This window comes from Equus asinus, chromosome 20, assembly GCF_041296235.1.
Source record: "Equus asinus isolate D_3611 breed Donkey chromosome 20, EquAss-T2T_v2, whole genome shotgun sequence".
NCBI lineage: Eukaryota > Metazoa > Chordata > Mammalia > Perissodactyla > Equidae > Equus > Equus asinus.
Window position 1 is genome coordinate 43,148,464 of NC_091809.1, and position 130,197 is coordinate 43,278,660.

Genomic DNA, 130,197 nt, shown 5'->3' on the forward strand with positions numbered 1-130,197 from the left:
TTTATAGCAGAGTAACCAGTGCTGTGATTGCTTCAAACTGTTTGTCCCATTAGACTTCTAAGATGAGTCTAATGTTCCCCTTTTACAATTCTTAACTCAATGCCATATGCAATCAGACACAAGCCGTACTATGCAACAATGATGACGGTAAAGGGGCTCGGTGGTATGGATCAATTATTTCAACAAATATTTACTTGTGCCCACTATACTACAAAGCACTTAGGGTAAAAAAAATCCATACAGGCGTAGCTTCAGCCTGGCCTCTGGTCGCCATTCACAATACCCTTTGTCTACCTTCTACCCAATCACACTATTATCATCAGAAGCCAAGAAGACATTGTCAAAGCAGAGACAGACATAGACAGATATTCACATAACACAACAGAGGGGTGGTTCGAATTCCCACAATGAAGGTAGAATGCCTATTCAGCACTCTCCTTCTCTGATCACTCACACAGGTCTGCAACCTTACCCTGGCCCCAAACTCAGTCTAACTTCGGCTCTGGTATCCATACTTCCAGTCTAAGCACAGACCCTACCCACCTTGTCCTTTCCCATTCAGTCAGCCCCACTTACATCCAAATCAGTTTTCCATCACCCCTCATATTCCATGCCATCTTCTCAATTCGTCTCTTCTTAGGTACCTATAGAATCCTGTTCTGTTAACAAGTAAACTCCCATATTGCTGTGAACCCTTGCACCAGCATTCTTTGCACCTGTGTCTGAATGGAAATGTGGCTTTCCCTTAATTATAAATAGTTCTCAAACCCCTTTCCCAAAGAAGCTGTTTTCTTTTCCCTAGGCCCAAATCACAGAAGGTCACAGTTGCTCTCTGCCTCCCTTGCAGTGCATTGTCCTGCAGCCATCTAACAAGAGCCCTTCTCCTTGTAACTCTCTTCCCTCACTCCTTGATGTAGTCTTCTGACCCTTGATGCCTGGAGCACCTGTTCGCCTGAGACTCCCTCAGCACACCAAGACTGTATTGAAGATTGATGACTTTGGCCCCTCAGGATCTTAACCTCCTTATTATCAATGACTTTCATATACTTTGTGTTTCTCAAAACAAGGCAGTGGCTCTTAAAGCATAGTCTTTGGACCAGCAGCATTAGCATCACCTGAAACATGTCAGAAATGCAAATTCTCAGACCCTACCCTAGACCTGTTGAATCAGAATTTCTAGGTGTGGGGACAGCAATTAGCACTTTAACAAGCACTCCAGGTTATTCCGATGCACAAAAGTTTGAGAACCACTAATGCAGAAGTTGGCCACATCATGGCTCATGTCATCAGTTGGAGCTTTTCTACTCTAAGATCTCTCTGCTTCACCTCTTTGGCATCACTTTTTCTATTTCCTCAACTTTGCTAATCTAATATTTGCCATGGTCTGGAGGTGTAGAGCCTCTTCTGGTGTCACCCCCAGTCCAGATCCTGGTCAGTCATTTGCATGATACCTCTAAGCTTGCAATCGTCACTTAACTGGTTTCCCCTAAATTGGGACTTTTGTCAAATCTATGAAATTGTCTTCATTGAATCCATGCAAGCTATCTTATCTGGGCCCTTGCTACTGGTATATAACCATATTATTCACTTCTTTTGAATTTGCAAATTTACAATATTTCTAACATTTATCTGCTTTCTTCAAGACTGACATTTCCACCTAGTCTTTCACATTTAGGCAGATGGCCTTGACAAGAATAAAGTCATCCAATCAAGGTCCCTCAATGTCCAACCACTGTTCCCCAAGACATCTCTATAGCTGTTCCTCTTGACTCTGAAGTAGAGGTAAGCCTCCCCCTCTCTATGCTCTAAATCTCCTCCCTCATGACTGCACCAGGACCTCACTCCTCAGGAATGCCAGAGGAATGTAGGGCCTCTAAGAAGAGATGTACAAGACCGTGTCTTGCCAGAGGGTGGAGGAGGTTGTCAGTGATTAATAGTGTCATATGCCAAAAATAGATCCAAGATAATGAAACCGAGGAAAGGTTGTTTTGTTGTGACCATTCCTAGATAACCGATTTCAAAATTGCTGTTTCAGTAGAGCAGTGAGGACAGAAGACAGATGGTAGGATGTTAGGGAAATGAAGGATGTGAGGTGTGTATGTCCCACTATTAAAAGAAATTTAGCCATGCAGCAAAAGATGAGAGCAGAAATGTAACTTGGAACTCACTGAGCAGTCTTCTCGCCACCGATGGTGAGATCTATGTTTGTTCTATGCAAAGGGGAAGCAGCAGTAGAGAGGAACAGAATATAGACACTAAAAGATGGGATAAGTGAATGAGAAAGGTCCTGTAAAGGACAGAAAGACATAGAGTAGAGAGCAAAACTGGAAGGATCTATTCATCAGGGCTCTTGATTGCAAGTGACAGTATGCCTTCATCATCTAACTTAAGGCAAAACAGGAATATATTGGCTCACACAGCCAGCAAGAGGAGGAGTGTAGCTGGAGATGGCTGTACCCAGAGATGTGATGCTTCCAGGACCATTGTCTCATCTCTGCCATGCTCTATGTATCTTCCATCCTCTCTCCCATGAAGAAAAACATAGGTAGACCCATTCCATGGGCTGATCTTGGCGTATATCTTTTCACCTTTTCCATCACAAAGGAAAGATTTTCTCCCCAGCTCCAGTTGAATGCCATAAAGACTCTGATCAGCCCAGTCTGAGTTTTGTGCCCAGCCAAATGGTCGAGGAAAGAGGGAGAAGACAAAGAATTAGGGTTGATAGTCCCTATTAGAAACATATGCATGGATGAAGGAGGAGCTCTTCTTCACTCTCCCACAAAAGGTGCGGGCTTTGACCAACAGACTAGGGAGAAATGAGGCACAGGGCAGAAACAACCAACATCAACTAAACGTGGTTAGCCTTGGATAGGAACAGAATCACCTCTTCTCACAGCAGGATGGGTGTGAATGTATATACGTGTGTGTGTGTGTGCGTATACATATATATAAAAATAATTGTATATGTATTTATATATGTATAATGTTTTATATATGTACATATATATTATATATGTAATGCATGTGCATGTGTATATGTATACACACATGCGTACGTGAATATAGTTATAAAGTCACAGAGGTATGTCACAGGCTGGGTACACTGAAAACAGATGCTGAGACAGTTTGGTTTGCAAGATGGTTACTGGGAATCAACACCTATGAAAGGAAGGGAGAAGCCATATTTGGCAGAAGGGAAAGTAAAACTGCAATGCAGACCTCCATCAACCCAAGGGAGAGCTCTGGGGTGAGTGTCACTACTCAGAGTTGTTTTGTGTCGGGGAAAATGGCCAGATCAAAGTGCCTGGGCGTTTATACACCTGCATCGCTCAGTCGCTGGATGTGCGCTGCCCCAGGAAAGGCGTGATCTCAGGGGAGATGGTACTCTCTGCAGTTAAGGCAGACTTGGAAGATGCTGACAGCTGGAAGCTCTTCTCTGCATTCCCTATATCTGGGCAGTAATCCCTCCTCATAGAGGGATCTAGATGGTGCATCTCCAGTTTTACCTTACAAAAGTAGAAGAACGTGGAGCACATAGGATTTTTAGGGCTACTACTCTGTTTAGGTAAACTACTCTGTATGATACTACAATTGTGGATTCATATCATTATACATTTGGCCAAACCCAGGGAATGTACAACACCAAGAGTGAACCCTAATGTAGACTATTGACTTTGGGTGATAATCATGTGTCAATGTAGGTTCATCAATTATAAAAAATTTATCACTCTGGTGGGGAAGGCTATTCGTATGTGGGAGCGGCAGGTATATGAGAAATTTCTGTAACTTCCTCTCAATTTTACTGTAATCCTAAAACTGCTCTAAAAAAAATTGTCTGTTAATAATAATAATAAAAAAATAATTTGTAGCAAAAAAAACAGTCATAACCAAGGTCACAGAGCAGAGTGTGGTCCCTTCACTATCTCAGTGCCAGCATGGATGCAAGCCAAGCAAAGGGTATCTGGGCCAAGGTTAGCCACCAATGAGTCCATGGAAATTACTTTCCAATTCTAATATGGGTAGGAATAATAAATTAAAAATACAACAAATTCTTTGACACACCTCTCATCAAGAGGTAGAGTTTAATTCACTTTCCCTTGAATCAGGGCTGGCCTATGACTATCTTGAGCTCTAGAGCCTGTCAAAAGTGATATTATGTTATTTTCAGGCCTAGCCTTTAAGAGAACTTGGTCTCTGGGAGCCCTGAGGTGTCAAACAAGAAGTCCAATTACCCTGCTGGAGAGGTCATAGGGAGAGGCTCTGAGACTACTTGGAGAGGAAGAGGAATCCAGTGGGGCCCAGCCCTCCAGCCATCCTCACGAAGGTGCCAGGCATGTGAGTGAAGCTGGCTTGGACTCTTCAGGCCGGTCCCCAGCTGAATGCCACCAAGTGACAAAGTTGATACCAGTTAGCCAAGCCCTGTCTGAATATCTGGGAAAATTGGATGATGTGATAAAATGGAGTTTTTTAAAGCCTCTAATTTTTGAGGGGCAAGGGAGTAGGCAAAAGCAGAGCCAAGGACATGGCAAGTTCTGGAAACAGTCAACAGAAGACTGAAGAGTCAAAATGCAAAGACAGCCCAAGAGGGAGGATCAGGGATGAACAGAGACTAATAAATAAGCAAGTTGGTGAGGGGATCAGAAAGCACATGTGACGGATCTGATTTGACTTGTGCTGAGATAGCCACTGCTGGCTTCCATGCTCCTAGTGAAGTAGAAATGAGATAGTCTGCTGATGCTAATAGCTGGGAGAAAATAAGACTGTGGCTTGGAGAACGTGAAGAAACTTTGGAAAAATGTGGAGCAATGATACCAGGAAAAATGCAAGATATGAATAACAAGGTCACCAGGAAGGACCTACTGAAGTCAGATGGGGTGGATGTGTGTTAGTCTACACCGTCAGCATTCTGAGACCCTCTCACATGATGCTGTGCCATTGAGGAGCAGAATGGGGGTTGACTCTATTGTGGTGAATACTACAGCAGTTCCAGGGGTAAGGACATCAAGGGGTTAATGAGGGATGCAGGGACGATGACCTGGAGGCAGTAAAATGGGTGAATGAGAAGCCTGAGGAGTTGGCGTCTTGACGGAAGTAAATATCAGAATCTTAGGGAATGGTTGTGAGTAACTGTTCATTTATTCATTCGACAAATACTTACTGAGTATCTACTATGTGCCAGGTATCCTTCAAATCTGCTCATTTTCTCTGCCTGAGAGTGAGCAAGACTAGGATGAGAAAATGAAGTTAAGTCCACTTAAGAGAAGTTGAAACTAATGGACAATAGGATCTTCTGCATTATCCACAGGATTGAATTATGTTTCCATTGCCATTAAGAATAAAAGGTTTACCATTTCCTAATTACTTAAACATATTGTAAAAGAAATGCGTGTAAGGGCCCTGTATGTTTCCAAGTATAGGCTGGCCTCTGAAATATATCATATTCAGAAGTATTTTAAATAATTTTTAAATGGTCCAGCCCTGTATAGACCATATAGAAAAACTGACTTCTGACCCCTGCTGTATAATCTGAATAAACAACTTAACTTTTCTGCACTTCTATTTAATTATCTATGGCAGATAATGATCCTGACCATTCCTATCCCGAGCACTCATTAATTCCAGTCGTTCTGTAAACATTTACTGAATACCCTACTATGTGCCAGACGTTGGGCTGGGCACACTAGAAACAGTGGTTATTAACTCATGTCGCTTATCTTCAAGAAAACCTTGGTTTAGCATGGGAGACAGGCCCATCATCGGTTAACCACAATAAATGTGCCAAGTGTGAGGAGTATGAGCATGTACTGTTCACAGTATGTGTTCAACTAGTTAGCCACGTTGTCCTATTATAGCAGAGGGGGAAGAGAAGTCACGTTAATTGAAGGCCTGCTATTTGCTGTTATACTTTATATATGTCGTCTCACTTATTCCTCACTAGCATTCTACAAAGTGGGCATTGCTTGCCCCGTGCTCTGTGTCTCAAAGAAGAAAATAACTTGCCCAGGGATAGGTATGGCTGGACTAGGATCTCTCTCTCCAAAGCCTGTGCTATTTTCACAATACCATGAAGCCTCCTGGAGTACTACATTTATCTGTTTATGTTTGCCTCTCAGAATAGGTTGTACTCATTTTAAGGGTAAGACTCTTTCCTGACTCATATGTTTTCCTCCTCTGCCAAATATATAGTAGCTAGTCAACAAATGTGCATTTCTTAACCAAAAAGAAGTACAAGTTTAACAAAAAGATGTTCCCTAGAAGTACATAAGTTATTATTTATAAGAAAAAAGTGATTGAAATAGTGAATGTATGAAAGAATAAATTAATGCATGAATGAAAGCCAAATGTGCTCTTGCCTCAGGGCATTTGCATTTGCTTCTCCCCCTGCCCCCCCCCCCCACCTGGAATGGTTTTCCCCAAGTTGTCACATGGCTTGATCCCTCAACACTTCCTCCAGTTCTTAGCTCAAATGTCTCCTTATCAGTATGACCATCACTGGCCACTCTATATAAATAGCAGCCACCCCTCCAGCTGTCACCTCAATATCCTTACCCTGCTCCATTTTTTTCACAGCACTTCCACCACCTGACATATTATATACTGTCGGTTCATTCATCCTGTCTCTCCCACTAGTACACAGACTCCACGTGAGCAGGAGCCTTTTCCGTATCGTGACTGCAGCATCCCAGTGTTGCAGGTGCTCAATTAATATCTGCTGAATGAATGAACTTGGCTATTAAATATAGTCACGGAAGTCAAATTCCTTGCAACATTTTCTCTTGTTTTTGCCTGAAAAAGCAAATCATTTTATCGACCCTTTAAATGGTGCTGGGTTCCCAAAGTATAATATTTTTATGGAAAAAGCTATGAGACTGTTTTTTCTTCTCTTTTTCCTTTTATGTCTTTGTGCGTGTGCACACATAATGAGGATTTGTTAGGCTGTGTTGCCACTTTTCCCGTCTGCAGAAGCTGGAGATAAAACATGGCTGCGTCCATTCTCTCCTCAGCGAATGAACTTTCCACTCCCTGAAAGGAAGGTGTTTCGATTCTCTCTCCACCTCTACTTTGCTCCTCCTGACAACTCCATGAGGGTGGTGGTTCAGATGTCAAGTGAAATATTGTTTCAGCCACTGTGAGATTGGAAGAGGGAAAAGAAGAAACTCTGAAGGCTAATGTTTATTTCAAAATAGGACAACAGAGGGGCAAACAGCTCAGTTCAGGTTTTCCCCGTTTCTCCTGCAGATAGCTCACAATCAAACACTTTCACCAAAAAGGAACGCCATTCTCTCTCCGTTGCAGGCTTCTTTTTTTGTTTTAGATAATTAGGGAAAGTGCTCATTTCAAGATAGCGTTGAAGTATAATACTATAATAATATTCACTGCAATGGAATTTTACCTTTATGATAATATTATCTACGATGGCAACCAATCTCATTCTCCAATTCTCTGTGTCTCTAATTACTTGAAGAAACATCCTAACATTGTGATATTGGAGGGCAGGTCCTATGTGACTAGGATGTTAACAGACTTTAATGCAGAACCTTTGGGATTAAAATAAACTATAAGCTACTGAGCTCATACTCAGAGCTGAAATAGTAATACTTCGGATGACTCTCCACATTTCTCACTTTATAGTCACCACCCTCTGTGTTAGGAATAAGTCAGAAGTGGAATTTTCCCAAAATTGCAGGTGAGAGTCCAAGAAGGTCAACAATATCTTATGGTGACACAGTTGGAGAAGATATAGGCAAAACAAAAGCCCAGGGCTTTTGTCTCCTATGACCGCCTCTGCTTCCTCTAAATAGCCCAGAAAAATAGGAACTGTGCTGTGGACCACAGCCTTCCTGTTCGGATCTCCAAGTCAAGAACATGTCACAGTTTGGACCGTATCAAAAAAAGTAAGAGGCCAGCCCCAGTGGCCTAGTGGTTAAGCTCAGGGTGCTCTGCCTCAGTAGCCTGGGGTCAGTGCCCTGGCTGCGGACCTACACCGCTCTGTTAGCGGCCATGCTGTGCTGGCAGCCCACATAGTGAAAAATAGAGGAAGATTTTCATGGATGTTAGCTCAGGGCAAATCTTCCTCAGCCAAAAAAAAAAAAAAAAAGCAGAGATTTGTGAAGGTAGTTCATGCTGAGAGCAAAAGGGGAATTTGTGCCCCTAGAAACCCAACCCAGGCTGGTGATTATTGGGGAGAAAACCCTGGATCCTATATTGAACGGAGGGAAGCAGAAGTCCCCAAATGAGTCTGCTGGAGCAGACTGACTTCCGGTCTGGCCATGCATTCACTCTGAAACCCTCATGGATTCAGCAATAAATCATTGTTTCCCTTCTTGAATTCCCTTTCTACAAGGAGGAGAGTTATTTACTTTAGATTAATAGTTCCTGAAAATATTCATATGGGTGCATTTTTTTGTCATCTCTCTCCCCTCTTTCTCTCCCCTCCCTCTTTTCCTTTCCGTTTTTCTCCAGTCACCCTCTTTTCCCCTATTTTGCCCTCTCTTTATCATAAGCTTTTAAATCCTCAGTCTTGCTTAGGGTATTGGTTTTGTATTGCTGCATTAAAAATCACCACAAAATTAGCATCCTAAAAAGACACAAATTTATTATCTCGCAGTTGCTGTAGGTCAGACATCTGGGGCGGGCAGAGCTGGATTCTCTGCTCAGGGTCTCACTGGGCTCAAACCAAGATACCAGCTGGCGCTGCAGTGCCTCTCTGGGTCCTCTTCCAAGATCACTGGCTGTTGGCAGAATTCGTGTCCTTGAGGTTGTAGGACAGAGATGCCCATTTTCTTGAAAGCTGTCAGCCGGGGCCTGTTCTCCATTCCCAGAGGCTACTGACGGTTCCTTGCCATGTGCCCCCACAAGCCATTCACAACATGGTGCTTGCTTTGTTCTGGAGAAGCTGGATTCTGTCTTTCTGACTTTCTCTTCTGCAACCTGCTGGAAAAACTCTGCTTTTAAAAGGGGCCAATGTGAATAGGTCATCACTATGCCATTTAGCATAACCTCATCATTGGGGTAAAATCCATGTAGTCACAGTCCTGGGGATTATTCAGGGCATAAACACAAGGGATGTGGGAAATCCTGGGGGCATCCTAGAATTCTGCCTACCACACTTAGCAACAGCATACTCCATATGTGTGGCACGTAGTATGTACAAACAATTTTTCTTTTTCTTTCCGAGAGATGACTCTGCCCTCCTACTTGAAACACTCTCCGTTTGTCCTCTGAAAAGACACTGTTTCTTTAGTCTTGTCTAACTCTCTGGCTGCTTCTCTGTAAGCGCTTGTGTTGGTTCCTCCTCATCCCCTGACCTTTAATGCTGGAGTTCCCCAGGACTCCAACCTCATCTCCCTATCTAAAGCGTTCCCTAGAGAATTCATCCCATCCCAGGGTTCGAAATACCATCTGTATATGATGGCTCCCTAATTTATCTGAGTAGCGCAGACCACTCTTCTGGATTCCTGATTCACATGCCCAATTGCTTCCTCAACATCTCCACTTGCTGTCCAATAGGAATACCAGACTTAACATTTCTAAAAATAAACTTGATTCTGATCCTTCCTCACACTGTTTATCTCCAAGTCCTCCTCATCCTACTAACTGGCATTGCTTCCGTCTTCTTTAACTCCTCTTTCTCTCATATACCTCAAACCCAATCCATCAGCAAAGTTCCTTGGCTCTACCCTCAAAATATGTGCAGAATCTGGCAATTGCCCACCGCCACTGCCAACAAGCTACCTTGCCTGGATTTTTGAAGTAGACACCTAACTACCCTATTTATTTCCCTCTTTAGTCTCCCCTCTGCTGTTTCAATCTATTCTTCACACAGCAGCTAGAGTGATCCCTTTAAAACATCAAATATATCATGCCACTCCTCTGCTGAAAATGTACCAATGGCTTCCCATCTCACGCAGAAAAAATACCGACGTCTTCACTTCAGGATCTGCCCCCCAGGCCCCTTCATCCCCTGTCAGATTGCTCATCCCTCACTCCACTTCTCCATGATACCCTCCCCAATGCCCCTTAAACACAGCTAGTACGTTCTTTCCAAAGGGACTTCACACTTGCTCTCTGCACCGCTCTTCTTCCGGGCATCTCCCACGCTGACTTTCTCACTCTTTTCTTCTCTGCTCAAATCATAATATCAGTGAGAATTTCCCTGACAACCTTATATATAATAACCCTACCCTTGGGACTCTCTGTCTCGTGTACCCTGTTTTATTTTATTCATGGCACTAACACCTCCTGAAATATGAAGTAATATATTGTATGTGTCTATTTCCCATCACCCTATTAAAATGTAAGCTCCATGGTGGAAGGGACTTTGTCAGTTCACTGCTGTGGCTCAGAGCCTTAATTAGTAGTATCAGGAACATTAAGAAGAATTCAATGAACATTTGCCAAATGAGTGAAAAATGTCCAATCGCTTACCCATCAGAGAACATAGATTTTCTCTGCATGGTATTTTTTTTTTAACTATTTATTTATTTATTTTTTAGGAAGATTGGCCCTGAGCTAACATCTGCTGGCAATCCTCCTCTTTTTGCTGAGGAAGACTGGCCCTGAGCTAACATCCATGCCCATCCTCTTCTACTTTGTAGAGCTAACATCCATGCCCATCCTCTTCTACTTTGTACGTAGGATGCCTACCACACCATGGCTTGCCAAGCGGTGCCATGTCTGCACCCGGATCCGAACCGGCGAACCCCAGGCCGCCAAAGCAGAATGTGCGCACTTAACTGCTGCGCCACCAGGCCGGCCCCTGCATGGTATTTTTTTTAGTAGAAAATACCATGGTGGAAAGCAGAAGGCTTAGGATAACCTCATAACTCTCTTTAGAGAATGAACACATTCAACCGTTACCACATCAGGGTGAGAACAAAGGAAGGCCTTCATGGAAGAAGAATATTCCACTGAGCTATATATTTTCTTTCATCTCAATGGCTAGAGGGTAAGTTTGGGTCAAGTGTAGTCAGCCTCGATGGAAACCAGAAGATGTTTGCTTCCCTCCTCTTCTTTCCACAAGCCAAACTAGAGTCCCACCTCCACGTCTTGGCTCCTATGTCTCTCCACCTGGCCCGCCCTCACCTCAGCTTCTCAAAATCCTAACCATCCTTCAAGACCGATCTGAGACACCATCTTCATCATCAACTATTTCTTGATTCCCCCACATCACGTGTGACCACTTCTGCCCAGGGCCTCCCCCAGCATCCAATCTTAAATGGCAACCACTGTGGACTGGCTTACCCCTTCCTCCTCCCACACTTCCCAAGCTTAGAGGGTACAGTATTGTATGATTTATCTGTCCTCTGTGGCACTTAGCACTATGTCTTACTAGAGAAGATGCTCATTTTATGTTTGTGGGATGAGATTGGATTGATTCAAATTATTGCACTTAATTTGCGAAACTAGGCATTTAGCTAGTGGACTGTTTTATCACACTTTCAGGCCTTAGGAACTAAGCAACAGTAGCCTGAGCCTCTGGCAGTTGGCTCAATGGCCTGAGACTATAGTCACCTGTCCAGCTTGCTGGGAGGGAGCTCCCAACCAAAGAAACTTCTATGATTTTTGAGAAATATAAGGGACAGTCAAGAATGGTCAGGGGGAAAATAATCCTCTTTGTAAGTGCGTTAAACTCTCTACCTATTTTCCATTTCATGCTCACTAGCTATATTCCAAAATAAAAACGTAATTTTTAAATCTTTATGAAAAGCAAGTTCTTTTCTATTCAAGTGGAATAACACAATTCCTCCTGCGCTGCCCACGGGCCCTGCTAATGCTTCCAGGGAAGTGTAGCAAAGGGCTACTTTCCTTTCCAGCCTTTGATTTGTTCTTTCTGCATCTTGTAATTTCCATCCACACCGGAGAGCCAAGTGCTGTGTGGAGCTAATTAAACACTATAATTATCCATGAGCTGTGGCCCAGAAGCAGAGAGAAAATCTAACACATGTCTGATTGTAATATCAGGTAAATACTCAAGATGTGTGACTGGCGAAATGCAAAATATTCTATTCATTTAATATTCTTGATGAATAGTGAATTAGTCTAATCACATTAGCTATTCTATTCATTTATTAGGTAAGAGTGATTAGAAGTGAATAGCTGCAGAAAAAAACCCTCTCAAGTTGCAAAAATTAGACTTCTATAGTTTTATTATGTTTATTTTCAGCTGAGGGTAATTGTCTGTAGCTTTCTCTGAGACTAGGCTACACCTCCCCTGTCTTTGCCCCTTGAAAAACTGAGTGCTGGTTACAAGTGTAGAGAGAGCAGATAAAACAATGCAGATCTGGCATGCAAATGCTCGTATAGATTGTATAAACACATAAAAATATTGCATACAAACATTGCACTTACAAGGACATAACCATACTATTTTTTCTCTTTTTTTATTGAGGTATAATTTACATGCAATGAAATACATAAATCTTAAGTGTACAGTTCAATGAATTTTTACCTATATATATGCTGTGTAATTACCACACAGTTCAAGATAACACATTTCCTAGAAAGTTTTCCTTGTGCCCTCCCAGTCAATATCCACCCCTTCCCACTGTTCTAACTTCTATCGCCATTCATTGGGTTAGCCAGTTCCTAACTTCATACAAATGGAGTCCTACAGTCCCATATTAAATTTTAAAGAACAGTATATAGTTGCTTTAATACAGAAGAGCAAAACAAAGGGGAAGTCCACAATCCCATGACAAAAAGAAAAAACTCTCGACATTAAAGCAATTAATAAAAGTAATACATACGTACCATTAGATATTTCAGATATTACAGAAAAATATCTGGGAAAGCCCTCACTTCTTCAAAAGTTGTTCATTACTAAACAAACATTGCTGGATCTTCCCCACTGGCTGCTTCAGATCCTCCCTCCGTCCCTCTGCACCCTGCTCTGGGCCCCTGGAGGATGACCTTTGTGGGCTATGTCAGTGGCTCCCTGGCTCCCTCTTGTCCACTTGGGACTGCCAAAGGAGGCACTGGCCGTAGATGGGAGGGCAGCCGTGAGTCAGGCGGAGGCGCTCTCTCCATGTTGGGTTGTTGGAGATGGCTGCCCCTCAGACAGCCCTATCCTAAAGCTAGCCACTCTCTCCAGGAGTAGGGCCAACACCCTCCCCTTGACTCTTCAGGCCTCTAATGGTCACAATTCCCAGCTTTGACTGCCCCTGGTGGCTTCAACACCTCTGGTTGCTTTTCCTTAATCCTTCCCACACCTTTGTAAATAGCCCCTTCATTAAACTCTCCTCAATTGCTCCATTTGAATGTGCTGCCTGTCTTCTGCTCCTGATTACCATCCATGTTAAGTTTTAAATAGACTTTATAGGAAATATCTTTGCGATCATCGTGTGCATAGGCTGTAAACTGCTCCATGGGCGACAGACTGTTTCTAGAAGCTTTCTTTATTAGCCACCTCCTTCTAATCAAAGTACATTGACATCATCCACACCTCTAATTCATCCTGATCTTTAAGCACAGTAACAAATGATCCAAAGTCTGTAATATTCTATCTTGAAGCTTTTAAGTTACTTTTACTATTTGAACTTACTTTAGCTCTGTGTCCAAACCTCTCTTGTTGCAATTCAGACCTTGTATATACAGGTGCTTTGGAAAAGTCATTTACTTTTCTCAGCAAGCCTAGCACGTACAGAGCATAGACAAGAAGAGCTTTGTCAAAACTTCATATGGAGCAAGAAGAAGCTGGAAAGAGTGGTTCCACTGCTTGAAAACAGAGGTATAAGGCTGACATAAGACAGAGAAGGTCAAGGGGACCTCAGCATTTGTTGAGTCTGCTATGGGCCAGGCAATGTGTTAAACATTTAATAGACATTAATTCTCACATTAGCCACATGAGGTTATGGTTTTGGCATAAATCACAGATAAGGAAACTGACAGCTCTGAGATTTAAATGCACTATCTATCTGGGTTCAAATTCCCAAATTTCTAGCTCTCCCATCAAGGAGACTGGCCTTCAGAACTGAGTGGGTGGAACCAACATTGCTATGGTGTAACTGAAGCCCAAGGAGAACAAGAAAATAGAAAACTAACTTATTTTAACGTCCAGATCCTTAAATCCAGACAAACTACATTGTGGAGTGTGAAGAAACTCAGATGTGCTCTCAGAGCACATCTTATTTAAAGAACTGTGGAAAGAACCAGAGATGTTTACCATGAAATAGCAAAGACCTGAGAGGAAGGTACACAATAGCTCCCTAGGGACGAACTCATCTCTAGAGCTCCAGAGGATGGATTCAGAGCCAAGGGGTAGAGGTCACAGTGAATGGGGCTCTCCACCTGCCAACTTCACTTCATTCATTCACTTATTCAACAAATAATTACTGAGGACCTACCATGTGCCAAGCTTTATACTCAGTGCTAGTGAATACAACAGTGAACAAGAGACAAAGCTCCTGATGCCATAGGACTTACATTTTTGTGGGAATAGACAATAAGTCAATAAAAAAAGTCATACATAATACGTCAGGTATTGATAAGTGCTATGAAAAAAATAAAGCAGGGTAAGGAGACTATAAAGAGATGACGGAGGGTGCCCGCTTTTATATCGGGTGGTTAGGTTCACATCGCTGAGAAGTTCTCAGAAGAGAGGGAATGATTCATGTGGACATCTGGGAGAATTCATGTGGATATCCAGGAAGAAAATGTTCCAGTTGGATGGAACAGCATCTACAAAGGTCCTGAGGTGAATGCATATTTTACCATGTTTGAGGAATAGCAAGGAGACTGTGACTGAAGCCGGATGGATGATCACATCCGGGAGTAGATAAGAAAAGTGGTAGCAACTAAGCTTCCACCTTAATCTGCTGGAGACAGAGTGTGTAGGGCCTTGGGCCCTTGAAAGTACTTTACCTTTTACTTTGAGTAAGACAGGAAGCTATCAGAAGATTTTGAGAAGAGGAGAGATGTGATGTGACTAACGTTTTAAGAGGATCGCTCTGGATATTGTGTTGAGAACAAACTATAGTTGAGTGGAGAGGGAAGTAAGGAGATGGTTAGGAAGCTGTTAATCCACACAAGAGAGGATGGTGAATTGGACTAGACTCAGAGCGTCAACAGAAGTGGTGAGAAGTGGTTAGAGTCTCGATATATTTTGAAAGTAGAGGCTATAGCGTTTGCCGTTAGATTGGATGTAGGATGTGATAAAAATGATGTGTCAAAGATGATCCTGAGGTTTTAGAGATGAGTAAATTATAGAATGTAATTGCCATTTATTGAAATAAGAAAAACTTCAGAATAGCAGATTTCAGGGGAAAATCAAGAGTTTTTTTTGGAATGATGAATTTTAGATGTCTGTTAGACATCCATGCAGACATGTTAAGTAAGCAGTTGGCTATATGAGTCTGGCTTTCAGGAGAGAGGGCCTAGATGGCTATAACAGGGGAGTTATCAGTGTATAGATGGTATTTAAAACCACAGGATTAGATAAATCGTTCCTTCCCTCTCCGAAGTGTGTGTAAATTGAGAACTGAGCCCTGTGGCACTCAAAAATTTAGAGGTCAGGAAGATGAAGAGGAATGACACAAGAAAGATCGAAGAGGACATGCCAGTGAGGTGGGGAGAACCGAGGGAGTGGTGGCCCAGGGACTAGTCAAGAAAGTCCTTCAAGGCGAAGATGTGATCAACTGTGGCTAATGTTGCTGATAGACCAAGCAAGATGGTGACTAAGAATCAACTGTAACTTCTGGCAAATGTGAAGGTCTTTTGTGAGCTCAACTAGAGCTGCAGGGGAGTAGCGGGAATGAAGACTCAACTGGAGTGGGTTCAAGCAGAACAGAAGGAGAGATTATGGAGACAGAATGTAGAAACAACTCTGCCAGTGAGTTTCGCTGTGAAGAAGAGGACAGGAATGGGGTAGTAACTGTATGGGGCTGTAGGGTGAAGGAAGATGGTTTGGATTGGTTGGTTGGTTTGTTGTTAATTGGTTGGTTGGTTTAAAGATGGGAACTATTCCATCATGTTTTCAGGCTGACAGGAATGATTCAGTGGAGTAGGGCTATATGTTGATATAGGAGACAGAAGGAGAATTGCTGAAGGTATGTTCCTCAGTAGGGTAGAGGACAAGAGTTCTAGCACACAAGTAGGAGGGTTTCCTTAGAGCCAATCAGAGTAGTTCTTATCTTATTTACTTTCTATTTTGCAGTTCCACAGAGAATTTCATTAGGGGAATCATGAGTGTTTTACTGCTAATATTTAAAAAAAATAATTGATAACTATTTGCTTTATGTATCCCTCACACGTTCCTATGAGTCACTTTACCCCCATTTTAATAAGGCCCTCTTTAATAAGGAAGGCTCATAAAAGTTATATGACTTCATCAGTTTCTCAAAGCTAAATAAAAAACAGGTCACAAACTAGGTCTGGCTGATTCCAAAGACCATAAATGTTCCACGACATCAGAGCCTAGAATTCCCCCAGAGGGCCCACCAGCTAATGAGAAGGGGAGAGCATCCTCTTAGGATGCCAGCCAGAAAAAAGCACAACTAACATGAACCTAAAGAATCCCACATACAAGCGTTGAGGAGCCAAGAGTAAGTTACGTGCCTGGACCCTTTGCAGTGAGGCCTTTGGGGAAGATGTGGTTTGTTTGATAGACTTTTAAAGCAGAGCGTGATGAGGGCATCAGGACTTGACAATGTTATGGGAAGGTCCTGGGAAGAGCCGGACTCCGAAGCACGGCTGATTCAACCCGTGTGGACGAGAAGGAGCAAATGTTTCCACCTGAGCTGAACGTGCAGGGGCAGAGAAAAGCATGGTGAGGTTTCTTTGGATTTCTGGTCACTTCAAAGAACATTTATTAAGGTCCCATCATATGCACAGCACAGGGTTTCACCCTCAGGATATACAGAGGAGCGGTCATCCTCCCAGAAGTTACTTACACAGTGCGCAATTTGAATTCAGTGTAAGATTTCTAAACACCTGTGTGAGTCAGGGTTCTCCAGAGAAACAGAATCAATAATACATAGATATAGATACAGATGATATAGATACAGACGTAGATATTTATTTGTTTATTTTTACTTAAAGAGATTTATTTCAAGGTATTGTAGGAGCTGGCAAGTCTGGAATGTGTAGGGCAGGCCAGCAGGCTGGAAACTCAGGCAGAAGTTGATGCTACCGTCTTGAGGCAGAATATTTTTCTTTTCTGGGAAACCTCAGTTTTTGCTCTTCAGACCTTCAACTGATTGGATGAGGCCCACCCACATTATTCAGGGTAATCTACTTAGTCAATCAACTGTGGCTGTTAACCACATTTTCAAAACAGCATCATGTCAATCCCTGGATTAGTGTTTGATTAAATAACTGGGACTCTAGCCTAACCAAGCTGACACATACCACTGACCATCATGGCATCCTAGTAGTTTCCAGATTTATTCCATACAAGCCAAAAACAGGTACGTTATTTTAGAGACACTTGCCTTTTAGAATTGCTATTTTCTGATTCGATTTTAAGCTGTAGACCAGTGAGAGGCCAGAAGAGGAGCTGTCTCTGAGCCATTGTACTGTTAAGAATGGTTTATAAAGGTTCTAATTCATTGTAATTAATTTTTATTGTGCAGAGGCAGAAGGCTGGCAGAGTGAAAGGGGGTAATTTCACCAGTCAAAACAACAAATAAGTAAATACAAATAGTCCCCAACTTCCTGAGAACAGATCACCATCTCCAGGTCTCGCCTCTCCCAGTGAGACGCAGATCCCAGCCCTGCTGCCCTCACAAGCAGCCTGGCTCTTGGCTGCCCCTTCCCACCAGTCTTCCAGGAAGCTAACCTGGGTTCCAGTGCCCCCAGCCTCGATATCCCCCTTCCTCCCCAACATGAGACAACGTTAGGGTCCTTGTCAATCAGACGGAGTGTAGATTTAGGGTGTTGAAACAGTACCCCCCAAAAGGTGAGGAAGTCGCCACCGGGCAGGCTGGGGAAAGACGCCCTCGTTGGTTTGCTAGTTGCAAACAATGAAAGGTCTGCACGGGGTTCTTTGTTCAGCCCCACACTCGGAGCCCTGGTGAGCTGAACAGTGCGGGCACGTGTGCCGGATATTAAGTCTCATTTCAAAGCCACTGCTGTGGCAGAATGACGTGGGAGCCGGCTGGGCGCAGGGAGTGGGAGGCTGGGAACCGCTCTGAGCATCTGTATAGAGGGGCGGGAGAGCAGAGATGACAAGTTCCTGTGCTGTGGGGGCATTTTCTTTTTCAAAGGGTAAGGGAGGAAAGGGAGACTGACTTTCTCTAGCAGGAAACCCTGTGTTGGGGTTTCAGGAGAGTCTTGAGTAATGACCAGTGTAGGTTTCTCATGGAGGACTCATTTATCTGGGTGCCAGTGGGTGAGCCTGGCTTCCCAAGCTTGAAAATTTAGATTTATTGGGTGCCAGAAATTGGACTGGACATCATTTAATAGGCCCATGCACCATGAAGGTGAGGGTGGGGGAATAAGAGTCAAGAGGGCAGAGTGGATGGGGAAGGGACTCAGCGTGAAGAAAAACAGCAAAATCTGATTAGCGCCATAAAATTCTAGTTGGAGAAACTGTTGGTTTAGGAACAGACCCGAGATCAGATAAACCTGTGGGAAGAGAGAGATGGAGGACAGTAAACAATTAGTCTCTCTGAAGGGGCTTGCTGGGGAAAGAGAGAGAGAGAAAGGGAGGGAGGGTGGGAGACAGAGAGGGTGGGAGGGTGGGAGAGAGAGAGAGGGTGGGAGGGTGGGAGAGAGAGAGGGAGAGAGGGAGAAAGGGAAGGAGAGGGAGGGAGAGAGAGAGAGGGATGCCACAGGCTCCTGAGGTCTGCACAAGACAAACCTGCTGTGAGAAGAGGTGGATCGATAAAAAAGCCATTTGCTGGGTTACGAAAAAAAATACATATATCTTGTTCAGCCTCTTGCTCTGAAACAGAAGAAAAGCTTTGGGATTTATGGAATGTGAATTTACATAGAGAGGCCCTGGAATGTATAAATACTCAGCCAACTTCTTCTGTGAAGAGAAAGGCTGAGGGAGGCACGATTACAGGAGGGAAAGAGCAGAGGGAAGTGAAATTCGAACCCTGGGCTCTGTGTCTCATTCCCCAAGTGAACACAGGAATTCACACCCCTTCTGGTGCTTCAATTTCCTCATCGTTTTTATCTATTTTCTCCCTTGGGCTAGGGGAAGCAGTGTAGAAACTACATCGCAGGCTTTGAGACATTTAAGCAAAAAATTGTAATGCGACACAGCTGATCTGAATCTCTCTTCACAAGCATTGATGTTCATTCAATATTTATGGTGTTTCTTCTCCGTACAAGGCACTGCATTAGATTCATAGGTGTAGAAGTACGTGGTAGGCTCTTCATTAGTTCATTCATTCACTCAACAAATATCTGGGAGTTAAAAAGATGAATAAGATCATCACTTCCCTCCAAGTGCTCCCATCCTGTGGGGAGAGATGGACAAGTAACTCACATAGACGATTCTCGAGATATGAAGGAAGGCCAGCTGAATCAGACAGAAGAGTCATGGACGCCTTCCCAGAAGAGATGAACGACCACAGGCTGTGGTCCCCTGGAGCTCAGTGGTCTGCCGAAAACCACATTTCTCAGTCCACAACCCAGGTGTTTGGGCTCCGTGTCAGCACACGTGTAGGCATTTGGCAATGCCTGGATTTCTGGTGATTACGTCCAAATGCCCTACAGCCTTTGTAGAAAGGAGAGCATGCACGTACCCTGTAAATAATGCAAGTGTGTATCATGTAATAATTATTTTTATGAGCCATTCTTCTTTCGCCAGGACACAGATCATCAAAATTCTTTGCTATTTATTCTACACTAGTTTATTACTTTCCCTCAATTACATGGTGAAATATATATCTTTGCACATGGCCAAGGTGGTAGGCCCTGTGGCCCAAGGCAATTAGATAAGGCCTTAAAGAAATCAGACTGTGAACAAGGCAGAAGTTTAATAAAATTTGAAACCCACAGCTGTCAAGCTACATGAAGCCTCATGCGCACAAACAGGCAAACAACACGACAGAGCTGGTGAGTGTAAGAAGTGCTGGCAAAAACTTTGCATCACATTTTGGTGACAGGTTTAAAGACTATGTTGGGGTGTGTGTGTGTACATATCCATCCATCCATGTATATATGCATGCTTGTAATACCTATGGTGAATTTATATTGTACTTATATTAATGTAGGGATGTGCTAGAGGGAGGATAGCAAAATTGTGGAGGCAATGCTGCCTTTTAGCTGTCCTCAGTCTCTTGTTCTCTTCCCCTTTCCTTAGTCACCTTCTCAGCCCACACAAACCCCCAGACAGCTCAGAGTCCTCAAGTCCTCACCTCCGTCTTCTGCCTGCCCACCCACCCCACCCCGCCCTGTGAAAGCTTCCTCTCTCATCCCAAACTCACACAAATGTCCTTCCCAAGGAATGTTTTTAAGCATAGCCTTAAGCTGAAAGGTAAGGTCCTGACTACGGTAGAACTTCAGGAATGAATTAGCAACAAGTCAAAGGTAGACGTGGGGACAAGGGAAAACGGAGAGACCGTCCTGATCTGGGAAAGGTCACACACATGACGAGGAGTCTGAACATCAGGGGAGCTTCAGTTCTGCTTCTCACTCCATCGGCAAACTCTCTTGCATCCTCTTGCTTGGAGTCAGTCTCTTCCGTCTTCCAGAGCCCCTTGTCATCGTCTCAAATAGAGCACTTTGTGATTGCATACTCAACTCTTAGTTACTTGTTTCTGGCCATCTCACCCTCTAGACAGTGGGCTCCTCAAGAAGGGGACCGTGTCTTCCCAGGGCTAGCACAGTGCCTGGCATGTATTAAGCACCCCATGTTGAATGCTGCCCGATGAACTTACTCTGAATCAATTTCTCACATGCAAAATGGAAGTTCGGCCACTTATCCATCAGTTTATTTACTCTCCATTTACTGGACAACCTGCTAGGTTGTGTTGTGGGAAACATACAGATGCATCGTCTAGTAGCTTACCTAAAATAGCATTCCCTGCCGCCTCCCAGAACCACAAGGAAGAACAAAGAGACGGTGCTTATGAATGGGCTTTGGAGACTGTACACGCTCCCCGCGGTAGGGGATGATTCTTATTCTTACGTATTACCTGTGCCATGCCGATGCTGTGTTCTCTCCTGGCCCTGCAAGGGTTATTTTTGCAGATTCCCTTGGTCTCCCTTCTCTGTAGCTCCCAGCAGATGTATTAAGTGTAATCTTGGGCCCGTTCCAGGTTCCCTCTTTAAGACTCAGAATGTTCAATATTTCCTGCATGCAGCAGGCTGCTCTGGCCTGGCGTGATGCCAGGGACTCTGAAGGGTTCACTCCCCAAGCATCCCTGGAGTCCAGGCCCCAGCCCCAACTTGCCCAGGGTCTATGGTGCTTGCTTGGGAAGCAGGGACAAAGCCCCAGCAGAGGCTGCCACCGTAGCCACACCAGCTTGTATCTGAGATTACCTGCTCTCCGACTTGGAGCACCAGCTGAGGGAGGGCAGTCCCACTGCCAACTGCCCCTCTGCTTCCTGGAGCAGCCTGAGCCTGCAGGAGCTGGTGGGGCATCTGGGCGGCCCCGAGGCTCTGGCTTGGTTGGCAGTGGAATTAGTACTTTTAAGAGGTTTCCATGGGAAAATGAACAAACAGCAAGGAACTGAGCCCACTGGATGCTTGCTGAGCTAATATCACGGAGTTGACCCCACCTGCACTATGTGGGCCATGAGACCCCATCTGGTTGTGCAGGGCAAAGCCTCCCTGTGACTGCTCCAGCCAGTGCCTCCTTCCTCTTACAGCAGCAGTGCAAATGGAAGCCATATCCCTCTCCAGACACCGATGGGGAAGCAAGGGATTCTAAGGGATCTTTGGGAGCACTTCCATTTGGACCCATCACCCCCTCCCCTCCCCTTCCCTCCCTCTTTTTGATTAATTTGCATAATCAGTTGTACAGGCTGAACACATGTGACACACTCTGGACTCATGTTTGCATTTAGACAGGAACCAGTTTTGTGCTTTCAAATGTGATCTTTTCCTGACTTTTTCTGCCACCCTTTGTCTTTCTTTTCATTTACTCTCCCGTCCCCCAGCATTTCTTTTTGCTCCAACCCTCCCACATTGGGTGGATTACATGGCCGCCTGCAACCTCCCTCCGCCAAATATCCACCCTCTTCCTCTACCGCATCGAGTCAATCAAACAAGTGTATTCTGCAATAGAAAGGAAAGAACGAAGATTCACTGAGCTCCTACGAGGCGCCAGGCATGGTACATGAACAGAGAGTACTGACAGACAAGCTCCCTGCACCCTTAGAGCTCACCTGGAGCCTGGGGGCCTAGGCTGGGGCTAAAGCACCTATCTAATGTACAGAAGGCATATCAGAAAGGTACAGGGTAAGGGTTACAACAGAGACCCTTGAAGAGCAGGAGATCCAAAGCCTAGCCAATGAGGAGATTCTCCTACAGAAGGTCACTGAAAGACAAACACCTTCCCTTGTGGAAAGAACTACAGTGCCAGGTATGAGTTCTTTTGTGCCTTTAAGTGATCTTTGTTAAGCTGTAACCTCTACTGAACTCAGTTTCCTCATTTATAAAGCAGGACAATCGGACCAAATAACTCCTAATGTCTCTCAGCTCTGAAACGCTTTGAATCTATGAATCCTTCACTGGTCTTTGCTTTGTGACCCGTAGCATGCTAAAACTGTGTTCAAATGGATAGTGGCTACAGGTATTACAGCTGTATTTTTATTTCAGGAGAGCCAACCCCTGACTTCTTGTCATAATGGTCTGCGTTTGGGGCTATAATGGTTTATAATCCTTCTTGGTATATATTCTGTGTCTGACTCCTAAAATGCAGGGCTCCTCTAAGCCTTTGAGTCCACATTATTTGGAAAGACAGACTGTTATTCAGTCTGTAGCCATCCTTACTGGAATCCCGTTCAGCCAGAGCTTGAGCTGCTTGAGCTAATGAGAGAGACCTTTTATCAAACCCTGGAGGTCAGCAGATGTGGGCTTTATGGGAAAAGTGAAAGAATGGGGGAAATTCCATCATGGTCATGAAAAGGCACTTACAGTAAACTCTGTTATCCATCAAGGGAGAGTAATAGGTTGTTCTGGGAGGTGGCAAATAGAGAGTCTTTATAGATGCCGCATGGATTTTCAATTTGCAAAGATTGAAAGGAACATGGAAATACACCAAAAAGTTGCTATAAATAAATTAATCCTCTTTGAGGATTCTATAAACCCTTTGCAGGGGCATTACTAGCAAGTGAGAACTATCAGATTTAGAATATAATTGTAGCTATTTATTGCAAAAACAACAGGGTTCCTGTTTATCAATCCTGTTACTTATGAAAAAAAAATTACCAAACATGATTTGCGTTTCCTCTCCATCCCTGCTTCCAACGACTGTGCTGCTCCTGCTCCACGCTCTAGCCGCACGTGGCTATGACCATTTCTAGAAAGAGGCTCGGAGTTTCCCGCTGCACACCTGTGCTCAGGAGTGCCTCTCCTCTGTCCAGAAGCCCTCCTCTCTCACTGCCCTGCTTCCCTACTTGCCAGCTCAGTGCAGTCTCTTTCATGAAGCTGTCCATGAGACCCCCAAAAGATGTGACTCTTTTTTTCCCATTTCAGAGCTCCCACAACACTTTGTTCTTGTCTCCAGAAGGCATTTATCAATGCCATGTTCTTTGGACCACATGAACATTTCTAGTCCTGGCCCTGTCCTTTAGAGGAAGTTGAACATATAATCTACCTGAAGATATTAATTTTCTCATTCGGCTTAAACCTCTTGATAGGAATAGAAACATGGGACCATTTATCAATTTTATTCAATTTTGAAAGTACATATGATAGTCTGTATCCTTATCCCTAAAAGTCTGTGAGCATCTTGAGGGCAGGACTATGTCTGAGCAATCTGCGTTTCTGTCGCCCAGCACAGAGCCTGGCGTGGTGGGGAGCAATCAGTATTTGGTGAATTAAACTGAACGTAACAAAAGGACAATGGCACACTAACACATTAGCAGAATGCTAGGAGTGTAAATGTTCACCAAACGTAAATCCTTCATTTTCAACTGAAAGAAAAAGAGCACCTTTTACACTGGAAAGAGAAATAGTGGCAGGCGCAATCATATTCTGAAGCTCAGACAGTTTACTTTAGTAAAGAAGCATCACTAGTGTGTGATCTTTCAGAAGTTTGTTGACAAAGACCATTTTGTCATGTTGGCTCTTTACAGCTGCAGGTATAGATTCATTCATTCACTCATTCAACAAATATTACTGAGCGCCACCATTATGGGCTAGGAGCTGTCAAAGTGTGGGGTTGCAGCAGTGGAAGAAGGCAAAGTTCTTAAACTCATGGGGGTTATATTGCAGAGGAGGAAACAGGACAAGAAAGTAAACAAATAACAAATGAAGTTCAGTGATGTAAAGAAAATAAATCAGGGTAATGATAACCAAAGGATGGGGGAGATCGGTATTTTAGGTAGGATGGATGATCAGGGAAGGCTGTTTTGGGGAGATGACTGTTTGACTTGAAGGAGGTAAGTGACCCATGTGAATATGTGAGGGGAAAGTATTCCAGGCAAAAGGAACAGCAAGTGCAAAGGCTCTGAGGAAGGCGAATACTGGGTATGTTTGAGGAAGAGAATAACAAGGAGAACAGTGTAGCAGGAGAGGACTGAACAGGGATGAGGTTGGGATAAGTGACAAGAGATGAACCCAGAGCCATAGCAGTGGGCCAGATGTAGGAACTGTAGGATATGGTAAGATTTGCATTTTACTCCAAGACGGATGCTTTTTGAGGATGTAGAGCCGCAGTGTGATGTGATCTAAACTACATTATAAAAGCATCACTCTAGCTGCTATGGTGAAAAGAGACTGGGAGATGGCAGACGTGCTGGGCAAGTCTGGAGGCACTGGAGCCAGTTAGGAGGCTGTCGCCATAATCCGGGAGGCTGGTGGCTTGAACAAAGTCTTGAGTGGTGAGGGTGGCAAGAACTGATGGAGTCCTGGACATATATGTGAGGGTAGAGCTACAGGCTTTGCTGAAGGATTGGATATGAAGTCTGAGAGAAGGAACTCCAAGCTTCTTAGCCTGATCAGTGAGAAGAAGATGGAATAGACTGTGGGAGTAGGTTTGGGGTGAGGGAGTTCAGTTTGGGATATGTTAATTTGAGGATACTTACAAGGAGAGATGTTAAGTAGGCAATTAGACATATGAGACTGGCGTTCAGGAAAGATGTTCAGGCTGGACATATAAATATATGAGTTGTCAGCAAATAGTATTTGTATTAGTCAGCTTGGGCTGCCATAATAAAATCTCATGGACTGGGTGGCTTAAACAACAGGAATTGATTTCTCACAGTACTGGAGGCTTGGAAGTCCAAAATCAAGGTACCAACCAATTCGGTTCCCCAGTGAGGGCTCTCTTCCTGGTTTGTAGACAGTCACCTTGTCTCTGTGTCCTCACATGGCAGAGGGAGAAGAAACAAGCTCTCTTGTGTCTGTTGTTACAAGGACACTAATCTCATCAGGAGAAGCCCACCCTCATGACCTCACCTAAACCTAATCACCTTCCAAAGGCCCTATCTCCAAATACCATCACATTGGGAGTTAGGAGTTCAGCATAGGAATTTTGGCCAGGACACAATTCAGTCCATAGCAGTATTTAAAACCATGAGACTAGTGCATAAAAGAGAAGAGAGAAGAGAGGAGGGTAGGGGAGGAGAGGAGAAGGGAAGAGAGGAGAGAAGAGGAGTGGTGGGAGAAGATGAGGCAGGACCAGCAATGATCACAGAGGAGGAATGACCTTGGAAAGGAGGAGAAGAACCAGGGGAGTGTGACGTCTTGAGAGCCAAGTGAAGAAACCGTTTCAAAGAAGATAGATGATCACCTGGGCAAAATGCTGCTGACAGATCAAGTGGGATGGGAATGCAAACTGACCATGCATTTAGCAACTGACAAATCACGGTGACCTGGACAAAAGCAATTTTCTGTCAAGTGATGGGGGTGAAATTCTGACCGTGGTGGATTCAAGAGAAAGTGAGATGGAGGAAATTGGAGCAACTGATATCAATCACTCTTTCAAGGCATTTCACTCTGAAGCAGAGCAGAGAAAGGCATGACAGTTTGAAAAATGCATAGACTTCCTTCTTTAGCTGAAGAACCACCTGGAGAGAACGCGCTGCCTCCTGTGGGGGAAGAGTGCCCCAAAGGCTGGTTAGCACACTCAGAGGCATGCCTATGGCCCAGAACCTCTGGAAGCTGCTCCTCCATCTACCCAATAAAATCACAGAAGATCTAGCCTCCCTGGAAGACCCTAAGTTGGCAGTCCCTTATCGGCTAGAATGACTAAACACCAGCTACCACCATCTCTTCTCTTCCTGCCTGGGTCTGCAGGTACAACTGGGTCTGGCCACCAGCATGAAGACAACACCCTGTAGGTTTGTCAAAAAACCTATGGGAAATCTGAGATATGAAAAGGTCAGGAACCCAAAGCTGATTGGAAAATTACATTGCTCTGGCTAATGAGGATGGCGAAAAGAAAGGGGCGGCGGGGGGAGGACATGAAAATGGGAAGACAGTTATAAATGAGTCCCTAGCTCCCTAAATCCCAGAGTGCTCTAGCACCCTACGGCAATCTGGGAGAGTTCCAATTACCTCTTCTAAATCTGCCTCAAGTGATGCTGTGAACGCATATGCTTTGCTGACAAGCATTTCCCCACTGAGCCTGGGCCTGCTTAACAGCTACAACATGCTTCCTCTGCTTTTCAATTTGGCCTCTTGAACTGAGGCTTAAAAGTTGGCAGGAGGTGGCTCTTATACTGAAGTGAAACTTTGCTGTTTAGTTTAATTTCTCCCAACTACTTTTTATTGAGCACCTACTAGGGCTGGATACTCTGCTAGTTGGTACAAGGATACAACTGAAAAAAAAAGAATAGAATTTGCTTTGATGGAGCTCGCAGTCCGACTCAGTGGTTCTCAGCCAGGGGTGATTTTGCCCCTCAGGGGACATTTGACAATGTCTGGAGACATTTTTGATTGTCGTTATTAAGGGAAGGTGCTACTGGTATCTAGTAGGTAGAGGCTAGGAATGCTGCTAAACATCCTACAGTGCACAGGATGGTCTCTAACCATGAAGAATCATCTAATCTAAAAGGTCAACAGAGCCAAAATTGAGAAACTCTGATCTAAGGGATATGACAGCATATCTACAAATAACTCTAATACAAGACAGGCTGTGATAAGCAACAAAATTATGTTTCCAGGGATCCTTCAAGCTTTGTAGAGAGACAGCATCTCAGGTTCAGTAGCTAGACCCCACTGGCAGGCCTGGAAATTACACTCCAGGGGAAACAAAACTCCAGCAAGTTCTCGCAAGGGTATTTGTGTGCATTTTGATGGCCTCTTAGAGGTAACAAGGCTCTTTTGTATACACTATCATATTCGATCCTGGCAACAACCCTATTTAGAGGTCCTCCATCTATTCACGTAACTATGATTGGAGAACAGTCCTCCTATTTGGAAAAGCCATTGTCTCCAACTGAGAGAGAGGCAGAGATCTCAGTCTAGCCAACTGAACAGCCAAATCGACCCTGGCAGTCATTGATGACAGATGTCCTAGACAGATGTCCTTTGCTCCTCAACAACTGTCTGAAGCAAACAGGGTCGGTCAATCTCCATTCTAGATTGGAACCTGAGGGTTAGTGATGTGACTAAGATCTCACTGTCCCTAACTCGCTGAGATTTGGTTAAACCTAGGCCTCTGACTCTAGATGCAGAAATCTTTCTACTGTGAGAAACTGCCTCTCTCCATGTGAACAACAATGGGCATCAACAGCCTGACGGAACTGAACAATTCACAAAGTGATATTCATATACATTCTTCTTTTCCTCTGGTACGTCTTTGGGCAAATGCATGGAAAGGAATGGAAAATACATTTTGGGTTTAGATTGAAGGAGAGAAAGACCATCACCTACATTTTTATCAACCATGTTGCATCTCTTTATGTTCATACATATATCATGGAGGAAGTATAGCTCCAGAGCCACCTTGCATCAAAATGGAGTCAGATGAAAGGGTTCATCCAGTAGCACCATACACCACATTTGTGTACTCTTGAAAAAAACACCCAGGGGAATTCACTCAAGCATGCTATGGCTGAAAATGACCACGTTAAAACTGAGACACATGCTTCTATTTAGATACAGATGGTCAGGTTTTGTTTATATATACAGAGCCAACTGCTGATACAAAGCGGTGCCCTGTATGTATAAACCAGCAAAGCCATTTTAGAACCCCGAGTTTGAAAGAGTCTATATAAATGTAAATTACCAACCAAAGGGAGCATAAAATCTATGGATGTGAAAATGAGACGACTATCTTTCTCATCCAGCTCCGATTGGCTGTGTGGGCTCACATGGCTTTCTCTCATTTGGGGAGTCTCTGGAGCATGGATTTAGCTGAGCTTCTGTGTGCCAACATTTCAGCTGGCAGTCATTGGGTGACCTGTGTTTCCTCTGTGGTCGTTGTCAATGCCAGGGGGTTTTCCAGATCTTACGGAGACACTAAGTCTTCTTACATCTGACTTATTACCCCAGCACTACTTTGATCCCTTGGATTCTCCAGCAGGAGTCTTCAGGCAATTCTGGGAATGACCCGGCCCAATAATTCAGCCTAATGGCTAGTAAGCCAGTTTGCCCAGGGCCAAAACTGAGCTCTAGATGGAAATGAAATGCTTCTGAAAGCTGCATTAACTCTTTTGCACCACTAATGCTGTGTTTCATTAGGCGCCCTGCAGTCGCCGTTCTCTAAATGAGACTTCGGGGCATGAAAAAGTTAAAGTGAGCTTCTCCAAGCCTGTCCTTCCCAAGAAGGGAGGATGTGGCTCACAAGGGCTAAGGGACTGATGGAATAAAAGAGAATGCTCGCAAACTGCTTGGTGCTCCGTGCGGGAAGAACCCAGAAAAGAACAATCTAGCTAAATGAAATTGTTTTCTTCCTTTCCAACCATGATATATTAATTGGGTACAAATCGGCCCACTTAATGCCAATTGACATTAAGCAATTTACCATTTGATGGCGATTGAAAACCCATGTTTACTGCTCCAAACTCTCTTGATTGTTCCAAACAGATTTCCTATCCTAAAGTGGAAATTGATTTAATTTGATCTCTTCGGTCTGTTCACCATTATGTGTAAAATAGTGATACGGGTACCAGGAAATCAGCAGCTACCTGAGCAGTGGAGTGTTCAAAACAAAGGCATTCAATCTTTGGCAAAAACCCAGAAGGAAGACTCACTGTACCGTTGCAATGACGGCCACAGACCTGGGTGGCGTGGTTGTTCTTTGTTGCTGTTGTTGTTATTGCTATCTCATTGTTTTGATTTCTTTTCTTCTTATCTATTTCCTTAACACCAGAGAAGCTTAAAGTTGAGAAAAGTCCTGGAGAGCAATCTAGTTCAGTTCTGTCACTTCTCCAATGAGAAAACTGAGGCCTAAGGAAGAGACATGACTTCCCCAGAGAGTTAAAAACAATCATCTGCTCTTTCTTCCTCATTCCTATGTCTTCTTTATCGTCATATGGCCACTCCCACCCCCAAGAAACTCAGCTCCGAGCTCCGTGAGTGGAGATGTGTGGAAAGAACATGTGATCCCGTAACAAAGGACTTGCGTTCAAGTTATGCACCTGTGTCTCTTAACTTCTCAGGGCCTTGGTGTTTTTGCAAGGACTGGATGACATAACTTACACAAAAGCACTTTAAAAACTACAAAGGAACATGAGATGTAAGATTTTGTCTAACAGAAGCCCAGCCTAGACAGAAGATGCGCCGAATAGGACAAAGGTTGAAAGCCAAGCAAGGGACAAACTGAGCGACTGACAGCAAAAACCACAGCACCCCAGTACTCGCCACTCATACCTGAAACCGGAGAAAGATTAGGGATTAGAAGCCTGAAAATATTTGCAGATGTTTGGCATGACTGTGGTTGGCCTTTTGACTTTTGGAACAAGTAACATCTAGTGATATTTGTTCCACTTGTTTTTCTTTTAACTAGGTTGTCAGCATATTATTTGAAAACTTTGTAAATTCTAAAGATGTATTTTGCAGAAAGAGATCTAATCACTTATCTGAACAAAAATGTGCACATGGTCTCATACTTTAAAGTGAAATACACAGAGCCTTAACCTATATTCTGCGAGCAATGTACCCAAATCCTTTATGAAAGTGTTTACAGAAATATGTGCCATTGGCACTTTCACAACTATAGGCGTAAATGGAACAACATATAGCCAGGTCATACCGGAAGAAGCCCTGGGCTGGGAGACACAAAATGTTGCTTCTTGTTAGCTACGTGACTGGGAGCAAGTCACTTTATCTCTCTGAGCTTCCAAGAGGTAAACAGGGACGCAAAATGGGGTAATGATACCGACCCCAAGATTAAATGGGATCACATCAACCAGGTCTCAGCTCAAATGTCCCCTGCTCAGGGGGTCAACAATGGATGTTGTAGGGTATCACTGAGATCCCCAACTTTCAGGACTGAAGCATCATTTCCCTAAGCGCTAAGAGTGTTGCCAACGGACAACTCACAGTTGGGCCCCTTTACAGATGCCTGCAGCCGTTCACTTCATCCAGGATCTCACTCAACCCCTCAAAGGCAGCCCGCATACAATACTGGCCAATACCTCAAGGCCAGTCCTCTAGCCCCAATTCAGGATACTCTGCAGGGCGACCCCAGCTCAAAATTTCCCTATGGCTTTCGGGGCTGAGGCTTTGCTGTGACTGCATAACAAAAACCTAACTTCTCCCTCTTCCCAGTCCTCCTTCCTATACTCCCCCATGGACGCTGAGCCTAAAAGAGCTCCACAATAAACTCTCTATATGCTAATCTCCATCTCAGAGTGTTCTTCCCAAGGAACCTGACCTGCAACAGAGACCTTTCTTGGCCACACCAGATAATTTAGAACCGTCCCTCCTCTGGTCACTCTTATCCCATTGCTCTTGTCACTCTCTGAAAAAATACTACTACTTTGCACATTTAATGTCCCCTTCTCCACTGCTAGAATATGCTCCGTGAGGGCAAGCTCTTTGTGTGTCTTGCCTACTGTTGTATCCCTAGGGCCTAGCACAAAGTAGACACTCACTAAATAGTTGTTGAATAAAAGAACAGCAGATAAGAGCTTCCAGTTTAGTAAATACAATGAGCCATACAAACCTTAGCTTATATATTTTTAATAACACAGTTTGTGCTTCAGAAAGGATAAATTAAAGATAGTAGATAAATATGCTGTATGACTCATCCATTGAATCACTTATCAACAAATTAATGGATCCTGCCTCAGTTGACATTTCTGTTTGCAAACTAATGGCATACTTATTTAACTGTCTCCATTATGGGCCCTCAATATATCTAAAGAGTATTTTTAAACATGAAAAAAAGCAACTTTAAAAAAGTATTGAACACAATCACAGTGAGTTTGTAGGCACCAGCGAACAGCATTTGGACAGACCAATAGCTTATAAATAATGAAACAACCATCAATAAAATGAACAAATTATCAGTTCAAAAACAGAAAGTATTGTCATAGGCAAGAGTTATTCATGCATTAATCCCCGGGAGGCTCTGGGTCATGAAGGCTTCAAATCAGGAGATCTGGGCTCTAATCCAGGCTCTGCCTCTAACTTACCAACCTACTAACTTAAGTGGCCTGGGTCAAGTCACTACACCTCTCTAGTCCTGCATGTTCTCATCTGTGAAATGAGAAAGACGCTTTCTATCATCCCTTTTAACACTGAAAATTCTGTGTGCCTATATTAGCTGACTGATGTACAACAATGATACACTGATGTCAAAGACACATAGACTATACAACCAACTATATTTTGAAAAAGACTAAAAAGTCTTTTAATCTATAGGATACTTGCAGTGAAAAGTAGATAACCTATGTTTGATTGCTTATTTGGCTATCTGAGTTCAAGGTCATCCTTACACTGATTTTCCATGAGATTGGATTAATAACTGAAAGGCAAATAAGCTTGAAGCCAGTGGATGATAGAATGTGTGTGATTATCTTTGATCTAGGGGATGGGATCTGTTTCTCTGGGTCTAAGGGGGCGGTGTTTTAAGAACATTTCCTCTGAAAATCTTTTGAAAAATGCAGTTGTTCCCTTTTCTCGAGTGTGTAAACTAAATGAGGAGGTGTCAGACCCCATCTACTATTGCTTATTTTGAGCCCTAGCTGAGAAAATTGCAACTTTTGTTTCCTTCTCTCTCTTTTCCTTCACAGTTCCTCTCTCCTTTCCTCCCCCATCCTCTTATTGTGGTCACCCTTCAAGGTTCCATCCTCTACCCACTTTCCCATGTACTCATCTGAGATGATGATCTCATCCACCTACATGGTTTGATTATGTGCAAATGGCTCCCATGACAGTATCTCTGGCCATGACGTCTCAGTTTATAAGACTCCTAATTGACTCTTGGAGAGTTCCACTATCTATCTCAATCTCAAACTCATATCTAACTAGAACTTAACTTTTTCTTTATCATTCATTTGTACCTTAAACAGTTCTTGATTCTAACTTTCTTCACTTAGTTTGTGGTGGCACCTGTATCCAAGTTCTTGCTTCCTGAATTTAAATATTCTCTAAATCCTTCCCTTTTTCCTTTCATGATCTTCTGCATATGCCCCATTTCCACTGCTTCTACCCTAATAGAGGTCTTGCAGAGAATTACTCATTCAATAATCAATAAGCTTATGTTACCATTCTAAATTTGAAATAGGCAATAGTATGACAAAAAGAAAAATGTAGACCAATTCACTTATAACATAGATAAGGCAATATTAAATAAAATATTAGCAAAGCAAATCAAGTGATGAATTAAAAAGACATTATGATCAAGTTGAATTTATGTTAGGAATTCATATATGGCTTAACATTAGAAATTTGATTAATACCACTCACTATATTAAAGGAGGAAAACAATATGCTAATACCCATAGATCTACAGATGCAGGAACAATATTAAAAATTGATAAAATTCAACATCCACTTGTAATTTAAAAAGAAAAAACTTAGCAAACTAAGAATAGAATGGATCTTTTTACATCTACCAAAAACTTCCCTGAAACATCATTTTCAATGATCAAATGTTGAAGCTTTATAGGAAAGATGCAGAAATTCCCAATATCAATACTTCTGACTTTGTAATAGAGGTCCTAGGCAGGACAGGAAGAAAAGTCATAGAAATAGTAAATATAAGGATTGAAAAGAAAAATAAAACCATTAGTACCTGCACTAACAGTTGCTAAAGCATATTAACTTGCACAGTTGATGTGATTTCTTACATGGAACAATAAAACAAAAGAATCTACAGAAAAATAATAGATTTAATGAGCATTTAATAAGATTGTTAGATATAGTATAAATATGGAGTACAAAGATTAATTGCATTCCCTTATCAATTAAAAAAATTTAAATGTAATTTTACAAATACCTATTTACAACACCCAATATAAATTACCAAATAATCTTACAGAAAATGCACAAAATCTTTAAGGATAAAATGATAAACTATTATTGAAAAATATTTAAAAGACCTAAACAAATAGGAAAATGTACCAAGTTTATGGATAAGAATACTCATTATCTTAAATATGTCCATTATTCCCAAATTAACCTATACATTCAAAAAAATTCCAATCAAAGTCTTAACAGAATTTTTCACAGAACTCAAGAAGCCAAATTCTACAATTGCATGAAAGAGCAAAGGGCCAGGAAAAGGCCAAGAAACTCTTGAAAAAGACTTGCCATAACAGATTTCAAGACTATCCCTGTGGGATTGAAAAAGGCACGGACAAATCGAAAGTACAACAGGCTATAGAGTTCAAAAACCGATGTGTGGATACGAGGAAATGTCATATTAATAGAGGAAACATCGCCAATCAGTGGGGAAAGGATGGGCTATTCAATAAATGCTGCCAAAATAAATATTATCCATATGAAAAAGAAAAAAGATTTCTACCTTACTCCACGTCCATTATAAGCTATTTACATTAGTCAAAAAAATATAAACCTTAAAAGTTTGGAAGAGTTATAGGAAATATAGTGATGATTTTATGATGAGAAAGACTTCCTTAAAGACTCAACGCATAAAAACCATAAAAGAAAAGATTGATTAATCTGCCTATACTAAAATTAAAGTACTCTGCACATCAAAAGACACCATCATTGGAGGGACTCTTGATTATGGGGGGATGAAGAAGTAGTGCTTCAAAAACAAGTATAACACTGGACAAAACTGTCAAAAATCAAGTATTTCAAGGCCCTGGAAATCAACCACGGGCAGATAACAAATTGGAAAGCATTTATTCTTGAAACGCTGCTAGAACTTTGAGTGAGAACAGCAGGGGTCTGTCATCCTTTTGCTTGGGGCTGCTCTTATCCCTTGCCCAGCTTGGTTGGTAAGAATTGTAGCTTTGCCAGTGCTGGGCTGGCTGAAAAGCCAGAAACTTTGCTGCCAGAGGGAGTCGGCTCAATTCACGACAGCGGTTGGAGAGGTGGCGTGGGGAGCAAAAACCCAGGGCTTTTCCAGCTAAAAGTGGTGACTTCTGTAGGAAACAAATGGGGAAACCCCAAAGCAGCATGCTAGTTCAAGACTCCAACCTTAGATGTGGTGAGTGGTAAACCAGTCAAAAATTTAATTGAGAGATCTTGGAAATAAGAAAGCCATAGAAGAGCTGAAATAAACTTCTCACACATACCTTAGTGACTGTGAAACTACAGACATGTGCAAGGGAGACCCAAGAAATTCTGGAGATAAAAGCCAAGGGAGACTTGAGAATTTGTTGCAAGTGTAAACTGTATCCCAGGTCACACACAGATCCATCAGCACAGGGTAAGATCCTGACCGAATCAAACACAACCTCTGCCCAGATCACCAGCTGACCATTAAGCTATGCAGACACAGAAGTGACTTCTAGGAAGCCAGGATAAAAACGAAAATAAGAATAAAAAATTTCAAGAGATACCTTAGTGACCACACATTTTAGGGGAAACAGTTTCTCCACATCTCTGTCAACACTTGGTATGGTTCGTCTTCTTGACTATAGCCATTCTAGTGGGAATTAGTGTTATCCCATTGCACTTTTAATTTACATTTCCTTATTGACTAATAATGCGGGGCATCTTTTCATATTCTTATCAGCCATTCACAAATCTTCTTCGCTGAAGTGTCTACTCAAATCATTTGCCCATTTAAAAAAAATACATATACTGATGCTGGGGATGAAAAATGGTACAATCATTTTGTAGAATAGTTTGGCAGTTTCTTAAAAAGTTAAACATAGAATTAATATACGAGCTAGCAATTCTACTCTGAATATCTATCCAAAAGACATCAAAATATATATTGACCCAAAAATTTGTACACAAATGTTCATAGCAACATTATTCATAGTGGATAAACAAAATGTAGTATATCCATACAATGGAATACTATTTAGCAATAAAAAAGGAACAAACTACTGTTACATGCAACATCATTGATGAACTTCTAAAATATTATACTGGATGAAAGAAGCCAGGCACAAAAGACTATATATTGTATACTTCCATTTATATGACATTTTTAGAAAAAGCAAAACTATAGACTCAAAGCCGATGAGTGGTTGGCTGAGGGTGAGGGTGGGAGGTAAGACTGACTGAAAATGAGCAAGGGGAAACTTTTGGAGGTGGTGAAAATGCCCTGAAATTGGATTGTGACTATAGTTGCCCCATAAACTTATTCAAACACATCAATCTGTACATTTACGATGAGTAAATATTGTGGTATACAAATTACGCCTTGATAAAGTTTGTTTTAAAAAAAAAAGCCATCATTGAAAAAGTAAGAAGTCAAGTTACAGATTGGGAAAAGATATCTGAAACCTATATAATCATAGAAGGATTAGAATCCAGAATATATATGTTTGTGTGTGTGTGTATTTACGTAAATATACAAATCTCCTAGACATATAGAACACAATTTTGAAAAAGAGGAGGTAGCAAAAATTATGAACACATAACACACAGAGAAAACCTGAGCAGGCAACAAGAACACCTAAAAGGCAATCAATCTCACTGTAATCAAGAAAACGTAAATTAAAACCACAATGAAGTACCAAGTGGTACCAGAAAATAAAGTAAAAATTTTGATCACACCAAATGTTGGCAAGAATGTGGAACGACAAGAATTCTTAAACAAGGTGGAGAGACTAGAAATAAGCACAACTGCTACGGAAAGCAATTTGGCCACGGCTCACAGTGTCGATGATGCACACTCTTCATGACTGAGCTATCCCATTTCTGCAGCCACACACACCATGAAAGTCTCACACATATTCCACAAGAAACAACATACAAGAACATTCATAATCCTAGCTGGTTTTGGTGTCAGAGACCTGGATTAAAGCTTGTCTAAACCATTTATTCTCTGAGTAGCCTTAGGCAAAAGCTCCTTAAATCTCCCCAGCTTTAATTTTTCCATTATTAAAATGGAGATAATCATACCTGCCCACCAGAGAGGCTGTGCAGATTAAAAAAGAAAACCGTTTCCGAAGAAGGTAGCTCAAAGTCTGACACTGACCGAACCTTCAAGGAACATAATTTCCCTTCTCTCTGTGTGCTAAATAAATACTCATGTCCTTAATTTACTGGAGGGAATTCCTAGACGGTAAGCAAGGCAGGAGCTTACAGTGAAGGCAAGTGGACTCTCTCAAAATATTTAAACTCGGTTTTCTCGTCGGATGCTTTCCAAAAAGCACACTACACCACACCTCCCAAAGAATTTAGAACCACAAGCAAAAGGTAGGGCATGGAAAGAGGGAAGTGGGGGCACAGAGACGGTTCCAAGCTTAGGAAGCCATTGATTAGAGCCTTTCCTCACCTGGATCTCAGCATGAATTAAATAAAGCTATGCTTGATTTAAAGTAGCAAATGTGTTATACTCAAATGGGTCTCTACCCGGTAGCTTTAAAGGGTAAATGTGCTCATATATGTTGAATGACACACTGCTTCCTGGTCCTCAAAAACTTATAAGATCATCTTAGTTTGTCTTGCTAGAAAAAAAGACCAATTATGTTATGGAGGCCAGAGTAAATATTTTGGCCCTTTCTTCTTTAATTTTACAAAGAAGCTCATGGCAAATGAAGTTAAAATGTGGTTAGATTTATGAGTATGATGGAACATCCTCCTATTACAAATGAATGTCAGGCTAGAAGTCTGCTTGGTCTAGGTGAGCCCTAACTAAAAAGAATTGTCTAAATGGACATTCCAGAACCTGGTCAGAAAGGGGAAGCACACAGAGCCAGCAGGAACTTGGAGTAGAGTAGAATGCTCTGGAAAGGAAGGAGGGAATCTCCAGCTCTAATCCTGGCTTGGTCACTAACTTGTTGTGTGACCTGACAAAATCCCTTCACAGCTTTGGAGGTCTTCATGTACTCCAAGATCTCCCAGCTCTAGGTGTGGGATTCTGGGCTCATCACATCTTTCTCAAACCCTGGTTGTGAAAGTTATTGTCCAGTGGGACTATTAAGACCCCCTAAGAACAGAGACACTTGTATTGGACATAGGAGAGGGGACTGGCCAAAAATGAAGTGTGGGTGACAGGGAAGGAAGAGAGGAATTAGAAGATGCTAGAAATACATAAAAAATAGAAATGTGGGCCAGCCCGGTGGCACAGAGGTTAAGTGCGCACATTCCCCTTTGGTGGTTTCCCCGGGGTTTGCCAGTCAGGATCCCGGGTGCGGACATGGCACCGCTTGGCACGCCATGCTGTGGTAGGCATCCCACATATAAAGTAGAGGAAGATGGGCACGGATGTTAACTCAGGCCCAGTCTTCCTCAGTAAAAAGAGGAGGATTGGCAGCAGATGTTAGCTCAGGGCTTATCTTCCTCGGGGGAAAAAAATAGAAATGCACTTTTTTAAATGTCATTTAATTGGAGTGGATGCATTAAATCAAAATAATGCCTTCATAAGCTCATGGGGGTGTAAGGTGGGGTATCTACTTTATAGTCTCAACTTTTGAACTAACTAGCTGTGTGACTTTGGCTCAGTCAGTTCCCTTCTTTTAATCTCCATTTTCTTCTTTACAAAACAAGGGATTTGGGCTAGATGGTTTCCAGGCAAAATAACTTCATGAATCTAGGTTTAAGGGTAAATAGCACATAATGTATATATAAGCCTTGAGGGATCTGGGAGGAACCGAAGCCTGATTATAAAAAATGGGCAGTTTCCATCTTAGAGCCTCTCCGTTCTCCAGAGAGCGTGCCCCTCCCTGTCAGACTTCCCAGACTGCGCTGGCGTCACCAAAGGGCTGCTGGGAATTTCTCTGCACAGCCTTGTTCCTAAATGAACTCCCAGGGGATTCAGGGATGGAGGAGGGTGCCAGTTTAAAGCAGGTCTGATATGATCCAGGACCTGATAGGGTTTCAGCTGCCTGCTTTCTGGCAATTTGCAGAGAAATTAAAGAGATTCTTGTAGAGGTTAAATGGCTCAAGTCCTAGGGAGGGGACGCTGTTGCTCAGAAAGAAACACAAAGACGAGATTCATCTTGCTCAAGAATTATAAATAGAACAGTCAGATTAGATTCGGCAGAGGAATGGGGGCACCACGAAGGAGCCAAGTTCTCTCCGAATAAAGAGGCAAGGCTCCAAAGACTCCCAAAGCAGGCTTTCAAAAGAGAAAAAAGAAAAGATGGGAAGGAAGAAAACTTCAAAAAATGGGCCTTTTCTTTTAACCCACAATTTATTTCAGGCAAGAAGGCAAAATCATCAGTTCCTGAAAGAGAGATTAAAAGTAAATTATCGCCCCATAAGGAGTCGTTCACGGTAAAAGGAATGAAAATAGTTTACTGCTCCACGGAAAATGCAAGCTGCTTCCAAACTTTAGGTTAAAAACTTGGCGAAGAGAATTTGGCCTCCCTGTGCGTCTGTCTTGGAGATGTTTATCCAGCGGATGGAGATATTGAGATGGGCCTGGTTTTCAGGTTTGTTTTTTGTTCCGCATAAGGTTTCCATCAGATACAGTCTGCAAACTGGTGCAAGCCAGGAGGCTGCTGAAGGAAAGGCCTTGATTTCACTGCGGCAGACTCTCCCTACACCACGACTCTGCTTGGTCAGAACAAAGCAGTGGTGCAGAGATCAAGTCGGAAGCAGTGCTGGGAGCTGGTGGTGTGCCTACTGGCTCCTGACTCGAAAGACCTTCTTTCCAGGTCAGCTTCCAGCATTAAAGCCCATATGGTCTTAGACAAGTCATTCGACCTCTCTGAGCTACAGGTTCCCCATCTGTTCATCAGTGAGTCTGGCTGCCACCTACATCTTGAAATTGTTTATGGAAGTAACATAAAATACAAGTTCTGTAGAAATGCCTTCAGTAGTCTAGGCAAAAACAGATCCCTTCAAGGGGACCCTAAGTGCATTCTACAAAACCACAGATAATGGGGGCTGCTCAGTCACATTATACATTTCTTGTTGTCTACAGGATGTCACCTAAATACTTCCAGCCTTTCCTCAGTGGAACACAGACTAAGAGCATGGGGGTTTTGGATTAAGACAAGCTAGAGTTTGGATCCCTCCCGTCTCACTCATTAGGTATATAATGCGGAAAACATTTTCTTAAACTTTCTGTATCTCAGTTTACTTCACTATAAAATGGGAACAATGCTGGTCTCACAGGTTTGCTGTAAGGATTCATAAAAAAGGGAGAATGTATACAAACTACATAGCATGTGCTCAGTAAAATAAGGTACTATTTGTAATCATCACCCACAACCATGGTCACCCATTTTACTGTGTCTGATGAAATCAGGCAAGTGCCCCTGATAAACTCATATACTTCTAACTGCAATTTAAATCTTGGGTTTGGTTTTGTTAAAAATATGTATTTTTTTCTTAATACAAAAATAATATATGGATACACTTCTGCTTCCAGGAAGACGGAGCAGGCATACATTTCCCTATTCCTCCACTAAGTATAACTAAAAAGCCTGGACATTGTGGATAAAACAAACATAAGACTCTGAAAGGTGGAGAAGAGACGGAAGATGGGACCTCAGGACCCAAAGAACAACACCCTGTTGAGCTGCCTGGGTTTTCTTTTTGTTTCACGTATGCCAGACTAGGAGCTGAAGGAGTCAGCAACTCAGAAATGGCAATGGGCACCGATTAAAAATAGCCTCAACAAAAGCCTGTTCTCCTTAGCCAAAGGACCAGGAAAGAGGCAGTGTAGGAAGATAGAAAACTTTTAGGCAGTAATCACTCTACTCCTGCCAAAAAGCACAGAAAACACTGTGGCTCCACACACCTCTTCCAGGAAGGACCAGTGAGGAACCTCAATGTCTATCCTCGTCAGGCTGTAGTGAGGTAGCCCCAACACCTCATCAGGTGTTATCAGAAAATGCCAAGTAGGAAGCTGCAATTTTCATGTCTGCCAGGCAGTAACCATCCCCTCCCCACAGTGTCAGCAGACACTGGACCTCCACTCCCTCCCAGAATACTGAGGTGCCTCTCCCTATCCCCACTGGGATAGTGTCAGAGGAGGACTAGTGGAGATTCAGAACTTTCACCACTGCCCAGCTGTAACAAGGACATCCCTCTCTGGTGGTGTCAGTGTGGCCATACAGGGAGCAGAAATGAGGCCCATCTACCTTTCCAGCAAGAGAGGTGTCAGTGGGGGCCTAGTGGGAAACCAGAACTCTGATCCGCATCCAGCTACAAAAAAGAGCCCCCTGCACTGGGTGTCAATGGAGGCCCGCTGGAGAACCTGGACATCTCCCTCCACCTAGCAGTGTCAAGAGACAGCCCTCTTTTCCCTTACTGGAGTGGTGTCAGAGGAAGCCAGCTAAAATACGTTTAAATAATATCCAGAATATCACAACATAAAACAAAGATGTCCAGGTTTCAACTGAAAATTACTCATCATAACAGCAACCAGAAAGATCACAAACCGAATGAAGAAAAAGACCATCAATAGGTGTCGACACCAAAATGACGGAGACGTTAGATTTCTAAAGGGACCGTGCTTCATGAACAATTATGAACATGTTTAAAACAAATGAGGAAAAAAAAGAGAAAAGCTCAGCAAATAAATAGAAGATAAAAAAAAAAAGAATCAAATGGAAATTTTAGAATCGAAAATTAAAGAACTAAAATTAAAAGTTATGAAATGTAAATAGATTAAATTCTCCAATCAAGACAGAGATTGGCAGAATGGATAAAAACATATGATCCAACTATATGCTGTGTACAAGAAACTCACTTTAGATCCAGAGATACAAGCAGCTTGAAAGTGAAACGATGGGAAAAGAGAATTCCCTGCAAATAGTAACCAAAAGAGAGCAGAGATGGCTATGCTAATGTCCAACACGACAGAGCTTAAATAAAAAAAAAGGTTACAAAGGACAGACAAGGAGATTATATATTAATAAAAGATTCAACACAGCAAGAAGATACAACAATTATAAACACTTATATACTAGTAACAGACCAGCAAAATATATGAAGAAAAACTGACAGAATTGAAATGAAAACTAGACAGTTCTACAATGATAGTGGAACACTTTAATACCCCACTGTCAATAATGGACAGAACTAGACAGAAGATAAGTAAGGAAGTAGAGGACGCGAACAACACAGTAAACCAACTAGATCTAGCAGACGTGAACAGAACACTCCGCACAACAACAAAAGAACACACATTCTTCTCAAGTGCACATGGGACATTCTCCAGGATGGATCATATGTTAGGCCACAAATTAAATGTCAGTAGATTTTAAAAGGTAGACATCTTGGGGCTGGCCCCGTGGCCAAGTGGTTAAGTTCGCGCACTCCGCTGGTTCGAATCCTGGGCACGGACACGGCACTGCTCATCAAACCACGCAGAGGCAGTGTCCCACACACCACAACTAGAAGGACCCACAACGAAGAATATACAACTATGTACTGGGGGACTTTGGGGAGAAGAAGGAAAAAAATAAAATCTTTAAAAAAAAAAAAAAGGTAGACATCTTACAAAGTATCTTCTCTGACACAATGGGACAAAGTTAGAAACCAATAACAGAGGCAAAACTGGAAAATTTACACACTTGTGGAAATTAAGCAGTATACTTTTGAGCAACCAATGCGCTAAAGAAGAAATCAAAGGAGAATTTAGAACATATCTTGAGACAAATGAAAATGAAAACACAACATGCCAAAACTCATGAGATGCAGCAAAAGCAAGGGGAAATTATAGCTATAAATGCTTACATTGAAAAAGAAGAGACTTCTGGGGGCCAGCCCGGTGGGGCAGCGGTTAAGTGCACACGTTCTGCTTCGGCGGCCTGGGGTTCACCGGTTCGGATCCCGGGTGCGGATATGGCACTGCTTGGCATGCCATGCTGTGGTAGGCGTCCCACATATAAAGCAGAGGAAGATGGGCACGGATGTTAGCTCAGGGCCAGTCTTCCTCAGCAAAAAGAGGAAGATTGGCAGCAGTTATCTCAGGGCTAATCTTCCTCAAAAAAAAAAAACTTTAGACCCACAACTAAAATATACAACTATGTACTTGGGGGATTTGGGGAGAAAAAGCAGGAAAAAAAAAAGAAGATTAGCAACAGTTGTTAGCTCAGGGGCCAATCTTAAAAAAAAAAGAGAGAGAGAGACTTCAAATCAACAACCTAACTTTACAACTTAAGAAGCTAGAATAAGAAAAAAATAAACTCAAAGCTAGCAGAAGGAAAGAATAAATATTAGAGCATAGATAAGTAAAACAGAGAATAGAAAAACAGTAAAGAAAATCAACAAAACCAAAAGTTGGTTCTTTGAAAAGATAAAATTGGCAAACCCTTTAGCTACATTAAGAACAAAAGAAGACAATTCAAATTACTAAAATTAAAAATGAAAGTAGAGACATTGCTACTACTAAAGCGACAGAAATAAAAAGGATCATGAGAGAGTACTATGAATAATTACACACCAACAAACTGGATAACTTGGATGAAATGGACAAATTCCCAGAAAGCCAAAATCTACCAAGACCAAATCACGAAGAAATAGAAATCTTCAATAGACCTATAACTGGTAAGGAAATTGAATCAGTAATCAAAAATCTCCCAATGAAGAAAAGCCCCAGACCTGAAGGCTTCACTAGTGAATTCTGCCAAACATTTAAAGAAGAACACTAATCCTCCTCAAACTTTTCCAAAAAACTGAAGAGGCAGAAACATTTCCAAACTCACTCTATGAGGCTAGCATTGGCCTGATACCAAAGCCAGACAAAGACACTGCAAAATTACAGACCAACATCCCTGATGAACATAGGTGCAAAAATCTTCGACAAAATACCAGCAAACTGAATTCAGCAGCATATTAAAAGGGTTATATACTATGATCACGTTGGATTTATTTCTGGAATACAAGAATGATTCAACATACAAAAATCAATCAATGTAATATACCACATTAATAGAATGAAGGGAAGAAAACACGATCATCTAATTGACACAGAAAAGGCATTTGACAAAATTCAACACCTTTTCATGATAAAAACACTCAACAAACAAGGAACAGAAGAAAACTACTTCAACATAATAAAAGCTACATATGAAAACCCACAACAAATATTATACTCAATGGTGAAAGACTGAAAGCTTTTCTTCTAAGGTCAGGAACAAGGCAAGGATGTGACTTTACCACTTCTGTTCAACATAGCAATGGAAGTCCTAGCTGGAGCAATTAGGCAAGAAAAAGAAATCAAAGACATCTAAATTGGAAAGAAAAAAGTAAGTTTATCTCTGTTCACAGGCGACATGATTTTATATGTAGAAAATCCTAAAGATTTCACACCAAAACTGTTAAGAACTAATAAATGAATTTGGCAAAGCAGCAGGATACAAAAATCAACAAACAAAAACCACTTGCATTTCTTTTTTTTTTCCGTTCTTTTTTTTTTTTTTTTTGAGGAAGATTAGCCCTGAGCTAACTGCTGCCAATCCTCCTCTTTTCACCTGAGGAAGACTGGCCCTGAGCTAACATCCGTGCCCATCTTCCTCTGCTTTATCTGTGGGATGCCTCCCACAGCATGGCTTACCAAGCAGTGCCACGTCCGCACCCGGGATTTGAACCAGCTAACTCTGGGCCGCCGAAGTGGAATGTGCGAATTTAACCACTGGCTACCGGGCCGGGCCCTCACTTGCATTTCTGTACACTAATAATGAACAATCTAAAAAGGAAATTAAGAAAACAATTTTATTTACAATAGCATCAAAAAGAATAAAATTCTTCAAAGTTGACTTAACCAAGGAGGTGAAAGACTTATACAATGAAAACATTGCTGAAAGAAATTAGAGATGAATAAATGGAAAGACGTCCCACATTCACGGATTGGAAGACTTGATATTGTTAAAATGTCACTATGACTCAAAGCAATCTGCAAATTCAGTGCAATCTCTATCACAACCCCAACAATGTTTTTTGCAGAAATAGAAAAACCCATCCTAACATTCATATGGAATCTTGAGGGAGCCCAAATAGCCGAAACAAACTTGAAAAAGAAGAACAAAGTTGGAGGACTCACATTCCCTGATTTCAAGACTTACTACACACATAAATTTGACAACTTAGATGAAACAGATCAACTCCTTGAGAAACAGAAACTACCACGACTCATCCAACATGAAACAGAAAATTTGAATATCCTTATAATTATTAAGGAAAAATGAATTCATAACTATGAAACGCCACCAAAACAAATCTCTGGGCCCAGATAATTTCACTGGAGAATTCTCCCAAACATTTAAAAAAGAATCAACATCATTCTACACAATCTCTTCCAGAAAATGGAAGAGGAGATAATATTCCACTATTTATTTTATGAAGCTAATATTACCCTGATCCTAAAATCAGTCACAGACAGTATAAAAAAAGAAAACTACAATCCAATAGCCCTCAAGAATATGAACACAAAAATCCTTAACATAATATTATCAAAAAGGATTCAGCAATTATAAAAAGAATTGAACACCATGACCAAGTGGAGTTTATCCCAGAGATGCAAGGCTGGTTCAACATTCAAATATCAATGTAATTCATCATATTAATGGGCTAAAAGAATAAAATCACATGATCATATCAATCAATGCAGAAAAGACATTTGATAAAATTCAATGCACACTGACGATTTAAAAACTCTCAGAAAAAATAGGAATAAGGGGAACTTCCAAAACTTGGTGAAGATCATATACAACAAACCTATGGCTAACATTATATTTAATAGTGAAAGACTAAAAGTTTCCCTCCTAAGATCAGGAATAAAGTAAGAATATCTGCTTGCCAGTCTCATTCAACATGGTGCTAGAAGTTCTAATAATGCAATAGGCAAGAAAAGGAAATAAAAAACATAAAAATTGGGAAGGAAAAAATAAAATTGCTCCTATTTGCAGAGAGTGTGCTTGTCTATGTAGAAAATCCGAAGGGATCTACTAAAAAGAGTCCAAGAACTAAGTGAAATCAGCTGGATACAAGATAGACATATAAATATATATATATATAAATAAATATATATATATAAATATATATGTATATAAATTTGTTTTTCTATTGCTATATACTAGCAATGAACATGTGAATACTGAAATTATAATACCATTCACAATCACTGAAAAAAATCAATACTGGGGCCAGCACAGGGGGTAGTGGTTGCGTTTGTGCACCCCACTTCAGCAGCCCGGGGTTCACAGGTTCAGATTCCGGGCACCGACCTACACACCGTTCATCAAGCCATGCTGTGGCAGCATCCCATATGCAAAATAGATGAAGATTGGCACAGATGTTAGCTCAGTGACAATCTTCCTTGAGCAAAAAGAGAGAGATTGGCAACAGATGTTAGCTCAGGGCCGATCTTCCTCAGAAAAAAAAAATTAAACACATGTAAATCCAACAAAACACGTACAGGCTTGTATGCTCACAACTACAAAACAACGATGAAAGAAAGCAAAGAAAATCTAAATAAATGGAATTACAGATTGTGCTCATGGATTGGAAGACTTAACATAGTAAAAGACAGCATTTCTCCCAAAGTTTGTATACAGGTTTAATGCAATTCCTACCAAAAGTTTAGAAAGTTTTTTTTGTAGGTATAGACAAGATTATTCTAAAATTCCTACAGAAAGGCAAACTAAAATAACTAAAACAATTTGGACAAGGAGGAATAAAGAGGAAGACTCAGTTTACCTGATTTCAAGACTTTTTATATAGCTACAGTAGTCAAGACTGTGTGGTACTGGTGGAGGGATAGACACATAGATCAATAGAACAGAATAAAGAACCCAGAAATAGATTTACGCAAATAAGCCCAGCTGATTTTTGACAAAGGCACAAAAGTAGCTCAATGGAGGAAAGACTGGATTTTCAACAAATAGTGCTGGATCAATTGAACAACTATAGGCAAGGAGAAGGAGAAGGAGGAGGAGGAAGAGAAAGGACGAGGACCTCAACCGAAGTCTCATCTTTCAATAAAAACTAAGTAAAAATGGATCACAGACTTGAACATTAAAAGCAAAATTATAAAACTTTTTTAAAACAATAGGAGAAGATCTTTGGCACCCAGAGCTAGGCAAAGAGATCCTAGCCTTGACACCAAAAGCACGATCTATAAAGGAAAAACTGATAAATTGGACTTTATCAAAATCAGAAACCCTGGCTTTGTGAAAGTCCCTGCCAAGAGGACAAAAAGACAAGCTACAGAGTGGGAGAAAATATTTGGAAACTACATATCCACCAAAGAACTAATATCTAAAATATATAAAGAACTCTCAAATCTCAACAGTAAAAAACAATCCAGTTAGAAAATGTGCAAAAGACATAAAGAGACATTTCACTAAAGCGAATATATAGATGGCAAACAAGCACGTGAAACTATATTAGCCGTTAGGGAAAGGCAAGTTAAAACCACAATGAGATAATATCATACACCTCACCAAATGCTGGTGAGGATGCAGAAAAACTGGATCACTCATGCACTGCTGACAGAAATGTAAAATGTACAGCCACTCTGGAAAAGAGTTTTGTAGTTTCTTTAAAAACTAAACACACAACTACCATATGACCCAGAAATTGCACTCCTGGGCATTTACCCTAGAGAAATGACAATTTGTATTCACACAAAAAATGGACACAATTGTTGCAGCTTTATTAACAATAGTGAAAAACTGGAAAGAACCCAGATGTCCTTCAGTAGGTGAATGGTTAAACACCCTGTGGTACATTCATGCCACGGAATACGACTCAACAATAAGACAGGAATGAATTATTGATACACACGACATGCATGAATCTCCAGAGCATTACCTACTGTATGATTCCATGTATATGAAACTCTTAATTGCAACAATGTGGATGGACCCAGAGGGTGTTATGCTAAGTGGAATAAGTCAGCCAGAAAAAGACAAATGCCATATGATTTCACTCATATGTGGAATCTAAAAAAACAAAACAAATGAACAAACAAAACAGAGCAGACTCATAGATACAGGAAACAAACTGATGGTTACCAGAGTAGGGAAGGGGCGAAATAGGTGAAGGGGATGAAGAGGTACAAATTTCCCGCATAAAAGAAATCAGTCATGGGGATGTATTGTACAGCATAGGGAATATAATCAATAATATTGTAATAATTTTGTATATGGTGACACATGGTAACCAGACATCACATTGATCATTTCGTAATGTATATAAATACTGAATCACTATGATGTACACCTGAAACTAATAGAATATTGTATGTCATTTACACTTCAATAAAAATACTCTTGGGGCAGGCCTGGTGGCGTAGTGGTTGAGTTCGTGTGCTCCGCTTCGGCAGCCCAGGGTTCACGGTTTCAGATCCTGGGCACGGACCTACACACCACTCATCAAGCCACGCTGTGGTGGCATCCCATATACAAAGTAGTGGAAGGCTGGCATGGATGTTAGCTCAGGGACCATCTTACAGAAAAAATAAAAATAAAATTAAAAAATTCTTAATACGACAAAATTACAGAAACAAAGAATACATCAGTGGTTGCCAGAGGTTAAGGATAGGTGGCAGCAGGAGGGTAGTGAGTGTGGCTATGAAAGGGCAGCATGAGAGATTCTTGGAGTGATGAGATCTTGACAATATCAGTGCCGGTAACCTGGTTGTGATATTGTGCTACAGCTTTGCAACATGTTACCACTGGAGGAAGATGAACCAAGGGCACACGGGATTGCTCTGTACTATTTCTCACAACTGCTTATGAATCTACAGTTATCTCAAAATTAAAAATTTAATTTTAAAAAGTAATAGTTTCAGAAAATCTGGAAAATATATATAGAAACATACACAGAAAAATAATAAAAATCATGTGTATCTCCACCATTCAGAGATAACCACTTTTTAATACTCAGGCATACTTAACCAAGTTTGAAAAGTCTTTACAAGCATGAGTAATTTTAAAGAAAAATAACTCTTGTTCAGTGGAAGTGATCCTATGCCCAACCTTCTCAGCGTGAAAATTCTTTTACTTCAGAAATCCCTTCTTCTCCTAGAATGGCTTGTATTAGCCAGTGTTCTCCAGAGAAACAGAACCAATAGGAAACACATAAGTGATAAAAATGAATTGGTTCACCTGACTATGGAGGTTGAGAAGGCGCAAGTTCTGCAGTCAGCAAGCTAGACACTCAGGAGAGCAAATGGTTCAGTTTTAGTTCAAAAGTTGGCAGACTCAAGACCCAAGAAGATCCAGTGTTTTCATTGGAGTTCAAGTTAAAAGGCAGGAAAAGACCAATGTTCCAGCTCAAGGTGGTCATGCAGGAGGAGTCCCATCTTACTGTAGGAGGGTCAGTCTTTCTGTTCTGTTCAGTCCTTCAACTGATTGGATGAGACCCACCCACTTTAGGGAGGGCAGTCAGATTTACTCAGTCAACTGGCTCAAATGTTAATCTCATCCAAAAACACCCTCAGGTTCACACCCGGAATAACATTTTACTAGCTATCTGGGCACCCTGGACCCAGTCGAATTGACCCATAAAATTAACCATCACATGGCCTGATGTCATTCTTTGTCCCACCAGCGAATCCCCCACCGTCCTCTCCCAACACTTTGGCTAATTTCCTGAGAAGTTTTTCCTCTAAATATAGACAAGATCAAATTGCTCTTTGTTTATAAGAACCAGTGAGGTCATAACTGCTGTGGTAATGCTGTGGACCTCAGCTATAATATTTTTCAGCCAAATATCCTACATCTGGAATGTATCCCAAGGGGGTTACTAGCACCAGAGTGAAATGCCCCCCAGGGAAGTGGTGTTAGTTCTGTGATGGAGAGCTGAGGGATGTGGTGGAGCGGTTACAGCACATACACACAAAGGGACCTTTTGGCCTGTCATGCCGGGTGCCCACTTGCTCTGTAGTGAACATCTCAGCCTGGGTGGTGCAGATTAACACTGGGACATTTCAGATGCATCTACTCTGCAGAGAAATTCTTGCCCTCCCTGCTGCCACCCCGTGCCTCAATTTCTCTAGCTGTAAAATGGGCATCTTTGATCTATCTTTGCTTTATAGAGGTATTAAGTGTAGGAATGTCTCTACAGCACTTCAACTCCTTAAAAAATACCGGTATAAATAAATCAGAGACCACTCTGTAAAACAAATTCAAGTTCACTAATCACCCAGATCCTTATGAGACTCTGTAAATATTTAATGAAAGTGGACAAATGGGTGGCAACTTGAGGATTCAGCTTACAACCGAATTTGAAAGGAAACCTCATAGAAAACTAAGAGTGAAATGGAGCACCTGAGAAAGTGACTCCTTTGGCCACACAGTTCTGCTGCCCTGCAGCCCACCTTCCCAATGGTGTGTTCCTCATCACACGTTCATCTGCCCCACAACCCAGCAATTCTACTCCTGGGATTCACCCAAAATAAATAAAGACATGTGTCCACAAAAATACTTGCACAAGGCTATCAATCACAGCCTTACTCACAGTTGCCAAAATCTGGAAACAACCAAGTGTCAGTCAACAGGTGAATGGATAAACAGATTGCAGTATATTTGTACAGTAGAATACTTCTTAGAAATAAAACAGAACTACACAATAAAAAATAAAATACACAATAAAAAGGAACACTCACACTACTGAAATAGGCAACCACATGGATGGATCTTAAAATCATTATGTGGAGCCAAAGAAGACAGACACAAAGGAGCACACACTGCATGACTCCCTTTATATGAAGTTGGGAACAGGCAAAACTAACCTATTGTGAGAGAAACCAGGATGGTGGTTGTGTCTGGCAGGCAGTGGGGATGGGGTTAGAGATGGTGGGAAAGGAAATAACTGGGAAGAGGAATGAGGAATGAGGGCATTTTCTGGGGTAATGGAAATATTTCATATCTTGTTTTGGGGAGGTGGTTTCACACGTATATAGAATTACTGAAGCCCTCTAACTCAACAGTGAAGATCTGTGCATACTATTGTACATAAATTATATCTTAATAAAGAAACAGTTTTTTCAAATTGCCGGACCCACCATATCCAGGGGCAGGAAAACTTTATCTTCACTGAGTAAATTTTGAATGAGCAGTGAGAGACAAAATAAAGTTTCATTTAAAATAAAACAAAACTTTATGTTGTTCCCATCACATCCTTCGATTGTGCTTGTTGAAGATATCAGTTAAATGCACTACTTATTTTGCCCAAGAAAGGCGGAAAGGAAGAAAGAAAGGGGATGTCTGACACTCTCCTGACCCTTCCTGTTTAATACGCTTACTTCCGTCTCCCTTGACTCCATTGTTCTATCCGCCTCACATTTCCACAGGGCCTCCCCATCTCCCTCCATCCCAGGTGCGGACGCTTTCACAGGCGGTCCCGAGGTGGTTGGCTGAGCGGGAATAAAGGTCTGGAGCCAGTAGAGGGTGACACGAGACAGTCTATAATTGAGGGTGATTTACATGGTACCAGGGCTAAGTGCCAAAATTAGCTTAGAAAAACCCTCTTCCAAGGGGGAAGATTTCACTGAGGCAATGAGATGAGTGTACTTGGAAGAGCTGGGGGAATTTGGATCAGTGCAGACATAGAAGAGGGCAATTCCATAAGGGATGTCATAACCAAAGGCACAGAATCAGAAAAGCATCATGCACATTGGGGAAATCCAAGGGACTAATCATAGCCACTATTTGTTGAACATCTTCTGCTTGTCACCAACTTTACATCTATTTTCTTATTTAAACTTCAAGACGTCTCCTCATTATACAGATAAGAAAAGGAAGACAGAAATGAGGTGACTTGCTCAAGCTCTGCCAGCTAACAAATGCGGAGCTGGACTGTGAATCCAGGTCCACAGCTCATGTGCTTGCAAACTATGTGCACCATGATGCCACTGCCCCAGGTTCATGCAGGTGAGGTTGCAGCAGGTGTCTTAAGGCCTTTTTAGCAAAAAGCAGGATATCGATGAATGAATGAATGAAAACAGAGCTAAGGGGTTGTTTACAAGTACTGAGGTGATGTAGAATGAAAAGTTGGGGACCATAAGATAGAGATCCTTGAGTTACAAGTTAGGAAGTATCAATTTTATTGCAGGTACAGAGAAATCATTAAAGTTCTTAGAGCAAAACTGCGTGTATGTGAAAGAAATATTTTCAGAAGATTTTTCTGGCCATGATGAACAGAGTGAGCTGGGCAGCAACCAACAGCAGGAAGAGAGGTAAGAGGATATTAGGGTACTGGGTGAGTCCCAACAAGGAGCCATTTACCTGTCTATACTAAGGGGACAGTAGTGTGAATGGAGTAAAAAGATATTCAACAGATATCATAAAAGAAATATGCTGAAGGCCTAGTGTCTGCTAAGATGATGGGTTGAGCAAGGTGAGCTAGGAAAAGAGAAAAGGATTCTAGGGGTCAGGCCTTGGTCCTGGGAAAATGGTGGTTTGATACAGAAGTCAAGGAGAGCAGGAAGGAGGGAGCGCAGTCAGCTAATCAGTACCGTCCATTTGGGTGTGAGATCTGGTGGGACACGGAGACATGGTGAGATTTTCATGTCAATGGGAGAAGAACAGATAATTGAGATCAGAGAACCAAACCTTGGGTATTAGAGCTGCCTGGTTAAGTGCTTGGACTCAAGTCAGACAGAGCAGACCAGGATTTGACACTTACAGCTATCTTAGCCTCGTTCTTCCTCTAAAAATGAAATAATGTATCTGGTTTACAGGGTTGATGGGAAGATTAAAATACACAATAAGAATTCAATAAGTGTCAGCTCTGATTATTGAGGCATGCATATATTTGGGGAGAGAGAAGAAGGGAGACCTGGAAAATTAGATGAGGAAAACTCAGAGAAATTTGGAAAAGACTTAGAGAAGTGCCCCATGACATATGCCTGGAGGGTCTTAAGGCGAGATTGATAAACAAAGGAGGGTGGGGTCAGAATGGGCCACTGACCTTGGTAGTCAGTAGACTAAGGGAGGCAAAGTCAGGCTTCAGGGGATAAAGGGATGATGGATAATGTCACAGTGGAGATAGTAGATATAGATAAATAAGACAGCAGAAAAAGGAGAGAGAGACCTAGAAAGAAAGAGCAAACTCAAAGGAAGATTTATTTTCAATATCAAGAAGGCTGGACTAGGACTGAAAGCAGAAGTAAACAAAGTAAAGGACCAAGGAACAAAGAAATAGATACTGAGCAGTAAAATGACAATGAAGGGACAAATACCCCACTCCCACCCCCCCCCCCCCATAGAGGCAGCGTAATGAAGTCAAGGAAAAACCTGGATGAATTGGCATGAGAGGCACAGAGGGAAATCTCTTATCTAGAGAGGGTGGAGACGAGACAGAGAGAGAACGAGGTGTAAGAAGGGAAAAAGACTTTGGTGTTGTGAGGCTCTGTGGATGGAGGAGAAAGATTTGACCCCAAGGCTTAGCCACGCCAGTCCTTAGGATGACCCTTGGTTAGGATTCACCTGTGAGAAGCAGAAGTTGTGGCCCCAGGCCAGAAGGAAGGGAGCCCATGACACCCTCCATTCCCACTCAGCCCAACTTGAATACAAACATTTGGCCTTACTGTCAAAGGGAGAATATTTCTGTTCCCTATAAATAAATGGAATCCACACAGAATGTTCTAGAAGCTTCTCTCAGTTGCCACCTCTCCAAAGTATTGGCCCAGGTGCCCAATGACACGCATTGCCAAGTATTCCCATCCTACTACAGAAGTTGAAAAGTTTAGCGGCTAGACTTGGTGACGGGTGTGTTCCCACCACACTCCCTCTGGGTCGATGGTTTCGTGGAAATCGTAAATGTCCCGATCCTCCTGAGTCTCACTGGGCCGACTTCAGCACTTGGCAATGCACTGGAGGATGTGGTCCCTGGTATTTTCATTGCTTCATTATTTAAAGGGCAATTCATTGCGTGCAATGGAAACAAATAAAACTCTCTTTCTGACATTTCTAAATCTGAACCCTGAACTCTCAATAAACCTTCCAGTTTCAAAATAATTATTTGAGCTAAGCCCTGGCGTATTCACTCTAAACCATTGAGTAGTGCTCCTAAGGTTGGTGATGCAATCTCTGAGGCGGAGACTCGAGCGCTGGAACTTCCCTGAAGAATATTAAAGAGTCCCCTACGCGGCAACCCATTAAAGGCAATTTTGTCCTCACAGGCCTCAATCAAATTTGCACAGCAATTAGTCCTGCACAGGGTTTGATACATTTCTTAATTATAAAACAACTTTGTACTCTATTGGCCCTTTCAGATGGGTTAAGAGAACGTTAATTACCTCCTCCTGAGACATCAAAGACGTTTTTTTAATGCCTATTTTAAGGGTGAATAAAGCAAGATGTAGAGACGCAGGAACGTCTATTAAGCACCTACTACGCATTAAGCTCCATTTGGGGTGATTTCCACACGTGTGAATAAGCCTACGGGTAAATTAACAAACGTTTGGAGAAGTTAGATTCCCTGTCTTTGGTCACATTGCTAGTAAGTCTGTCTGCCCGAAAGCTGAGTTGTGGATCATGGTGCCTCTCGCTCGTGACTAGTATTACCCGTCACACATTTTGGAGCACTTTCTGTACGGCACACAGTGCGCTAGGTGCGGTGAAGAATAAAATGACTGGGCCCCTGTTCCGGGAGTACACGTGAAACACCTCCTCTACGTGCTTCTATAATCGAGTCAGCCGGAGAGCTGGGGAGTGAGCACCGCGCAGGGAACAACCAGCTCGGCGCGGGTGGGTGAGGCCAGAGAGCCCACACAATCGAAGGTGGGGCTCCTCAGGATCCAGATCCCCTGGAAATTGCCACCTCTCCCTTTCACCGTAGTCCTAGGCATCGCACAGGGAAGGAAGTTAAAACATCTCAGGTCCCCCGGAAAAAGCACCTAGGCATTCTCGTGCCACTGGCTTTGGCATCAGAAAACGCCAACCGCTTCCTTCCCTGCCTTTGACTCAGGCCGCCCGGCCCTGTGCCCTCCGCAGCATCCCTCCCCCACCTCCAGCCAGTCTAGATTTTTTTTCATTGTAATCTTCCTAAATTGCGCATTTCATAAGACCTTCAGGAAAAAGTCAGGAAATGAGGTTTAGAGGAAGACAGAGGAGGAGAGTAGGGGGGCCAGGAGGGTAGGGAGGAGGGAAAAGCAAACTCTAGGAGAGCAAGTCTTTCATTATCACGACCTGTTAGGCGCACATCCTCTCCCTCTCCCTGTGCCACCCTCTCGCTGGATGCGAGCCATCCTCCGGGCTAATGAGCAGAGCGCAGGAGATAACTAATCCTAATGCAATTACCGCTCGCCATTACACTGATAGGTTTGAGGCGCTCCGCGTGTGCCCCGCAGCCTGAGACAGGCTCGTGCGGATGTGCCTGAGCCTCCTGTCTGAGACGTTTTGACAGCTGTGTACAGTCCCGGGCCCCCTCCCCCTGACAGCATCCCGGGAGAGCGACCTTTTAACAGCGAGTCCCCAAGCAGCCTGTCGGAGGTGAAATGAAATCTTAGCAGTTTGAGGGAAGCCTGGCCGGGCCGTGCGCGTTCGGCTGCTATTTCCAGGGCGGTGATGGAAGCCGCGGAGAGGCAGCCCCTCTCTCTGGCCGCTCCCCCACCCCCGCCGCTTCCTGAGAGCTTACGGGGTGTTTCAACTGCAGTGAAAAATTATAGCGCGCGGGCCGGGCCCTCTTCTGGCGAGGCTGGCGCTCCCGTGATAGGGGGATGGTTTGCAGCACACATGTTCCTTTGTTTGGCCGGACCACGTGCTCTGTTAGCACAGCAGCATGTGGTACCACTGGAGGAAATCGAACCAACACTGAAAGTTCAAGGAACAGCCAGGCTCTGCTGGGAAGCGGCTGGGCCAGGGCCGGGGTGAAGAGCTGAAGCAGGAGGCAGGCCCGCCTCCCTCCCGGAGAAGCACAGCACGTTGGGGGAACGCCCTGCTGACCGCTTTTCTGGAGAAAGGGGACTGCAGGTTTCCAGGACCGAGCACGGACGGGGAGGGTTTTCTGCAGTAACCAGCTAGTCCTGCCTGGGATGGGAAGTGGACTTTGATTACGATGATAATCTGGTGTATTTGAAAGAGCTTTATAGTTGATAAAGCCTTCTCACAACCTTTATCTCATTTAATCCTTACAAAAACATATGATGCTAAAGTGCCTCTCCTTCTTGGAGTAGAGAGGGAGAGTGGAAGGGCTGGAGCCCCTGAACCCTTGACCGAGTGGTCTGACCTTCCAGGAGGCCCAGCGGGCGGTTCCAGCTGTGGCTGATGGCAGAATGCATGAAACACTAACCGTTTGTCTCCCGCATATTTCTCTCTCTCTCTCAATCTCTCTCTCTTTTTTTAATTACAGAACAGTACAAACTTGTGGTTAAAAAAAATCCAAACAATAGAGAAATATAGGAAACATAAATGTACAATGTAAAAAGGGCAAGTTTTTGAAAATCCAGTTTCCCAAATACAGTCATGGTTAAGATTTTCAGTCATTTTCTTATTTTCCCATGCATGCCTGAACATATTTATGCAATTTATAAATACTTGAATCTTTATTTTAAAAAATGAGACCTTACTACACATTCCATTCAGTTTTAAATCTGTTCAATTTAACGATATATCAAAGCATATCTTTCCAAAATGGAATATATAAATCCACATTGTTCTTTTTATCAGCTGCATAATATTTCTTTGTATGAACGTATAATTATTTAATTGCATAATCAGATGGTTTCCAGTTTTTTTATTAAAACAATGCCAAGCTAAATATATATTGATATGTAAATATGTATCATATATGAATATACTAAATATGTATGTGAATGTATATGAATATGAATATATATGCACATTGTGAAAGTATTGTTTTAGGGTGAGTTCCTAAAATTTCTAATTCAAAACAGTGTTGGGTCAAAGGTAAGGCACATTCTAAATTTCAATAAATGTGGCCAAATCGTTTAACAAAAATGTTACACTAATTTACAATGCATCTAAGAAAGTTAACTGTTATTTTTGACATTACTGTATGAAAGTTAACTGCTTGCACACACATCTGACCTGAGTATTTGTAAATCTTTTTAATTCTTGCTAATTCAACAGGATAAAAATCTGATGTTTTTAACAGTAAAGTTAAGCATATTTCTTAGAATATTTTTACTGGCTATTTTTTATTTTTCTTCTATAAGTTGTATCTTTTGCCCATTTTTCTATTGATTTACTTATCTTTTCTTATTGATTTAAAAAAATTTCTGGGGCCAGCCCCAAGGCCACATGGTTAAGTTCTCATGCTCCACTTCAGCAGCCCAGGGTTTCGCCGGTTCAAATCCTGGGCGCAGACAGGGCACTGCTCATCAAGCCATGCTGAGGCAGCATCCCACATGCCACAACTTGAAGGACCCACAACTAAAAAATACATAGCTATGTACCAGGAGGCTTTGGGAGAAAAAAGAAAAATAAAATCTTAAAAAAAATAATTTCTTAGAATACTTTGCAAAGATTTTTCCCAGTGCATTTTCCACCTTTCAGTTCTGAAATACAGAAATGTTAAATGCTTTATTTAGTCAAATCCGTCAATTTTTATCTTTATGGTTTCTAGGTTTCATGCCATGCTTGGAAAACTTTTTCAAACTACCAGAAAATTAAAATATTCTCTTATGTTTTCTTTTAACATTTTCATGGAGAATAACAGAGAATACCTACTTAGGGAGAGTGGCTACAGAAGGTGAGACTAAAACTAAGCTCTGAAGGATGAGAAAGAACCGGTCATGGAGGTGAAGATCATTCCAGGCAGAAGGAACAGAGCAAAGGCCCTGAGGAGGAGAACGATTTGGAGCATTTGAGGAATTTAAAGAAGGGCAGTGTGTCTGGAACACTGTGAGAAGCCAGCAGATACAGAGCCTTATAGACCAAGAGGAGGGAGAAATTAGTGGGTGCCTCAGAGACCCAGGTGAGGAATCAATTTTATTCTAAATGCAGTGGGAAGCCACCGAATAGTTTGAGAAATTAATGGTCTGATTTATGTTTTTATGTTTTGACTTATTTAAAAGAATTCTCTGGTGTCCTTGAGAATGATGTAAAAGGGGTAAGAGATGAAGCAGGGATCCCAGGAAGGATTCTGGGAAAAAGGAGGTTGACTTGCTGGATAGTGGTCATGGGAAATAGAGAGATGGGAAGACTCGAGAATCATTTGGGAGGATATTGACATGACTTACTGATGAAGCAGATATGGGTGAGGAGGGAGAAATCTGACTTCTGGGTTCTAATTTGAGTGACTGGGTGGACGATGTTACCACTTCCTGAGAAGTGCAGATTAGAGAAAGTTGGCAGGGGGCTGGGGAGAGTTCTAGGGGATCACTTTCAACATGTTGAGTTTAAGATAATCATAAGATATCCAAGTGGATCTATCAAGTAGGTGGTTGGCAGCGCAACACTGGAGCTCAAGAGAGAAGAGTAGTAGGAGGTAAAAATTTGGAAATGTGCTGGCCATTAGAAATTTAAGTCCAGGAAGTAAGTATACAGAGAAGAGCAGAGGGTCTGGCTACAAGCACTGACGGAAGCTCCATATTAAGAGTTCAATGGAGGAGGACAAGCCAGCAAAGGAGACTGAGGATCCGTCAGCGAGGTAAGGCAGAAAACACAGAGAGATTGGTGTCTCAGTGACGAAGAGAGGAGGAATAGTAAACAGCATCAAATGCCAAGAAGAGGTACCATAATACATGAGGACCAAAAAGAATCCATTAGAGTTGACAACAAAGAGCTTACTGATGATATTGACAAGAACAGTTTTAGTAGAATGAGGTAGAAGCTGTAATTTGAGAACCATGGCAACCTCCCTGAGAGAAAACTTGCAATGTAATGGGGGACTTACGTAGATATAATGCCTTCTTTCTTTTTTTCCTTTGAGAAAGATCAGCCCTGAACTAACACCTGCTGCCAATCCTCCTCTTTTTGCTGAGGAAGATTGGCCCTGAGCGAACATCTGTGCCCATCATCCTCTATTTTATATGTGGGATGCCTGCCACAGCATGGCTTGATAAGCGGTGCCATGTCCATACCCAGGATCTGAACCAGCGAACCCCGGGCGGCTGAAGCTGAGCGCATGAACTTAACTGCTGCGCCACCAGCCTGGCGCCTATATAATGCCTTGATCTGGCATTTCTCAAACTTTCTTGTGTATTAGACTCATCTGGTTAACAACAGTTGCCTGAGCCCCAACCCCCGGAGTCTGACTCAGTAGTCCCAGGGCCAATATTTTAAATCAATTCTTCAGGTGATTCTTGATACATAGCAAAGTTTGAGAAGTGCTGCTTTAACCCAGGATAGATTTCTCAGAACGGAATTTCAGATTCTACGTCTGATTGAAAGAGGAGAGATTTGAGGACAGAAGGCCTTTCAGATCACATCACATAAGCAGCTGCCTACTCTTCTGTGAAAATAGTGACTGTACAGAAAACTACATCACTTGGCCTTATGCTCACATGTTTTAACCTGACCTTAAATTGGAGTCACTGAATACAAGCTAAAGTCCCTACGTCCCCTGCCTGTTTGAATAGAACCACAGGTAGACTCAGATAACATTTTGCAAGTGAAATTCTTTTTTTTGGTACAAGACTCCCCAGAATTCAAGACTGTCTCTTCTTCAGTTGTTCTTCTAACTGACCAGACGGTCTAAGACTGAGAATGTCATTAAAAGCAAAACAAATCCTGGTCTGGGAACTCAGAGTCGACTCCCCTCTATTTAGCAACCACACTCTAGGCGAGCACTTTCATATACATTATCTCAATGAATCCTCACATAACCTTTTGAGCAATTACTTTTATTTCTATTTTATGGATGAAAAACTGTAGCTAGAATAAATGGTGCTGAAATTAGTTATTAAGGATGTCTCAGAAATAGCATTCTTTGTCTATATATAGGTTTGACTGTGTTATTCTGACTATGGAAAGAAAAATGGGTGGTGCATTGCCCAGATGGTTCCGATATGTGCCTTACCTTACCCTTTTGGCACTGCTGTGTAGATCAGGCTGTTAACAGCCAAGCCTGTCTTATCAGCTGGATTTTTATTCTTTCCCAACTTGGACATGGGGCACGATGTCGTGGAATGCATGGGCATGAACCTGAGGGTTCAAATTCTGGCTCTGCCCCTTAGTAACTCTGCTGCGTTGGACAAGTCATTTAGCCTTTCTAAGCCTCGTTTTCCTCATGTGTGAATCAAGAAGCTCTCAAGGGGGCTGGCCCCGTGGACGAGTGGCTAAGTTTGCGCACTCAGCTTCGGCAGCCCAGTGTTTTACTGGTTTGAATCCTGGGCGCAGACATGGCACCACTCATCCAGCCATGCTGAGGTGGCATCCTACATGCCACAACTAGAAGGACCTGCAGCTAGAATATACAACTATGTACTGGGGGGCTTTGGGGAGGAGAAGAAAAAAAAAAAGATTGGCAACAGATGTTAGCTCAGGTGCCAATCTTTAAAAAAAAAAAAAAAAGCATCTCTCAAAAGGATGTTGTGAGTATTAAATGATATATGTTACATACATAGTATGCTCAATACTCAGTCATTATTTATACCAAACCCCATTATACCCCTCAGTCAAATCCCAATTCCACCCAAATCTCATATGGGATATATTCCTAAAATCCTTTTTTGGGAAGTACTGCTGTTTCTTATCCCTCTCTAACCCCTGAAGGGATTATTTCAACCATGTTCTGGCCCTCTCCTGAGTGCCTCATAGCCACTCCCCTTCATAAGATCTTATTTTGGGTCCTGAAAGAGATGCTGTGTTCAGACTCCTCCTATTCCATTTCTTTCTAAATCTAGCATTAACATAGACATAGTTACCTGGGAAAATTGAGGAAAATGAAGGGCTTTGCCAAAATTAACCAACTTCATCATGAACACAAATTCTAGTCTCTAGTATCTAAAAATACAAGATTTTCCACAACAACCGTATCACCCGGTCATGTAAATAACGGTTGGGTATTTCTAGAGATGGAGAACTCCAGAGCAGCCCAATCATTCCATAGCTCTGCCTAGTAGAAGCTTCTTCATGTCTATTAAAATCTATCTCCTATAGTTTTCATCCTACTCTTAAGGACCGGAAAGAACTAGCCTTTCAAATATCCAGCAAAAGCTGGCATAGCGTTCTTGAGTTTTCTCTCTCCAAGCTACAAATCTCCAGATCCTTCAGTTTTTCCTTACATAGTATGGTTTTTGGTCTCTTCGTCATCATGTCCTCAAATACATTATTTATCTCTTCCCCTCTTTTTTTTTTTTTTTGAGGAAGATTAGCCCTGAGCTAACTACTGCCAATCTTCCTCTTTTTGCGAGGAAGACTGGCCCTGAGCTAACATCCATGCCCATCTTCCTCTACTTTATACGTGGGACGCCTACCACAGCATGGTTTTTGCCAAGCGGTGCCATGTCCACACTTGGGATCCGAACCAGCAAACCCCGGGCCATGGAGAAGAGGAACGTGCGAACTTAACCGCTGCGCCACTGGGCCGGCTCCTTTGTCTTCCCCTCTTAAAGTAGGCCACCCAAAACTAAATGCAAACATGAAGTTTACCCAGTACAGAGAACAAGCTTATCTCCACCTCTGTTTCTTTTACCCAATTAACATGGTCTGCATTTAGATACACCCACAAGATTTAGAAGTTCATTTCCCTGAATTCTGCTACTGCCACTGGCAAGTAGTTGTGAAGACTTTGGGATTTTCTCCAGCAGATCGAAGGTTCCTAATCACCAGCTTCATGGGTGATTAGATAGTTGTGTAGGGGTCTGAAGTGTCTTCCTGATTCTTATTTTGAAGTCAGCAGTTCTGGTGGTAGTCTCTTGATTCCTCTCCTTCCTGACCATGGCAGAAGTGGAAGTTCCCCTGGAAGACCAATTCCACAGTATTGCTCTAAGAGTCATTCCTGGAGGCCCAACCTAGCGCCCACTCCTCCTGCACATCCAACAATTTTGTAGGGACCTAATTCTTTGTACTAAATCTCTTGCTGCTTGAAATGGACGGAGTACTTTCTGTTCCCTACAATTGTGTACTAACCACTTTGAACAATAAGTAGGAATTTCACAAGACAGAAAAGATTATAGCAATGCAAAGTTTTGCTTTATATTCACATATATGTAATATCCATGGGGCTGGAGTATGGATGGACAGATGGTTGGACTTGTAGATAGGTAGACATGGGAAACACTATCTTCCTGTCTCCATGTGTTTATTCCATAAAGTCACAGGGTGGCAAGACTGGCTGGCATCTATATTACTGATCAAAATATGTAGTTTGGCTACAGTTATAAATCCTACTGCATTGATGAGGACAGAAATAACTCTAAATAATTTCAACAAAAGAGGGGGATTATTAATTATCCACCAGCAGAAAGGATAGGAGTGGATATGGCCTTAGGGACATCTAAACCAAGGATCAAATGTTCTAAGTGGTCTCTCTCTTCATCTCTCATCTCTGCTTCTCTCTGAATATTAGATTTATTCTCCCAAACTGTCTTACCTAACAGAGTAGGGTACACGGCTGCCAGCTACTCCAGATTTCTATCCCAAATGCTCCCAAACCAGAGATGAAAATAAAGGCCCTCTTCTCTCAATTGAAATTTGAGAAATTCCAAGATAAAAACTCTGAACATGGTTTGGATCTTGAGCCCATCCCTTGGACCAACACTCTGGCCTGGGAGCGAGGTGTCAGCCCAGCCTGGAGCACGCGATCGTCCCTGTAGCCAGGGGAGTGGAGACTATAAGCGGGAGAACAGGCGCTGAGCAGACAGAGTAAAACTCGCCCCCAGACCTGAAAGGATCCGAATGATTCCCCAATTGCAGCTTTTAGGCTTTTAGATGTTAACTCTTCTCAGAGGATTTAAAACTACCGACACGACCACTACATTGAAAAGTCTGTCTCAGTGTTACTACTCTGGGGAGCACGTTTCTGAAAGATTTCATCTATGGAGGATTCTGGTAATGAGGCATTTATCTCAAGGTCAGTTATTTGGCCACATCAACCATTTAGAATCCAAAAATAGAAAAAAAATAGCATTCGAATAGGTAGAAGAGGCCGTTTAAAAGAAATCAGGTTACAGGTTTCCCCTGCTATCCGAAAGCTCGCTTTACAACACTTCCCTTTCTCAGAAGACCGACTTTAGCGCTTGTTTCAGCTAACCCTAACCGAAAGAAATCCAAAGAGGATCCGGCCCTTTTATGAAAGAAGGCGACAATAGCGTTCAGCGCATTTGTTTTGCAGCCACTTCTTATAGAGGCAGGGCGCACCCCAGCAGTGAGAGTCGCGCAGCCAGCTCCTCCCCGGGAACCGCGCTCAGGGTCTCAGAATCCAGCCTCAGGGCTGTCACCTCTGTCTGTGCGCATCTGTGCTTTATCTCGATTTATTTTGGTAGGTTATTTTTTGGGTCTGGGAACACTCAACAATTTTTCCCATGTAAATTAGCGGTAATTGCTTCTTTGCTGTGAGCCATTTCAGCTTAGGAAAGGCTTCACAGGACTGTCTACTTTCGGGTAGCAGGGGAAACCTATATAGGGATGATGAAAAAGTTCTGGAAATAGACAGTAATAATGGTTACACAACATTGTGAATGTACTTAATGCCACTGAATTGTACACTTTTAAAAATGGTTAAAATGTTGTCTTATGCATATTTTACCACAATAAAAAAATTTAAAATATAAAGCTGTCTAATTCATTTATCCATTCGTGAATTCACTTATCCACCATTTGTTTTGCTTTGGTGTCAGAAGAAAATCTAGAATGCGTGGACATGTCTGTAGAATAATGGGATCTTAAACGGTAGGGTTGGAATGATCCTCAATGCACTCAGCTCTCCAAGGTGAAATCCATGATGCCATAGAATTCTTGGGCTAAAAGTGTTGGCAGAAATCATCTAGTTAATCCTCCACTTGTCACAAAAGAACATTTCACTCCGTCCATCCAGGACACCTAATTCGTCCTAGACACAGATGCTTCAACTGGTTTAGAAATGCCACTGACAGCAATTGCCCTCCCTAGGCTTCGCAACCAAAACTTAGATGTGTCCCAGACTGGAAAGAAATTCTCTCGTGAAGGATGTTGGTACGATGTCCCCATCCTCTGCCACATCAGAATGAGCCAATAGGCGGTTTCCTCCCAACTCATAGAAACTCCATCAGAAGAAAAACGAGGGCCTTTCATGCTCTTAACCTTAAGAACCCAAGACTGTTCAGTAAGAGGGAAGAGGAGCCATAATATTTTTTCTTCCCTAACAGGGAATGACTAGCTCAGAGAAGGCAAAGCTGCACTAGTGGAAGTTGCCTGCCATCAGTTAAGGTTTTAGAAACAGAGAGGTTAGAAATCCACTGCTATGCTTCTATTTCCCTCTGTCATGGCATTAGCTTTTCGATAACTAGGCATTTCTCTAGTGAGAAAGAGGCCATCATGGAGAAGACACCCTTCCAAAAAGAATTGAGGACATTTCTACAGAAGTGGGTTAAATCAGAGAGACTTTCTGGTCAATTGGCCATAATCTGTCATCTCTCATGTTGTTTTCGTTTTTAGCTTTCCTAGAACCTCTATTTTTTATTTAAAAAAAAAAATTTTTTTTGGAGTGTCTTCTTTTACACATTACAGAGAAATCAGAAAGTAACTTGGAAAAAAGGTAAAAAAATGAAGTATAACTCCCATTATGCGTTTTTTAACAGATATTTACTAAAGGCTCACTACTTGCCAGACTGATGTTACAGTTGTCTGTCACTACCTCAAAACTTAGTTACTTAAACAACCATTTAATTGTGCTTATGATTTTGTGGGTCAAGAATTTGGGAATGGCTCAGCTGGATGCACTTGGCATTTGCTGGGCTGGTGGGCTGGAGGGTTCACTTCCAAGATCGTATCTTCACTCACATGTCTAGAACTTCAATACCCTTTGTCCACTCTCTATCTCTCTGTCTCTGTCTCTGTCTCTCTCTCCCCCCTCTCCCTCCCTCCCTCCACATTATGTCTCATTCTCTGGGGCTTCTCCACTTAGCTTGGATTTCTCACAGCATGGTTGTCTCACAGTAGTCATATTCCTTACGTGATGACCAACTTCACCATAGCAAGGGTTTCAAGAAACCCAAGTGGAAGCCTTAGAAGTCCCTGAACATTACTTCTGCCACATTTTATTGGTCAAAGTGAGCCATTAAGGCCAACCCAGGTTCAAGGTGAGGGGAGAAATAGACTCCACCTATCCACAGGGGGGTAGCATGCAGATACAGGGAGGGAAAGACTTGACGGTGGCCATCTTGGAGAGAAGAGACCACACACAGTGCTGTAAGAATCTACATACAGTCTCTGTTCTCACAGAAAGAACATATACAAACAAGTAAACAGGTAATTACAATGATACTAGAGGCACGCTACCGAATAGGAGCACACTGAAGGACAACTCAACACAGACTTGAGAGGTCAAGAAAGAATTTCTGGAGTAGAAAAGATTTAACCTGAGACCTGGGCCAAGCTGGAGGTGGTTGTGCGAAAGGGAAGACAGAAGAGATAACGTTCTAAAAGTTGGGAATAGTACTCTAGAAGGCCCAGGAGAAAAAGAGAGAAAAAGAGCATTTGCACAGAAAAAACTGAAAAAATTCTGATATGTCAGAACAGTACGTTAGAAGGGTATGAATGGTGAAAGACAAAGTTGAGGAGAAAAGACAAGACCAGAACATAAATCTCCACTCTTTTCTATCTAAAGGTAGCTATGCATTAAAAAGTATTCTTTTACAAATATGGGTTCATGCCATTTATAAGGTTTTGTGGTCCATATTTCATCACTTTATGTCGTTAACATCTTTTTTCTTCTCAATAAATACACTTCTAAAACATCACTTTAAATAAATGTATAGTATTCGTTCATTGTCTCTCTGTTACCTGTTTTAACCAATCTCTTATGTGGGATATTTAGGGTATGTCCAATTTCCTTTTACATTTATCCTTATAGCTAAATCTTAACAGTTTTTAATGATAATTTCCTGGATATGGAAGTTCTAGCTCAACATTTATGAATACTTTTTTAAGGTTTTTGGTAGAGAGTACCAAATCATTTTCCAGAAATTTTTATTATTGTTTAAAGTCCCAGCAGGTACTCAATAAGAGAGTACCTACTTTGTTATACTTTCCATTGGTAGGAACAATCATTTTGTTTCTATTTTTTACCAATTTGATAAGTTTCCATTTACGTTTCTGTAATTACTGGGGAAACAGAAGTTTTTGTCTACTGGTAGTTCTTTTTTTATGTAGGCTTCTGAAGATAATAAGCTTATCAAAAAGAGATAAGTGGCTAGACTTTAAACTTTAAAGTGCTATAAAACTGTAATAGACAAAATTTAATCTACTAGTCAATTTAAACTGTAGTTTGACAATACCTCTGTCTGCCTTTCTTTCCTCTTAAATGCTTCAGTGTTTGAGCTGTTCTCAAATAGTCACAGTGACTTGGGAGAGAAAGGAGGAGAGGAAGTCAAGGGTTGTGACATCTCAGAGACCCAGACTAAGTTCAATTCCAGTTAAATAGGTGAAGTGGGGTGAATGAGGGGCCTTATTTCATTCACGATGGCACACTGGCTCCCTCCTTTAATACATTTAATGATCCTGTGAGCTTAATGACTGTTGCAATTAAAGTCACCCTGCTTAAGCATTGTGAATTACATTATGCTTGTTAGTGGCTGCCTTTGATAAAACATAATAGCAAGTCATCTCTTTTACATCATAACTCATTTTAAATATTGCTTTTGCGTATCTGTCCTTGCCCAGTTGATTTATTACCTGGTACTCCTAAGAAGTGTAATAAAAAGGAAGTTAGGACTTGAGTAATTCTTCCAGTGTCTGGATAAGCAGGAAGCTGAGGGGAAGATGGCCTTCTGATTGGTTAGCCTAAAAATGGAGATGGAAGAGAGGATGGCAATCAGGAATTAAATTAAACTAGTTATACGGAAGGAAAATATTAGCTTTTGGTGGCCTCTTTGCCCTCCCTCCCTTTGAATGGAAAATCAACAAAGGCCAGGTCTCCACCAGGAAGACTCGAGATATAAACTTATCCAGATAAACTGGGGCAATGGATCTGAGAGGCAGGACTGGGGACAGGGACTGGGAAATATTGCATGTCTGCTTTCGTCTACTTAACTTTACTAAGGAAAATTTTGACATAGATATTTGAAAATAAAAACTGAACAAGAATCTGGTGAAGTTGACCAGTGTTGATTATTTGAGGCCAAAAAACCCCCAAAACCCTCATATTGCTTTTTTTTTTTTGGAGGAAGATTAGCCCTGAGCTAACTACTGCCAATCCTCCTCTTTTTGCTGAGGAAGATGGGCTAACATCCGTGCCCATCTTCCTCTACTTTATATGTGGGACACCACCTCAGCATGGCCTGATGAGCGGTGCCATGTCCTCACCCAGGATCCAAACCGGCAAACCCCGCGCCGCCGAGAAGCGGAACCTGCGCACTGAACCACTGCGCCATGGGGCCAGCCCCTCATGTTGCTTCTTTGTTAACTACCCAACACCTTCATCCCCAAATCACAGGAATTGTTTTAATCCTCTTCTTCATTTTGCTCCAGGAAACAGTCTCATCCTTTTGGCATTCAGTCCAAATATTTGCCTGGAGAGAAGCCCGCTAATGCCTAATGTTCTTTCCATGTGAATCCATAACCTTTTTATCCAAAATCTCTGTCCTTACATGTAACATTCACACAAGATGCATTTGGAGTTGGGAGGTGTTAGTTGTATTAGATAGAACAAAGCTCAGTGATTCACAGTGACTTCACTCTGACCAGTCTCAAATGACAGCACAGAATTATAGGTGGGAAAATGTCTATTGGGGTACACCATGAAGTTCTTGGGAGCCAGTGGAGGATTGTCCCCCTGTATGTTGTTTTGGTGCTTCCTTAATCAACTGACTGGCTCCTCTGTGACGTCTTTGTATATAATAGAATAAAGGGTGTTCCATTTCACACACCTGGCAAAAGGTCTTGAGTTGACAGACATAAAGAAGAGTTCACAAATCTCTGTGCAATACCATCTAACGAAATTACTTTTTGAGAGACAGAGTGTTTTTGTAGAAAATGTACTACATCAGAAACAAGGAGACCTGGATTTGAGACCCATTTCTGGCACCACTCAGCTATCTTGCCTTAGATGAATTATTTTAACTTCAAGGGACCTCAGTTTCCTCTTCTATAAAAAATAGGGTTAGACTTCCTTGTCTCTAATCCCTTTAAGCTCTTAATGACTACGGTTCCACATTGCTGTTATGATCACTTCCAATGGGTTTTGTCATATAAATTAAGTAATTTTTCCTTTCAAGACATTTATTTCCATGAAGATATTCATCCTGAACGCATTTGTCCCCTGACTACTTGGGGAAAAAAATAATGATGTAGAAGCTTTAAAAGAAAGTCAAATAATAATAATAAATGTATACATATACACATAATATATATGTATACACACACACACACACACACACACACACACACACACCCTTAGTTTTGAGTTTTTCATTCACCTCACAGGAAAAACATTGATAATGTAGTAACACAATGGGCCCAGATCTCCTCTTCCATTTTTAATATATGCTTGATTTATTCTTCAATCTTATTATACTTCCTTACATTACTGTGTCTACAGAAGACTATTTCCTTCCTAAATTGTTGTAGTAGACATCTTAGATATGTCAGTTGCCTACATTTTATTGTTTCTTGGGAAATAATAGCAACAACAACACTAGCTCGCACTTGTGTACCCCTCTATGGTTTGTACCATTTAAAGTTAATGTCACACTCATCAGGATTATATTAGTGGCACTAGGTCATCAACTCAGAAGGGAGCATCCATAATTTCACCAAAAGAAAACCTTCCAGAAAAAATTTTTTAACGTTGAATAAGTATGTGTTAAAATAAGGTTGATCCAAAATCACCTTCTCTAAAAAACAAAGTCAGCCAAATAGTTTGTTACAAAATATAGAGTGAATACAATGAAATGAGCACCCTAATACCCATTAACGAAAATACATTTAATTGTTACAATCTTTCTGGAAATAAATTTGGGAAAAATGTACCCAAATGCTTAAAAATGTTTGTACCTTGGTGATTCCTCTTCTATTAATATATCCTAAGGACAGATCTGTAATGCAAAGATTTTTTTAAATGAAGATATTCATGTACAAATTATTTATAATAAAAGAAAATTGGATCCAATCAAATGACCAACACAAGGTAATGGTTTAGTAATTATGGTTTATCCGTATGATGGGACATTATGTAGTCACTAAAAATATATTTTTTCAGAATTTTTAATGAGATGGAAAGTGCCTCTGATGTTCTATTAAGTGAAAAATGTCATAAAATAATATGTTAAAATGTAATCTCAAAAATTAAATACCCAATAAAAATAGAACACAGTATCTCAATATTGAATTACTATTATTTTCTTCTTTAAATTTTTTATAGTTTCCAAATCTTTAAAGTTGGGCACGTGCTACTTTTAAAATGAGAAACAAAATACCCATAGAAATAAAAAACTAAAATTAATGATGGCTTGTACTGTGAGACCTCAAGTAGCCAGAATGCACAGAGAAATGAAATGCTTTGGTGGATTTAATGTTGTGACAAACTACAGCTTAATTAAGAATCCCTTTCTGAATCTCTTTGCTGAGAATCAAATAATCAGTCAACAATTATTTTCTGAATTTCTACTACCCACTTGATTCAGGGCTGTGCAGGCTATTGTTGTCCAGCCCAGACCAGGCACCTTGCAGAGGATCCAAACCACTACCATTTAGTGAGACAAACATGTGTCAGGCAGCCTCAGTGCCAGGCAATGGGCACACGAGGTTCTGCAGAATACTTGCAGAAGGAGAAGTAATTTTTCCCAGGGAGCTCAAGAAAAGTCTTCACAGAGGACGAAAGGGAGCCTTGCAGCATGGACAGGATTATAATAGACAATGAAAGGAGGACCTCTCTGCTCCACCGCCCACCCCCAGGCGGACAAAAGCACAGAGGCAGGAAGGAAGCCAGGGCACGTCTGGGCTCTGGAAGAGATCTTCCTAGCAAGAGCAAGGGGTCTCTTGGGGAGTGGTGGGGCATGGTTTCTCAAGGGCATTAATTCACTTCCTAAATCAGTAACTAATGGTCATAACTGAGTCTTTGCTCAATTATTGCAGATACTTTGGTGGCTCAACCATCCTTGGGAACATTAAAAACCACAATACACTTCCATAAATGCACATGTCAAAGGCCTAAGATACCATTCTAAATAATAACCGTAATCCCTTACCTTTGTATAGCTCCTTTCAATTTACAAAGCTTTTCCCTGTGGTTTATCTCATTTGCTCTTCACAGACACCCTATAAGACAAGCATTATTATCACCATTTTACCGATGAGGAAACACACTCAAAGAGATCTGATGGATCATCCCCAGTTACACCACCAGCAAGTGACAGTGGGCTTCAAATCTCCTAACTCCATTGCATTTCCTTCTGTATGCAGCTGCCTTTGACCCAGGGACACACTCTCGAAGTCCAGTTCTCTTTTACCTCATTCCGAATTTCGTTTTCATCACTGTCATCGTCTTCTTTCTTCTTGGATTATAGGGTACAGAGGGTTCTGTTTGGGTTTGGATTCTTCAAAGCAATTCTCTACTTTCAAAGTGCTTTCACACCTCATTTATCCTTACAACTTTTCAGGTAATTCAGACAAATTGAAAACTTTACTTCAGTCTAAATACACTGAGGACAGAATGGGATGCAGAGAGGGTAGGAGCAGGGAGAGAGAGATGGAGGCAGGAAGGAGCAGCTAATTGACCCAAGCTTTGATTCCCTTCGTGCCACACAGACTTGGGCAGAAAAGGGCCCTATACTCACAGAAGATGTTAAAAAGTACTTGTACTTTGCCCTTCCCAGGTTGACAGACTCCTGGAAATAGAAGAGGTCTAAAATCCATCTTTATGAATTCCATCTTTGTTGCACCATTTTACTACCAAAGCCTTTTCAACATTTGGTTCCATAAGAAAAACAGTTCTGTCATATGGTTTCAAGTACTCCTCACACTTCTGAAACCGAACAGGGCTGCCAACTAATATTGCAAGAACTAAATAGATGACATCTGGAAAGAAGAATTTTAAAACCCACAGTTTCATTACCCTCACCTGTGTCTATAGAGGCAGCATGAAAAGGAGAGGTGAAGCGGCAGAGAGATTCTCTGAAACTGACTTTGGGGGGAAACCGTGGGGAGGCGCACATGTTAAAAATCTGATTTATCATCTGTCTGTGTTGTCCTGATTCACCAAATGAATTTCAAACAGTTAGGGTGAAGCAGGAGATTGCATGTGAAGCCGGTGAGTTCAAGATGTCTTTACAGCCAATCATCTCGCCAAAATCAAATCCCGTTGCTTAAATTGTGGAATTGAGCTGGGATTTAATGAGCAGATAAATCAACGATACTTACTGAGCATCCCCGACGTCCCTGCTCTGTGGAAAACATGGTAGAGTGTAACTTTGGGCAAGCCATTGAATATTTCTTACTCCAGGCTTCCCCATCTGAGAAATTAGGATACTAATAATACCAGCTCTTCCAAATCAATGGAATTATTGTGAAGCTCAAATAAAGTAATATATGTGGAAAGATTTATAAGCTCTAAAGTGCCAGGGAAATGCAAAGTAAAATTATTAGACAATGAAGCAGTGGGTCCAACCTTTGCTCACAAGGAGCTTGCAACCTGTTTGTAGGAACAAAGCATAAACATATCAAATGTAAGTAATAGCATAAGGATTAAATTGTAGAAAAAACAACATGGGAAGTGGTTTGGCAAGATAATACGTAATTATTTGCAAGTGAGAGGTACAGACAATGAGATTTATGGATTTAAAACAGGTAACTATCTCAGTGAGCTGGGGTGATGTGGACAGGCTTTGTGGTAGAAGCGACCTTGGATCTGGCGTTGAAGGGTGGGTAGGTTGAGCAAGAAGTATAGGATATTATCCCCACAGCTAACCTGAGCTGATCCAGATCCAGGTAAAAAAGATGCTTGAGATGGAATTCACAAACCACTCCTGCTCGTGGTCCACTGTCTGAGGCCGACTGAGGTAAGACACAGACAGAGTGGGCTTTAAAAGAAGCGCCTGAACACTACCATAGAGATTCAACTTGGAATTGTTTGACTGCTCCATAACCAAAACCACCCAGACCCTCGTGCTCTTCTTCACCACACCCTTCTCATTCACATTTATTTCACCTGTTAAACTGCAGGGTGTCTTTCAGGAAGAGAATATAGTTACCCAGAGCTGTATTCCCCACTTGAGGCAATCACAGTATGTTCCACTGCGGTTGGCAAACTAAATTTCAAGTGGGAAACACGTAAGTAAAGATAAAGAGGGAGAAAACAAAAGATGTGTCTCATTTCAAAACCATTCACTTAGCTATGGCTGTGCTAAAAAAGTCTTTTTATTTAAGAGGATGTACTAGGTCACAGGCAAAAGTGGCGAGGCTGTGAAGAGTATTTGAGTTGATTAGTGCAACATGTTAATGCAACCAAGTTCAGAGGTTCAATCTCCTGCCCATTCATTTCACAGACCAAAAAGCAGTTAGCAGTCAGTTTGCTGGATGAAGGATGCAGGAGAAACCCACGCAATCATGCCACTGGTACAAAGAGTGGGTCATGAGCTACTTCAGAACAGGGTACAAATGGCTCCCTCCAACACATGGTCATGCCTAGACACCTGGAAAGCAAGTCAAAGCCCAAGGCACCATCCAGTCCCTTCTTCCCTCCTCCCAAATGCCTTTCACCACTGGTCCAGTCCCTGTCACTCAGTATGTCAAAGATATTTCCTGGTCCACATTTTCACTCAAGCTCTCCCTCCTACCCTTTTGGCTTTCCATTTCTCTCATGTAGGGCATTGATTCAAACCTGCTCCTTTCTTCAGGACTTAAATTTTCATTCCTGCCTCCTCTATAGGGCCATTCCTGATGCCCCAATCCCCACGGCGTTCCCGTCATCCGAACTCCTGGCACACTCATACGCCTTTCATTTTGGCCCTGGGATTACTCCCTTGAGCCTGGCACAGTGTTTTGCACCCCGTAAACTCTTTTTAAATGTTTGGTTAAAAAATAAATTCTGGTTACAGGTGGTAGGAATATGGGGTGGCTAGAAAGAGCAGGATAAAACTTTAGTTTGGGCTTATCTGCTTGGCGTGTGATTGCCTTGTCTTCCCAAACAACACATCAATAGCAGCATCAGGAACAGTAATGGTAGTGGCAACAGCAGGAGACAGAAGAGTAATAGTGTTGGCCCTTGATTTCTTCATAATATTAAGAGGAAAAGGTTTGGCTCTAAATAGAGAAGGAGAACTAAGTATAGAATTGGAGCCATTGTCTAAGTCATTTGAGTAAACAAACTGGACAGGGAAACAGGCATAAAAATGATAGAATCATCACCTCCCAACCCATCCTTTTCCCTCTTCTCCAAAACCCAGCTCGTCACAGGTCTTGTTGATTCTCCCTCTGCAATGTCTCCTACATCTATCCCCACTTCTAGATCATCCTTAGGCCCTCAACCTACCTCAACTAGACTATTCCAGAAACCTCTTGCCTAGTCTCCGTCCCTCTAGCCTTTCCCCTTTTTTAATACATCATTTCAAGGCTGACAATTACTTTACAAAACTCCTGTCTGAGCATGTCATCCCTTGACTTTTAAGCCACGAATGCCTGCCACTCCATTCCCTTAAGGATAAAGTGTATACTTCTTAGCATGACTTCCTAATTTGGCCCCAAACCACCTTTCCAGTTTTATCTCTCCCTGTGAGCCCTCACATCCTACTCCCCAGACACGCCAAGCCCCAAACACAGGGTATTTTTTTTTCAGTCCCCTTGTCTTTGAAACTGGTGCTCTCTCTGCTTTGCTACCTCCCCCCAACAAACTCCCACTCATCCCATAAAGACCGGCTTAAAAGTTGCTTCTTCTCGGAAGCTTCTCTGACCACAGCTCCATCCTACACCCTCACTCCCTCTTCAGATCCTCACAGAGGACTACCACAACTGTCTGCTCACGTGACTATACAATCCCACGAGACTGAGTCCCTGCAGTGGAGGCTGTGTCCTGTTTATCTCCACATCCTCAGTGCTTGAGATGCAGAAGGTGCTCAACCAGTGTTTGTTGTATATTGAACGAGTGAACCCGGGGGGTGCTGTCCACTCTCATCAAATCCATGTCCCGCTCTGCTTTGTCCTTGCAACTGTGTTCCTTGCCTTCCCCATATTTCATCCTGATATATGAATAAAGAATGAGAAACTGATGAAAGTGAAACCATAGGAATGAACAGAGAATGCCAGGTCATTAGCAATCTTTTTTTGCAATCAGAAAGCATTTCTAGATCAAATCTGTGCATCCTGATTCACTGTCCTTTTTTTTCTTTTCCAAAATTCAGAAAGTCACAGAACTCGTTGGTTCTCTCTCTAAAATGTCTCCCACATCTATTCTCACTTTTGGATCATCCTCACGTCTTGACCATATCTGACCTGGGACAAACCAGGAGAATTCTCTTGACCTGAAACTCCTGGAAATTTTTTCTGGTTCATGGTCTGACTTCATTTTAGAAACAGTACCCAGAACAATGTTTTTCTTCTTAGGTCTCCTTTAATGTCACCATAGTACCTTCAAGGCAACACGATAAGAGAGAGGGACTCTGGATTATGCATCCAGACACATAGCTTTTAGTTCCACCTCATCTGCTAATTAATGGTGTGGCTTTGGTCAAGACACTTTCCCTCTCTGGGTCTTGGTTTCCCCTTCTGTTGTCAATTTGAAAAAAAACCCTCCAGAAAAGCCTCTAAGACTAAATGAATTTTGAGCTTGTCTTCTACCAGAAGATGCTTTCTAAGGAATTTTCTGGCTCTAACACTCCAGCTCCAGAGCTTCATCCTTCTCACTGTCCTACTTGCTTCCTTTCCCTCTTCTCTCCCCCCTCCACACATGCCAGTATCAAGCCCCACCAAAGCCTGAGCATTTTATTAGAATTTATTTCCATTATTACCTTTGTGTCAAGACCTCCTACCAGAAATAGGAAGGGTGAATATAAAAGACCTATTTCCTGTCCATTGTGTTTCCTCCTCCCCTTTCTAGTGAAAATGGCCTATTTGGAGAAGCCAAAATGCTTTTGAATTGAATTCACCAAAGTAATATACACAAGGTTTTAATTTACAGTTTTGGGTCTCCAGGCCCCTGCATATGAGTTCTATAAATGAGATGTGTTGCTACAATAAGTCCCATTGGGAGAGGCTGGACTTAGACTGAGAACAGCTGTAGCACTGTAATCCCACAAAGTCAGCTTCTGAATCAGATATGAATTATTGGTTCAGTCACAAAGCCACGGATACGCTTTCCCCCACAGGCACTCACATATGGCCTTTGGCAGAAATGAAAATACCTTTTCCCTCCTTTGCTGGGTTTGGTTAATAACGAACCTTTATTTTAAATACTTTCTTATGTCTTCACTTCCTTTCTCTTTGTTCTCATTCTGATTTCCTCTTCAAGGCCTCAGATGGCCACCTATACAAGGTGAGGCTAACAGCTCTCGTGAACCATTTAGAGGTAATGGAAGCCAAGGCATCTGAGAGAGTGGTTCTCCGCCTTGGTCGTATACTGGGAACACATGAGGCTCTTTCAAAAATCCCAGTGCCCACATCACACCCTAAGCCAGCTGAATTGGAAACTCTGGGAGTGGGACTAAAGCATCAGTATTTCTTTAAGTACTGAAGTGATTCCTATATGTAGTCAACATTAAAACCACTGCTTTAAAGTCAATTGTGTCTAAAACACGAACAGCCTTTTTCTCTATCCCCAAACAATGTGTAAGGAACATGGGCACCGAAGACTTTGTTCTTGAAACTGAAATTTATGGAAGCATCAGCTCCTAAGCCAAGGCTTGTTCTTTAAACCAAAGTGGATAGCCAAAACTTCAAAAAAGCTACCCAGTTACCACAACTTCTGGAGGTTCAGCTTTCCAATCCTTGAAACATTTGGTCGTGAAGGCTGGAGGCTAGCAGGCACAATGAAAAATGTATAAGAGCTGAGTCACAGGAAGGCTGGGAAAGGGGAAGTGTGTTTCTGACACTATCGATACGGGGAAAGAATCCATTCAAATTTGGGAGCTTCGTTTCCTCATCTGCAAACCAAATATGGAGGTTGGTGAAATATAGCCTTCAAATGGTTTCCTCCACCATTCTCCTGAAGCTGTCAGATTGATCAAATGTATAAAGTACTACTCCCTCGTTAAACACTGCCCATTTAAGTACAGCCGTGTGCCCTGAGTAATAAAAATAATAATAATAAATAAACAAATTCTGACCTTTTGAGAACCTCAAGATATTAGGAGAGAAAATAAGAGGAGACTTGGAGCGAATCATCCAGATGCAAGACCTTCACCTTGACACCGGACAATGGAGTAATAGAACAACCACTCTCTTTGTCATTTCGGCGTTAAAGACCACAAATCTTCCTGTGCTACTAGGGAACTCAAATTCCTCTGAGCCTCCTTTCCTTCCTCCTCCGTAAAGGACTGAGCTCAGCCATGAGTTTGCTGAAGCTTCTAGTTTCTACATGACCACCCTTCAACCTCTATTGCTACGCTGTTGGTTCTGAGTCATTCAGATCGGCTTGGGCATGACCCGTCCTTAAGTAGTTAGTTTTCCTCTTTTCTGAATGATAAATAGATTGTGTTAAAGGTGGAAATGTCACACTCTTCTCTCTGACTCATTGGGATAATTCATCTTGGATTCTTCGTTCTACCTTGACCTTCATATACAATTGTTCCTCTTAATTCTACTTTTTAATAATCTCTTAAACTCATTCCTTCCTTTCTATCTCATTGCCACTGGCCTAGTTCACGTCCTCCACTCTTGGAGAAAGCTGTGCTTCAGAAAAGATGTTTGTGGACAGGCAAGCAGGGGAGGGGGTACCCACTCAGCCAGCCAGTCAATCTATGCAGAGGGAATGGATTGTGAGACCGATGGAAATCAGATCTCCTTTCCATCATAGACCAGATCTTTGTTATTTCTTCCCTGGACAATTGCAGCAACCTCCTGATGGGCCCACTGTCCACTCCCATCCCCAGTCCTTCTTGAATAAATGATGCATATGAAGCACCATGCCTGGTGCTAGGACTACAGAGCTAACTCACCCTGGTCCTGCCTTCAAGGAGCTCCCAATCCAGCAGATGAGACACAAGTAAGGAAATCATTGCTACAATTTGGTAAGTTTTTGGCTATGGTATCAAAGAGGAAAATATAGCAATTTCTGGCTGCAAAAATCAGAGAACGTTTTGGAGCAGAGGTGGTACCTGAGCTGAGGGACATTCCACATTCCAAACTGAAGGCACAGCATGTGCAAAGACCTGCAGTTAGGAAAGATTACAATTCATTATTGAAATGAATAGGCAGCTCAAGGCAGAGGGCATGCAGATAAAAGCCTGTCAGGACCTGGGGCTGAAAGAAGGAGGCAGGGGCCAAATCCTGAAGAGCTACAGATCCACGTCACAATGAGGAATTTGGACTTTATCCTCTAGTCTATGAGGTGCCATTGGAGGACTTTAAGCAGGGGAATCACCAGATCATACTTAGTTTTAGAATGGCCCCTTTGACAGCAGGCTGGACAATGCTTCCAAAGAGACAAAGCTTAGGGGCAGGTGAAGCTGATAAAGAATGTTACAAAAGTCCAGGTGAGAATACAAGGCCGAAATCGAGGTGGTAACAGTGGGACTGGAGAGGAAGTACACTTTTTTTAATTAAGATATAATTGACATATAACATTATATTAGTTTCAGGTGTACAACAAAATGATGCAATATTTGTTTATATTGTGAAATGATCACCACAGAAGTCTAGTTGACATCTGTCACCAAATATGGTTACAAAATTTTTTTCTTGTGATGAGAACTTTTATGATCTACTGTCTTAGCAACTTTCAACTATACATTATTATTAGCCATAGTCACCATGCTGTACATGACATTGCCATGACTGACTCATTTTATAACCGGAAGTTTGTACCTTTTGATCACCTTCACCCATTTCACCCACCCCCCACATCTGGCAACCACCAATCTGTTCTCTGTAACTATGAGCTTGATTTTGTTATTTTTGTTTTAGGTTACACATATAAGTGAGCTTGTACAATATTTGTCTTTTTCCGTCTGACTTACTTCACTTAGCATAACGCCCTCAAGTTTCATCCGTGTTGTCACAAATGGCAAAATTTCCTTCTTTTTTATGGGTGAATAATATTCCGTATATATATATATATACACCATTTTCTTTATCCGTTCATCCATCAATGCATATCTTAACTTGCTTCCATATCTTGGTTCTTGTAAATAATGCTACAATGAACATAGGGGTGCATATATCATTTCGAATTAGTGTTTTTATTTTCTTTGGATAAATACTCAGAAGTGGAATTGCTAGATCATATGCTAATTTTATTTTTAACTTTTTGAGAAACCTCTAAACTGCTTTCCACAGTGGCTGCACCAATTTCCATTCCCACCAACAGTGCACAAGTGTTCTCTTTTCTCCACCTCCTTATCAACACTTACTTCTTGTCTTTTTGATAGTGGCCATTCTAACAGGTGTGAGGTGATACCTCACTGTGGAAATTTGCATTTCCCTGATGATTAGTGACCCTGAGACCCTCTTCATGTACCAGTTGGCCATCTATGTATCTTCTTTAGAAAAACATCTATTCAGATCCTCTGCCCATCTTTTAATCAGATTGTTTGATTTTTGCTATTGAGTTGTATGAGTTCTTTACATATTTTGGATTTTAACCCCTTATCAGATACATGATTTGCAAATATTTTCTCCCATTCAGTAGGTTGCCTTTTCATTTTGTTAATGGTTTCCTTTACTGTGCAGAAGCTTTTTAGTTTGTTGTAGTCCCACTTGTTTATTTTTGCTTTTATTGACTTTACTTTTGGTGTCAAATCCAAAAAATCATCACCAAAACCAATGTCAAGGAACTTACTGCCTATGTTTTCTTCTAAGAGTTTTATGGTTTCGGGTCTTACATACAAGGCTTTAATCCATTTTGACTTAAATTTTGTGTATGGTCTAAGATAGTGGTCCCATTTCATTATTTTGCATGTCGTTGTCCATTTTCCCAACAGTATTTATTGAAGTGAGGAAGTAAACTTTAAACTATGTACATACTTATCCTGATTTCCTCCTGGACTTTGGATCTTGTTTTTCGTTTGTTTGGTTTGGTTTGGTTTTTATTTTTTAAACATGAATTGAGTACTCCCATGCTTTCATTTGTATCAATTAAGCCTCAAAACACCCCCGAAAAATAAGTATTTCTATTTCAGTTTTGCCGGTGAAGAAACTGACTCAGAGAAGGTAAGTAACTTGCCCAAAGCCACACAGCCAAAGGCAGCAGCTAGCCCGGTGCCCAGATTTTCTGACTCTGAGTCAAGAGCTCTTTCAACTGCACCTCCACTAAGTATCCCCAGACTCATTTTTGTTGTATTTCTTTCCTATGCCAGACTGAGGCCTGGCAGACAGAGCATTTGTCTAGGCATAACTTCAGTGGCTCAGAATGCAGCTCTGGCTAAGAGCCTGGCTTTGGAGTCCAAGCAACCTGGGTCTGATTTCCAGCCTTGAGCAACAACCCTCAAGCCTCAGTCTCCCCATTTGTCACAAGAGGGCAACAACAACATTCAGCAGGGTTGCTGTAAGGTTGCTATAAATGAGATCAAAGCCCCCAGGATCATGCCTGGTACATAGCCTGTTCTCAAGAATTGGGGCCATTTTTTTCCCAAAACAGCCAGGAAAGAGTCAAGCTATAACCAGAAGAGATGTCCCATCTTTGACTCAGGAATATGCTAGTAGAGGTGGGAAACAGACATAAACCAGGACCTGAAAAAAAAATTTTTTACATGGTCTTAACATCTCTCCTGTCACCTCTATGACAATTCTTTCTACTTCCATTTATGTCACTGAGGTGACCCCCAACCCCCTCCCCAAGCAAGCTTAATATCAAGCCCAGGAAAGCCCTGTGCTAAACTACGTTATGGGGGGCAGGGGGCGTTCTGTTCTTTTTTCCTCTCTCCTTTCACACTAGAATTAAGAAACCTGTAACTTGCTGCTTATCTCATTATCTCCTGCCTTGCATTTTAATGTGTCGCCTCTAAAAAGACCTCATTGATATTCCAGTTACGTATGTGTTTGTTTGTGTCTCTTGGGAAAATTTGCTACCGATCTTCCAAGTTGAGCACCAGCATCCTCACAGCTCAAAGTTGGATCTCTCTTTTGTATAAGGAAAAAAAATGGAGGTGGTTTGAATATTTTGCATCTACAAGAAGCTGTAAATAGAACAGCTCAAGAGTCCAATCCAAATCTACGAGCAAAAAGGCAGGTGAAGAATTGGGTATCTTCCCGGGAAGCTGGGTTATGTCGATGAATAATTCAAGCCTAAAGGCTCTTAGAAGGACACAGTTACCTGGTTTTCCAGATAATTAGAGATCCCCCTGACAAAAAGGTTTTAACCTAATTTAACCAGATAATTAACCAGATCATCCAGAAAAGAGCAAGCTTTTTATCCTGCCTAAATTATCCAGTTTCATCATTGTTAGGTAACTGACAACCTTCGCCACTCACTGCTGTGTGGAGTCTATGCTGCGGACGGAGCTAATCGAGCCTTGAGTTAACAGATGACATGAACAGGATAACAAGAAATTATCTTACAAAATCTAGTTGCTCTTTTCAACTGCTACAGATCACGGCTATTTTCACACAAAGTACATTGGGAAGCTGAGGGAAATATCTATAACAAAACAAAAACCCTACCGTGAGGAAAAACTAGATATTGTAGGGCCTGATTTTACTGACTTTTTACACAGACTGAATCATTTAAATAATGGCTTGCTGCATATTACTTGGCTTATGTGTTAACACCAGGAGATAGAAGTAGATAGAACATTTTTATGGGTCTGATGTTACTGCAGCTGATAAAACTTTCTCATTTTATTAATCAGCTTCTAGTTCCCCAAAACGATCCATTGAGATCTGTGAGGAGTAGGCCACTGCCGATACTAATAAAACATTTACTGAGTACACACACGTGTGAGGTCTCTAACATTTATGATTTCATTTAAACATGGAAAAGGCCCTTCAAGACAGGTTTTTATTTTCCCCATTTTACTGACGAGGACACCAAGATTTGGGGCATAATGGGCAGTGGCACTCTATGAAGTCAGGTTGGAGTAACTGGAGAATGGGTGCTCTCTGCCCTCGGCCCTGGGTCTCCCCAGATAGTGCACTGCTACAGGAACATGCCCCTTTGCTAACTTCCAGCATGGCCTACATCCCACTTCCAAAAGTATTGATCAGGACACTAAGAACAACTATCGAAAGGATGGCAATCAAAATTTGTCATAGCTTTTAACTCTTCGGAGGCAAATACAGGTGCGATAGCTTGTTAATTAAAACCATGGTTGCTGGAGTCAACCTGGATAGAATTCTAGATCTGCTACTTATTAGCTGTGGGATCTTAAACCAACTACTCTTTCTAATCTCAGCTTTCTCTTTGTAAAATGGAGGGCCATCGCAAGTATTAAAAGAGTTGAGGCATGCACAATACCTGGCACACAGTAAGTGCTTAATAATTGTTATTAGTAAACATGGAGTAGAGCAATCATTGCTAGGAATGCAATGAACAATATAAACAATTCTTTATTAATAACCAATGATCTGGATAATTTAGTGACAATTAACGCTGATATAGCTGGGCGCTGTTTAAAGTGCTCTGTACATGTTAACATGTTAATACTTGTAATAACCATCTAAGGTTAGCAGCTATTATTATGCCATTTTACAGATGAGAAAGTTACTTAAACTCAAAAAAACAGGGAGGTAAAAGTCAAGTCCAAGGTCACACAGCTAGTACCTAACAGGGCTAGAATTCGAACCCAAGAGTCCAGCTCCTGAGCCCATGATTCTAGCTGCTCTCCTCTCCTGCTTCCCCCAACTGCAGAAGAGCAGGATTTTTACTACAGTCACAAGTCATTTCATCACCATGGCCACTGTCCTCTCTGTAAAGAGTCCTGGCCATTGCTCCCCTTATTTGCCCAGCATTTAAGCTTCCCCCACCTTTCAGGGCGATGATATATAGGGAAATTCTGACTGTAATTTCTTAGGTACAACCTTTTTATTTTTGCTCCCTGTACTAGTTGAATCGATAACAAGAGACAAAAAATATTCTACGTAACCACAGATTCGAGCCATCCCTGTGGTTGCTACAGGATATTAACAAGGGAACCTACTTTGCCGTGACAAGACGTAGTGGAAGAGGGCCAGATGTCCCATTAAAAGTCCTTTCCAACCTAAATGAGTTTGTGACGATGTGTGTTTATATGTGTGAGGATAAAACACACTGTGAGCATCGCTTCTCCTAGTGTCTAAGCTGTTATCTGAGAATGAGGCACTTCAGGAGGCTAATTGAGCACTGGAGGCTGTCTACACAGGCAGAGCAGAGAGGAGATCTGGAGCCTTCCACAGCCCCCCGCCCCCAGACACACACACACATACTCAAGAAAAACCCTCCTAAATTATCCAGGCAGGCCAATTGCATCTGAGAGCAGATCAACATAAACTTCATTTTCCCACTACAGACAAAATATTTTTATGTTTTCAGGAGCCTGAGCTTTCAGCTGCCCAGATAAGTCTCAGGTAGCCGATTCTGTAAAATGGTCCTCACAGCACTTCTGAGTGTACTTCTGGCTCTGCCCGTTCCGCTCCGACTTAGCCACGGTGCCCCGGCCCTGATTTTCAGAGCCCCACTGTACCAGCCGCAGCCATTTTGCGATTTCATAGCTAACATTTAAAAGAAAAACTAAAGGTGAAAAAGAATCATATTAAAAGTCAACCTCACATTTTGTATAAAGATGTTATTCTTTTGATGGTTATTTATTACTGTTGGTCTTTTTGGATTAATTATGGCACCGTTTTGTAAATGGCAGGAGCAATCTGTCACCCAGAATTACACAGAAGGCCACCCAAGTTCCGTATTTCCTGTATCCTGCTGTAAATCAGTGTAACTTGCAGGAGAGCATGCCACCACACCCCGATGGCCAGCCCGTCCTCTGTCCCAATCAATGCAGTGCCCACCGCTCCCCTCTTCTCACTCCCCAAGAGATCCTGAAAGAGGATTTGTCCAGGAACGCCGCAGCCCCGCAGCGTGCTGACTTCATAAAGAGACGAGGTGAAGTAACACTTTTCTTTTTAATACCCCATGGTGTTGAACTGAAATTGCAGCCTGCTTCTATTTTCAGAGGCCTCCTTGGTAAGAGAATGTTTTTATCTGGAGATACAATGACCGTGGCCCATACTCTGTGGTTCCCATGAAGGCCTTGCCAAAGTCCATGAATGCTCGCTTTATGAATTCGTCTTGCAGGTGTTCAGGGGGGTATGTAATCACTAATGAATAGTCGAAAAACACAGAAACTCTGCAGCCTCTGGCACGGAGAGCCGCTGGGCTTTATAATTCTGTGAGAAAACACACATGCATCTAAATGCATCTAAGCATTCCCTAGGCTCCAGCGTTGCCTGAGGCCAAATATTCGTCACAGTCCATCCCTGGGCTGGTGGTACATTCCAGAAAAGAAGGGATTTGTAGTGACCCTGTGGATGGAGAAGTTTGTGGCTCTTACATGATTTTCCTGCTCTGACTTGGTACAGGAATCATCTGGGCCAAGGTACCACCTTTCTGCACACGCTGTTTATGTAACCCAGCAGGCTAGACCGCCGGGATATTTTATGAAGACTTCATGGACCCAGGCCCAGGTGGGCTGGCTGCCCAGGGAAAAAGGCACTTGGAGGTCAAGACCGAGTGACCTCAGATAATCTGCGCGTATCCTTGGGCAGGGGACGAACTAGAACTGTGGGGAGTCAAGAATAGAGTAAGTTCTCAACAGACTGGATGAGGGGTGGGGGACAGGGGAAGAAAGTGGCCTGGTACTGGGGCCCACAGAGCCAGAGGGCTTAAATCTACATAGAATTGCTTGTATCTCCTGCACCCAAGAGAAGTTACCTGAGAATCAGTGATGGTGGGAAAAGGGTCACTATTAGTTAATCTAGCTTGTCCTTCCGGGCCACAGCCCCAGGGAGAGGGCAAAGATGTGGAAGGAAATGTTTGTCATTTTTCTCACTTTCCCTACGTGCCCTCCCTCTGCATCACGGGCTCTCTCTGAGCCGAAAACTGGAAAAAATCAATGCGGGGGGACTTGATCAGCTCTCTAGCCCTCTAGAAGGCTGCAAAAGATTTGGGAGCTTCGCTGAGAGATTTCCAACTTCCCTGGCCCCGTGAAGGGGTAGCAAGCTCTCCACCAGTACAGACTCAGGTGTTGGAGAAAGACAGGAACCTAGTGTGGGAAAAACAGGATATTGGGGGTAACAGGTGACCCCTCCCAGCAGCTTCCATGGCCAAGAGCAGCCCACACTCCTGGCACAAAGACCCTCCAGAGGCACTGGGGAAAGAAAGCAGGGGCTGACAGGTGTGACAGGGCCTTGGCCCTGAGAGGGAAGTTTCTGGTCTTCGGCACCTGGGACACTAGGACATTCTCTTTTATCCAGAGCTAGCAAGAGTGGCCCCAGAGCAGAGCTGGAATTAGAGTTCGGAAGCTGAGCTAGCAAGACTACCCATGAACATTGAAAAAATCAACTTCCGTACTTTTAGGAGTTGAAAGAATTTTGAGACGTGGGAGCTACAAAGATAGCTGAACTTTTCTCACAAAATATCCACCTTGTCTGGGTTTTCATACCTCTCCTAATTCATGTTACTCTAGCATTTCCTATCAGCCACATCGACAAATGTACCCCAAGACTACCCCATGGGCCAGCCTACCAGTTATAGTTAAGTGGAAAGTGAAGTCTTTGCATTAGTGATATCTCAGAAGCAGGAAAGAAGACATCTATTTCCAAAAATATTTCCCAACTTGGCCCCTTGAGACCGAAAATTCCACAATTAGAGATGTACGTATTCTTTTGGTTCTAGACAACCTTGAGCTACCATAAATATTAATTTATCCAGCAAATATCTATTGAACACCTTCTTTGTGCCATGCACTGTGCTAGGCATTAGATAAAGGGGGCAAATAACACAGACAAAGTTTCCGCTCTCCTGGCACTTACATTAATCTGTATCAATCATTTCCTGAAAGCACATTTCAATAGAGGAGGGGAGCTATGGCAAGACCACCCACAGGAGAGGAGGGCAGTGACAGGCTGTCCCTGAAAAGGAGGAAGAAGTGGCAAAGTAAGGGCCACTGAGGATAAATGTCACCTCCTTCACTCATGCATTCATTCATTCATCCATTCCACAAAGATGTTTTACACATCCCTCTAGAGCCAAATACTGGGAATATATCAGTGAACAAGACAGACACAGCCCCTGCACTAGGGAAACTCATATCTAGTGTGGGAGACAGACACTTAACTAAAACAAACAGCAAAATATGATTAGTGCTAGTCGGGGTGGGCAAAGGGCACTAAAATAACACACATTAGGGGCCCATTAAGCAGACTTGGGGAAAGGTTTTGATCAGCGAAGTCTTCTTGAAGGGAGTGAAATCACAGGAGTGGGAGGTGAGGATTCAGTATTCCTGAGAAAGGGAACGGCATATGCAAAGTCCCTAAAACAAGAATACTATCGTGCTCCCCAGCTCCACAGTTGGAAGGTGGAACAGCAAAGTACAGTTAAGGTAGATCACACATCACCTATGGGTCTAGACTAGGGCATAGTTCATGTTTCCTGCAAAGGGCCAGACAGTCAATATTGTAGGTTCTGTGGCCCATGTGGTCTGTTGCAACTACTCAACGCTGCCGTTGTAACAGGAACTAGCCGTAGGCAATAGCCAAACAAATGGATGTGGCTGTGTTTCAATAACACTATATTCACACAAAAAGGCGGTAGTGAATTTGGCCCTTGAGCCATAGTTTTTCAGCCTCTGGTCTAACCAGGACTTGGAGCCAAATATAGGAGCTAGGGAACCTCACGCTCTGGTGTGGGCCTCCCAAGGGAAAGGTAAAATTTGTGGCGAAAGAATACCAGGTGGGGAACTGGGAGATCTGAACTCAGGTGTTGGTCAGGGCACAGACTCAGGATAACATCTTCCTGACCTGTAAAATGAAAGAGGAGAATAAGATGGTCTCCGGGGTCTCTTCTCCGTAAGTTTAGAGCTGGGGTACTTGACCCAGCGCGCAGGATGCCCCAGGGAGTCCATGCATAATATTGAGCAGTCCGTGAACTTAGATGGAAAAACGTTATGTTTTTAGTTTCATTAATTTCCAACTGGAATGTGATGTTGACTTCAATTACAAGTGTAGGCAACAAACCACAGTGGTATTAGCTGTACCTATGACATTGTCTCCAGTAGAAATCACAGATATTTTTGTGTCGTGTTACCGTTATGGCATGTGTGTTGAAATGCATCACTTCTTTGAATTTGTGGTCACTATTAGATCTGCAACTAGACTTTGTTAGTTAACGTATTAATAGAGACACGTATCTATATCACAAATTGGAGTTTTTGATATTTGATAACTATATTTCAATATAATTGGTTTTCTTTGCAATCCTATGTAGTTTATTTTGCCCACTAAAAAATAGTATTCTGGGGGCCAGCCCCGTGGCTGAGTGGTTAAGTTCACACGCTCCACTTGGGTGGCCCAGGGTTTCACCAGTTCCGATTCTGGGCGCAGACATAGCACCGCTCATCAGGCTATGCTGAGGCGGCATCCCACATGCCACAACTAGAGGTACTCACAACTAGAATATACAACTATGTACTGGGGGGCTTTGAGGAGAAAGCAAAAAAGAAGAAGATTGGCAACAAATGTTAGCTCAGGTGCCAATCTTCAAAAGAAAAATAGTATTCTGACAAGAAGTCCATCCCCCCAAAAATCGTTGATAGTTCCTGGTCTAAAGCAATGAATTATTTTTTGTTTTTAAAGATTGGCACCTGAGCTAACATCTGTTGCCAACCTCCTTTTATTTTCCTTCTTCCCCCCCAAATCCCCTAGTGCATAGTTGTATACTCTAGTTGTAGCTCCTTCTGGCTCTGCTGTGTGGGACACCGCCTCAGCGTGGCTTGATGAGCAGTGCTAGGTCCTCGCCCAGGATCCAAACTGGCGAAACTCTGGGCCCCCAAGACAGAGTGTGACAACTTAACCACTTGGCCACGGGGCCAGCCCCCTAGAGCAATGAATTGTTAATTTATATCTATTACATTAGAAAAATGTTTCTTTAAAAAAGCACCCTTTTAGGGGGAAGATGTGGCAAAGGAGTAGTTTCTTACGTAACTTGATGAAAATGAAAATTGTTCCAGCCTTTTTAGAAAGGAGCATGGCAACGTTTATTAAAATTTTAAAAGACATATATATCTGTAATCTCACTCCTGGGACTTTAGCTAATATAAATAAAAACACCCATACAAAAAAACATATATGGACAAGCATTGTTCAAAAGATCTAAAGCAAACACATCTGGAAGCAAAATAAATGCCTATTGCTAAGGGGAAGATTGGGAACTGATGATAGATTCCACTCAGTAGAATATTATGTAGTTATTAAAAAGAATGACTTGGGGGCCGGCTCTGTGGCTGAGTGGTTAACTTCGAACGCTCCGCTGCGGTGGCCCAGGGTTCGGATCCTGGGTGCGGACATGGCCATGTTGAGGCGGTGTCCCACATCCCACAACTAGAAGGACCTGCAGCTAAGAGATACAACTGTGTATGGGGGGATTTGGGGTGATAAAGCAGAAAAAAAAAAAAAAAAAAGAGTGACTTGCAGCTCTGCAAGACACCCTGGTGGAATTTCCACGCAGCATCATTGAATGAGGAAAGTAATACAATTTTATTCCATTTAATTAAAATTCACCTCAGAAAAAGGAACGCTATATGTGTATGACGTGTGTGTGTGATTATACGAGCATGGAGAAGAGTGAGGAAGGAACTCTACCAGGATGCTAATGTGAGTTACACGGGAGAAGGTGACGGTGGTGGAGAGGGGTGTGGGGGAGGAGGAGCCAAGCAAAGCAGAAAAGAAAGACCACACTAACAACAACAAAGTGTATCTAGAAAGTGATTGCGTTTTTGCGTTTATATAAAATTATGCTGGTCTAGTTAAAAGAGAAACAATTTCCTCGACCCCTCAGAAAAAGCGATGATATCAGATAAACGTAGGCTGAGTTCACCTTCTCTGGTTAACTGTGAATACATGCAATATCTTTTGAATCCCCCTTTGCTCCAAATTGATGCCTGACATCTTCTGGCAGCTTATTCGGGAATTGAAAAGATAAATCACAACACTCGAAATAGTTTTATTTTACAAATGAATATGGCTTTTTGATACAAACGACATTCATTCATTCATTCATTCATTCACTCCTTCATTTACAGAGAACCATAAGTGGCCTAAGGATAAAAAAGAACTAGAGGACAGGAAGGGAGGAGTGTTTTATGTTCTTCTCTGTTTCTAGTTTGTTTCTTTATTGTTGTTAATTAATGTCAAACATATTTTTTCTCATTTCCTCTACTTACTCCTTTGCTGGCTCACCAAATTCTCACACGGATAAGATCGATGCCAGGACATCACAGATACTCAATAGAGGCTTGTAGAGCAATGAATGCAAGTCCACTTGTCACACCTTTCAAGGTCAGGAGGGAGTAGCATTGGCTCCGGCCAGTCGCAGTCCTGCCCGATGACCTAGAAGCTCAGGAATCCGATCAGGCCACTTTGCAGAGGCTGGCCACTCCACCAACTGCCCATCAGTTTCTATCCTGCCAGCCAAGAACCAGAACAAAGGAAGTGAAATGCCAGCAGCTTTCAGTCTCCTCACCCAATTCGATGGCCTTTTTGTTTTTACTTCCCCAGATCTATTCTGGGAACCGTTAACCAAAAGATAGTCTGATTCTCTCAAACTGCTGTTTTTAACTCTTAGGAGGAAAAAGGCTCTCACAGTTTTCCCCTCTCACAGAGCGGAGGATGGAAAACAATTCTAGACATACTGGATTCTCTAATATAGGTGGCAGCCACCACCGCCTAATAATAATTACAATTCCTTACAGCCAGGGCCATACATTTCAAAGTGTTTCCTTCCACACATAACATTTCGTGAGAGACAGGAAGCACAGGCAGTATTACTAGCATGCGGCTCAGAATCTGAAGCTAGGTATAGGTACACGACTTGCTGGAGATGATCAACCAGCAATATGGGAACTAGTTGACCTCAGGTCTTTCAAATAATAACAAGAGCGCAGGAGCAATCAGCATTTTAGAGAAAATAAATTGGTGTAAATCAGCAACGCCCAACAAAAATAGAACGTGAGTCACACGGTAAGTTAAAAATTTTCAAGGCCAGCCCGGTGGCGCAGGGGTTAAGTTCCCACTTTCCACTTTGGCGGCCCGGGGTTCGCCGGTTCGGATGCCCAGTGCGGACATGGCACCGCTTGGCAAAAGCCATGCTGTGGTAGGCATCCCACATATAAAGTAGAGGAAGATGGGCACAGATGTGAGCTCAAGGCCAGTCTTCCTCAGCAAAAAGAGGAGGATTGGCAGTAGTTAGCTCAGGGCTATCTTCCTAAAAAAAAGGAAAATTTCCCAGTAGCCACATTAACAAAATAAAAGAAACAGGTGAAATTAATTTTAATATGTTTTCTATGTAACCCTATATAGTTTAGATATTATAATTTCATCATGCAATTAACATTAAAAAAAATTTTTTTTAAGATTTTATTTTTCCTTTTTCTCCCCAAAGACCCCCAGTACATAGTTGTGGATTTTTTCAGTTGTAGGTCCTTCTCGTTGTGGCGTGTGGGATGCCGCCTCAGTATGTCCTAATGAGCGGTGCCATGTCCGCGCCCAGGATTCAAACCGATGAAACCCTGGGCCACCGAAGCAGAGTGTGCCAACTTAACCACTCGACCACAGGGCTGGCCCCAGCATAAAAAATTTTAGTGAGCTTGTTTACCTGCTTTTTTGTACTGTGTCTTGGCAGTCTGGTGTGTATTTTATACTTTGAAGACATCTGAATTTGAAGAGTAGCCCCATTTCAAGTAAGCAATAAGCACATGCGGTTGATGCGGACTGTATGATATAGCTCCCAGACAAAGAAAAAGAGGGAAGACTGAGAGAATAGATTGCATTTACAAATCAAGTGGAATTCCCTTCACAAAGGAAATGGTGTTGTAGAAGTGTTTCACCAGGAAAGGAGCTGAGAAATGCCCGCATCGGCCCCAAAAAGTGGAACTCAAGACCCTGATGCTGCCCTGATCACGGGCCACCCAGGAAAACAGTGTCTAACCCTCAATAATAGAAGCGAGGCCTGGAAAGGTTATGGAGAAGCTGCTCCCTCCAGGATGGAAGCAGGCGCAGACATACTGGGGGCTTATAAAGCCTCTGTCAATAAGAACCCGGCTCGACAATCATTTTAAACCACAGTGAGCCCTGACAGGAAACTGACCCAGTAAACCAGACAAATTACCACAGCAGCCAGGGCTGCCTGCCTCCCACTCCATCCCCCAATGAAACTCGAGCTGTGTGGAAGCTTCTGCTCTGCTTTCTGGAGGCTAAGAGAGGGAAGGCACACAGAGAGGCCATGAGTGCTCTGACAGCCCAAGCCACAAGCCCTGGAGTTCTAGGTCACTATCCCATCTGTAGGACAGCGAACACCAGGGAGGGTACTTGGGGGTGGGATTAATCCTGACTTATTGGGTATCTCTGAGATGATGGGGTCCCCTCTCCGACCTCCCAGTTGCTCTTTCAGAAAGTGACCATAATAATGCCTGTTCATCTGGGACCACATGCGTTCAGGTGGTGAGTTCCTTAGCAAAAGTGCTTTTGGATAAAGTGGACTGTGGTGCTCACATTGGAATCCTTGGGGCTTGATTCCTGGCAAGGAGGCCAGAGGGACATGGAAGAAACCACTGGGAAACAAAAGCTATGATATAAAGTCTGAAGCTCGGGATCCCTGTGACAATAGATTTGGCAGGCATCAGCTAGGCCCAAGTGGGTAAGAAACAGCTTCTGGGGCTGGAGTCTATTCCATCTCTGTCCTCTTCGTAGATAGGAAGCCTATGCTCCTGCTTGATGATTATAAACAGCAAACTCTAAGTTCAGACAAAGGTGGTATTGAATCCATCTATTGAAAGAGAGCACCTGGGATTATTCACACAGCACTAGCTGGTTGGTTAGGAGCAGTCACAGCGCCCCTCTGAGCCCCATTATGAATCTACAAACAAGTCAAGACGCCTTCCATCTCCAATGTTGTATGACTCTATTTCTGAACCCTCCACACATTCCGCATGTGCCACAGGCTATTGAACACTCAGTAAATGGACAAGTCAGTGCATTCCATGCAGGAAAGCAAGGTGGGTTTGTTACAATTTTCTCCTGGCTCTCACTCAAAATGGAGCCCAGAACATATAATAGAGAAAGAAAAATCTCACCAAAAAACGGTGTTGGGCAAACTGGACAGCCACATGCAAAAGAATGAAAGTTGACCATTATCTTACACCATACACAAAAATTAAGTCAAAATGGATTAAAGACTTGAATGCAAGACCTGAAGCCAAAAAATTCTTAGAAGAAAATATAGGCAGTACAGTCTTTGACATCAGTCTTAGCAGTATCTTTTTGAATACTATGTCTATACTAGGTGAGGGAAACAAAAGGGAAAATAAACAAATGGGACTACATAAGACTAAAAAGTTTCTGAAATGTGAAAGAAACCATGAACAAAACAAAACAGCCCATCAACTAGGAGAAAATATTTGCAAATCATATATCCAACAAGGGGTTAATTTCCAAAATATATAAAGAACTCATACAACTCAACAACAACAACAACAAAAAACCCAATCAAAAAATGGGCAGAGGGTATGAACAGACATTTTTCCAAAGAAGATATACAGATGTCCAAGAGGTATATGAAAAGATTCTCAATATCACTAGTTATTAGGGAAATGCAAATCAAAACCACAATGAGCTATCACCTCACACTCATCAGAATGGCTATAATTAATAAGGTAAGAAATAACAAGTGTTGGAGACGATGTGGAGAAAAGGGAACCCTCAGACACTGCTGGTGGGAATGCAAACTGGAGCAGCCACTATGGAAAACAGTATGGAGATTTCTCAAAAAATTAAAAATAGAAATATCGTATGATCCAGCTATCCCACCTCCGAGTATTTATCCAAAGAGCATGAAATCAACAATTCAAAAAGATTTATGCATCTCTAAGTTCATTGCCGCATTATTCACAATAGCCAAGACGTGGAAGCAACCCAAGTGCCCATCAACAGATGAATGGATAAAAAAGATGTGGTAAACATACACAAGGGAATACTACTTAGCCATAAGAAAAGACAAAATCGTGCCATTTGTGACAATATGGATGGACCTTGAGGGTATTATGCTAAGAGAAATAAGTCAGACAGAGAAAGACAAATACTGTATGACTTCACTCATATGTGGAAGATAAACAAACACATAGATAAGGAGACCAGATTGGTAGTTACCAGAGAAGAAGGAGATGAGGGGAGGGCAAAAGGGATAAAGGAGTACATATGTGGGGTGAAGGATAAAAACTGGATTGTTGGTGATGAACACAATGCAGTCTGTACAGAAACTGAAATATAATAATGTACGCCTGAAATTTGCACAATATTTTAAGCCAATATGACCTCAATGAAATAATTGTTTTAAAATGCCAAGGTGCTAGAGATCCATTCTATGGGAAGGACGAGGAAGTGGGTGTACGTTGGGGAAGGTAGCCCCGTCATTTCGGGGGCTCCAGAGCCTTGCTACCCCAGCCTCGTACGACTCCTCCCGCTTCTACCTGCGCCTGTGTCCTGAGCTCCAGCATTGGGCTTCTTCCAGTCCATTTGTGTCCCCTCGATCTGTGGAATTTCTCAAACGCTCCAGATTTTCTGGCTGGTTTAACAGCCTTATGGAAGGGTTAAAATCTCAAATTTAAACTGTCAAAGCTGTTTAAGGTCAAACAAAGCCGCAATGATCTAACTGAATCCGGGTTCCTTTCAAAGATGCGACTGAACGCCATAGTCATTTGGTTTTTGCAAATACCCCTTTTCCTATTGATGTTAAGAAACCTTGACATAATCCTAGAAAGCAACTAAACATGCAAAGAAAATAAAGGCAATGCAATTTCTTGGTAATGCCTTGCGCTCTAATTCATATATGTCATGGAAACTCCAAACAGTGATCCCTGGAGGGAGCTGCTCAACATTCACTTGCCGGAGCCATACTGGGAGAGGCTATCAAGACGCCCACCTCTCTCTTGTGTCTCCACGCTAATTTCTGATGTAAAATTAGGTGATTTTCTTGACTCTCTGAGCCTCGGTTTCACTATCTGTAAAATGGAGAAAGTGGTTTATGTTCTACCTAGCAACCTGTGTCAAGAACACAATAGTGGGATAACTTGAATTGGCAGGAAAAAACACCAAAATAATAAGAAGGACTGTGATAAGGCTATAGATAGATTTTTTTCCTATCCTTTATTCTCCAACAGTTTTGAACTTTGATTATATTACCTAAAGAAAAAATTTAATTTATTGTAAAATTTAACCTTAAGTAACTTGGAATTGATGAACTCCATAAGAGGGCAAATCACAGTCAATTCTTAATTATCCACGTGCCATTGAATTCACAAAGGGTTTTTTCTACACTCAATTTTAAATCCAAATGGAGCTCCCCTGGCCACTGAGAACACCTCTGAGGCAACCTCAATCAATCAAATGTAATGTATGTATGTACAAAAAACTGTAAATGTATGTATTTATTTTGAACTGTGAATTCGGCATTGTGGAAAACACTTGGGAGATATGCAGGGCTCCGGTCCTGCCCTGAAGGAATTCACAATGATGTCAAAAAAACAAGACTAACATACGTGACAAAATGCAAGTGACAAAACTGTGGCTATGACTAAAAGGCCCAACTGTAGGGAACAGATTCCAGAGATGACTGAATGCTCAGAGTAACTAGTAACAATGTCACGGAAAATTAGGACTAAGTGAAACCTTGGAAAATGAGTACCATCTATTCTGTGAGATAGAAGGGAGAAGGGAGCCCAGCAGGAGCAGAAACAATAAAGCAGGAAAGAGGAACTAGTATTTACTGACGTCTACTACTCAACAGGCACTGTTGGAGGCACTTCACTTCAGTGATCTTGTTGACGCCTTATAACCACCACGAGAGGCTGTCATTCTTAGTATCCCCATTGGACAGATGAGGAAACTGAGCTTCAATTATTGTGCTGTGTTCATGGGATACCGCAGGAACCTGCCGGATTATAGGAGGCAGATGTGCCTGTCGACATAATGAAACATCAGTTAGAATAAAGAGGGACCAGATGACAGAGAGCTGAGCTATTCAATATGGTAGCCACAAGCCAACAGGCCTATTGACTGCTTAAGACATATCTGGTGTGACCAAGGGACCGAAACAGGGGAAAACATTTTTCTATTAAACAGAACTTTACTGTTCAGTAGGACTACATTTTACTTTAACCATTGAAAATTTAGCTTCCAAATTGAGATGTGTTGTAAGTATAAAATACATACTGAATTTTAAACACTTTTATGAAAAAGGAATGTAAAATAATTCATTAATATTTTTTAATATTGATTAAAGGTTAAAATGATATTTTGGATAAAATAAGATATAATAATAAATTTTTCACCTGTTTCTTTTTACATTTTTAATGTGGCTAGTAGTAAGTTTAAACTACAAATGTGGCTTTGTTTATATTTCTTTGGACAGTGCTGATACAGAGCTTTGAAACCCTGGCATCAGTAAAATGTATAGTTAGATGCCACAAACATTTTTTTAGTGTTAGGCTGAGCTAATATTCCACTGGACTATAAATTAACATATATTCCCAATGATTTTAATTGCCTGCTGTTTAGATCATCTATAATGGTTTTCTCTGTATATTAAGCTTTGCAAAGCACTTTCACAAGTATTACGTAAACCCCTACATCTCTGTAATGAGACAGAGTGGGCATAATTACCCCATTTTACAGAGCAGAACGCCAAGGCCAGTTAATCCAATTGATAGTTGAGGGTCAGGGAGGGTTTCAGCGTTTTTCACCTTCAAGTTCTCATCCTTCCTTGCCCAGAGGCTGTCCTCATCACTCTTACTTGCAAATCCCTGGGAGGCCTCAGCCTGCAGCAATATTGCTCAACAAAGGAGACCAGATGGATTTCTAGGACGTTTCCTATGGACACAGCAATACATCGACCCTTAGTATGCAAGAATATTGGTACAGCCTGTGCGCCTCAGGCGCGGGCCTTCTGGATGCTTGTGTATGTGGGTGCTGAGCCAGCTGCACTCTCATCCCCTCTTCCACATGACTCCAGCAAGTGTTTGGGAGCTGGCTGTGTGACTCCAACAGGCTGTTCAAGCTAGTATGTCCAGACAGCAGGAAATCATGGGTAAAATGCATCTCTTCTCTTAGCCCTGAGTAAACTGGCTACTTACCCAAGGCTCACTCAGATATGTGCACCATCTCCCTGACTCTACCTGGAAGCTCTGATTGCTTGCTCAGTTCGTTGCCTCCCACAGCACCCTATCAATAATCCCTTGCACAAGCGACATGCTTAGTAAAGGTCCACTTAGACAGGTGGGCAGAGGGAAAACAGCACCTTCTTTCTAATATAAATCCAAGGAGAATTCCTGGTTCAGATGACGTTAAGGTGGTCACATTGCCTGGCGTTAAGTATGTGGATTCTAAAACCAGATGGAAACTTGAATCAAGGTTCTGACTCAGCCACTTGGTACACGTGTGACTTTGCACAAGTCGCATAACCTTTCTGAGCTTTGTTTCCTCATTTTCAAAATGGGGACGATGACAATGGTCGGAGTTGGTTCCTATGGCTGAAGAAGTAAGGCGGGGCTCCAGTCTAGCTTGCAGTCTATCACCAGGCCACATGCTATGGTTCAGGGCAGTGTCAGCCAGAAAAGAGGGTCACCATTCTCTAAACCACTCCGAGGTGCTATCTACTTACCAAGCCAGTGCCTGCAAGGCCAAGTCTACCCCGATGGGGAATCTTTTGCTTGTTGTAAAGATTCCTTGTGATAGATAACGCATAGAGTACTTGGTCAGAAATGACTATTTTTCGGGATGCCATTATTTAGGAACTGATGGAGTATTTTCTGTCATCATGGAACTTTCTCTCCCTACCTGGAAAGGAGATGACAGACTGGGTTCATATCCTGGTTCACCCCTTTCATCTGCATCTGTTGAGCCTTGGTTTCTCATTTGTAAGGAACAATAAGAGGTCTCTTGTGGGAATTAAATGAGAGGGTATCCAGCACGATGGCGGGCATACAGTAGGCCCACAGTAATTTTGAGTGACCTTCCCACTTGCTGAGACAGAGGGAAAGAAGCCACAAAGGGAGAGGGGCCCTCAACGTCACACGATTTCCCTGACTTTCTCCTCTTTACTGAACTCTCAATCCCTATCCTACCCCCAGCTGTGGAGAGGTAAGAGGCCTCCCACTGTGTGTGTGTCTATTGGAGAATTCATCCACAATCAAGGCTTCAACTCCCACATCTTTGCACATGGCACCCAATTATTTTTCTTGACAGTAACCCCCCACGTTGTAGTCACATTGCTGTCACTGCCTCCCAGATATTTTCATTTGGGAGATCAATCAGCACATTAAATTCAACACGGGCAAAACCAAACTGACCATCTTGCTTCCAAAACCTCTAACATCTACTCCTGTCTCCCATCTCCATGGGTGACCTTGCTTGTTATTTCCCTGAGGTAGCAGCAATCAGAAGACAACTTCCACAAGGCCCACCACCAAATCTACTGATGAGGTTGTATCTGTATTCACATCACTGCCTTTATTCCTATTCCCATAATGAACCATCCCTGCTCCTGTCTCCAAGGACAGCCCTATCACCTCTCATCCTCACTTAATCAATCTTGTCCTCTCTCTCCTTAACAGTTCCTTCTCAACTGGACCATTCCCATCAACCTACAAACTTCAAAACTGACATCTCCCTCCCATTAAAAAACTCCCTTGAGCCCACATCACCCCATTTTTCTGCTTCCTTTTACTACAGAAGTCCTCAAAATAATTATTGATATATGTTGTCTCTACTCTTCTGCTCTCATTTTCTCCAGAATCAACTTTTGTTAGGCTTTCTGGTCACTATCATCCAACTGAATTGTTCTTGTCATGAGTGACCTCGAAGTTGCCAAAACCAAAAGCTACTTATAGTCCTCATATTACTCAACTTAAGATCAGCAGTTGACATAGTTAATTGCTCCTTTTTTTTTTAAAGATTGGCACCTAAGCTAACATCTGTTGCCAGTCTTCTTTTTTTTTCTTTCTTCCCAAAGCCCCCGAGTTGTATATTCCAGTTGTAGGAACTTCTAGTTGTGCTATGTGGGATGCCGCCTCAGCATGGCTTGATGAGCATTGCCATGTCCGCGCCCAGCACCCGAACTGGCAAAACACTGGGCCCCCGAAGCAGAGCGCGCATACTTAACCACCTGGCCACGGGACCAGCTCCTAATTACTCTTTCTTGAAACATTTTTTCATCTGGCCTCTACAACGTCACTGTCCCTTGGACCTCTCCCCAGCTCACTATCCACTCTCACTCAGTCTCCTTTGCTGGTTCTTTATCATCTTCTCAACCTCCAAATCTTGGAACATCTAGTCCTCTTATTTTTTCTCTTCTCACTCCCCTGGTGATGTCATCCAGTCTCATGGATTTAAAGAATGTCTATACATTGACAACTCCAAAAATTACATCTCCGGGCCAGAATGCTTCTCTAAACTTTAAATTTGTTTGTACGACTGCCTACTTGATATTTCTTCTTACAAGTCTCAAATTTAATATGCCTATTTCGGATCCAACCCCCAACACACACACACACACACACACACACACACACACACACACACACACAGAGGCATACCAGCCTGCTTTTCCCTGAGATAGCGCCATCTTAGTAAATGCCAACTTATTTTTCCAGCCAAAAATCTTAGAGACAACCTTGACACTTCTCCATCTCTCACACTTCAAATCTACATCATCAGCTCTACCTTCAAAAAATATCCAGAATCTAATTCTCAGCACTTCTGCCATTATCGCCCTAATCCAAGCCACCATCCTCTCTACACACTAACTTCCAACAAGATCCCCTGCTTCTCACGCTATCGTTTATTCTCCACACAGCAGGCAGAGACATGCTTTTAAAATCAGTCAGATCATAGCACTCTTCTGTTTAAACCTTCCAATGACTTCTCATCTCAGAGCAAAATTCAAGCTCCTTTCCATGACCTACTAGCTCTCACGTGATCTCCCCAAGAATCCCTGTGCCACCTCTAATCTCATTGCCATGACTATTCCTTTGCCCACTCTACAACCTCCCTGCCACATTTACAACCTTCTTGCTGTTCTTCAAATGTGCCATGCTCGCTCCTACCTCAGTTCCATCCTACTTTCACTTCTCACTGCCTGGTACTCAGTCCCCAGAGAGTTGTATGCCTGTCCCCTCTCTTTCTTCTTTCCCCAAAGGTCAATTTGTCAGAGAGGTCACTCCTGCTTACTTTATATAAATAACATACACTTCCTTCACTCTTTTACTCCTTATTAGGCTTTGTTCTACATCATGCACTTACCACCATTTGACATGTTACATATGCATTTGTTGGTTTATCGTCAGTCTGACTTCTCCTACTAAAATATAAGCTCCCTGAGAGTAGTGACTTTGTTTCTGTTCACTGCTGTGTCCCCACACTTATTGACTAACTAACTAACTAGCTAACTAATTAATTAATAACAGTGTCTGGCAAATAATGGATGCTCAACAAATTCTGCATCTGAATTTCTGCCATTGGTACCACCACCCGTCTAGTCACCAAAGCTTGGTGTCCTCTTCACTCTCCACTGTCTGCCATCTTTGGTCAGTCCCAACACTTGTCATTTCTCACTCTGTCAGAGCTCCAATATCCATCGTTTGTTTTCCATGTCTTCCACCTCCACCCCGACTCCAGATCCTTAGGTCCTAGCTCCTAAATTACCTTAACTGCTTCATACCTTGTCTCTCTGCCTCTGCTTCTCGCTCCCTCCAATACATTCTGCCCAATTCACTACCAGATTAATCCTTTTCAATCATGACTCTCAAGCACACTCAGCAGGTGCTAAAGAATTGTAAGAAATGTTTTTCAAACATGTCAAGTTATTTATAACTCACTGTAGTCCACAAATACTAAGGTTGCTTTTATCCTGTCAGTTCCTTGCCCATAATCCTTTAAGGAATCCCTCACAAACTACAGGACAAAGTTCAAACTGAGCCTGGCCTTCATGGCCCACCGTGATCTGGTGATGCCTACCTCACAGTCTCCCCTTCTCTAGATTCATCCCTCCCTTTCTCTGAATATGCCTTTCTCCTGCTTGCTTCTCCTCATTGTTCTTCCCCATTTGGGATACCTTCTCTCATCAATTTATCAAACTCTACTGACCCTTCAAAGTCTAGATCAAACCTCATTCTCCTTTAAGGACTCTCCTAATCCCACCACCCAAAAATGAACATCCTCTGCTCTGACTTCCTGTAGATCTGACTGGTAGCATCAGTCATTTGGCACTTAGCACACCTGGATATTCATTCATCATTCATTCATTCATTCATTCATTCAAAAAATGTTTACCTTAACAGGCCTCCATCACATATTGCCAGTATTTTCTTTCCATACTTGCTCCTGATCTATTCAGTTATGCTATAAACTCTTTGTGGGAGAAAACTAAGATTTTAAACTTGTTTGAATGGTCATTGCAATTTTATATAAACATATATATATAATTACTGATCAAAGAGAATGTGGCCTGTTTCATACCTCTGTTGTTACACATATTGTTCCATTTGCCTAGAATGCCCTCTCTCCAGCTTTTATTTTCCCATCTGCTGGGCAAATTCTCACTCTTCTTTAAATAGACAAGTTAGGCTGGTCTCTCCCTCCTTTGGGTCTCCTCTACCTCCAACATATTGCACTTGTCTGGCTCTTGTGGTTTTCTTGTCTGTTTTGTTTGGTGAATGATTTCCCCTCCTAAAACCACTAACAATAATATTCAATGGTATATTTAAGTACTTTACATTCTTCACAAGAAAAGCACTAATTAAATCCATGCTTGTGTTGTAGTCATTGTTGTGCCAAATATATCTATGAACTTTAAATGCACATTCTCATTATTAGTACCTTATGTATCTAAAATGTGTTTCCTCCTTTTTCACCCTCACAACATCCACGTGAAGCTGCTGTGGAACATCCCCACATTGCATCTGAATTAATGAGTTCTGCAGTTTCATGCCTCTGCTGTTGTTTTACACATTGTTCCATTTGCCTGCAATGCCCTAAGAGTAGAAAGAGATTAAGGGAATTAATCAGTAAAACATAGTCAACACACACTGAAGATCCGCATATTATTGCTCATATTTGTCATTCCTTGGGTATCTCAAATGACATTTAGAAACAAAGAAGAATAAAGAAGTTTGATCATAGAATAAACTCTGAGAAATCACGAAGATTGAGAAAGGTGATGCTAAGGGTAGTCCACTGGTTAAATGGGCATTTTCTAAGCAAACTACCTTGATTCAAATTTCAGCTCCACTTCTTTCTAGTTGAGCATGTTATTTTCTTATTCTTAGTTTCTTCATCTACTAAATGAAGATAATAGAAGAAATTAACTGATAGCATTGTGATGACTCAAAAAGATAATGTGTATAAAATACTTGGCATGCTGCTGGGCACATAGTAGCACTCTATAAGTAAAAAGGCCAGAAATAGGCAGATGTTTTCAAACTTGAAAAAAAACTTCTGGAAACAGCTTAATAGTGACTGTGATATACTCTGGCAGAATCCTAGAAAATACTATTAAATAGATGACTTATGAAGAGAAAGAGGTGATCCCTTTAAGTTAACATGGGTTTATTATGACTAAGTCAAATCCACTAATCTTATTTCCTGTTTGGAAAGGATTATTAGACAGGTGAATAAATGTGATTATACAGAGGTAGTATATCTTCATTTTTTATAATGTTTTATACCCTCTTGGGTGATTTATTTAGAAGAAATAGAGACAAGATGAGAATTCTGTTAGGTAAGTTAGTTAAAAATATAGACATGGCCATGATGGAGTAACTACTACCAGGCTTGCCTTCCTATGGTAAATACCTAGAAAACTAGACAAAAGCAATGAAACTATCATTTTCAGACATTAGAAAGCAGGCAGTATATGATTGTGATCCTTGAGAAAAGAGATGCAAACCAGATGAGCCCTATGACAGGCTAAGCATTCTGTCTGAAAGCATTTCCAAGGTCCCAATACAGGGAGAAGCAGCCACACAAAGCATGGTAGTCTTGCTGAATTGAAGAGGCAGAGATCAGAGTTTGAGTAAGCTGAGGCAACTGGAATTTGCGGAATAGAATACCATAGAGAAGGAATCTACACATGGAAAGAGATCCAGAAATTTGCATAGTGATTCCCTTGAGTTTTTCATTAAATACTAAGCTTCACATGCTCAGGAAGAAACTCTACAAGGCCAGATAAAGAACAAATATTGAGGAGCTGCAAACTAAACATTTCTAGAGCTCACATGGGGCTGGGAGATAGTCAAGTTGCAAACAGCCACCATGGAGAGAATTTGCTGACCTTGGGGCATTTAGCAGAGAGCCCAGAAGGGTCACAGCTTAGAAATATGGTAAAATTACCCCAAGGGTAAAGACTATTCTTGACCCACATTTTAAAATTATTTAAACAAGTCTCAAAAGAATCAAGCTGATCCACAAGTAACTTAATGGCCTACCAAAACAAAAGTCACCACTCTTTAAAGGATGACAACAAAATCTAGACACTGAACAGTGTTAATAACCACAATCTCCAAAACCAATTAGACACCTAATACCAAAAATTGCTGGATATGTAACCCAAAATCAAGCAATAAAACAATAACAGAACAGATGGAGACAATAGATGTAGCAAAGACGTTAAAATGGCTAGTATACATATGTTTGAGGATTTAAAGGAAAACATAAAAGCAATGAGATACATTAAAGATATGGAAAAGAAGCAAAACGAAACTTCCAAAGCTGAAAAATATATCTGAGAATGAAAAACTCACTAAATAGACTTCCTTAATAGCAGGTTAAACACTGCAGGGGAAAAAAAAAAAAGGCCAGTGAACATTCAGACAAACAATTTGAAAATTTTCTAAATTGAAGCAGAGAAAGAGAAAAAGATAGAAAAAAAATGCTCATAACATCAGTAACTTTCAAGACAAGATAAAGCAGTCTAAGATATATGTAATTAAAGTCCCAGAAGGGGAAGCATAATAAATAATCATCAAAATTTTACTAAACTTGATGAAAAGACACTCAACAAACAGCAAGTAAAAAGGCAAAAAATTAGACACATCATAGCGAAACTGCTATAAATCAAAGGTAAAGAGAAAAGCGTAAAAGTATCTAGAGGAAAAAAGACATCTTATATAAAAAGAAGCAAAATAACAATGACTGTGGACTTCTCGCAGAAATAATGCAAGCCAGGAGGCAACTGAGTGACACCTTAAACAGCTGAAAGAAAAACAGTTAACGCAAAATTCTATATTCATTGAGAATATTCCACAAAAATAGAGGCAAAGTAAAGACACTTGCAAAAAAGCAAAAGCTAAAAGAATTTGTCAATAGCAGATCTGCACTACAAAAAATGTCAATGAAGTTCAGGCTAAAGGAAAATGACACCAAATTGGAAACTCAGATCTACGTAAAGAAACAAAGCCCTGAAATCACAAACATATGAGTAAGCATAAAACATATTTAAATACATTGAATTAGCAAATTAAAACTTTCCCCCAAATAAACTCCAACCTCAGACGGTTTCACTGGTAAGTTTTATCAAACCTCTCAGGAAGCGATAATAGCTAACTACCAAAACTGTTTCAGAAAAGAAGAGGGAGCGCTAGCCAACACATTTTCTAGAACAGCAATATTTTGACACCGAAATCAACAATGAAATTACAAGAAAAGAAAATTTCAAACCAATATCCTTCATAAATATAGACACAAAAATCTTAACAAAATATTAGCAAATTAAATTTAGCAATGTATACAAACAATAAGGCATCATGACCAATTCTTGGGTTTTTAGCAAGAAGGCCATGTTGGTTTAACATATGAAATTCAACTACTAAAATTCACCGTAATAACAAAATAAAGGAGAAAATTACATAATCATCCACATTTCTTATAGAATTTGACAAGCTGACTCTACAATTTATATGGAAATGCAAAGGATAGATAACCTTTATAGTATAATTTTAAATAAAGAACAAAGTTGGAGGATTTATACTCTCTGGTTCCAGATTTACTATAAAGCCACACTAAACAACACAGTGTGGCAGTGGTGTGAGGACAGGCACACAGAGGTGCCAGGAGCAGACCCACACATTATTTGGTCAGTTGACTTTTCAACATTTTGGTCATTTAATTCAAACAGTTAAATTACCAAGGTAACTCAATGAGGGAAAAAACAGCCTCTTCAAAAAATGGTGTTAGAATAACTGGAATTTGTGGAGAAAACTATAAATCTTGACTTCTACTTCACATCACACATAAAAAGTAACTCAAAATGAATCATCGAACTAAACTTAAGATTTTCAACTACAAAACCTCTAGAAGGAAACATGGGAGAAAATCTTATTGATCTTAGGGCAGCAATCACTTCTTAGTTAGGACAAAGAAAGCATTAACCATAAAAGAAAAAAGACGGTAAGTTTCACTCCATCAAAATTTAAAATTTCTGTTCTATTCTTTGAAAGACATTGTTAAGAAAATAAAAAGGAAAGCCCCACACAGAGGGGATAAAAATATTATATTATATTACATTATATTATATTACGTTATATCATATCATATCAATTTTTACAACTTGATAATAAGATGAATACAAACAACCCAATTTAAAAATGGACACAGAAGATATGAACAAACACTTCACAAATGAAGATACAGGGATGGCCGGTAAGCATAGAAAAGAAACTCAACATCATTAGCCACCATGGAAACAAAAATTAATTGCACAATGAGATACCACCACACACAACAACAGGTGTTGGCAAGTGTGTAGAGCAACTGGAACTCTCGTACGTTGCTGGTAGGAGGACAAAATGGGACAAATCTATGGAAAACTGGCAGTTTCTAATAACGTTAAGCATACACCCACCTGATGACCTAACAATCCCACTGTTAGGCATTCACCCAAGAGAGGTGAAAGACATGTCCACACGAGGATTGTACGGAAATGTGTGAGACTGATTTAACCATAATAGCCAAGACTGAAGATAACCCAAATGTCCATTGACAGATGAATGAACAAAGAAATTGTGATAAATCTATACAACAGCATACTCCTAGCAATAAAAAGAACAGATTACCAAACTACTCATATATGCTACCACATGAGTGAATCTCAAAAACATTATGATGAGTAAAAATAGCCAGACACAAATAATACATACTGTATGATTGCTTTATACGAAATTCTAGAACAGGCAATACTGTACTCATCAATAGTGACAGAAAACAGATTTATGGCTGCCCAGGTCCAGGGAGGTTGAAGATTGCCTGCAAAGAGGCATGGTAGGCGATGGAAATGTTCTATATCTTGATTGTGGTGGTGTTTATATGGGTGCATACATTTGTCAAAACTCATCAGAGTAAGTATACACTTAAAATGGGTTCATTGTAATGTATGTAATTTATTTGTAAATTATACCTCAATAATGTTGATTTTATATAATCAGAAAAGATTATATAATTTGGATTAAAAGTGCAGGGCTTTGTTCATAATCTCATTGGATTCTATATCCTCATATAGCAATAAATTATGTTTATCAAGTTTACTGGTGGCACACAGTTGGGAGAGTCTCATTTATTTATCCAACAAATATTCTTTAAGCTCTCTCTATATGCTAGGCATCTAAGGCTGTAATGGTGAAGAAAAAAAGGAGGTCTCTATTCTGATGGCATGACAGTCCTATGGATGAGGCAGACATCCATCAAATAAGTGGAATTTACAATTTTAAGCTGAAAGAAGGTGAACAGAAATATGAGACCATATAAAAAAGAAACCTGGATGAGTCCAAAGGGGGCAGAAGAAGGGTCCCCAAGGTTCCCATCCAGCTGGCAGTGTAAGGACAAGAGGGTAGAACTTATCTAACTGAGGGGGCATTTTGCATTACAAAGTCCCTATGCGGGAGAGGGAAGCATTCGGAAGGAACTAAAGGAAGAACCGTGTGGTGGGAGCCCTAAGAACAAGGCAGAGAATGAAAGGAGATGAAGCTTGAAAGGCAGGGAGCCAAGTCAAAGCCATGTCCTGAGAACAACGAAAGCCCATCAAGGGGTCCCCAGCACCAGTGATAAGGTCGGACTGGTGTGGTGATGAGCCAGCGTTGATGCTACAGTCCACGTGAGAGAATCTGATACTTAACCTCAGGTGATGGCAGTGGGGATGAGGAGAAGTGGATGCATTTGCTAATAGGAGGTAAAATTGCCAGTTCTTGGTGAAGGATTGGATACGGGGATGAAGGAGAAGGAGGGGTCCAGGATGACAGCCAGATTTCTGCCTCAAACTCTTCTATGAGTGGAAGCATTCTTCACTGAGATAACTATGCAAAAGTAAAGAAGCAAACTGGGCTGGGAGGAGAAGATGAGACACATACTGAAGCTAAAGTACCTGGGAGACATTGATAGGGAAAAGTCCAGGATACTGGACACATCGTTCTGAAGTTTGGGAGGTCTGGGCTGGAGCTGCAACACGGCAGCCATCAGGACCAAACAAGTCATCAAAACCTTTGGGAGGATGAGATCACAAAAGCAGAGGTATGAGGGCAAAAGAGTGGGGCCCAGGAAGAGCCCAGAAGAGAACCAACAATTAAGGCCCAGCCAGAGGAAGTAGGTTCTACAAAGAACAGTGAGAAGGAGTGCCCAAGAGGTGGGAGGAAAAACAGAAAAACGTTATACCACAGAAGCTAAAGAAGGGTAGAGAGCATTTCAGGGTTCCAGACCCATGCATAACGCCAGTGGGAGGGTAGTGATAATAACGCCTAACATGATTGAGTACTTACTGTGCATTCTACACACTGTTCTAAGCTCTTGTTCGAGAATCATCGCTACAACAGTACCAAGGGGTAGGAGAGGGGATCGCACTACTGTAGATCTCCCTGCCAGAGCCAGGACTAGCACAAGACTCCTGACTCCCATTCCAGTGCTCCTTCCCCCTACTGCCTTTTTCACTGACCTAAGCAGCCTGGCCATCTATTTCTCCAAAACTTCCCCTTTAGGATAGGGGACCCAAATTCTCTGCACCATGGAATGTGGTATGCACCAACATATTTGAGACTTTGGACTTCTGGGTCTCCTTCCTGGCCCATCTTGAAGTCAGCTACTCTCAGGCCAGAGGAGAGACAGCTGGCAAGTGCCTCCAAGGAGAAAGCATCTATTCCTGCACACCCCAGCCCAGTGCCCCTCCCACCACCGCCCTTACAATCCTTTCTCACCCCACAGCTGGTCGCAGAACTTCTACTGGAGTTATTATCCCCGCAACCTGTGGGGCACGGACAAGGGGACCATCTCCAGCTCAGCCCCATGCTGTTCTCTCCCCTCCCCTTGCCACCCCGTCCCTCAGGTTGGCATCTTTCTCTTTCCTTCCCAGGCCTTATATGGCCATGCGGTTTCACAAGTACCAAGGCAGACTGTCTGCCAGCACCTCTAACCACTCTGCTGCCAAGGCGATGGCTGAGGCGAGCTGCAAATTCCGCGTCGGAGCCAGACACGGAATATATCTATTTTCTGATTCTCGAGCAAGGCACCCGAGACTGCCCCCCGGGGCCCTGGGTCCCTTCCCAGCTAGTGCCACAGGCACTTCCCAGACGCTTACAAGGAGACCAGGATGCCAGAGTGCGTGGGCCTGGATGCCTAGGACGGAGGGAGTCAGGGTACCGGGCTGGCTGCGCGCGGTGCACGTGAACGCGAGCAGGTGCTAACCACCGCCCTTCTCCCTTTCCGTGCGCGCGCAAGGCTGCAGCGCTTTGTGTCTGCGACTCGGCTCGCTGTCTGCGCTAGACTGCGTGGGGTGGGGGAAGCCGGAAGCGGCAAATCAGCGTCTGGGTCTTGAAAAATGCCTAGAAGGGTGGACATTTTCATTAGAAACCTTTGCACATTTGGAGAGAACAAGTCTGCATGCGCAGCGGCCTTCCCCTCTCTGGCCCCCCTCCCCCAACGCCCCACTCCCTATCGCCTCACTTCCCCCTCCTGATTTCTCTACCAACCTCCTCCCTCCCTGGTCATCTGGATCTCGTTTTTCTTACATTTCCCCAGCTGCCTGTCTGCATTTGCAGCCCTGCACGTGCACAGACACACACGTGCTCATGACACCCCCACCCTGTGGCCCCTTACTGCGACAACCCCCCACCTTGCACAGATTCATAAGGCAATTCCTCCCCTGGCTCCAAGACCGCCTTAAAAGAATGGGCCCTTTATTCCAAAGTAGGAATAGGAAGGGCCTCGGGTATAGTTAACTGGAGCAAGAGAAGCCACCAGCAAGGGCCATATTTCTGTATGGGAGAGTGGGTGGGCAGCTTCTGTGGTTTGGGATATTTTAGACATTTCCCAAAGGAAAAACTAGATGAACAATCTATTTCTCCACTTTGGGGGCTTCCCTGGAAGAAGACTGTTAAAAGGATTGTTCGGGGAGCACGATTAACAAGATGCTTTCCCCTCACTTCACCCAAAGGCCTTTTGCTGGGTTCAATTACTGTTCATTTTATACTTTATATGTTAACCGATGTGCTGAGAAACACAGGCAAAAATGTAAGACATTGTCGCTTTAAGAATCTAGACTAAAACACCTTAAATGAACTCTGCAGCAGACACATGAAAAAAAAAAACAGCCCTCCTCTGGCCCTTGCTGCTTTTGCCATTATTCATGATGTAATTTTTCAGGTGTTAGTTTGGCAGAGAAAGATTGGAACAGGGCTTGTTGCTAGGACATGAATGAAGAAGAGGAAGCCCATTGGTTCTCTGGGGCTTCGCAGGAACCAATGGGAATGAAGGGGATGGAGGGGGGAAAAGACACCCAAAAGAAAAAAAAACAGAAAAAAGACTCTCCGCTGGACTATTATAGTGTTTGCTATATTAAAGTGGGATACTGTAAATTTATGGGGGGGGGGGTTTGTCTATTTTTTAAAGGTGTAGGTGGGTAGTGTTGTCCGATGGACTAATGCTGAAGAACGAGCAATTAGGAGGCAGCTTTGTTCACACTGTCCTGGATTTCACTAATAGCTCACTGTCACCAGCAGTCTGGAGCAGTATGCGAACGAGGCGGGGCAAATTTCACACCCTCACCCTCGTGTCGCACACCGTTCAGGGAATGCAGTTATGCTAGAGCTGGAGGTGGGGAGGTGGGAGTGTGGGTGGAGGGGCCTGGGATGCCTCCTCTGGTCTTGATCACGATTAGGTGAATCCCAAACCACCTTTTGCAATGTAAGTGAAACAGCTCTGCGTGCTTGGGTAAGCCAGGGGCTCAGCGTCTTCCCTGCCCCAGGCTTCAAGCCGCCTCCCAACATACTGCCCAGCATCTCAGTGGGTCACATCAAGATGTGGCCCAGCAAAACCTCCAGTTCTGATAACAACCACGTGTAGGCACAGTGCAGCAGAGAATGTCACCGGGTTTCCAGACCCAGACTATAAAACGTTCACCCACTTAAGCCGTTTGAGTCTCAGCCTTCCAGCTAGCAAAGTAAGCAGTTTTCTGTGCCAGTCATGCTCAGCTGCTTGATGCTAGGCAGTTCCTTGCAAACCTGAGCAGGAAGGTTTGATCCGTGAAAGGCCCCCTCTTTCCCTGCATTGACGGCGTAGACTTGACAGCCATCCCCCTCCCTTGCTATATACTCAATTGTCTGAGCTCTGGCTGTAACCCACACCTTTTCTTTAATAAATGTGTGGAGTTTGGGCTGGGTGACTGGAAACACACAAACAATAAATTGACTTCTTATTGGGTTATAGACCTGGCCAGTTTATTTACAGCCTGGAGGGGGCTCAACTTCTGCCAGATTCCTACTTCAGAGATTCTGTGGCTGGAATCCAGCAACATAAAAGGATTTCTCCTTGTAATCGGAGCACTTCCTAAGACCACAGGCAGTTTCAACCAATTAACATCTCTGATTGCAATAGAAGATTTTAGGGGACTGAGAAGAACCAGGAGGGTTTTGGACCACCAGCCTTTATTGAATGCATGGAAAGAATTGATCCGATTATTAATTTCTTTCTTGCAGATTTCTGTGACTTCCCAGGTTGTTAAAGATTTGGGGGGATGAAGGGTGGGGCGTAAGCTGAAAATGGGAGGAGATAAAACAAAAAGGGAGGTTTTAAAATGGGCCTTTCTTTTTCTTTCAGCCAAACAAATTCCAGGCTCTGCTCACATCCACCCCTGAGCACTGATAGAAAACACAGCTCCAAGTGCGGACCCTAATTGCACCCTTCAGGTGACAGGTGCGTGTGTGCTTCAGTTCAAAGCCAGAGTCGGAGCTGAGTAAATCTGATTTCAGACAGTCAGCATTTCAAAATAAAAGCGTTCAACCTTGAGCCCCAAACGGGAGGCCTCCTTGCTGCCTTTTACCAGGAATCCTGTGAGATGCACTTCAGTCAAGGTCTCCACTTGAGCCTCACTTTGTTCTCAGTCTCATAAAACCTCAGACTGCTTACAAAGCTGCTCCTCCTGAAGTAAGCCGGGGCTCCAGAGACCAGCGCCAAGGAGAGTGAAATGCATGGGAATGATGGCACAGGCGGCCGGTCCCCACCAGGGAGTGAGGCTGAGCAGCCACCAAAGGGGACAGACAGGTCTCAGAAAAGAAAGAAGGTGACGTGGTGACTTCTCTCCCCGTATCTCAATGCATTAATCCATCAGGGGCCATTTTACGTTTATTGAGGAAATGGGTAAAAATCATAAGATCTGAGCTCTCCCTTTCATGGGAGAACAAAAAAAGAGAGGGGGAGAAATATGGGGCAGTTGAACAATCCAAATTAGAGCTCTGTCATTTAGGCAATGCTCTAACTTCAAGCCTCTAAATATCCAACTTATGTATTATTAACTCTGTATAAAAGCATCGTCATTCCTTGGTGCAAAGGCCCCGAAAGTTAAGAGATCTGCTTAGTGACACCCAGTCGGCCTGGGTCAGGAGCCATGAGGGGACACTCCCCACCCTGATCAGGAAAGGACCCTCCACCCACAAACAAACTTCAGAAATAAGCACATTTTCATTGCTGCTGCATGAACTGTAAGCTAATTATGTTTTCCTGCAAAGGAAGCAAATTATATTGATTGTACAATAAAAGCCATTGTCATTCCCAGTATATTCATCATGACTCAGAAAGATGCAAAAATATTGACTTGCTCTAAATAGCATTTTACTTTTGTCTCCGGACAGCAGTTTTTAAGGCACAGAATGACCAAAGATAGTTTTGCTAACCTGTGATAGGGAGGGAATGTGACAGAAGAGACGGAGTTATTGGTATAACGTAACCCACCATGTGTGAACAACACAGCGCTCTCCGAGAAGGCTACACAACTCAGACCTCATGAAAGAGTTAACCTGGGTTATTACATATATATTTTTGAAATTCCTTAAAACTCCCAACAGTACCTACAGTAACAAGAAAATAACGAAGCCCACTGACATCTCTGAAAAGAAGGTGATTAATTAAAGTAATTAGGCTGCACTGAATTATTAAAATATGAAGTCTTCTGTAGGGACGACCAAAAAAGGCAGAACATTTTTGCAGTTCAAAAATTAAAACCATGTTCCGGTTCATTAGCTGAGACGAGAACTCACACGTTTTAGCCTACAATCTTATTCACAGATGCGTAAGTGTCTAATATTTCACACCTTTGTAATGGCTGTTGTAAAAATTAAAAAAAAAAAGAAGAAAGAAAAAAACAACAACCTGACTTCAATTATTTTATTGCTTGTAGGGCAGAGGAGATTTCTTGAAAGAATGACAAGGAGCCTTTAAGGTTTACTTTGAAAATGCCCCCAGGCTTTGAACTGCCAGGTGTGTTGGGGGCCTGTGACTGGAGGCAGACCGGGGACAGCAAAGGGCGAAGGGAAGGCCTGGCGAAGAAGCACCCCTTGACACATTCCTCGGCTGTGTCTTCACAGCAGTCCATGTCTCTTCCCGTCCTACTAAATCACGTCGAACTCCTTGGCCTAACTTTAAAATCCCTCACCACCATGCTCTTCCCCATCTGTCCCCACCCTGTGAAACCTACTCCAAGTCAGTCAGGCAAATCCCTCTATCTTATTCCAAACCGTATTCATTCCTACTTCTATAACCCGGTCAGCTTGTCCCTTGCGTGAAACTTCCTTTATTTCTCTCTGGTGACCCACCTCTCAGAACCCAGCTTTGGGTTCCCTTCTTCCCTTTTCTCCCAGATCTTCACACTCTGGACATGAAACCTTCATGATTTAATTGCAAATCTGATCATGTCACTCCCCCCGATTTAAACCCTTCAGTTGCACCCTCTGCCTTCTGAATACATCTTCAGACACATTAGCCTGGTATTCATTGCCCTCTGGAATCTGGCCCTAGCCTATTTCTCCAATTGGTGGTTAACGGTACTCAGTCTGGAGCCAAACAGCCTGGATAAGAGCCCCAGCCCTGTCATATACTGGGGCAGCCTTGGGCAATAACTTCACGTCGTTGTGCCTCAGTTTCAACAAAGGATTATTAAGATGATTAAATGAGTTAATATACGTTAAGCACTTGGAACTGGGCCTGGCATATACTTGGTGCTCAGTAAGTGTTTCTCATTACCATTGTCATTAATTTTTTTTTATTGAGGTAACGTTAGTTTATAACGTTATATAAATTCGGGTATACATCATTATATTTTGATTTCTATGTAGACTATATCATGTTCACCACCCAAAGACTAATTACCATCCATCCTCATATATGTGTGCCCCTTTACCCCTTTTGCCCTTCCCCTCTGGTAACCACCAATCTAATCTCTGTATCTATGTGTTTCTTATTGTTGTTGTTGTTTTTATCTTCCACTTATGAGTGAAGTCATATGGTATTTGACTTTCTCCAATTGACTTATTTCACTTAGCAAAATACCCTCAAGGTCTATCCACGTCATCACAAATGGCAAGATTCCATCTTTTTTGTGGCTGAGTAGTATTCCATTGTGTATATATACCACATCTTCTTTATCCATTCATCCACTGATGGGCTCTTAGGTTGTTTCCAAGTCTTGGCTACTGTGAGTAATGAACATAGGGGTGCAAATATCTTTTTGACTTAGTGTTTTCGGGTTCTTTGGATAAATACCCAGAAGTAGAATAACTGGATCAGATGGTAGTTCTATGCTCAATTTTTTGAGGAATCGCCATACTATTTTCCATAGTGTCTACACCAGCTTACATTCCCACCAGCAGTGCATGAGAGTTCGATTTTCTTCACATCCTCTCCAATGCTTGGTATTTCTTGTCTCGCTAATTATAGCCATTCTTATGGGCATGAGGTGATATCTCATTGTGGTTTTGATTTGCGTTTCCCTGATAATGAGTGATGGTGAACATCTTTTCATGTGCCTGTTGGCCATCTCTATATCTTCTTTGGAAAAATGTCTGTTCAGATCCTCTGCCCATTTTTTAATTAGGTTCTTTGTTTTGTTGTTGTTGAGTTGTATGAGTTCTTTCTATATTTGGATATTTACCCCTTTTCAGATATATGATTTACAAATATCTTCTCCCAATTTTTAGGTTGCCTTTTCATTTTGTTGATGGTTTCCTCTGCTGTGCAGAAGCTTTTTAATTTGAGGTAGTTCCATCTGTTTATTTTTTCTTTTGTTTCCCTTGTCTGGTGAGACATGGTATTCAAAAAGATACTGCTAAAACCAATGTCGAAGAGTGTGCTGCCTCACAGTTTTCTTCTAGGAGTTTTATTCAAGTTTTTAATCCATTTGAGTTAATTTTTGTGTGTGGTGTCTACTTTCATTCTTTTGCATATGGCTGTCCAGTTTCCCAACACCATTTATTGAAGAGACTTCCTTTTCTCCATTGTATGTTCTCGGCTCCCTTGTCAAAAATTAGCTGTCCATAGATGTGTGGGTTTATTTATGGGCTCTCTATTCTTTGTGTGTGTGTGTGTGAGGAAGATTAGCTCTGAGCTAATATCCACTGCCAATCCTCCTCTTTTTGCTGAGGAAGACTGGCCCTGAGCTAACATCCATGCCCATCTTCCTCTACTTTATATGTGGGATGCCTACCACAGCGTGGCTTGCCAAGTGGTGCCACGTCTGCACCCAGGATCCGAACCAGTGAACTCAGGCTGCAGAAGCGGAACATGTGCACTTAACCGCTGCACCACTGGGCCAGCCCCAAGGGCTTCCTATTCTGTTCCATTGATCTGTGCATCTGTTTTTGTGCCAGTACCATGCTATTTTGATCACTATAGCTTTGTAGTATATTTTGAAATCAGGGAGTGTGATACTTCCAGCTTTGTTTTTTTCTCTGCTTTTGCTGTTCATGGTCTTTTGTTGTTCCACATAAATTTTAGGATTCTTTGTTCTATTTCCATGAAAAATGTCATTGGGACTACCATTGCCATTAATATTATTTTTCTTCATCACAGATCCTGCCCTCCAGCAAACTACCCAATATTCTGCTTGGCTTTTCCACCAACATCCATTGCTCATAAGGTCTATCAACCCTACTAGTCCCTAAGCCCCACTCTAATACCATGTTCTCCAAAATCCTATCCTGGATTCAGCCCTGCATTTCCATCCAGTTCCTAGACTTCTTCAGCACTTTATCTCTATCACTCTGATGATGCATAACACCATCTGCTTTGTAACCATAGTTTTGCACAGTCATTGAGAGTAGGGCTATATCTATTTTTATCCACTCCCCACTTGTAGCAGAAACTGTTAGTGCTCATCAAATATTTCAAGTGTCCAAATTTACAGCCTCCCACTCATGACCTTGGGGTTATATGACTGGTTTAGTTCAACAGACTATAAGAAGTGGCAGATGTCACTTCTGGGCTGAGGGTTGAAAACCAGTGTGCCTCATCCATCCTACTCTTCCCTTCTTTGGAAACCTCAGAGGTCACATGTCCCCAGAAAGCGCAACTACAACATAGCAAGATTCCATCAGCTTGGGTCCCTGAATGACTGTGTGGAGCAGACAACTCCTGACAACCCTTGTTGGATGTGTTACCTGAGCAAGAAATAAACCTATGTTGTGTTAAAGCTCTGAAATTTGGGGATTGTTGTTACTTCAGGATAGCCTCGCTTATTCTATTATGTCATCCCACCTTTCAATACATGATACAGGAAATTTAGCACACAGGAGGTATTTAATATTCAAATGTTGGATGAATAATGTACAGAACTATTCTTGTTTATAAACATGTCTAATAGTTTAATGTTGCTCAATCCAAATTCAAGGATTTTGTTTTGACTCCTTACCTAGAACGCATGCCTTCTGTGGGTTTTCTCTCTGGGCCAAAGGACCTAGCATAGCACTGGGCGTGTGCTTAGTAAGACCTCGTGATTTATGAAGGGTCAGCCTCAGTTCACCAGTTCACCCAAATCCACTCCATCTGAGACCATTTGGTAGGAAGAGCTCCAATGATGGCTCATTCTTCCAGAGTTACTTTTGACTCTGTGCCCTGCCAGCATATAGTGAGATGATGGCTGAGCTGGGCAGTGGCTGTCCCAGCTCTAAAGACCACAGTTCTTCAGTTGAGATAGAGGACAAAAGAGATAAAACTGTTTTTCAACATATTTTAACCCATACCTCATTAGTCTAGATTTTATGTCTTTTGCTAAGCAGTTTATAGTATAACATTCATTTTTCTAAACATGAAAATATAATGAATATATTTCTGAAAAGTACTCTTTTTTCCCTCCTCCACCCAGTCTAAAGATTCTGATATGCCCGAGATGGGTAGAGATCTGCCTGAGCACCTCTAACAGTGCAGTTTTCTGCCATCTTCATCCCAGATGGATGAACCAGGAATCGCAAGTGACTTCCCCCGCCCTCAAGAAACCTCTGCCTGTAGTGGGAATCTGAAAAGCCAGGTTCACATCCCAGAACCACCTAGTGGGTAGCTCATGCCTTCTATGTCTGTTACCCTCCATAAAAAGGGGAAGAAAGAAGATTCCTCTCTCCTTCCTTCCCCCTTAAGATAGTAAGGGATGCAGTGGGAAAATGCATTTTCCTACTGGTTCTTAATAAAAGCTCCTATTCCCTAGAACATTCATATAAATGTGATGGACAAATCTACCTTTCAGGGCTGTCACATACATCTGGAATGTACGTTCTACCTCCCAATGAGAATATGACACTCCAAAATCTAGGTATCATGCTCCCCATCGCTGTCAGGGTCATGGAAAGTTTTCCCATGCAGACAAAGACTAAAATACCTATAGACTAGGATCAACTCAATTCAGAAGGACAAGGATAAACTTTAGGATTTCTCTATTGACTGGGGTTTAAGAAAAAGCATTGGTTACGAGAAGGGAAATTTGGTCGAGTCAGCTGAGGAAAGCTCTCCACTCTGGGGTCACGCCATAAAACCAAGATGCCATAAACCCAAAGCCACCTCTTCCACTTGAAAAAAAAATTGAACTTCTTTAGAGGGAGGAAGTTCTCCGTCTACATATGGATGATGTCTATAGTTCAAGAATAGACATCATCTGGGGTGAGATGAGCTGACTCAACTGGGCTCCTTTCCAGTATGTCAGAACACTACACAGAGCATCCAGGATTCAGGTAATTACCATCATCCTGACTTGGAAAGTCCACCAATGGTAGATTATGCCTCTGGTCCCAGGCATCTCTCAACTGCCTGCTTAATTGGTTTTATCCTGTGCCAGCTACTCTTAGAGCCTCTAAATGCCAGTTTGTCCTGTGGGGCATCACCCATGAGTGGACAGAACTAGCTCAGAGCTGCCAGGACCACCAGGATATTGGGCTGCTCTGAACCCCTAAATGGGCAAGTTCAGGACATCTCAGAGGGGAAGGGTTGGCTGGAGGCAACCAAAGGAAATCTCAGCCAGGAGAGATGGGCTTGTCAGGTCACTGCTTAAAATGCAACAGGGAAGCAAAGCTGGTCTCTGGAGCCAGGTGGTAGCCAAGGCCAGTAATTAAGAGGTAAGTGACACTGGAGCCAGTGGGCTGGGAATTAACTAAGCAGATGGTAGAGGTGGAAATACAGTTGCTCCCCAGCCAAGTGCCCTTGTGCACAAATGACATTGTTGGTTAGATGTCCTACCAAGGCTCCAGCTCTTTGACAGAGCAATGCAACTGTCCTGCATCTTGCTGTATGGGGACACGTCATACCACAGCCACTCCTACAGCTCCCCCAAAGCATGTTAGAAACAGTGCCAATCTCAGCCATAGAGGTCTCTGCCTTGGGGGCATTTTATTCTCCTGCTTGGCCTTTGAGATTTTTTTTCCATTCATTAGACAATGTGCAAGTACCAATTATGTGCTCGGCTTTGTGCTATACCCTGGTGATTCTAAAGTAAATAAGACATGAATCCTGCACTTAAGAAGTTCAGGCCAGTCAGAGAGAAAGACAAGTAAATAGGTGCATTAAGGTGATACAGTTTCTAGGGAGAGAAACTTCACATGGCTGACCACTGATTTCTCTGAACACTTCTCTAGACTTCGAGGATATCACACTCACCTGCTTTTCCTCCTAAATCAGTGGCTTCTCCATCTCAGTCTCCTTTGCTGGATCCTCCTCCACCATATCTCTACATTTCAGAAAGCCCCAGGGCTCCTTCCCTGGCCCTCTCCTCCCCCACATGATATGTAACCCAGTGGATTTAATACCATCTACATACTGACAATACCCAAATTTCTATCTCTAGCCCAGACTTCTCCCGGGCAGTCTGTTTCATACATACAACTGCTCACTGGCATCTGTGCTTGGATGCCTAATAGACATCTCAAGCTTACTTACTATTTACCTATTGATTTCCCTCTCTTCTAAGTCTGCTCCCACCTCCATCACCAAACCATCACTCTCTCAGGATATGGCAGGACATCCACCCAATTGCTCAAATAGAAAACCCAAGAGTTATCTTTGCTTCTGCCCCTACTCTCATGTTCCTCATCCAGTCCATCAATAAATCCAGAAACTTCTGCTTCTCACCAATTCTTCTGCTTTAACTCTCATAGAGGTTATGGGTCCTATCCACAGAATATACACATATGCAATATTTTCCATATACTTGCAGAAGTTTCATAGGGGGAGGGGGTTGTCAATAAATTTCAGGCGAAGAACTCAGGTCATTGGCTGCTATAAATGAGTGTTTATGTCTGTTTAACAGTTTTAGATGTTAAGCTACTTAGGGACAGGAATATTTCATGTAATTATCTCAGTGGGGCACCTGGCACAGTGCCTCACACAGCTAATCCCTTAATTAAGTCCTTTCGAATATAATATGGAGAAGAAAATTAACCATTCATCCAATAAATATTTATTGAATACATGCCATGTGCAGTGCACTGTGCTGGTTGTCATGGGGAATACAAAGATTTAGATAACACAGATAGATATAGAGAAGGGAGTCAACAACACAAGGAATGGCATGGACAGAAAGGGGAAGCCAGTTCTGACTTCAGGTCCAGCATTAGCAAAGACGCAGAGGGAATAGGACAAGACAGATTTGTTGAAAAGTAAGGCAACCCAACCTGGCTAGAATGGAGGAATCATACAGGGGCTCAATGGAGCCAGGGTTGGGAGGTGAAGAGCAGTGGGAAAAACGTTCAAGCAATACCTTCATATGACTGAGTTGGCAGGAAAGATAATGTGGCACTGTTCAAAAGCCACTAAATCATTGAAAGATACTGGGAAGCCTCCTTTATTGCCCCCATTTTCATGTAGGAAAAAGAAATATGGGTTAGGTCAAACCACTTAGAGGGCACTGGGCATTGGAGTACTTACAGAGGACACTGGGCATTGGGGTCCTGAAAGGCACTGAAGACACTGAGGTGCTTTGTGATGTACTGTGTGTAAGTGTTTCATGGGTGTGTGTCATGGCCTTTTAGCATGACTATAAGCTCTTTGAGGGCGACTATAATAATGGCTATCATTACTGCAATAGTTAAGAGCTTACAAAACACTTTAACATGCATTATCTTACTTAATCCTTAAAAGCTCCCAGTGAAAGAGCTGTTATTTTACCTACATTTTGCAATGAGGAAATCCAGATTTAAAGAAAGGAAGGGAGAGTGAACTCAGGTTATTGAGTATCTACCAGGTGCCAGGGCTTGTCAAACATATTTCATGTATTCTTTACTGAAATGCCACAAAATACTATGAATATTCCTGATTTACAGGTACAGAAACTGAGGTTGAAAAGAGTTGAATAACTTGCTGACAAACAACCAGTAAGTGATACAACCAGTCTCTGAGGACGGGGCTGGACCCCTTACCACTAGCAATGAGTGCAGGGCTAGACATCCAGCAGACATTTGATAAATACAACCTAAATCAGTGGATTCGTGGATGGCTAAATTGACAGTGGGAAGAAGTGGCTGTGGGGAGCCCCTTCATTATGACACAGAACACAGAACCTTCTAGAGTCACAGTCACAAAAGAAAAGGGCAATGCAGAAAAGAACTCTGCGAAACTTGAGCAAAATTAATTTCAAACTTATCACTCCCTTTCATCTAGGGGTGCCTGAGCTCCCATAGAGAAAGCTGACCTAGCATTTTCCTTTAGCAACTTTGAAAATCCTGCCCGTCTGTCTCTGTTTTAATGGGTCCTTACCCAGAGCCCACAGTTGCAACTCTCTATTCTGATGGCTGTGGACCCTTGGCACCAAAGTCGAAGGAAGAAAAACGTCCCACAATAATGAAAGTGGACCATTTTAGCCTCTTATCACCAGTCCTCTGAATGTCAAGCAGAAGGATGGCTGTTTCTGAAGCAGAGAATTTAGAGATAATATTTCTAAGGAAATGGGTCTTAGGAAATTGAATTTACAACCAGACTATTCTTTTGCATAGCAACTTTCATTTAAGACCCTCAACTGAATATAATCTCTCTCATCCCACTCATGCTCCTATTTCCTGGGATCTCCCTCCTCTACACAAATTTATCTAATAGAATTTGAGGATGAAATCAGTTCTGTGGTCCTACAAGAAGCTGGGGTAGAGATGGGATATAGATAGAGAGAGCCTTGAAGAGAAAGATCAACGTCTAACACACAATGTCATGCCTCCATAGCACCTGGTGCGATGTCTTATTCATGAGAGTTGCTCAATAAATAATCATTGAATTTCACTGAATTGAGGTGAACCAAAATGGTTCTAGGACTAGTGCTCAGAAGATGGTATGATGTGCGATTCTTTGGTCACAGTCTCTGCCATTTGTAGGGGGAGGGTTCCTGTGCTTCTGGTTTAAGGAGGCAGAATAAAGAGATGAAAAGCCCTCTCTACCACAGGGTTGAGTCTCTAAGCCCAATCAGGTTGTCAGGTGTCCGTTCTTGGTCAGTGAAATCAGTCACCAAAGCCACTTCAAGTTGTCCTACATGGAATTTCAGCTGCTATTTGCTCCAGCATGAAACTTTTATTTTCTACAAGAATCTCACAAACATGGTCAGTGTGGTCGTGAATTATGAAAGCAACTCGAGACTCATTTCCTATCCTTCAGAGATAGGGGCCTGGGAGTGGGGGGCAGGGACAGAGAGAATATTTTGAAAACAGTAATCAAGGAAACACTGCCAGGACAAAACACACAAGCCAACACAATTACCCGCCATCTGTTATATGGACTAAGGATGGTTATTTAGTGATCAGAACAGACCCCATGGTTCCTGGCCTGGGCTCTTCACAGAAACTGCTTTGTGTTCTGAAGTTGGTTCCTTTGACTCTCTGCACACAATTTACTGGTGTGTGAAACAGAGGTGAAATGGCCACGCCCCTGTAGATGTGATGGCAGTGCATTTCCCATGCAGCCTGCACAGGAACACGACTCTAGCAATCTTTCGATTTAATTAGTGTTTGCTGCACATTTGGTGGATCTGCTAGTGAAAAGGATCCACATGTAGGAACAAAGTGTGATTACTACGGTTTATGACTCAACTCCTTTCTCAAGCTCTGGGTTGATACATTTTGAAATCCCACCGCAATTTCAAAGGCAGAGTTCATCTCTTTTCACAGCTTTTCAAAGAAACACCACTAGAGACTTTCACTGTCTTAGGGAGTCATACTTAAAACTCACATTATTACAAATAAACACAGAGATAGAGCTTCAATAAGGTAGACTCTCTGTGACCTTCCTACATAAATAGTCAATTCTCAATTATGCACTCAAATAAGGGACTAATGGTGCAGAAATATAAATGGATGCCAATGAGAAGATACTTCTCTTCCTGTCCACTTGTTTATTCACTCATTCTTTCAATAAGCATTTATTGAGCACCTACTAAGTCCCAGGCAGTGTGCTAAGTCCTGGAGGCTCAAAGCTGACTAAGACATGGTACTTACCCTTTAGGAACTCATGGTCCAGTAGGGAAATGGACAAAGAAAACAACCACAGCACAATATGGTAAGTACCATATACAATAAAGGGACACAGATTTGCTCTGAGAACATGGCAAGCAATGCTCTTATCTTCTGCACTGTGAAGCCCCACTGACACCAGTCTTGCTGGGCTGGGCAGCAGCCAGGCCACTTTCCTGCAGGCCTGATCCATGAAGCCAGCAAACCAGGCTAACATGAGGAAAACAAAGAACCCTGAGAACATTGGTTGGTTACCCTAGCGAGCAGAGCCTGAGGCAAGTGTGGGGAGCTGAGTTGAGGAGCTGAAGGACTTGAAATCCAAAAAAGTTAAGAATAAGGAGCAGTGGGTTAATTCTAGAGAAAGTAGTCGGAAGTAGCAGTTGTTAAGATTGGCTTACAAGCTCCCCACAACATGGGCAATGAGTGAGTTTCAGGAATAAGAACGAAAAAGGCCAGAATGACTAATTCGATCTGAAAAGGTTAGGGGAAAACTTTAGAGGGAAGACATGTATGCTGGTTTTGAAGAATCAGTAGGAGTTTGCTATAGAAAATTTATTAATTAGATAATTGAGTGCTGACAGCAGACAGCTGTGGATCAGGATGAAGTACAGTCATGCGTAGCTGAACAACGAGGATACGTTCTGAGAAATGTGTCCTTAGGCAATTTTGTCACTGTTGAAACATCACAGAGTGCACTTACACAAACCTAGATGGTATTGCCTACTACACACCTAGGCTATATGCTGTCCATCTTATGGGACCACTATCATACACGTGGTTTGTTGTTGACCAAAACATCATTATGTGGAAAATGACTGCATACATTTGGTTTATCTCTTCTTGAGAAGGTCAGAGTTTGAATATTTTTCCTATAGCATTCAAGGCCACCCATCATCAGACATCAATCGATATTTAAATCTCAGCGCATCACTTCATACACCTACTGTCTTTCAGCTACAGTAGACTAATCTTTGCTCCCCAAACAACTTCAGGCTCTGTAACTTTGCTTCTATTGTCCCCTCAGCCTGAAATCCCCCGCCTTGCCCTTTTTCTATTGAAATTATACACATCTTTCTATACCTATTTATGTCTTACTTACTTATATACCTTTCTTACTACTTATGCCTCCACTGGCCACCCATTCTATTCTGTCTTGGATTAAACACAGTGATCCACATGTCTGTTTACCCTTGGTAAACAGTAAATGGTAGGCTCTTTGAGGACAGGGGCACTTCTTTTTTGTCTTACTTTTTTATTTTGAAAGTGTTTCATCTACAGAAAAGTTGAATACCTAGTCAATGAATACCCACTACACTCCATCCTTGATTCACCAATTGCTAACATTCTGGCACATTTGCTTTTTTTCTTTTTTCTGAATCATTTGAAAGTAAGTTGCAAACATCATGACACTCATCCCTAAATATTTCAGCATCCCTCTAGTGATAAGGACTTTCTCCTATAAAACCACAATGCCAATATCACATCTCAAAACTATCAATAATTCCATTATGCAGTCTATATTCAGATTTCCCTAATCATCTCAAAAATGTCTTTTATAGCTTTTTTTCCCTTAGATCTAGGATCCAGTCAAGGTTCAGACATTGAATTTAGTTACAGTGCTTCTTTAGTCTCTTTTATTCTGGAAGAGTTGCTCCTGGGTATGAGCATTTCTTACTCATCCTTTTTTTTTTTTTTTTAAACATAGTAGGTACTTAATAAATGTTTAATGATGGAGGAAATGGGTGGATGGACAAATGAGCACCAGTGATGCAAGATCTCCAGGCAGTTCCTCCAAGAAGAGACAATTCTACCACAGGGACCTACAGCAAGTGTCCTTTGTGAAATCAGCAGGTTCTGGGTAGGGGACTAAGTCATTGTCTTTCTGTGTCTGCTCATCTCTAGACTTCCACTTTAAAAGTCATGAGCTAGTCCTTAGACCACTGCAGAAATGGCTCAAGAGTAACTGACTTAGGGAGAGAAGAGAATCTGGTCCCTCACATCTGCCTGAAGGTGGGAAGGTCCCTGAGAGCCAGGACTCATTGCCTCATAGAATGTCAGAGCTAGAAGAGACCTCAGAGATCATGTCCATCTCCCTGGCTTTCCAGGAGGACAACTCAGGCCCAGAAAGATGCAATGGTTCCTTCAAGGTCACAGAGGGCACCTTTGCCCCTAACTTCCTATCCAGCTTCCTTTCAACTTTACCTGGTCACCATGACAATACCTGGGCTTTTTGTCTCTCTTGTTCCCAATGACTTACGGTAATTTACTCAACCTTCAAGCATCAAAGATCTCAAAGTATCCAAGGCAAACATATTCTCAGAAACCCTATCTCACAGGGATGAGCCAGCAACTATTCCTTGCCCATGCAGGATGGAGTAACTTCAGGAGGTGCTTGTTGCCTTCAGTGGGGAAAGACTGAGAAGCAAATGACAACTTGAGCACCATCGGCAAGGATGGCGAGAGTGAAGCCTCAATCCCACCAGGCTGAGAGGTAGGACGCCTAAGTTCACTTTGCCTCTGCCATCTACTGTATCCTAAACATGTCACTCAACTTCACCAGGACCCACTTGCCTCACCCATAGAAACAGATCTCCGCAGAGCAGTTATCACCCTGATGGCCATTTGCAGCTGAGAATCCCTTTCAGCATCATAGGTGATAAATGAGGGGAATCAGGGTGAGGCGTGATTCTCATTTCTAACAGTCTGAGTATAAGCATTTATTTAAACCAGCAAAACTGCAGATTTCTCAGGAAGCATTTGCTCTTTCCAAATTTCTTATAGGCAACGGCAACACAGGTTTGTGGTTGTTGGAGAGTTTCATTGAACAGGGAAAAGTGACTGGAGCAGAAGAGGTGGCTGGCTCAGCCGTTAGTGGTTTGAAGATTGAGGAAAAGCCTCAGTCAACACTGAGGAGCCAGAGGTCTTACAGAGAAATTCCGGGCTTGGACTTGAACTTCTACAACCTACGCTGAACCTCTTAACTCTTAAGAACCTCATCTGTAAAACCAGGAAATTTGGGATAGAAGCACAGTGATTTTGTTACTTCTGGATGTACGTTACAGTTATCTGGTGCTGGGGACAGTGGTTTAAATTACAATGCCTATTCCCCACCCCATTTCCATTCTGATTTCAACAGCTCTGGCGTGGGGTCCAGATGATTCTTAAGTAGCCAAGGTTGAGTACCTCTGGATTTTAGGATCTCCAAAAGCTGACTCTCAGAAGGGAATAAAGTCAGTATGGCAGTGGAAAGGAATACCAGACTTTCTTAACAATTCTTAGTGTACAGGGACCGTGGTCCTAAGTGTTGTGCTCGCTTGTCTCCCTGACTTATTTCCCCAAGCTTGGCATCCCCCCAGGATCAAGGTGCCGCTCTTACCACTGACATGCAGCATTTCCCCAGCCACCTGTGGGGACACACATATTTTTCAAATTGAAAGGAAAACACCAGGCAGCTTGGATCCCTAAACATTCTGGAGGTGTTTGGCCAGCTGTGTGGAGGTCCCATCACCCTTCCTATGTCTAATCCAGGCAGGCTGGCTACTGGAGCGGGGAGGAGGGAAGAGAGGTCGCAGCCACATCTAACAAGATGGCGGACCGTCTGCCTGCCTGCCTGCCTGCCGCCGGCGCCAGCCGCTAGCTCCCGACACGCAGGACTTGAAGCATCTGCCAGACGGGGGCCGGCTTTTGATCAGTACCATGTCGAGCCAGAGACCTGCAGGGAGATGGCCAGGCTCCCTGTAGTTGACTAGTGGGAATCTTTCTGCAACCTTGAGAGAGGTGCTTGAAGAATTTAAGCCCGGATTTAAAAGTGGGGTGCGGGCAGGGGGAGGGGGAGGCTGCGTGACGAAGGCTGTCTCCTCACACCAGGTTATTCCATCTCCGCTAAGGGAAGCCAGACACCCTTTCTTGTCTGGTGATTGGAGCAGGATTCCTGGGCTGCCTTTGCAGAGTTTGCTACTCTGCCCCAGGGCTCGGAGAGGGTCTTCCAGCCTCGGCCGACACATCTGTAAAACCCTGAGACCACCAGAGTGGGTTCCCGGTTCCCTGGTGTCAGGCACCAGGGTGTGGCGGTGACTGACTGCAGCAGGGCTGTTTACAAGACACTTGAGGACTCCAGCACGTCCACCCGCCAGAAGCCTTCAGCAGGGCCTCTGTCTTCTAACTGGGACCTCCGCGGCCTTGGGCTGGCGTTCTTAGGAAACCAAGTCTGCATCCTTAGCATGAAGACTCGGGGTACCCTGCAAAGCTGTGGGTTAAAATAGGGTGGCCCCTCCTCCCGGCCCCTTCTTGAGCAGCCAGGCCAAGTGCAAGCAGAGGCTCGGCCACAGACAGATAGCGTGTGTTTTGTGTCTGACAATAGCAGCTACGTGACTTGAAGGACTCTTCTCTTAGAAAACCAAATGCCCACCAGTTTTGCTTATTTGCTCTAACCTTCAAAGAGCCAGAGGTCCCTTCCTAGTTCAACAAATAAATCCAGTTCCACTCTAGCAGGCTTCAGCCCACAAAGTTCCATTGTTACGCCTGCCCCCGTGTGGCTCCCTCTCAGGCACCCCAGCCCCAGGCCGGCTCACCCTTCTTTCGTTTGCGGGGATAAATGAACCTCCGGGGTTTTTTTTGTTTTTTTAATTCTTTCAAAGGGTAAGGAATGTTGACACCCCCTGAAACACGCCTCTGATGTCTGGTTAGACTTCAGACGGCTGTATTTGAACGTGTGCTGACGCAATCGGGCAGATTGGGTTAAACCAAATATTACAATTGCAAGAACTCATCTGGAACTAATAATTTTGAGGCCACCGAAAGTAAAAGGGCCCTGCTTTGGGGCTGGCCAGCGGCAGAGGCCAACCTGGGCCAATGCTGCCACCTGCCGTGGGCACGGGGAACAGGGCGCGCCTCCTGGCCTTCCTGTTTTGTTCAGGACGCGTTGGCTCCCACGCAGACACGTTCCCCAGCCAGCCAGACCAGGGCTATTTTAAAAAGCTAGCGCCTCTCTCAGCCCTTGGTGTAAAGATAGCTAGTCTGGCTGCCCTGGCTTTTCTCTGAAAAAAAATAAAATAAAATAAAGGCAACCTCCCAATTATAAAGCCAGGGCTGGCTACAAAGGCGGTTGCAGTTGGAGCTCGATGAAACATGTGCCCCTTGGATTAAACAGATCATGTGTCAGGGGCTCACTTAGGAGGAAGGCTCGTTTAAGTAAGAATTTTTATTTTGCGGGGGATGAAGGCAACGCACAACTCTGGGTTATGTCGGCACACTGCTGAACTGCAAGTCACATGCCAGATCCAGAAATGATGAAAACATCTGTTTTCGCTTTAGACCAGCGAGGCTCTGGCGGTGGGGAGGGGCGGGAGAGGGAAGGGAATGGCTTTGCTCACCGGCGCCATCTGCTGAGGCTGGTGTAGAAACGCATGCGTCCCAAGCACAATGCAGGTTGCCGCTCGCCCCGGGAAGGAGGAGATCAACAGGTGGGGGTCTCTGCCCCTGCGATCACTCCCCTTGGAGGGCAGCCCTGATTTTGCCCTGGGGACTGTGCAGTTCCGTATTGTCTTGGAGTGTTCACAACAAAGACCTTTGTCCCTGGGGACCGCTCTGAGGCAGAGGAGGAGGAGAGAGAAGCAGCAAATGAATTCCCAGGTTGGGAAGGAAAGAGGTAAAGGGGGAGGGGAGCAGCTCGTTGGTGGTTTGCAGACAGTAAAATTTGCTGTTTCTTCTGGCTGAAATCTACCAGAACAAAGGAACTGCACCGCGTCTCTAGGAAAATTCCCAGCTGCGCTTCCCCCAGCCGCCCCTCTTTCCTGCTATGGTGGCTTTTACTCAACATGTCTGAGAATGTTCCAGTATTCACAGAGACCGTTCTGGTCAGGCAGGGCTTTAACGTGAAATCCACCCAGCCTCCTATGAATGGTGCGCTGCGGATGGGTTCTGAATAGGAGCCATACTGACAGCCAAGCCGCCGCATTCTTTCAATGTTCAGCAAATATTTACCGCCTGCCTGCTAGGTGCCCAGCACTCACTCAGCACAACTATTTGTCATAGAGTTTAAAAAAACAATACAAATATGTCAGAGGAAAATGTATGTTTAATGTCAAGTGAGTGTTCAAGACAATGACAGCTGGGAGTTCAGAGGCAGGGAGAGGATTCCAGACTCTGGCTGGACCTTTTCTCAGTGTTTGGGGGCAATTCTGAGAAGTCTGATTCTCCCGGTGATCTCTCATATAGTGTAATCCCCTAAGTAACTGATTTCAGCCTTGACCTGCATTCCCCCAGCCTTGAAGGAAAATTCTTCTCCACAGTTCCTGGGGAGCTCATTGCCAGAGGGTATCACTGCTGGGGGACCGACCAAACTGCACCCTATTACCCACTGTCACAATTGGGTGGCTCCTACTCCAGTCCCAGGCATCGTCTCTGGACCAGAAGCAAAACTCTGAGATACGACCACGTGAACGGTTCTTCCCACCGATACACAGGCAGTGAGGGGTTAATCTAAAGGAGAAAGAACTTTGGTCAAAGGCTTGGATCTCTTTCCTCCCTTTCCACTCATCCGCTGAGCACACTCTCAGCTCTCTGCCACCCACTTTTGAGCTTCCCAGAAGAGGAAAGTCTGCTAATGAGGACTGAAGTCAACGTCTGCTCCTTTTTGCCCACCTTACCTATAAATTCCCAAGTTCAAAGGGAACCTGAGTTTCTCTACTGGGGCCCAATCCTCCCTGTTCTTCCATTTCACCCCCAAATAAACACAGAGAGAGCCGCCCTCTGCTATCTTCTACCTAAGGGATGAGTCAGGAAAAGATTCAGTCCCATTTCACAGCCAGACAAATAATATGAGGACCAGCTCAGTGCTCCCAGGTCTTGTCATACACTTGTTATCTCCCCAGGGGCCACGTGTTTCCATAGGACCCAAGTTCTTACATCGTTCGGGCCCAAACTCGTCCTCAAAGCTGCCTCTAAGTCCCTCTGTCACCTGCAGCTGCCCTGCGCTGGTGCTGGAAAATTCTAATTCAGGGGCATCGTGCAAATCAGTACCATCAACTTCAGGTTTTGCTTCAGGCCTTGAAAGATCAGAACATGAGGGGCCAGCCTGGTGGTGCAGCAGTTAAGTTCGCACGTTCCGCTTCAGCTGCCCGGGGTTCACCAGTTCAGATCCCCAGTGCTGACATGGCACTGCTTGTCAAGCCATGTTGTGGCAGGCATCCCACATATAAAATAGAGGAAGATAGGCATGGGTGTTAGCTCCATGCCAGTCTTCCTCAGCAAAAAAGAGGAAGATTGGCACCAGATGTTGGCTCAGGGCTAATCTTCCTCAAAAAAAAGATTAGAACATGAGACTTTATTTTAGTCTGGGTTCATATGGATTGGCTGTGGAGAGTTTTGATGCATTTTCCTTGTTTTATAAACTGAGGAAACCTGGTCACTGACTGTATTTCTTTTCTGGACTTTTTCTGTGACACTTTTTCTCATTTCTACCTGGTTTTGCCACAGGTCTGTGTTTTGATCCATTGGGTGCCAGATATGGAATTTTTCATGCTGCACAGACATCTTTGAGCTCAGAATTTAGGATGTTTTGTCAACATTCAGCAAAATGAAATCTCTGAACTAGACTCAAACAATAGGGTAGAAAAATTGCAAGAGAAAAGTTATGGCGTAAAAATAAACTGCAGTGATTTTGTGCTTTACTAGGTGTAAGATGCCAACCTTCCAAACTATTCTTCCAGTCCTAGCTAAACTCTCGTTTCCTCATTATAAAAATGAATTCTGCTGCCCCACTTCACTCCATGCATCTCTCTGTGATTCTCCTCACATAGAGGAGTAACCTTTATGGGAAGCTCCGCTCTCCTAAGCTGTGCTGAATTCTGCAGGATCACTCTCCACAGGCAAGATTAGCACCTCCTTTCCTGCTCCAAATAGACTATAATCCAAAAGCTGCTCTTTTAAATAGAGGTTTCTTTTATGCTTAAATTCCTAAATAAAAGAAACATCAATGCTACAGCTACTCTTCTCAGTTAAATCCGATTTGCAAGAAATGCTGCATGCTCAAAAATCTGGGTGTGAGCTGAAGTCTGGGCTCCGGGAACACATTTGGGATTCTCCAGTCATCCTCTATCTGGAGGGCCCTCCAGTGGCCAAAATAATACCTGATAGAAACAAAGACCACCAAAGCAAGTGGTTACAACAAAGGCAGGAGTGGACCCTAGCCTGCATTTAAAATGCCGCACGTGAGCCCCATATTTTGCCCTACGGAGGTATGTCTCATTTAAAGAAAGCCAACACAGAATCTCTGCTCGTGGAAAGGAGACATTATTTGTATCACAAAAGGACCCTTCAGTTCGAAAATGGGGCAGATTTGAACTCCATTAAATGACAACTCCCTCTAATTTCTGTAAGATTCTATTGAATTTGCAAAACACACATTGACACTCAAATTTCCAGAATATATCGGTGGCATAAAACACCGTATATCTGTACTTGCTCTGTACCACTCGACCCACTCCACCCACATTTCCATCTCTGAAAACCTCATAAGCACCCTGACCAGGAAAAAAAGTGGAGGTCAGAACACGTGGTGGGGAGACCTGAAGGCTCAGGGCAAGTTCAAGGGGCCTATAAGCCCAGCGCTGCCTGTTTGGAGCTCTGTGAGAGTAACAGGAAGTCACTCCAAGATTCTTCCCTCTGGACTTGGAGGATACTGCTGCTGTTCTAGAAGATTCCATAGGAAGATTTTCCAGAAGAAGCTCTGCCATGTGTTAGCATGTCATGTCGGGCAGGCATGCCTCAGTTTCTTCTCATGGAAAATTAAGGGGTGATTACACAAGCCAGATATAAAGTTCTAGACCTTGGATTCCCAGGCATCGTAAGGATCTTTGTTGCCTAGAGGAGCTGGGAAAGAAGAGAGAGGAAGAGGGAAGGGAGACTTTCTCCCACAAAGTCCCTCAGTCCTTCTGATCCTGGCCCCAGCAAACCCCCTCCCACCACCACCACCACCACACGACCTGCAGCAGCCACACCAAACTTACGCCCTGCCACAAACCACGATCTTCACACACCCACCTTCACCCCGTTCCCTACTAGGCAAACTCCTACTCATCCTGCATGGCCCAGGTCAAATGCCAATTCCACCCTGACGCCTTACCCAACTTCCCAATCATGAGGCTGTTTCGTTACTTTAGGTTCCACAGCCCTGTGCACCTGCCTCTGTCCCAGCGCTGGGCAATGCAGGTGCTCCCTATCCTGCAGGTTGTGGGAGGCCTGGTGCCCCCTTCATCTTGTGTCTCCAGGGCCTAGCGTGGGGACTGCCAAGAGAATATGGAGGGAGAGAGGCAGCCCTGAGAGCATAGCTCTTCTACTTCCATTGCTTCGGGAAGAGATGCAGTGGTTGGGGCCAGCAGTCCCTCCCCCAGGCCTGCCCTGACTCAGGGCCATAGCGTGCTACTGCCAGGTGCTGGAAGAAGGAGAGTGTGGTGGTGACGATGGGACATCCATCCTCCCCATTCTCTCCCTCCCAGTCAGGCACCCTGCCATCAACCAGATCCCCCTTCGTGTGACAGTGACACAGGTCCTGTCTTTGCACTTCTGGAAGCGGCAGGAGCAGAGGTTATGGAGCAGCAAGGATCCGTCTGGACACTGTGCTAGGGCTGGACCCCATCTAGTTCCCTCTCAAACTGACAGAGGAGTCTCCGGTCACTCCTCCTCCTCGCCTCCCGTTCCGTGCTCATCCTATACGAATCTAGGTCCATGGACGGTGTGTCCCAAAAACCCTCCTGTCGAGGACACCAATGGTCTCCTCCTCTGTAAAGGCAGGGCCTGCCGCACAGGCCCGCAGGAAGGACTAAAGGCTCACTCCTCTAGGTAACGTTCATGGTCATGGCATTTGAAATGCATTTTCTAATGTATCCAATTATCTAACAATCTTCACAGCAAGCCTATGAGGTAGGGGCTAAAGGATCCCTTTTTATGGGCAAGGAAACTGCAGTGCAAAAAGGTTGAGACACCAGAGTCACAGAGCTCCCCAGTCAGCACTCAAGCCATCTGACTCCAGAGCCCAGACCCTT

The 130,197-nt window shown here is 42.6% G+C and overlaps 1 long non-coding RNA gene across 3 annotated transcripts; it reads right to left on the reverse strand.

The window, feature by feature from the left end:
- Nucleotides 1-8,576: 8,576 nt before the first annotated feature.
- Nucleotides 8,577-106,666, reverse strand: LOC106832786 (uncharacterized). 3 transcript variants are annotated; one of them, XR_011495655.1, is made up of 8 exons: nucleotides 106,504-106,666; nucleotides 99,768-99,922; nucleotides 94,557-94,763; nucleotides 93,666-93,852; nucleotides 88,067-88,306; nucleotides 66,249-66,356; nucleotides 54,925-61,334; nucleotides 8,577-8,931 (listed from the first exon to the last, which is right to left on the reverse strand). It is a non-coding gene; the product is annotated as an uncharacterized lncRNA (long non-coding RNA). The 3 variants fall into 3 exon arrangements; XR_006516665.2 differs by lacking the exon at nucleotides 106,504-106,666 and adding an exon at nucleotides 106,124-106,224; XR_011495656.1 differs by lacking the exons at nucleotides 93,666-93,852; nucleotides 94,557-94,763.
- Nucleotides 106,667-130,197: the final 23,531 nt, after the last annotated feature.